General features: G+C 30.2%; 8 protein-coding genes across 10 annotated transcripts; 4 read left to right on the forward strand and 4 right to left on the reverse strand.

The window, feature by feature from the left end:
- Positions 1–1,257: 1,257 nt before the first annotated feature.
- LOC110609754 lies at positions 1,258–2,147 on the forward strand. Its single transcript, XM_021749542.2, has one exon. The coding sequence runs from the start codon at positions 1,374–1,376 to the stop codon at positions 1,914–1,916; it is 543 nt and encodes a 180-aa protein (XP_021605234.1). The 5' UTR covers positions 1,258–1,373; the 3' UTR covers positions 1,917–2,147.
- A 15,464-nt stretch (positions 2,148–17,611) lies between these two features.
- On the forward strand, positions 17,612–23,862 carry LOC110608852 (actin cytoskeleton-regulatory complex protein pan1-like). The gene is made up of 3 exons (XM_043953802.1): positions 17,612–17,765; positions 22,103–22,429; positions 23,084–23,862. Exons 1-3 carry the CDS (start codon positions 17,612–17,614, stop codon positions 23,860–23,862), a joined length of 1,260 nt encoding a protein of 419 aa, XP_043809737.1.
- A 6,424-nt stretch (positions 23,863–30,286) lies between these two features.
- On the forward strand, positions 30,287–42,554 carry LOC110609402 (receptor homology region, transmembrane domain- and RING domain-containing protein 2). The gene is made up of 4 exons (XM_021748956.2): positions 30,287–30,590; positions 30,928–31,158; positions 32,981–33,385; positions 41,607–42,554. The coding sequence occupies exons 1-4, from the start codon at positions 30,461–30,463 to the stop codon at positions 42,173–42,175; spliced, it is 1,335 nt and encodes a 444-aa protein (XP_021604648.1). The 5' UTR covers positions 30,287–30,460; the 3' UTR covers positions 42,176–42,554.
- A 4,888-nt stretch (positions 42,555–47,442) lies between these two features.
- On the reverse strand, positions 47,443–56,401 carry LOC110608995 (protein disulfide-isomerase 5-2). Of its 3 annotated transcripts, none has more exons than XM_043954339.1 (7): positions 56,128–56,394; positions 55,249–56,014; positions 54,795–55,055; positions 53,726–53,829; positions 53,170–53,540; positions 49,473–49,780; positions 47,443–48,002 (listed from the first exon to the last, which is right to left on the reverse strand). In XM_043954339.1, the coding sequence occupies exons 2-7, from the start codon at positions 55,249–55,251 to the stop codon at positions 47,697–47,699; spliced, it is 1,353 nt and encodes a 450-aa protein (XP_043810274.1). In that variant the 5' UTR covers positions 55,252–56,014; positions 56,128–56,394; the 3' UTR covers positions 47,443–47,696. The 3 variants fall into 3 exon arrangements, with proteins under 3 accessions (XP_043810274.1, XP_021603984.1, XP_021603985.1); XM_021748292.2 differs by having other exon boundaries at positions 55,249–56,028; XM_021748293.2 differs by lacking the exon at positions 55,249–56,014 and having other exon boundaries at positions 56,128–56,401.
- Positions 56,402–66,805: 10,404 nt separating this feature from the next.
- Positions 66,806–69,734, reverse strand: LOC110608853 (probable terpene synthase 6). Its single transcript, XM_043954387.1, has 7 exons — positions 69,588–69,734; positions 69,005–69,278; positions 68,493–68,865; positions 68,120–68,338; positions 67,905–68,025; positions 67,528–67,776; positions 66,806–67,296 (listed from the first exon to the last, which is right to left on the reverse strand). Exons 1-7 carry the CDS (start codon positions 69,690–69,692, stop codon positions 67,006–67,008), a joined length of 1,632 nt encoding a protein of 543 aa, XP_043810322.1. The 5' UTR covers positions 69,693–69,734; the 3' UTR covers positions 66,806–67,005.
- A 6,042-nt stretch (positions 69,735–75,776) lies between these two features.
- Positions 75,777–81,067, reverse strand: LOC110609616 (alpha-(1,4)-fucosyltransferase). The gene is made up of 3 exons (XM_021749322.2): positions 80,341–81,067; positions 76,761–76,934; positions 75,777–76,648 (listed from the first exon to the last, which is right to left on the reverse strand). The coding sequence occupies exons 1-3, from the start codon at positions 80,827–80,829 to the stop codon at positions 76,082–76,084; spliced, it is 1,230 nt and encodes a 409-aa protein (XP_021605014.1). The 5' UTR covers positions 80,830–81,067; the 3' UTR covers positions 75,777–76,081.
- An 8,368-nt stretch (positions 81,068–89,435) lies between these two features.
- LOC110603573 lies at positions 89,436–93,744 on the reverse strand. Its single transcript, XM_021741336.2, has 4 exons — positions 93,201–93,744; positions 90,798–91,429; positions 89,993–90,508; positions 89,436–89,716 (listed from the first exon to the last, which is right to left on the reverse strand). Exons 1-4 carry the CDS (start codon positions 93,481–93,483, stop codon positions 89,558–89,560), a joined length of 1,590 nt encoding a protein of 529 aa, XP_021597028.1. The 5' UTR covers positions 93,484–93,744; the 3' UTR covers positions 89,436–89,557.
- Positions 93,745–138,793: 45,049 nt separating this feature from the next.
- On the forward strand, positions 138,794–140,823 carry LOC122723150 (iridoid oxidase-like). Its single transcript, XM_043954483.1, has 3 exons — positions 138,794–139,288; positions 139,537–139,984; positions 140,160–140,823. Exons 1-3 carry the CDS (start codon positions 138,810–138,812, stop codon positions 140,781–140,783), a joined length of 1,551 nt encoding a protein of 516 aa, XP_043810418.1. The 5' UTR covers positions 138,794–138,809; the 3' UTR covers positions 140,784–140,823.
- The last annotated feature ends 3,356 nt before the right edge of the window (positions 140,824–144,179 follow it).

Here is a 144,179-nt window from a genome sequence, read left to right on the forward strand (position 1 = left end):
TTTTAATAAATGGAAGATTTAAGTTCAGTAAAGATAATAAAAATTAAAATATATAAAATTTAAATTATTAAAAATAAAAAGTTAAAATTTTAACTATCAATCACTGTTCGTCATTTGAAAAATTTATTAAAATATTTTTGACATTTTAAAAAGTTTATTAATTAATTTTTTCATTCATTTTAGTTGTTAAGTATTATAAAAAAAAATTTTAATATACCTCTAATATGGAGGTACTAATTAGTAAACTTTTTTAATAATTTGAAAGATCAACTAATAATTTTTTTAAACTATAAGGACTAAATAGTAAAATATTTTAATAATAAAATTAATAGAGAAATTAACTAATAGACTTTGTAAAATGTAAGAGAGATTTTAATATATTTTTTAAATTTAAAGGACTAAGTAGCGAGTTTTTTCATATTATAAGAACTAAATAATAATTTTTTATTTTTATTATTGATAAGAATATTTTTAAGATTATATTTATTCTCCTGTGAAAATAATTAATTTAACAGAAAGTTTTGATGAAAAAATTTAGATTTTGACGGAATTTAATTTCAAAAATAAAAGTATTAAGTTTTAAAAATAAATAAATAAATTCACTAATTATGTTATATTTCAGAGATTAAAAATTTTTTTTTCTATTTATAATTATTAGTTATGGCTTAAGTTCAAGAGCATATGTAATAAAATACTTTTCTATTATTTAGATTGATTTAATTTAATAATTAAAAAGATAATATCTCCACATATTTAGTTTTGAGTTCTAGTCCTTCAATATTCTACTAAAATTAAATATTTCTCTATTAATTTTGTGGAATCTTTTAATTAATTTTAGTATATTATAAAATATAGTTTGATATATTATATAAATATTAATTAAAATAATTAATTATAGTTAAATTCTAATATATAATCTTTTTAGAATAATTTAAATCTTTTAATTAAAATTTAAAACTTTAAGCAAGAGTATTTATAAATAAAATGTATTTAAATTGAATATTATAAATAAAATTTATTCATGTCAAGAAAACTTAATGAACCTCGTGAATCTAAATTAATCCAACTAATCGATGTGGGATGACGAATAGTTTATAAAAAGAAAAAAAAATCACCCTTGATACTTTTCCATTTTGCCCTTATGTGTAGTCCTTTTTCTCAACTCTACCCATTTGTCATCAATATTGTGGGGTCCATTTTGTTTGTCTGCATATAATATCTTCTTCTAATCGTTTATGTTCCAAAGACAAAGACATTAAACAGCAAATGTACCATTCTCAGCTCCTCTCCCACTTCCATAGTTTCTTTATATATATGAGATTGAAGCAAATTAGATCAAAGGGAAGAAAAGGGTAGAAAAAAAAGGAAAAGAAATGCCTCTCCTCTCATCCTCTAAAGCTATGGGTTACTCACCAACTAAAAACTCTTCCTCTAGACAAACTCCTTCCTTTTCCTCCTCACCCTCCTTCTCTTTGTGCTCGTTTTCAGAGTTTCCCGTTGACTCCTCGCTTGGTCCAGCCACCCCGCCTCGCCTCACCGGCGTTCCATTTTCTTGGGAACATTTGCCAGGAATACCCAAGAAACCTAGTCACAAGAGAAAGGACTCCAAATTATTCAAAATCCTTCCCTTGCCTCCTCCTACCTCAAAAAGATTCAACATGAAGGAAGTTAAGAAGAATTCTAATGGATGCTTTGGAAAGGATCCTTTCTTTACTGCATTTATTGAATGTTCAAAGGTTGATGATAATGGTGAAGAAGCATCTGGTAGTAACTTTTGGAATGGCTCTAAGGTTTTAAGAAGCATTAGTGGAAGATTTGGCTTCATAAATCTTCACACTTCTTGTAAAAGAACTTGTGCTGTTTCTGAATCAATAGTTCGCATTTCAAGATCAAGAAGACATCAAATGATCATATAATTTCATGCAGATCCAGATGATATTAAGATCTTCATCATTGATCATTAGCTTCTGTGGATTTGGGTTCATAATGTTCTTACATATGTCAAATTAAGGTATTCCATTTGCTGTCTTGTAATTTTCTTTTTTTTTCTGTTGTCTCTTGATATGTGAGGGGAAAGCATATGTCCCCAGAAGCAATAAATTCATTGTAATATGTCAATATAACTTGAAAAGATTTAAAATTTAGTAGCCTGAGCCTGTTTTTTTTGGTCTAATTAGTGAAATAATTAATTAAAAATTTTCACTCAATTCAACTTACATTAATTATGGATGTTAATTACTAAGCGGGTCAGCATTAGATCGGTTTGGTTTAAAATTAAATCGAATAGAATAAATTAAAAATTAAAATTTTAATATTTATAAAATCGAACTGATTTTGATCAAAAATTAAATCAAACTAAACCAATTTTATTCGGTTTGATTTGATTAATTTTAATTTTTAATAATTTTTTATTTTTTATACTTAAGTTTTAGTATTTTAAAATTTAATTGAAGTATTTTAACCGTATGATCTAATCTCTATATTATTGAAATAATATATTATTATTACTAATCGATTTGGTTCGATTTTTTTGATTTTTTCTGATTAAAATAAAATCAGATTGAAATAACTGAAATTTTTAAAATTAAAAATTAAAAATTTAATCAATCGAAATAAATAAAAAATTAAATTAAAATTTTAAATTAATTTAATTTAATTAATTTTTTTAATTTAAACCAAATAAAAGTGTCAGCTGGCCATAAAGATTTATGTCTTTTCTACCAATAAGTTTTAATTTATTAGTACTACAAACACTAATCAGAACCAATCATAAAAAAAGAAAAATTATAACTATTATCTGCCTGATGGGCAAGTGAGAATGTGGGTGAAGCTTCCATTATCCCCATGTGGGAGTTAGCTTTCTACCATGGACCACTCAAGAAGACAAAGACAGCTTAGCTTAACTTTGTCTGATTTCAATATTAATTATTATGTATTTGATAATTTCATTGAGGGATCAGAAAATTCCATAAATATATAATTACAACACTTGCATTATTAGAGGGTACTGAGAAGAGAGTAAGAGATTGTTGAGCTGCCATTTGCCCCATTTCTCTTTTGCAAGACTTGTAATCTAGAATTAATTGTTTAGAAATTCCTAAACCTACCCATTTTTAAACCCTCTTTTGCTTTTTAATAGGTAAACATTCGGTCGGTTCGGTTTAAAATTAAATTAAATTAAATAAATAAAAAATTAAAATTTTAATATTTATAAAATCGAACCAAATCGATTTTGATCAAAAATTGAATCGAACTAAACCGATCTGATTCAATTCGATTCGGTTCGATTTGATTGATTTTAATTTTTAATAAATTTTTTATTTTTTACACTTTAATTTTAATATTTTAAAATTTAATTAAAATATTTTAATATAATTTATCTATATTATTAAAAATAATATATTACTATCACTAAACTAAACGGTTTGGTTCGATTTTTTTAATTTTTTTTTATCAAAACCGAATCAGATTAAAATAATTGAAAATTTTAAAATTAAAAATCGAATCAAACTGAAATAAATAAATAATCTAACTGAATTTTCAAATTAATTCAGTTCGATCGATTTTTTTGATTTCAACCGAATATCCACTCAATGGTTACTTTATTAATTTTTAGGTATTTCAATGCTTTGAGGAGGAATGAGTTTTGATTATTTAATCTCTTGTATTAGGAAATGAAAATATTTGTCAAGATTCAGTATATCTGAAATTAAAATATAAAAATTTATAATGGAATATCTATAAAACACCAGTTATGTTAGAAATATTTTAATATATTTTTTAAAATTAAAAAATTAATTAATGCATACTATAGAAATTAAATAATAATTTTATTTAAAATAAATAAACATATTTTTATTTTATGTACGCAACACAAATAAATCATACATGATTAAAGTCAAGAAGAATCTAAAATTTTAATTAAATAAGTGGAATTAAATATAAAACGGTATCGTGCAAGCGAATTAAATTTTGTAAAAATATTAAAGTCTCATGTTTAGCATTTTTATATAGTAATTATTAAACTCAGTTTAAAATTACAAAATTAATGGAATTAATTTATAAATCTAATCTATTTTTTATAAATTGGATACCAACCAATTCCACATAATTAAAAATATAATATTATATAGAAGAAAAATTTTTATGCATATCAAACAAGTAAACTGTGAACCACACGTTATTTATAAATATATATATATTTTTATAAAATTTAGTTTACTTTATATAAAACGAGAAAAATGGGCTTTTTAATATTATTGATAAGATAAAATATTAGAAATTTTTAAAATAAAAGAGATCTTCCTCCCTTTTGCAATTAGCCAAGAGCATGTCGCCCAGAGAAAAATAAATGTCATACCTCGTCATGGTCTGATTTTTGTTTTAAATAATTCTTTACACAGTTTCAATATTTATAGTATTTTATTTATATTTTCTCAACGTGCCCATTTTTCAATTGTAATTTAAAAGAAATTAAATGACTGAATAATATTGTTGAAATACATAATGGAAGGTCAAGGTGGTTTTTTTATTTAATAATTCTCTCATAATAATAATATATTTCACTATATAAAAAAATTTAAAACACCTTTTTTAATCAAAATTTTTTTTATTAATTAAATCATATTCAGAAAAAAGTTAACCGATCAGATCCATACTAACTCGAGCCATTAGATTTTTTCAAAATATTCTTCCGATAACATGAAGTGTTAAGTAAAAACTTTGAAGAAATATTAGAATCTAAAACATTACATAAAATATTAGGTGGGATATACTAAGTAGTGGGACTAACATATAATCTAACTACCTGTTAAGATAGTGAGTAGCTAGATTAGTTTATCGCCTAATTCAAAATAAAGACCGAAAGGACTTTTGAGTTAATAAAGATCTATAATCATTTATAATTTGCTCAAATTCTGATTAGTTCTCATGAGACGAAAGAATAACATCCACAACAACTTTTGCATCAGACTCTATATATACACTTGTGAGATAATTGTTTTGAATCTAAAAAAGGGACTCTCTAAGAGGTAAGGCTTCTGCAAGTTTAATGGGAATGATAGATCTATAGAAACCGGTCAGACTCATAAGGAAAGAGCCTCTGCATCCGTAACATAAGTTGAACAACCACTGTGATTATGTATACTAGTATCAACATTATATTTTAGCGTGTCTTGCATAGGAGGATCCCAGTTCTTAATAATGATACCCCTATTAGCATGTACTATTGGTTCTTGAGGGTGCACATTCTTTCAATCACTTAAAACTTGAAGGCCCGATGATACAACCTCATTTGCACTAGATATCTTATTATGCCATAGTAACCAATTCTGTCGAGATCAGATACTCCAAAGAACCACATAAATTTTTTTCCATTAGGTTTTGATCAACAGATTGTCAGAGATGGTACAAATAAGCCTTCACATTATCATACCTACTCAGACTAATAGGTAACTCCAAAATATTCTAACATTTATGTGCATGAGGGCAATGAGGGAAAATATGCACTGAATTCTCATTTTCTGAACTATAAAGGCAAGAGGCAGAGATATCGACAGATTTCTATTGTAATTTGAGCTTTGTAGATAAGATATTTCTAAGGAGTCTCCACATAAAATTTTTAAATTTTGGAGGATGTGTAACTTTTAGAACTTACTCCAATCTCCATGTGTGCCATGGCTAGCAATTGAGTTATCAGAATGTACAACAATATAATAACTAGACTTAACACTATACTTTCTAGAATGTGTAAAGTGCCAAATTAATCTATCATGATGAGTAAAGACACTTAGCGGAATCTTACCAATTTGGTCAATATCACTAGGGATGAAAAGTTTTTTTTATAAGGTCAAAATTTCATTTCCTCCCATCTTCCATAATCAAACCAGACACCGTGAGATCTTCTATACCTTCAATACATGGAAACTCTAAATAAAAGTGGTGATCCTCAATCAACCATGGGTCTTTCCAAACTTTTATATCTTGTTCATTCTATACTCTCCATCTTAACCATTTACTTTGCAAATCATGGGCCTGCAATAAGCTTCTTCAAATAAAACTAAGATCAGTCCTTTCTTCTATATGCAGAAAATCCTCCCTCAAAAAATATTTAGTTTTGAAAATTCTACTAAGAAAAGTATGTGGATCAGAGATAAGTCTCCAACCCTACTGGTCAAGCAATGCAAGATTAAAGTGATGAAGATTTCGAAAATCCATCCCTCCGTATTCTTTTCTAAGACCCATAGATTCCCATGATAACTAGTGTATGCACCTTTTGCTAGCCTCCTTTATCCCCCACCAAAAGGAATTCATCATTTTTTGAAGCTTGTCAGATATCGAAACAGGGATGACAAATGTAATACCCGGCTAGATTCCGACATCGGAATCCCTACCTTCCGGCGGAATCTCCGTTGGAATTTGGAATTCTGAAGGTGCTAGAATCTTCTAGAGGGGTAAAATGTGTTTCTAAAATGTTTTCACATGATTTTATGGTTTTAAATGGAAAAGAATTGAGTTTTGAAAAGAAAAGACCAAGGAGGCATTTGCCAGGTTCGGCCGCCAAAAGTGAAGTTCGGCCGCCGAACATGGAAAGGTTTCGGGAGCGCTTTTGGCCTCCGAAAGCTTTGTTTGAACTAATCAAGGTTCAGCCGCCGAACCTCAAGTTCGGCCGCCGAACATGCATGAGTTTAGGGGGCACGTTAGGCTGCCGAAGGTCTTTGACCAGGCCACCTATAAAGAGCCCTCAGATCGAAAATGGGCGAGTTTTCTCCCCATTCTCGAGCTCAGGTGAGTTTATTCCCTCTTTTGGTCGTTTTCATGCTTTCTCTACCCATCCTGCAAATTTTCATGAGTTCTACCCTTGTTTTAAAGTTTTGAAGCTTAAATAGGAGTTTTGGAAGCTTGGAGGCTTTTGGAGCTTGGATCCTCCACACCTCCGAGTTAGGGATCGTACCACCCCTCGATCTTCAAGAGGTAAGTGTAGATCCTTGCTTTCCTTGTGTTTTAATGAAGTTTTACGTGAGTTTAAAGATGTTTTGATGGTTGAGTATGGGTAGATATGCATGTTGAGATTTATGTGGGTTTTATACCCAATGTATGTTGATGTGATGTTATGTTAGGAGTTTATGTTAGTTTATGTTCCTTTATGCATGTGGGAGAGTGTATGCATGATTGGGAGAGAGCAAGTGAGGTTTTGAGTAGTTTTGATGGTTTTGGCTTATATGGGTCATAAGCTATTTATGTATGCTTTATGATGTTCTTTGTTGGAGTTTAAGCTTGTTTAAGCTCCTTTGTGCATGGTTAAGGGTTTATGCATGTTTTTTTAAAAGGTTGGGTGCATGTTTGGGGTGTTTGGAAGGCTTGGGAGGCTTGTATGCATGAGAGGCTGAGTTCTGGAGGAACTCAGGTTCAGCCGCCGAAGGTAGTTTCGGCCGCCGAACCTGCCTGTGGATGCATGGTTTGGCTGCCTAACCTTGCCCCCGAAAGTTGTGTTTCGGATCTGGAGCAGACTTTCGGCTGCCGAAGGTAATGTTCGGCCGCCGAAGGTGCCTGACTTTCGGATCTGGAGAGAGGATTCGACCGCCGAACCTGCATGGCTTTCGGCTCTGGAAGGGACCTTCGGCCGCCGAAAGTGCCGCCAAAAGTGCCCTGTCCAGCCCGTTCATGGTTGTTTTCTATGCTTGTTTTGAGGATGTTTGAGGGGGTTTTTAGGTAGTTGTTTATGAGTTGTGTAGAGTGTGTTTGGCACCTCATTTGAGTCCACCTGTGTAGGATTGGACCCGAGGGACCGAGGAGGCCATCAGTATTAGCTGTTGCAGAGTCAGTCCAGCGTCTGCCAGAGGTGAGTAGAACTAACTTAATCTTTTATTTTACGAAATCAAATGCCTAAAGCATGTTCATGCATCATGTTTATATGTAATAGGTTGATTGCACTAGTTACACGAATATGACGCATTGCATTATTTATTGTTGATATGGATGGACCAAGGCGACCCCAATGGCTCATAAGTCTGTCATGATAAGAGAAGTCCTGTGGAGCTCCTTTGAGGGCCGGGCACCATGTTATGTAATGAAAGTCCTGTGTGAGCTCCTTTGGGGGCCGGGCACCGACAGAGGGAGCTTTGGAGGTCATGTCCAATCCGTGATGTGAATTGTTTGTGCTGTGACGCATTTCATAAAAGCATGTAATTAATGAACTGTTTTTATCGTTTCTACTCACTGGGCTTTTTAGCTCACCCCTCTCCCCTAACCCCAGTGTTGTAGGTCTGAGGAAGATTGGGAAGTCTCAAGAGTTAAGGTTTTGCTTATGTAATAGAGTAATACTTTTAGTGTGGACATGTAATGTAAATTGATATAATGGATTGTAAGATAATGAAATGTAATGTAATGCAAGTATAGTAGAGTTGTATTATGTATTAGTACTGTGCTTGGCCCTAAGACTTGGTTAGTCCCTGTTTAGTACATGATATATGTTATGTTAGATGTTGAGTTGTGTTTGAACTAAACTTGTGGCATGTGTAGTTTACCACGCTAGAGTTTGATGAGGACTCTAGTGGAGGTTTTATGTTATTGGTTGGATGCATGCACAGGTTAGGTTTGGTTCATTGGATGTGACTCCGGCTTGATGTATGTTATGTTGACCCAGCTAGAGTTTTGATGAGGGCTCTAGTAAGGGGTTCTTTATATTTTCAGTTATGTCGCATACAGGTCAGGCTCGAGATATACATCAGATGTTTCAGTTTTTATGTTAATGTTTTGATCATTTATGGGATTTGACCAGGTAACAGGATGTATGTTAGACTTGCTACGGGTCTCGGCGGCCTTAAGCCGATCTGGATCCTAGCGCCGATAGCGGTTCGGGCAGTTACAGAGGGGTATCGGATTCCGGGCTGTTACAACAAACACCCGCATGCAGTAATAAGGGAGTTATGCCACTGATTTTAAAAGAATCTTTTTACCTGTACTAGAAAGAAACTTGCCTTGCTAATTATTTAATCGTTCCCAAAGCCTTTTCTTGAGAAAAGAAAAAACCTGTTTTTTGTTCCATCCTATAGGAGATGGGAGCCCCAAATATCTGCCATGATTGGAGGGAAGGTGAGCCCTAACTCATCTTGAATCACAACTTTGACCTCACTAGTGATGTTAGGGTTAAAGAAGATTCTAGATTTATGAAAATTAATGGCTTGATCGGAAGCATGCTAATAAACATACAAAATACTTTTGATAGCCCTACTCTCAATAAGATCAGCTTTGAAAAAAAAAAACTATCATCGACAAAGAGTAAGTGAGAAACACTGGAAGCTTGCCTACAAATTTTTGCTTCATGCACATCACCTCTCAACCTAGCCTGTCCAAAAAGAGCCGAGAGTCCTTCAGTACATAAGATAAACAAATAAGGTGAAAGAGGATCTCTTTGCCTTAGGCCCCTATTAGGTATAATGGGACCGAAAATGCCTCCATTCAAAGAAACAGAGGTGATGTGCTGATGAGATCCACAAATTTATCAGCGAAATCCATTTTTAACAAAAGAAGACGCAAAAAGGTCCAATCCACACGATCATAAGCTTTACTAATATCAATTTTTATAGCAACTTCACCTTTTTTTACCACGAGTTTTTCATTTTATGTGATGAATAATCTCGAAAGCCACCATGGCATTATTAGTAATGAGATGACCCTGGACAAAAGCTTATTGAGCAGGTGAGATAATAGAATCTAGCAAGGGTTTAAGCTGATTAGCAATTACCTTTGCCATGATTTTATAAATCAAATTATAAAGAGATATAGGTTGAAGATCCCGCAAAGTTAAAGGCTTATCATTCTTGGGAATGAGAACAATGGTAGTATCATTAAGATTGGCAGGAAAGACACTATTTTGGAACCACTGTTGACAACTCGCCATTATTGAATTTTCAATAGTACCCCAAAATTTTTGATAAAAAGCCGGCTTCATTCCATCAGGTCCTAGACCCTTGTCTGGATGCATTTGAAATACTGCTCATTGAACCTCATATGCACTAACAGGTGCCAACAATTTCTCATTATTCGAGGAGGAAATTTTGGCTTGAATCATATTAACAACTGGATCATAAGAACCACTAGGCAAAGAAAATAAATCAGTGAAATAAGCAATCCATATAGAGCCCAGCCGGTCTGTATCACTGATCCATTCTCCGTCTGAATTTTGAAGAGCAACTATAAAATTTGACTGTTTTCGTGCAGAAGCCTGAGTATGAAAAAACTGAGAGTTAGAATCTCCTTCCTTAAGCCATAACAACTTTGCATGTTGTTTTCAGTATGCCTCCTCTTCTTCTAAAAGTCTATTCATATCTACCTTAAGCTCGTTAGCAACATAAATAGAAAAATCATTAGCTTTATCTTGCAACAAAGATAATTGTTTATAAATATGTGCAATTTCCTTTTTAAAATTCATTCTGAGAGAATTACTCCAATGTTGCGAATTCGAGTCGCATAGGCCGATCTCCAGAAGCATCCCACGAACGTCTAACAATATTAAAAATGTCAGGATAGGAAAGTTAGAAATTTTCAAACCTAAATCTCTGACAGTTGGACCCTATCGAGTTCCCTTCAGCTCGACAAGAATGGATAAATGATCTGACACTAGAGCGGGAATACTAAAAAACCTACAATCAGGGAATAAGTACGACTAGGATTGCGATACAAAAGCTCGATCAAGTTATTCTTTAACTCATCTATTTGTCCCCCTCCCTCGCTCCCATGTAAACTGATAACTTATTATCTCTTGAAATCCACTCAGCAAATGCTCTGGATGCAAACGCCTTGCTTGTTTATCCTGAACACTCAGCATGTCATTAAAATCCCCCATAAAAATCCAGAGAAGAGACAACATACTAGCTAAACTTTTAAGCATGTCCCAAGACTCATGCCATATATTATAGTTTGGCTACACATAAGAGCCCGTAAATCGCCAAGTCAAAGAGCCAACCATCAGAGACACATCAATAAAGTTAGGAGAAAAACTTATAATATCAAATTGAGCAACATTTTTCCAAAAACATAGCAAGGCCACTCCCACGACCCAAACGATCCACGTAAAAACAACCATCATAAGCAAGCAAATGTATTATTTCTTTGATTTTAATCTAATGAACGAGTTTTACAGAGAAAAATAATATTTGATTTTTTTGGCAATTATAATATCCTTCAAAGCATGAACTATTCGATGATTTCCCAGACCTTGATAGTTCCAACTTAAGTATATCATGGCTCTCAACAGGCTTGCCCTTATAGACCTGTCGCTAAATCTGAATTTGTTATAAAACTATAAGCAAGATGAAATAATTTGCTTGAGGAGTCCCGTTCATCCACCGTGTGCTTTGCTTGAGTAGTATGTAGCATTTTATGTGCTCTATTCATCCACCATCTTTTCCGTTAAAAGTAGATGAAGAATGAGAGAAAAAATTTTTAAAATTCAATTTTGTCCTCAATAACCCTTTCTTCTTCTTCCTCAATAACCCAATTTCTTCTTCTTTTTCTTCTTTCTCAATAACTCAATTTTTAAAACCCAATTTTTTTTACTTCTTCTTTTTCTTCCTCATAGCCCAATTTTTAAAACTCAATTTTTTTTACTTCTCCTTCCTTAATAACCTAATTTTTATAATCCAATTTTTTTACTTCTTCTTCTTCCTCAATAACCCAATTTTAAAATTCAATTTTCCTTCTTCTTCTTCTTCCTCAATAACTCAATTTTTAAAATTCAAGAAGAAGAAAAAAAATTTAGAAATGGGGTAATTTGACATTTTGATATATTTTTAACGGTAAAAATAGATGAAATTAAATGAAAGGACTATTTCGTTGACGGAGAGAAAAGATAAGGACGTTTTAATAAGTTTCTAAAAATATAGGAACTGACTTGTTAATAATAGAAATATCCAAAGACTAAATAACAAATCTCTCATATAATTTAAATATCTCTTTCTTAACTATTAAATAATTATTAATAATGTTATAAAATAACTATATATTCTAATTAATTATTAAAGGTTTCTATTTTATGATTTAAATAATTTAATTAGTTAGGCATTGTTTACTCTATTTAATTAGATTATATATATTTATATTCTTATTAATTAAAAATATAATAATAAAAATATAATTTTATATATACATTTGTTATTTCTGTATTAATTATTTTATAATTTCATTATATAACTAAATCACATATTAGTAATATAATATATATTTATATATTAATTATAAATCAACCTTTTATCAAAATTATATAATGAATAATTATATATAAAATAATATAATATTCTTACTAAAAATTGTATAAATTTTTATTAATAAAATATATATTATTATTGTTTAAATATAAGTATTATTATTTTTATTATTATTTTAATATTAGTTATTTATTAGTTTAAAATAAATGTAAAATTATAATTTTATGTAAAACAATTAATTTTTTAAACTAAAATAAAAATTCAAATCGAATTATATCCAAAAATTTTTGGAACCGTATCAAACTCATACCAAATTTGTTTCAAGTATAATTTATAAAATAAAAAGAAAATTGAATATTTAGTTTCGATTCTAATTTTTAATTAAAACGATACCAAAATCGATTCTAGTTCTTAATTAAGACGATACTAAAATCGAAACAAAAAAGTCCCAATCTTATGTATTGTTTGTATGATAGTTAAAAAAAAAAAAAAAGCTTTGCATAATTTATTTATTCAATTTTTTTTGGTGATTTATTTATTCAATCTTTAAGTATTAGTATTTTGAGAAAATAATATATTGGGAGACAAGATTGACTGGTTTTTACTGGACATTGATTCTAAATTAAGATTTTGAGTGAATTGGATAATTAAAATTTTATTACATCTAGATCTAAGTAGCTTTTAAAGCTAAGTATGTAATTAAAATCAAATTGTTGTATCCAAAAATTGAAATTTAACATCTATAAATATAGTAAAATTTTAATTTGATTTTAACTTATCCACTCCAAAGTTAATTATTTATTTTATTTTTGGTAAATCAATCCAATTTAATTTACTTCAAAACAGAGTTTAATAAAAGAGTTTAAGAATCATATTACTTCAAATAATAATATAAGAGTTTAAGAATTATAGGAATTAATTAATAAATTTACTAAAAATTTAAGGAGTTAATTATAATTCTCCTTGGAAAAAACAAGGGATATTAAGGTTATATTAATTTCACGGAAAAAAATTTTCAGAAATTTTTTTTTTTATGTTTTATGATATTTAAATCACACAAAAAATTTAATTAACAGAAAATATTTTCTAATAAAAATAAATTTAAATTATTTTTAAAAATAACTTTATCTTTTAAAAAAATATTTTCACACGTTAAGGTTGTTATAAAATTTTTATACATAAATTTATTAATATCTTTTATTTTTTAAAATAAAAATTAAATAATAAAAAAATTAAATATTTTTTTGAAAAATTCATAGAAAATATTTTTTAAATATAAATTATTTTTTTTAAAAATATAATTTTCATTATTTGTTTCATGAAAAATATTGTTTTGAGAATTTTTTCATATTTTTTTATGTTTAGGACACTTAAAAAAATTACCCAATAAAAAATATTTTTTTAATCACTTAAAATTTTTTATTAATATATATATATATATATAAATTTATTAATATATTTTATTTTTTAAATTAAAATTAAACAATAAAAATAAGTAATTTTATTAAAAAATATTTTCATGAAAATATTGAGAAATTTTTTTCAATAGAAATAATTTTTCAAATATAAATTATTTTCCTGTGAATAAATGTAGCTTAAATTCGAAGAAATTAGTAGGAGCTAGGTTGTGTTTAGCTTCAAGTTCATTGGAATAGATATATTTAATGCTCATAAAGGTAGTTTTCTAAAACTTGAAGGCTACATTTCTAAGTTGATGCAAATCCTTTTATATATATGACATAATATTTTTAAATTTAATTTCATTTTCTGAAGTCGATATATTTAAAAAAAAAAAAACAAGTGAATGAAACATATGAACATAATATTTTTAAATTTAATTTCATTTTCAATTAAAATTTATTGATATCTTGATTTAAATAAAAAAAACTTAATATATTTAATTTTAAGCTAAATATGAGAGTAAATGAAACTCTTGGGTTACATAAAATTAAGCCTTAAAAGTTAATTTTTCTTTATAAAAAACATATGAACTAACAAATATAATACTTTATCAGTTTCATAAATATTTATTTCATTTGTCCTTCTGAACAGGGAGAGTATATATGAGTTTGAACTGAAAAATCGAATTAAATGGATCAATTTTTATTTAATAGTTCAGTTAATTAAAATATTTAGTTCGGTTCAATTAGTATTTTTCAGTTTATTCAGTTTTCATTTCGATTCGATTTAAACGTGTTAAATAATCAACAAACCGAATAACCGATTTTATATATACTTTTATTATATCAAACACTGATTTTATATATAATTTTAAATTTTATATGAATTTATATAAATTTTTTAAATATTATCATTATATATTCGGACAATATTTATTGGTAAATTTATATAAAATATTTATTGAATTATTTTACTAAAATTAGAAGTAGAAAATTAAAAAAAAAATTACAGATTTTGATTTGAAGTAATCGAATGGATCGAATCAATTTTTATCGGTTCAATTCAGTTCGGTTATATTTTTATAATTAGTTTTTTTTTATTTTTAATATTTTTACAATTTAATTTTCAGTTCGGTTGAACCGAACCAACCGACCCTACTTCTCAAATTACAGAGAATTTTATATTTTAAAATGGTACTTTATTGATTAGCTTCTTAATATAACTCTAATTTAATATTGAATAAAAATAATTTTATTAATTTTAGACTCGTTTTAGTATATTAAGAAAACAAGTGAAATCTAAGAAAATTATTTATATAATTGATTTTAATTAATTTAGAATTAAAATTAAGTGAAATGACATTAATTTTTTTAAATCATATTAAAGCAGCATTTAATCAGTCATTTTCTAAGATTAATGAAAAACTTTGTTCAAACTAAATAAGGACATGTGGGTTTTTTTTTTTTTTAAACGTGGATGAATATGATCCAACAAATTTGTGGGTAATTATGTGTATAGTATAAAAATTAAATATTAAGATTCATACAATCATAAATAACCCTCCGTATATTTTTATTTGTTGTTAGAAGATTTTTACATGAAAATTAAAAACACAATTAAATCACTTAAATTAAATTAAAATAATATTTAATTAAAAAAATACAATTTTTATTATATAATTATTTTTAATTTCAATAATTCTCTGTATATTAATCTATTAATAGAAAAATGAGATAATTAAAACGGAAAAAAATAAATGATATTTTTTAGTAGATTATTATATTTAGTAGATATAAAGATAAAATTGATTTAATACAATAATTGTCTAAAGTAAATTGTGAGATGTGACTATAAAATAGGTTTACATGACAAAAGTCTAATTAAATAATATATGGTCCCATTCATGAAAAGGAAGATCCGAATACTATAATTTTGGGTCTTTCACGGAGACTCATCCTCTTCTTAATAGAGTGAAACTTCACGAAAAGTTATCGTCAGAGAATAAAATCTAACGGATCCCTATTATACCTATAATCGCGGGATCCCTCATTTACTAACCGATACTAGTTGAATTTTCAGGAGATTTGATAAATCAACTCCACTTTCTTACAGTATAAAATCTGATGAATATAGAGATCAAGATACACATTGTTACACAACTACTCTTGAGTTCAAAGTATCTCATTATATTTGCCTTTTTTTCAGTTTACTGACTTGAGCGTCAAAGTAGCTGTCATAGGCACCAATCACCTCGCTTTTTTTTTTTTGTAGATTGACCAATCATCGCACAGTTCCATTTCAACCACATCATTTGGTTCTATTGCCGGAATATCCATTGAATTCTTTCTGATCCTTTGGATTAAAATTGATCTTCTATTTACTTAAATCTTTTTTTTTTCTTCATTTCTCTAAATGACTGACAATTCTCGAGCTACTACTAAGACTGCTGCCAATAAGGGTGCTGGTGCTATCATTTCCTCCACTCCTAGCAGTGGACAAAGCACACCCTCAATAGTCAATGAGGCAGGTCTGAACAATTTGAATAACGACCAAATGCTCCAGTATATTAAAAGGTTGTAGGCCACTCTCAAATAGTATAAAACTCGGGAGGAAGCCTCATTCATGACTCCTAGGATAAGGGAGGAGGCCTCCATTGATATCTTAGGGACTCAAACAGAAGTAATCCAGACACAGTCCAAAGAGAAGGTCAGGTTGAAGGAAGAGGATTCACGGACGAGGCTCCAAAAGGACGTCGACTGGAAGCTCGTATAAGCTGTGCAAAGGTACTAAAGAAGCAGGAAGAAGACTATGACCTGAATGATGCCTCGCCCTTGTCAGAAGAGATCCTAGCAGAGACTTTTCCTGCCAAGTTCAAACTCTCAAGTTTGGACAAATATGACAGAACAATAGATTCCAAGAATCACTTGGCGATTAGGGGTGTAAATGAACCAAATCGTTCGTGAGCTACTCGCGGTTTGGTTCAATAAAAGCTCGATTGAGATCGATTCGATTTCTAAACGAGTCAAGGTCGAACTTAATTTTTAGGCTCGTTTGGTAAATGAGCCAAGTTTGAGCTCCATAGTATTCAGCTCGTTAAGACTCGTGAGCTCGGCTCGTTTCTAAGTTCATGAGCAGGCTCGCAAATAGGCTCATGAACAGTCTCGTTAAGTAAACTGAGATTATTATCATAAGAGAAATAAACTCAAATCCTGCATATAATTTCATGAGCCAAACCTAAATTTTCTAAAATTCAGCTCTATATAGTTTAGTTACACTCTTAAACTTACATATATTTGGATATTAAGATTTAAAAGATCATCTTTATAAGTTTACGAGCTAAGTTATAGATATACTTATTTAACTAAAATTATTTTAGTTTTAAACTTATTAGTTTTAAACTAAAACTCATTATGCATATAAATAAATTGAACTACTCGTGAACTATTCGAGATTAAACTCAATAAATGCTCGTTTGCTAAACGAGTCAAGCTTGACCTTCTTAATACTCGGCTCGAGTTTGAAATGAGTAAAGCTCGAATTCGGCTCGAGCTCGAAAAAATTTTAACGAATCAAGTTTGAGCTCTTCAAAGCTCGGCTCAGTTCGTTTACACCCCTATTGGCGATCTTTAAAACAAATACAGTTTCAAGACGTCAATGATTCTGTATTGTGCTGAGTGTTTCCATCCACACTCACAGGTTTGGCTTAGAAATGGTACCAACATCTGACCCAGGTTCTATTCAAAGTTTTACTCAGTTTGCCATGTTATTTAAATCTAGGTTTATCACTTGCATACCTCCTAAAAAAACTCTCCTCTGACTTGCGAAAAATCTACCAAAGAGATAGCGAGTCTTTAAAGAGTTTTATCTCACATTTCAATGCTGAAACAATACAGGTGGAAGAGTTAAATAACGAAATAATGTGTGAAGCATTGAAAAAAGGAACGCACAACATTAAATTCATAGACTATCTAATAAAAAACCCCTCCACTACTTATCAACAACTAATGGACAAGACTCAAAAGTATATAAGACTGGATGATAAAGTCCAGGCGCTGAGGGACAATAAGAGGAGGAGTCAAAATAAGACTCCGAAGTCAGATTGGCAAAGCTACAAAAGTAAAAAGAGTTATCCAGTATCACACAGTAGGAATAACCGAGGTAAGTTCAGAAACTATACTCAACTAAATGACTCATGAACACACATACTTATGGTGATAAAAAAAAACGACAATGAGGTCAAATGGCCCGCCATGCTTAACCCATACAAATCAGGTAAGTGAGACAGAACAAAGTATTATCGATTTCATGAGGATCATGGACACACTACAGAATAATATTGACCACTAAAAGATGAAATTGAGAGATGCATGAGGTACAACACACTCCAAAAGTTTGCTATAAAAGAAGAAAAGAGGTTAGGATCTGAGGTAAGAGCATCAATCAATCTTGCTGAAAATGAACCCATAGGGGTTATCCACGTAATTGTAGGAGGACCAAGTGGCAATAAAAGTCTATAAAAGTAGAATATCACAAATATTCAGCTCTTGAGTCAAACTCTGAGTTTTAAAATTGATCAAGTTAGATGACCGAATCTTTTAATTATTCTTGAAAAAATATTTGTAATTTATGTAAATGTTATCAAATAAAACTATGATGTATTCTTCAGACTTTTTTGATATTGAGATCAGAAATGTTTGATGGATGAAAGTGTGGAGACAAGAAAAAGACTACATGGCAAGTATTCGTCAAGGCGATGACCGGGTGTTAATTCCATTAACCAAGGCATTTTATGTCAAGGCCACAAGATGGGTATCCACCAGACCCATGACCGGGTGTTAGTCCCATTAACCAAGACATTTTATGCCAGGGCCATAAGGCGAAAATCCGCCAGGTCCATAACCGGGTGTTAGTCTCGTTAACTAAGGCATTTTATACCAAGACCACAAGGCGGGTATCTGCCAAACCCATGATCGGTTATTATTCTCATTAACCAAGATATTTTATGCCAAGGCCATAAGGCGGATAACTGCCAGACCCATGATTGAGTATTAGTCCCTATTAACCAAGGCATTTTATGCTGACGCTACGAGGCGGGTATTTACCAAGCGAGCCACAAGGCGGATAACTACTAGGAGAGACTTGGGTGTTAGTCCCGTATAATAAAAATTTATTAAGGCATTTTATGCCTAGGCCATAAGAGGGATATCCGCCAGGTCCACGACTAGGTGTCAGTCCCAATTAATAAAAATTTCTAAGACATTTATGCTAAGCCACAAAGTGGGTATCCACCAGGCTCAATGATCGGGTGTTAGTCTCGTTAACTAAGGCATTTTATGCCGACGTCACGAGGCGGGTAACCGCCAGGCAAGCCACAAGGCGAGTATCCACTAGGCACTTAACCGGGTGTTAGTCCCGCTAAATGAAATTATTGAAGACATTTTATACCGACGCCATGAGGTGGGTAACCGCCAGACAAGCCACAAGGCGATTATCCGCCGGGCATTTGACTGAGTGTTAGTCCTGCTAAATGAAATTATTCAAGGCATTTTATACAGACACCATGAGGCAGGCATCCGCCAAGCCAACACAAGGCGAGTATCCACAAGGTATTTGACCTGGTGTTAGTCTCGCTAATGAAATATTTCTAAGGTATTTTTAGGCCAAAGTCACAAGGAGGGTATCCGCCAGACCCAATGACCGAGCGTTAGTCCTACTTTTATAAAAAAAAAAAATTTCTAAGGCATTTCATACCCAAGCCATAAGGTGGGTATCCACCAGGGCACATGTCCAGGTGTTGGTCCCATTCTATAAATTTTTTAAGTTATTTATTTTATGGCCACGAAGAGGGCACTAGTTAGGCAAGTGATTGGGTGTTATGTCCCGTTGGTGAGCTTGTTTCAGTCATTTTTGGCAAAGCGACGCAAACATGGAAAGCCAATCTGGATGTGTGCCACGTGCCTATGATCATAAAGACAACTGCAACCTTAGAATTTGAAGAATTAAAGTCTAGTGAGAGACCTCTGATGTAATACAATAATCGCCCAAAGTAAGCCATGAGCTGTCACCATAAGACAGGACCATGTGGCAAAAGTCTAATTAGGTGATATACGGTCCCACTCATGAAAGGGAAGACCTAGACACCATAGTCCTCGGTCCTTCGCTGAGACTTGCCCTCTCATCAGTAGGACGAGACTTCACGAAAAGTTACTGTTAGAGAACACAATCTAACAGATTCCCATTACACCTATAATCGCGGGATCCCTTATCTACTAGCCGATACTAGTCGAATTTTCAAGAGATTTGATAACTAACTCCACCTTATTACAATATAAAAGCTAATGAACACAGAGATCAATATACGCATTCTTACAGAATTACTCTTGAGTTCAAAATATCTCATTACACTCGCCATTTTCTTCAGTTTACTAGTTTACTGACTTAAGCGTCGGAGTGGTTGCTATACGCATCAATCACCTCACTTTCTTTTTTCTTGTAAATTGACCAATTGTAGTACAGTTTTATTTCAGCCACATCAAAACTTAAAAAAAATAATAATCTTTTTAATCTTTTTAAAATCAACAAAATTTTTTTGGATAAATTAAATTCTCAATGATATTGATAAATAAAAGGGTAAATATATATTTATACTCTTATACTATTTCTGATTAGTCCATTAAATAACTGAACTAAAATTTTAACTTATTAAACATCTAAATTTATATAACTAATAATATTTAAACATAAATTAATTATAACATTAATAAACTATTAAAAACAATTAGAAATAGTTGGATTTATTACTAATTGTACTTGAAGTTTTATTAATTAGTTTTTAAATTTTTATAAAATAATAAAATTACTTTCATTTAACTTTATCGATTTAAAAAAATTCAGAGCATAGTCAATAAAATTTAAAATATAATTGATAGTATATGTGATTAATTTTTATTTTTTTATAAATTTTAAAAAATATGACTGATGATCTGAGATCCAGAAAATAGGGTTTTACAATGGGTTTGTAAACTTAGGAAAAAACTTGGACCTAGAGGAGAGTATTTCTCCTTTTATCTGTTTCCTTTTGTCCGCTAGTGACGTGTAACAGAATGTATGTCATTGGGCCACCTATCCCTGTCACGTTGATATGGACGTACGAGAAAATCAGATCGCTGCCCCATGCGTAACGGCCCCTGATTCTCCCGGACGTACGTGCGGGTGGTCCCACGTGAAGGATGGGTAGGTCTCCTTCCTGATTCCTGGCTGGACCGGAAGATATGATATGGGCTGAACCCAGAGAGGATTTGTTCGTCGGACCCAAAGAGCTAGGCCGGCCTGATTGAGGAGATTGATGGGAGTCCGGTCTCCAGACTGAGTGGACCGGACTTGATGCATGTATGAGGCTTGAGGGCCTCTAGATAATGGGCTAGTATCTTGGGTCTGGCCCCAGACCGGGGGTGAAGAAATCCAACGGTCATCAATTGCCCCTTTACCTTCTCGTCAGTCACTGCCCGACTGATGAGGGGGTAAATATCGAGAGTAATAATGACCGCGCCGTCTCAGGACAAAACTGTGCAGAGTAACTTTTCGTCTCATTATTGTATCACATTTTGAATTCCTTCTGTCTCTTCGAAACGCTTGCTCTCTCCTGCTCTCTGTTCTTCTACGCTCTCTTCTGCTCATCCGCTATACCACTTTTCAGGTACGCCTCTTCTACTACCATGGAAATCTCTAAGCTTCCTGAAGTTTTTAATCTTGAGTCATGTATCACTCCCTCTACCATAACTAAGCTCATTTCCCGGAGGTATTTGGATACTCTTCTTTACCTTATCCGGGATCCTCACCGAAATGAAAGGATTGTTCTTCCGGACCCCCTCCTCCCAGTTTGATAGATCCTCATAAGGGTCGTAGCATAGTCTTTTTTGTTAAACAACGGGACTTCGGTCTGACCCGTTCACTTCCTTTTTCATCGAGGTTTTTCAGTATTTCGGGATAACCCCCCGGATGCTGTCCCCAAATTCTATTTTGTTTATGTGTTCCTTCGAATCCATCTGCCTAAGCTGGGGCTTTACGCCCACGGCGCGTCTGTTTGTGACATTTTTTCGTCTTGTCAGAGCAAGTAACTATTTTTATTATTTTGCCCCCCGTGGGGGATTGTCCATCCTCACGGGCTACAAGGATTCCATAAAGGGCTGGATAGAGGGTTTTGTAGTTGCGGAGCTGAAGAAAGAATCCGGCCGATCGTGGGGGGGTAGAGCTCGACTGGGAGGATGTCTCTCTGGGTTGCAATGACCTGCCCCAGCTGAGCCTCACCGAACAGGTCGGGTACCTTCGGTTGACTTCTGTTGACAAGAAGTATGACGTAGAGAAGTGTATGTTCGCCTGTAATCTTAGGGATATCCAAGATGCGGGTATTGTGCCTTGTCTAGCCATTTTGCCTGTTCTTTGTGATTTCTACTGGAGATTATGCTAACCTGTTCTGATTTTGTATTTTTTTGCAGCTTCTGACGTCAAAATGGACCAAATTAAGCCCCCGAAGAACTTAATTCTTTCTCGGAAAAGCATGAACGCGGCGCTGGATGCCCTCCGAGCTGGGCGACGTGTGTCAGAGGCTACTGAGGAGGTGGCCCAGGTTATTTCTTCTAGGACAGTTAGCCGACCTCCTGCTCCAACTTCTTCCTGGGCTCCTAAGTCGAGCTCTCGAGGAGCTAGATCTTCCAGGCCGTCCAGCCGCAGCAGATCAAGCTCGGCCGTTCCATCCTCCCAGGCTCCAGCATCTAGACGAGTTTCAGTTCCAAGGGCGAAGGAGAACCCCAGATCGCCGCCGGGTCAATTGAGGACATCGAGCTGGCGAAGAAAGATTTGGCTGTGCCTTCTGGGGGTATTTCTGGGGAGGTGCATGGGACATGCCTTGCCGACGTCAGCGACCCTGGGGTCGAGAAAGAGACCAGTCCGGCAGGGGGAGATATTCAGGGGGACGTTACTGAAGTCGCCCCTGTGATTGAGGAAAGGGGGTCCGGTCCGGCTAATGATGAGGTCGTAGTGGATGAGGTAGGAAGTAAGCGTCCTCCTCCTTCTGAAGAGCCTGCCCCCGCTCCTAAGAGATCTCGGGCCTCTAGGAGGCCTACTCTAGCCCTGCCTGCTATTGGAAAGGAGAAGGCTTTTGTGGTGCCTCTGCTGTTTGCCCAAACAATGACATACTGAATGCAGAGGACATCACTCATCAGTCCCCGGCCAATGTGGTGGCTGAGTTAATCAAGGAGCGGATGTTCGGTGGGCTCACGGAGGCTTCGGACCCTCGTCTGCTTGCTCTGATTAGCCATTTAGCTACTTCTACCAGAGAGCAGGCAGCGTTCCAATCCCGATCTCAAGGAGAGCTTGGAGACCGCATCAGGGAGATGCTTCTGATGGTAAGTTGTCTTTTTGTTTTCTTTTTGACTTTCTTTGTTTCTTTGTTCTGATGATTTCTCCTTTGTACTAAGTGGACGCTCGTGACCACTCTTTCGGGGAGTCAGTAGATCGCCGGATTGAGGAGGCACGTCTGGACGAGAACCTATCTGCAACTAGCGATGCCAGGGGCAATCTCGCGGCTGCTCGAGAGCATTTTAGGTCTCTCCAGATAGAGCTACACATTGCGTTGGAGGCCCTCAAAAGGGCTGATGTGAAGACAGCTGAGGCACAGGAGCGTGCCAATTCCCTAGAAGCGAAGCTGTCTCACACCCGGGGGGTTCTCAAGGAATCTGACAAGAGGGCAGCTGCAGCTGAGGTCCGCTATGAAGAGGTTTTGAAGCAGCTGTCCTCCACGGTGGAGGCCCTTCGTGAGAGGGATGAGGCTATAAGCCAGAGGGACGAGGCTCGGCGTCAGCACGATGCCATGAAGGCCGATCTCGAAGGAGCTCAAGCTCGTTTTGACAAGATGAAGGCTCAGAAGGAGGGAGCACTAGCTCATGTAGAAGTTCTCGAGCAGGAGCTGAGTAAGAGCTCCGATCGCATCAGAGATTTGGCCTCATCGGCGGAGGAATCTAAACTTCGCAATCAAGAGCTCAGCCATGAGGTCAAGGCTTTGGAACACAGATGTTCAGCCTTGCTCGAGGACGCCAGACTCGTTGAAGATAGGATTCAGCTGGAGTGTGAGAGGCATCTGATGGAGTATAGGGAGTCCCCCGTGCTGAAGAAGGAGATTGAGCAGGCCTGTGAAGCTCGTCTTCAAGCTTATAAGGACTCTCCTGAGTTGAAGGCAAAGATAGCTGAGGCTAGCTAGGCACAACTTGCGGAGTACAAAGCCTCTAATGAGATAAAGATGGCTATTTGGCAAAAGGGCTTCCGTATGTTCGTGTCTGGCTTCAATCGAGGTTTAAGAGAGGCCAGACAGGCTCCTTCCACTCCACTAGCGAAGCTCCGAGCTGCTGAGGTGGACTTTGATGGCGAGGACGTTCTCTACGGAGAGGATGACCTGCCCTTGCCTAAGGGAACTTCTCACACTTCAGTTAGGCCCTCTGATAAGGACACTGAGCTAGGAGAAGAGGATGAAAGGGCTGCCGAAGATACCGGGCCTTCAGGGCTGGAGGTTGTACTTTGTGTGGGTGATGGGGGATTCGAGCAAGAGGGCGCCAGACCTCCCGCAAGCGGTAATGCAGATGCTAGTATAGAGAATAGAAATGTAGATAGTGACAGCAATATAAATAGTGAAATGCCTAGAAATGTAAGTCCCTTGAGGACAATCTTCCCTCCAATAATCTTAGATGATTAGATTGTAAATTTCCCTTCACTTTTAATGAAATTTTATTTTTGTTTATCATTTATACTTGAGCTGTTCTTACCTCTACTTGTTAAAAATGAAACACTTAAACTATGTGCTTCGTAATTTTTCTAAGGAATCCACTGTATTGTTTTTCCTTTTTGCCTTCAAGCCCATCAAAACTGAAAATCTATTAATTGACTGAACTTTTGACTTATAAATTTATCTATTTCGCTAAGGCATTCTTATCCGTAAGCTCTTTCCGAGCTGGACTAGCCGTACCCGTGAGCTCTATTTTTAACAGTGGGCTGAACTCTCGACCTACGAGTTTTTATGATTCTTGTGAGGACATCCTCATTTTTCTCTTATTACTTCGTTACTATGAGCTAGGGCACATAGCCTTTGCTTAATAACAATAAGTCAGATCATGTACCTTTAAAGGTGATGAGCAGGGCTGGCCTTTTTGCTTTTAGTTCTGGTTTGACAAGAACTAAAGCTGGGGTCTCATCTGCTCACGCCATTGGATTTCTCCTCGGGTTGCCCCTTTACCTCCTCAGCATTTATTACATGAGTGGTGAGGGAGTAAATCCCTCGCGGTTTCATTTTAGACGATTTTACCTCTCTTTCTGATTATGAGCTCGGATATATGGTCCCTCTTGAAGTGACCCTTTGTCAGTAGGTGTGGTATGGGCTGTATGCTCCACTGGGATGGGGAGTTCAGCTCTTTTTTTTTGTCATTTTCCTCTCCCAGGGTCATTTTTGCTAAGTGTTTGTTTACTGTGAGTTAATCCGAGCTGTGGGCAGGGTCTCTTGCTTTTGTCGTGAGTCTGTCCATTCAGCGGATTAAGGAGCTCGGATTTTTGTTCTTTGCTTAGGCTTTTGCGCTATCTGTGTGACAGGCTCAGGAGTTCGGAATTTCGTCTTCGTCACTGTGAAGTCGATACTTAATTTCTTGCTTTCTTGTCGAGCCTTATACGGGCTGTGTTTTTGCTCCAGGAGATCTTATGGGATCCTGGCCGTTTTTGCTCCAGGAGATCCTACGGGATCTTGGCCGTTTTTACTCCGGGGAGATCTTGGAGATCCCGCCGGCCGTTTTTGCTCCAGGAGATCTTACGGGATCCTGGCCGTTTTTGCTCCGGGGAGATCTTGGAGATCCCGCCGGCCGTTTTTGCTCTAGGAGATCTTACGGGATCCTGGCCATTTTTGCTCCAGGAGATCTTACGGGATCCTGGTCTTGAATCCTGGAGATCTTGGGGATCCGGGTCTTCTACCTCCAGGAGGTCTCTATGTCTCAAGAAGGTCTTCTGATGCGAGATCTTGGGGATCCCGGTCTTCTACCTCCAGGAGGTCTCTATGTCTCAAGGAGGTCTTCTGATGCCAGGAGATCTTAGGGATCCTGGTCTTGAATCCGGGAGATCTTGGGGATCCCGGTCTTCTACCTCCAGAAGGTCTCTATGTCTCAAGGAGGTCTTCTGATGCCAGGAGATCTTGGAGATCCTGGTCTTGAATCCAGGAGATCTTGAGGATCCCGGTCTTCTACCTCCAGGAGGTCTCTATGACTCAAGGAGGTCTTCTGATGCCAGGAGATCTTGGGGATCCTGGTCTTGAATCCGGGAGATCTTGGGGATCCCGGTCTTCTACCTCCAGGAGGTCTCTATGTCTCAAGGAGGTCTTCTGATGCCAGGAGATCTTGGGGATCCTGGTCTTGAATCCAGGAGAGCTTGGGGATCCCGGTCTTCTACCTCCAGGAGGTCTCTATGTCTCAAGGAGGTCTTCTGATATCTGTTCTTTTCTTTTTCTGAGAGAGTTAATACTCACAATAATAGAGATAATCATTGCATTGTTATAAGATGGTGTTATTCCATTTATTCATGTTTTCATAGTACAAGAATTTCTTTTCACAAATATTCTAAGGAAAGTACCTCTTCTGCTTCACCAGCTCATTCAACCTTTTGTTCCTCCAACGATCATGTTGATGGTTCCACTGGACCCATCATTCACTGGCCCTGCTCCCATTCCCCTGAGTGTCTGCGCTGCTGGGTTCGGCTGAGGCCTTTGTCCTTCCAATTTCTTTATAAAGTTCTTGAGGTGTCCCCTCTTTATCAACCTCTCAATCTCAGCAATCAACTGGAAGCAGTTATTGGTGTCGTGGCCGTGTGTGCAATGATACTGACAGTATTTGTCAAGATTTCGCTGATTTGCTTCAGTTCTCAGGGGTCTGGGCTATTGTAGGAATTCCTTGTCTTGGACGGCCATGAGCACTTCGGCTCGGGAGGCGTTGAGTGGGGTCGGCTTCTCTTGAACCCAAGGGGGAAGTGTCTTCTATTCTGAGGCCCGAGGAGGGGGGAGTTTTTGGTCCCTTCTCTGCCATGGTTGTCTGTAGAGTTCAGGTTTCTCGCCGTGTTTCCTCTCGTGCCTCTCCGGCCTCCGTTCCTCCGGGGCTTTCCCCTTATCCATCACTCCTCTGGCAAATCTGCTTGTCACCAGGGCATCATCCTGCCTGATGTACTTCTCTGCCCTCTTCATCAGCTCGGCCAGTGAGGTAGGAGGCTTCCTGCTCAACGAGCCAAAGATCTCGGGCAAAGTCATCCCTTTCTGCATAGCCTCTACTGCTCTACCCTCATCCAGCTCGGGAATTTGCAAGGCCTCCGTATTGAAACGGGCAACATACTCCTTGAGCGATTCATCCCTTCTCTGCCTGACTGTTTCTAAATAACTCGTCTTTCTGTCTGCAGGCACCCCGGCGATGAACCGGCTAATGAAGCGAGTGGCCAAGTCTCCGAAGCTTCTGATGCTTTCGGTCTCAAGGCTGTTGAACCATGCCCGTGCTGGCCCCGAGAGCGTCGTCGGGAATACCTTGCACATCAAGGCATCTGACAAAGTCTGCAGCTCCATGAAAGTTTTGTAGTTCAAGACGTGCTCCCGGGGGTTTCCAGCTCCGTCGTACGCCGCCATAGGTGGCATCATAAATTTCTTCGGGACGGTCTCCTGCTGCACCCACTTTGAGAAGGGTGAAGAGTTAGGCAGGAGAGTTTGGCTGGGGTCCTTCGCCCCTAACTCAGCCAAAAGTTACTCTCTCATCTTCTGCAGCTTCTGGTCTATTCTCTCTTCTTCCTGCCTGGGCCTTTTCTCCGCGCGACCTTCCTCCTCCAATGTCTCGCTCCCCATTCTTCCGGTGGTTCCGGCCGAATAACTATCAACTTCATCATTCTCTATCAGCTCCCTCACCTTCCTTCCGTGAACTCGAGCTTTCGGCTCCTCCTCTTCTCCGGCTCTTCTCCCCCCGTCTCCGGTTTCTTGGCTGACAGCTAGGAGATGGTTGGAGGTAGGCTAAGGTGCGTTGGTCCGGGGCTCTTCCACCATCGGTAACACCTGTACTGGGGTGCTGAGGCCCCGTTGTTGCATTATCTGCCCCAGCCAGTGGGCGGTGTTTTGCAGCTGGAGGGCGATGGCTTGGAGGTCCTGGTTGGACAAGGCAGCGGCGGACACATTCCCCGTAGGGCTTGGCGAGGGGTTGAAAGGGATGGGTGGTTGATTGTTTGGAGTTGTAGGACTGAAAAAAGAGAACTGTTGTCCCTCCTAAGCGGAGCTCAGGTCATTAGGAGCGTTGAGATTGCTGTTTTCATTGTGGTTAACCATCGTGGATCTCAGTGGGTGTGTTTAGAGTGGAACTCCGGTGATGAAAAGATCTCCTTCGTTCCCACAGACGGTGCCAATTGATGATCTGAGATCCAGAAAATAGGGTTTTACAATGGGTTTGTAAACTTAGGAAAAAACTTGGACCTAGAGAAGAGTATTTCTCCTTTTATTTGTTTCCTTTTGTCCGCTAGTGACGTGTAACAGAATATATGTCATTGGGCCATCTGATCCTGTCACGTTGATATGGACGTACGAGGAAATCAGATCGCTGCCCCATACGTAACGGCCCCTGATTCTCCCGGACGCGCGTGCGGGTGGTCCCACATGAAGGATGGGTAGGTCTCCTTCCTGATTCCGGGCTGGACCGGAAGATATGATATGGGCTGAACCCAGAGAGGATTTATTCGTCGGGCCCAAAGAGCTAGGCCGGCCTGATTGAGGAGATTGATGGGAGTCCGGTCTCAAGACTGAGTGGACCGGACTTGATGCATGTATGAGGCTTGAGGGCCTCTAGATAATGGGCTGGTATCGTGGGCCTGGCCCCAGACCGGGGTGAAGAAATCCAGCGGTCATCAATGATTAATTTGTATTTAATTATTACGATTTTTTTATATAAATTTAGGTATTGAATAGGTTTTAATTTTAGTTCAAGTATTCAATAGGTTAATTTTAATTAGTATATATCCAATCTAAATACAAGATGGACAAAGGAGTACCCTATTAGTATGAAAAAAATGATGAAATTAACAAAAATATGTACCCTATAGTTCAATATTGTGTTAATATAGTACCTATGAAATGAGTTCTACTTTAATATAGAGTCTAGAAATTACTATTGTTTACTAATGACATGATAACTCAAGATATACAAAATCAAATCACCGATTACAAATTTTGAAATTAAAATGTATTATATTACTGAGATTATAATGTTTATTAACAGAATGTATTAATTTATTGTTTAATATGATTTATTTTGTTAGAAAAAATTAAAATAAATTCTTACAAAATCTGGTAAGATTTTAATTTTTTTAAAATAAAAATTGAATATTTTAATTAAAAAAATAATTAAATTGAATTTTTGGAAAAATTCTTGATTACATGTAGAAGGTACGTAAAATTTTACAAGAGTACAAAAAGGTATATTAAATAAGTGAGTGTTCATTAAAACCATTAATTTTTTGTTCGAAAATCTATATATATTAAAGACATGCTTTTAAACTATAAAGAAAAACTTCCAAAATAAGCCCATTACATAAAAAACTTAAGCTCAATTTATCTTAAAAACCCCTACCTTGCAAAGGAAAAAACTTGGGCTAGCTATCTATTTGTACAAGTAGTTGAAGAGGCTGGATAGATCATTGAAGATGTTAATTTTTGAAGAGGGTGTCACGATATTAATTAAATTAATTTATTTTATATAAATTTATATAAGTGATTGAATTACTTTATATATCAAAATAATTAGTTAATTTGATATTATAATCCAATCACATATATTTATCTTTATATTTTTATATTTTTTCGATATAAGATAAAAAGGTGGCACATTATATGTGCAAATTCCAAAACCAAAACCAAATCCTCCATAAACTTAGCTCGACCAACCCTTCCACAACCAATATTTATTATAATAAAAATTAAATTAAAAATAATACTATTAAATTAATATAATATATATATTATTATAATATAATAATTAAAAAATTAATAAAATAAAACATTCCTCTAATAACAATTTAATTACCATATGAGCGATTTTATTACACCACCATCTGAAGCAAGAGCTTCATTTCACAAGCACCGGCATCCTTTGCCAGCTACGATTTTCGAAAAAAAATCCATATTATTAAGCATCAATTTGATATTTTATTCATTTATTATTTTCCAGCCCACAGTTTCACAAGACTGATCTGGAGTCTAGACCCTTCTTTGGCAAAGGGCAATTACAAGTCACAACATCAATTATTTCTTGATAAGAAATTAAATATATTATCTTTGGACTCATCTAGTTCAAAGTTCTAATTCCAAAAATAAATAAATTTAAGAATTAAATATTAATTTTATACATATAATTTTTTTAAAATTATTTTACTTAATTTTTTAAAATTTATTAATTTAATTAAAAAATAAAAAAAATTGACTTTATAATTTTTAGATAATTTTTTTTAGAGAAAATATACTGAAATTATATTAATAAATTTTTATTTAATCTAATAATTAATATATATTTTTTTAATTTCTAAATATTTTCTTTTCTGATTCTTTCCTGTCTCTCCCTGCTTTTCTCTTTTTTTTTTTTATCTAAAAAGAAGAAACCTTTTAATAAACAGCAAAAAGCATCTAAACCCACAGAATCGAAAGATTCAACTATTCTCTCTCTCTAATGGAAGCCGATGTATCCATTCTCTTCCAAATCAAAACCCTAAAATAAAAATCTGATTCCCTTTTTCTTTATACTTCTTTTTAGGGTTAATCGAAAATGAAACTTGCTGTTGTTGTTGTGATTTTCTTCTTCTCTTTATCTACTTGCTGTGTGATGACCTCGGCTAGCGTGGTTTTGATTGGTGGCAACGTTACCTTGTCTTTCGATGACGTTGAAGCTAATTTCGGTGAGTTTTTCTTTATTTATCATATCAAAGTGATGGGGATGAAAGAAATTTGCTTTCTTGTTTTTTTTTTTTCTTAGAAGTATTGAGGGAACTGAGAAAATTGAGTAGTCTACGCAATTAAGCTTAATATATATAATTGTATAAGTTCACAATAGGGTACTTAAATACGTTTCCTAATTCTTACTTTAGTTTGTTATTGATAGTGTAATGGTTTCATGTTAAAGGGAAAACCAGCTAGTGTAAAGAAGTTAAATCCATTTCTTTTATTCTGTACATATATTTACTATGTATAAGATTAGTGTATGTTCTGATTCCTGATGTTGCTGATTATTTTCAGCTCCAGCAGTTAAGAGTTCCGGTGAATGTGGGGTATTCTATTTGGCAGAGCCCCTTGATGCGTGTTCAGATTTGACAAATAAAGTTGAAAAAGCTTCAAATATTTCTTCATCTTATGTTTTAATTATAAGAGGAGGGTGTAGCTTTGAGGATAAAGTTAGAAGAGCACAAAAGGCTGGGTTTGAGGCTGCAATTGTACATGACAATGAAGATGATGGCATCTTGGTTTCAAGTAATGTCTCTTTCCACACTTAAATAGTCTGATGCAAAGGACATGGAGTTCTTTTTTCGTTGGAATAGATTTTTTTTTTTTAATTAAATAGAAATATTAGTTACTTACGATTTAGTACGTATTGATGTAATTCCTTGGGATAGGGATAGTATGCGTTTTTGGTAGGGATGATTCGTTTGCTACCTGTATGGTGGATGTGCAAAATTTAGGAGGTGTTATCCTCATTTTACATCAACAACAGTTGATTGGTTCCTCTGTTATGGCATGCTTGCAGTTGTAGTAGCAGGTCTTAGGTTTATTGGAAGTATCATGCCTTTTGTGTCATACTATTCACTTTTTTTTTTGGCTTATTGGACATGAAAGGCCCAAACTTTACATTTAATCATAATTGTAGCAGAAACTTTCAATTTTAAATGATAATACCCTAACTTTTGAATTTGTTGCAATTGTAGTCCATTTTTAAAATTTTTTATTCAATTGGGTATAAAAGTTTAAAACTTTACATTTAATTACTTTTATAGCCAAAACTTTCAATTTTATATTGAACATTTTATATTTGTAGCAAATCTTTAAAATAATTTTGACCATTTTAAATTTAGTACATGAGTCATATTATGTGTTATTTATTTACTCTTTTTAAATATTAAGTAAATTTATATAAACAATCTCTTAGTTTTAATTATCCATATACCGTAAAGAAATACCTAACTCTTATTGTCTTAATTCCTAATTCAAAATCTAAAATTCTCATGTTGAATGAGTCCCTAAATCTGAGTAGTTTTAGATTAGGGATATGAGAGTTCAAATTAGTGATTAGGACAATAAAAGTTAGGTATTTTTTTTCGGTATATGGATAATTAGTTCTAAGAGATTGTTTACATAGATTACCTAATATTTAAAGAGGGTAAATAACTAACTCATGACATAATGCGCACTAATTTAAAAAATTATTTTAAGTGTTGGCTATGATAAAATGTTGGCGTAAAGAATTGAAAGTTTTGGTTATAATAGTAATAAAAATGTAAGTTCTAGAGTTTTATATTCAATTGGATAAATAATTTTAAAAATTGGGTACAATTGCAACAAATTCAAAATGGGGGTTTATCATCTAAAATTGAAAGTTTTGCCTATAATCATGATTAAACGTTAACTTTTGGCCTTTTATGTCCAATTGGCCCTTTTTTTGTGTGGTTGCTTCAGACGCGGTGGCTAAGACTAAGTTGAACTGCATTGGAGTTGCTGTTCAAACTGAAATAGTGAGAATTTCTTTTTTTCATTCTCAACCCATACATTGCAAACATTTAATAGAACAGTAATTTGTTATTGCATGCTTTCTTCATATTCTTTTGGTGTTTTCTAACTTAATTTTGTATTTTAGAAATCATCTGTATTATGCATGTTGATTGTTTTATGACTTCCCCACAAGTCCCAACTATTCAAAGAGCGGAGGAAACATGTTACTCTAATGATGTGTACTATGAGACAGGGGTTGAGTAGATTTATTTTTCTTCTTTAGATGAATGATGTATAGTATTGTTGTCGTCATGATTCTTAATGTGATGGAAATTTTGTACTGAGTGACTAAAGTAAAGGTGCAAGTTTGAGGTAAAAGAACATTCTGGTTATTTTTTTAAAAAGCTTTGTTTACGTGGGCCATTAATTTTGTTTATTTCTTTGAGTCTCTCTCTCTCTCTCTCTCTCTCTCTCTCTCTCTCTCTTATTTATAGACGACCGCAAATAATCTATCCTCTCTGTCAATCTCATTTATAATTTTTTTTAATTGCAGTGCAAATATTAACTTAGCATCCTGCAAAATTTGCAGTGGCAGGGAATTCATCTGGTATAGAAATACATGCTGTATTTATTTCTAAATATTCTGGTGAAAAACTCAAGAAGTATGCTGGGATGAGTTACGTGGAGCTTTGGTTAATCCCAAGCCTTGAAAATTCAGCATGGTCTATTATGGCAATCTCTTTCATTTCTCTGCTGGCCATGTCTGCGGTGCTGGCTACTTGTTTCTTTGTTCGTAGGCATCGTATAAGAAGAGAGCGGCCTCGTTCTTCTCGTGTCCGGGGGTTGCATGGGATGAGCAGTCGCTTGGTGAAAGCAATGCCAAGCCTAATATTCACAACTGTTCTGGAGGACAATTGTACTTCAATGACATGTGCCATATGCCTTGAAGACTATAGTGTTGGAGAGAAGCTCAGGATTCTGCCATGTCAACACAGTAAGTCTTCTATCCAGCCCCTTTCCTTCCCTTCTCCTTCTCACCCATGTAAAACAATGTTACATGCTTACATATCATGTTCAATATGTATGCTTTAATACAGCAGCATGCTGTTTATATATATATATATATATATATATATATTCCTATTTGCAATGAGAGCTTTAATTGATGGAGTACTGCCGTTGCAAGGTATTATATATTGGTGGCTTTTGCTATTTAGATCCGAATTTTGAATATGCTCCTGTAAGAATTCACAGGCCTGGGTTTTGGAGTACAAAAGCTGTCACCATTACAATAGTTTAGCTGGAGTGGCACACTTCGACTGATATCGCCTAACGCATTTCTGTTTGGTGGGCCACACTTATAAGCCCCTTTGTTTTTTTCTTGTCTGTTGATATGGGACTTGTTCCCAACATTTCCCACGGCGCCATATTATCCTTGAGGACTTGTAAGATTATTACTTAATATCTTATCTTAGTTAGCCATGGCTCTCCAATTCTAGCTGTGGCAAGCGTAAAGATGCCTCCTGTGATCTGTCCTAGTCCAGTTAGAGAAAGAGTGGGGTGGGGGTTAAGATCTATTGATGTTTGCCATCCCAATTAAAGCATTTAATGGAACAATTGAAGCTTGCTGGTGGAGGGTGTACCAGCCAGGTCATGTCAAACTATGTTACTTTGACTTGGATATGGGTGTCAAAAATGGGTGCATATCTCTAAGTTTGACTTATCAACTTTCTAAATAGAAAAACAGAGATATATATCTAAGTTTAGACACGGTGCTTGGACATGTTATGTTATATAAAGTAAATTAGAATAAAGAAAATATAAAGTTATATAGTAATAATAATAGTTTAAATCAAATACAACCGAATACATCATCCAAAATACAGCGAAATAATTATTTTTATATAAATAAATGCTCTTCATATTTAGAGAAAAAAATGCTTTATTAACTATGCATGAATATGTTACTTAAGTGTCCGAGTGCATAAATATGTGTACGAGTGTATGAGCTTTTTATATAATTCATTAGATAGAGTTTGAATAGTATTAAGAGTGCATAAGATAATAGGATTCTATTTAAGATAGGATATGAAATCCTATTTGGATAAGAAAACCTCTTGTAATGGATAATCCTATTTTGACTAGAACTCTTATCACTTTATTAGGAGAGGTATGGGGTGTCTGAACCATAATACCCAATTATTTTGTTAGACTGAGATATAATGTTGACCGAGTCAAGACCTTAGTTCGAACCACTTCCACTTGTATGGTTCAGGTGATTGAGACCTGAACTCGAATCTGCTGGTTCTAGCACTTCCATATTTTTATGGATTTACATCAGTGGGATTATTGATCAACAGCAGGCACAAATCAGAATTATATTGGAGGGTAGGCAAGCTAAATTTGATATATGTGTTTTTGTGTTTACTGTTTAAGTAGGATGAAGATGTATGCATTACCTTTGGGCTAGTAGCCTATTGGGACTCTAATGGCAATCTTACTGCAGGGGGTCAAGAGTTCAACCCTACCTGTCTTTTACAATTTTCCAAATACCCGAAAAAAAGATGTTTGTTGATATTGAGTTCAATGAAGCCAGTATGGCCGTGAAGGTGTGTTGAAACCTGATAGCTAAGAAATATCTAAGAATGATCATTTTCATAATCCATATGTTGAAATATTTATTAGCAAAGAAAGGTGAGGAGGGTGTTGTTTATAGTTAGTGGGATTGTGATTTTGGTGTAGCTACCAATTTTAATTGCTAATATGATGAAATAAATAGGATATGGAATATGTTTTATGTATAAATTGGTGTTGGCAGCTGCAAGCTAATGAGAATGTCATTTAGAAGGTGTATGGACTATGGAGAGCTCAAGCTCATATAAGAATGAGCTTGACAACCATTAGATTATATATTTTGCTTTTAGATTTGTTCGTTAATTATTTTTATATACATTTTAATTAATTGTATATAGTGACTCGATATAAATATTTAATCTAACGGCTGCTAAGTTTGTTCTCATATAAGGTCAAGCTTATATTAGAATTTTTTCTCTTAAAAAATGGATGTGCTCAAACTCAAAGATAGAATAAGGATACATTCATCAACACATGGATCTTATTATCAGAAAAAGAATCCATCAAAGATTTTGTTCATTTATGATATAGTACTTCTTATCTGCCATTATGTATGGGTGATTTATTCAAAAAGCCATCGAAGGTGTAGGCACTATACCAAAGTTTTGGTTGATTGTCATATGACAGAGCTCCTTCGTTGGATGAAAGAAGAAAGTTTATGTTGCTCATCTTAAGTAGCTTGCAATTAAGGATTTGCATTAAGTTTGAAGATCTCAACCTATATTGGAAAAGATGGTTGTAGCTTGTTTAGGGGCTTTATCATATTTCAGAAGAGTAGCATCTTGTTTATTATATTCCATTTATTTACATTTAACAATGATTCATTTCCTCACCGTAAAATAGACCCACTAACCAAACCTAATTATGAACAAATGACATGGTGAAAGCAAGGAAAAGAGAATTGAGACAACTAAAGTGACAATATTACTTCGAAAGAACTTTCTCAGAGAAAATAGGAAGGTTCTAGGAATAGTCTCCCATCTAGCTCAAGCTAGCCAAAGTAATAAAGCTTTACTGATAAGAAAGAAAAAATAATCCCTACACCTACTATGGCTTATACTTTATTTATGAATACCCTAATCTTGATCAGCAATCATTCCTTAGTGATTGTTTTCGGGAATTACGCTAACCGTATAATCTCCATTTTTGTCTTTATTCCCAGCTGTCCCGATTCTTCTGTCTTCTCAAATTGATTATGTCTTTTCAAATTGATTACCTGTAATTATCTTCCTTTGCCTATAGTAGACCCTCAGAGGTTTCGGGCCTTGGCCCAAGCTTGTTGACCCATTGCTAACATTGCCTCCTTCCTGATTAAGAGCCTTTTCCACAAGGCTAAAATAAGGAAATTGATTGATAAAATCCGTGTAGTCCATCCATGTAGCCTCATCCTCTGGTTTTCCTTCTCACCTAATTAATAGCTTGCTGCCTGCAGGATGGTTCCAGGTCATCACCCTTTCTAAGATTTGCTCAGTCTCAAATCCTTTCTCTTCTACTCTAGCCTTTTAGATAATGCTGAGATAGTCAAATACTATGCTACTACCTTTTTCAGCTGTGATACATGGAACATAGGGCAGATCCTTGCTTCTTATAATTTAAGACGATAAGTAACCTTTTGAAATGGTCCGTAATAGCGGGCTGCCAACTTGGCATGAATTGTAGGATTAAGAGAAGCTTGGTTGTGAGGTTGTATTTTTAGAAACACTGGGTTTCCCACTCCCACTTGAAATTCTACATCCCTTCAATGTTTGTTGGCTGCTTTAGTCATGCTTTGTTAGGCTCTCTTTAAATTATAGGATAGTTGTCTTAACAATTCATCTCGAGTGATCAACTCCTGAGCTACAACATCTGCCTTTGTTTCCCCCGGGAAAGAATTGGTGCAGTGTTGGAGAGGGTCTACCATACACTGCCTCGAAGGGAGACATTTCCACAGCTGTGTGGTGGCTTGAATTGTACCAAGACTCTGCCCAACAAAGCCACTTTTCCCATTGTTGAGGCTGCTCTGATGTGAAGCATCTTAAATAAGTTTGAGCCCTCTGTTTAAGGCCTCTGTCTAACCATCGGTTTTTGGATGATATGTTGAACTCATCTTCAATTGTGTTCCCTGAAGTTGGAATAACTAACTCTGACCAAAAAGAGCTCATGAGAATTGGATCTCTGTCGCGGACAAACCCCAGTCAACCCATTGAGAATAACTCAATATCTGTGACTCACATTCTTCATCCTTCCTTGATAATGTATCCACTGCCGAATTTCTCTTGCCCACCTTGTACAAAATTTTAAAATCATACCCAAGCAACTTAGCTCCCTAAGCTTGTTGAGTCGGAGTGTGAATCTATTGATCCAACAGATGACACAAACTACTCTTGATCTGTGTGTACAACAAATTTACGACCCAAAAGATATGGCCTCCAATGTCGAATAGCCAACACCAAAGCCATCATTTTCTTCTCATAGGACCTGTTCACATTTTTAGGGGAGAAGCCTTTACTAAAGTATGCTATTGGCCGGTGATCCTGCATCAAGACTGCCCCCATCCTGTTCCAGATGCATCATATTCAATAATGAATGCTTTAGAAAAATTCGGAGTTGCTAAAACCGGTGATGAAACCAAAGCTTTCTTAAGATTGTCAAAGGCCTGTTTGAGCTGAATCTGACCATTGAAAAGGCATGTGATTTTCTTTTTTTAGGAGTTGAGTCAATGGTTGGGCAATAGATCCATACCCTTAATAAACATCGGTAATAACCCGTCAATCTAAGAGACCCCCTTACTGCTTTAAGATTCCTTGGAATTGGCCACTTCAAATACTCAATTATGGTCTTGCCAATTGAACTCTTCTTCTAGTTTACCCGAAACTGCTCTTTTAACAACAACTGCAAGGTTATTCGTAGATGTTTCAAATGATCAACTGAAGTTTTGCTGAAAATTAATATATCATCGAAGACCATCAAAATGAATTTCTGTGGATAAGGTCGAAATGTGGCTGGAGCTTTATTGTGGTCTAAAATGTGGCTGGAGCTTTAGTAAGGCTAGACGACATCACCACAAATTCGTAATGATCCAAGTGGGTGCGAAATGCAGTCTTGGAAATTTTTGATTCTTACTCTGATTTGTTGATAACTCGATTTTAAATTCAATTTTGAGAAATATTTGGTGCCAAAATATCTGGCGAAATACAGTTCAGATATTATCATAATCAAAAATTTGTGTGGCACAGTCACCTTGTTGAAGGCCTTATAATTGATATAAAATTTTCGTCCCATCCTTCTTCCTCACCAACAATATTGGGCTCGAAAAGGGGTTGCAGCTCGGCCAAATGATTATTGCTGCTAACATTTTTGCTACTAGCTTCTCTACTTCATCTTTTTGGAAATGTCCATAACGATACGGCTGGACATTAACTGCAGACTACTGCAGTGGCACCTATTAAAGGAATTTCATGATCAGTTACCTTGCTTGGAGGAAGGCTGGTTGACTCATAGAACAACTCCTTGGAGGGATTTAATATCTGGTTCAATTCATGTTGCTGAGGTGAGTAATTTCTGCCTCCATTGATCAGGAAGACTGATTCCCATTCATCTCCTACAACAACATTGAGAATTCCACATCCTGAGCAACAGAAACTAACGCCTCAGTAAGGGTAGGATTCCCTGTCCCGAAATGTCATGTGTTTGGTTGTCTAGTTAATTTGCATGCTCCCCAAAGTTTCCAACAAGTCATACCCAAAATTATATCGACATTTCCAATAGGAAAAACAAAGAAATATGCTGACATTTCAATTTGACTTAGATCCATGCGAATATTACGACATATTCCTGAGGATTCAACTCAGTGCCCATCACCCAATTTTACCCCAAATGCGGGAGTGATTTCTACGACAATCTCTAGTTGAGATACCAATTTATTTGAAATAAAGTTGTGGGAAGCGCCACCGTTGATCATGATAGTTAGAGGTTGTTGTTGTACCCAAGCCTTCAATTTCATCGTCTTTGGTGAAGAAATACTCTCGACAGAATAAAATGGCAGCTCAATATTAGAAAAATGAGCTTCATCGGTTATGGTTACCTTGGGGGCTTCGGTTGCCACTTCCTTGAATTATTCTTTTGCATCAGTTGAAGTTTCTTCATCCTCACCGACAATAATGGCACGAAGTGACTTGCTCGGGTATTCATGCATTGGGTGAAAGGGTTGCTTGTACTTATAAAAGAAACCCTTTGCCCTCAAATCAAGAAATTCTTGATGGATGTAGTGTCTTGACCCCCCATTACGCACCAGAGTGCATGTAGAGGAAGTAGCAGTCAAGGTGTTTTTGGCAAGGTTAAAAGAGGTTTGTCAGTCGATTTGGGAGGAGAAGGTTCAATGTATTAGACTTATAGGGCTGAGATATAGCATTGGGTAGTAAGGGTAAACTCTTCAAAGGTTTTGGGCTTTCACCTGAGACACCAAAGCAACAAATTCATCAATAAATTGATCCACCGTAGATTGCTGCTGCAAGGTGGCCAATCTCAAACTCATTTGTGCGCATATCTCCCCATAACGATGGATAAGCTCTTGAGTAAGCTGATTCCAAGAGAGGGTTAGAATCCTTTGCTTAATCTAGCAGATCGGATGCAAAGCTGGTCTTTCCATGCATATTAACGCCAATCGGACCTTTTGTATCTTCACATATATTATTGATAGCGAAGTACTGCTCCGCTCGTGCCAACCATGCAACAATATCCGTGCCATCAAAATTTGGTAACTCGACTCTTTTAATAGCCATAGTTGCATCGTCCATATGCAGAGGACGAACAGTTGAGTGAGTACCTTCTATAGGAGATTTGGTTGATGCTTTAGCGTCAATAGGGGTTTACCACGAACTAAGGTTGTAAGTAAGGTCTCAAGACGAGCAAAACGTTGTTCTTGCTCTGTTTGATTTGATTGCAGCCTCTGGTCTTGTTCCAGTTTCAAGGAAGCAATGACCACTTCTATACTTGACATGCTCCTCTCCATCTGATCGATTCGAGCTTCAACTCCTGTGTCCATTCGTGTTTTGGTCATATGGAGACACCACCAGCATGTCAGACCAAATTGATAGAGTAAGAAGCAAGGAAAAGATAATTGAGACAATGAAATTGGTAATATTACTTCGAAAGAACTTTCTCAGAGAATACAGAAAGGTTCCAGGAATAATCTCCCGTCTAGCTCAAGCTAGCCAAAGTAATAAAGCTTTATTGATAAGAAAGAAAAGATAATCCCTACTCCTACTATAGCTGATACTTTATTTATGAATGCCCAGATCCTGATCTGCAACCATTCCTCAGTGATTGTTTCCGAGAATTCCGCTAACTGTTGATTTCCTGTAATTCTCTTCCTTTGCCTATAGTAGACCCTCAAAGGTTTCGGACCTTGGCCCATTGCTAACACATGGTGTTGTATCTTCTTCTTATAACTTGGTTAAAACTTGATTGGGGTGAGATCACTATTGATTATATACTAAAATACTCGTTTCCGTAAGTTAACTGTTAGAATAATCCCTCAGTTTTCATATAGAGGAATCACATTATGTTCAAATGTTTTGTTTACTGACATGCTAATATTGTCACTTGCTATCACATATAGATAGCAGATCAACACTTAAATTTCTATCACTTGTCTACTCTGATAAATGAAGGAAGCTTTTTAGAAGGCATGGTATAACAGTGAAACCATGTAGGCATGGGGGCAGTCCAATTCCTGCCTGGAACTTGACCAGACTGGAGGGTTTCCCTTGGTTCCAGTCCCATTATCAGTTCAAGTTGATCAAGTCCGACGGTCAACTTTTAATTTTTTTTTATTTTTTTTTTAAAGTGAAACTTCCAGGTTTGGACCTGGAACCAGATCAAACCATTCAAGATCATTTGGTTAAGATGTTTCTGGTCAAATCTGGGTTTGATCAGGCTGGTTCTGATCCAAACCCAGACTGCCCTCATGCCTTTGCAGCTTGAAATTATCATGCCTGTGAACACTTATCTAAGCCTTCGTGGACTTGCACAAAAGTCAGGGTGCCACCTTGTCATGAGAAAAAAGAAAAATTTTTCTGTTTGAAACTATCAATATTGTTGGTCAAGATCATTGCTAGCACTTGGAACGCAGAGTACCTGCAGTAATGTTCCAGGTCTCACCAAATTTTTCTTCAAATAGAAGTGAATATGAAAGATCTTAAAGCTAAAAACCATTGGTCCTGAATTTTGCTTTTGGAACAAGGAAGCATGACTGGTTGGCCAAACTGTGAATATAAACTTTGCAATGTTATTTCTTAAATTTGATAAAATTTTAACTTGTTCTATGTTAATAAGAATTTAAGTGTCAGATTGGTATTGATGAGTCATTCGCGGCGGTAGTCATTATAAAACTTGCTCTGCTGCCTTGCATGGGAAGTTAAAACATCACGCATGCGTCCTTGTAGAAGTTGTGTAGAAATGCCTTGTATGTGGATTCTTGCTATAATTGTGAATTGATATGTTGCCTTCGTACTTAACGAAGTGTTTGGAGAAACATATCCATCTTCTTTATATAAATGTATGCTTAGTATCTGAACTATATTTTATTGGAACTTGCACAGAATTCCATGCTATTTGTGTAGACTCCTGGCTTACCACGTGGAGAACTTTTTGCCCTGTATGCAAGCGTGATGCAAGAACAAGGAATGGTGATCCGCCAGCCTCAGAATGTACACCATTACTTTCATCCAGCCCAGCCTCTGTGGCTTCTTCTTCGTTGTTGTCATCCTTCAGATCTGCATCATCATTGGCCATACAAATTGCCCCTACATCATTGCAGTCTTCATCAGTTTCTCATATTCCATCTCTTTCGAGCACTCCATATGTCCAGCAGTCTCTTTTGTCATGCCATCGATCGCCTTCTCTAAGTGTAAGTCGCAGCTCAGCAGATCTTAGGCACGTGTCTTCACAAAGATCCATTGCTTCTCATTTAGTTTCATTCCACTCATTCGGTTACCCGTCAATATCTCCTCTCAACTCAAGATACATGTCTCCATATATTCCTAGCCCAAGCAATGCCTCACCTAGTTTTATAAGTTCTTCAAATCATCAACCTCACCCACTTCATTGTAGCGAGTCTGCTGCAAGTTTCTCCCCATTTGCCTCTGCACAGTCGCTCCCTGAATGTTAGTATGAGATTTCATTATATGGTTGGGAGCTTTTGGTATGTGACCAGCTAAATCAATGGGCATTGCATCCTTCAAACCTCGAGATGCCTCGAGAAGTCTCAAGATGTCTTGGGGTATTAGTTTGCGACTGGCTTTATCGGATACGTTGGCTGATTCGTTGTGAGTTGTACAGTGTATCATATAGGATACGTTGGCTGATTCGTTGTGAGTTGTACAGTGTATCATACCGTTTTGCGGCAATATTAATTTCCAAGTGAGAACTACAGTTGAGGTTTCAGAAAATTTTATAGTGTTATGAGTGTGTTGTATCAAGCTATATGGAAAATAATGTTTGACTAGTTTGGATTGGTTGATGATAGTTTAACCCCCCCTTTTCTTGTACTCGGTTGACCAATATCAGATCGATGGCACAAATACATAAATTTTAGTGTGCTATTTTTTAATATTTAATATACTTAATTAATAGAAAATATTTTTTTGATAAAAGAAAAAATCAAGTCATTTGGAAGAAAATAGACTAATTGTTTTAATAGCATGACAGTTCAAAATTCTAATATTTTAACTAAGTCAAAATATTAATATCATCTCAAAAATTATTGTCCACGAGGACCGAGGTCGGCACCCAAAAGCTAGCAATTGTCCCAACAATATGGGCAATAGCTTAGCAAAACCAACGATTTCAGCGGCCTACGCTACACGATTGCAACTGGGAGACATTGTGTTGTCTCTAGTACTAAAGCAAGCCATTGTTGACAATTTATAACCGATAAGCTATTTTAATCTTGGGGTCATTTCAAGCAGTTAACTAAAATAAGCACAAGCTGGTGTCCCTAGATGGTTTGATCATCATTACTGAAGAAAAGCAGAGAAAATCAAGATGAAGCTGCCATGGCAACGATGCATTATGCCACGGATTTAATGCAAGACAAACATAGAGTAAGGAATAATTATTCTACTCAATCAAATGCTGTGAAAGCAAATTTGATCCAACCAGATAATATATATATATATATTTTTATTATATAATGCTTTAGTCTTTGCTCAAGTGACTATAATTGTTAATATTGCTAAGTGGGTAGTAAACATGACTTTCTACTACAGTCCAATTAGAATTTGGCGAGTCCCAATTTCGATAAAAGCCGAGCACGCCCTAAAACAATCAGGGGATAAATGCAAATTTTTAGCGACATAGTCAATTCCACTAATTTTTGTCAAATAATGCAAATTTTTGGCAATGATGCTCAGGCTCAACTAATTTTTATCAAGTTCATAAATGAGTATGCTATGGATAAGGTATATGGGTTAACTGACTCAATATTTATTAGCTGAATATCCATTATTAATGAGTCTTCTGCCTATCAAAAAATGTCTCCATCCAATCTAATAAAAAATAATGCACGGGAGTTAGAACGATCAAGATATATATACCTCGAATCAACTATAATCGGAGAGATTGAATTTCCTTTAGAACCAACTCTAATTGGAGAGATTGAATTTCCTTTGAGAATTCATATTTTCATTGCTCTAATAACCTTAATCTACAGGAATTGACACATTCAGCTATATTAACTTTTCAATCATTAATTTCGATTTATTAATTTTTTTATAAAATTGAATTTTGATCCAAATGTATTTCCTAATAAATTTAACGGATCTCAATTCATCACCAACGCTAATATTGTTGAGGAAAATGGGTTAAGCCCATCTCACAAGATTGCAATGATAAAGAATAATTTATTTATTAGCAAAGATTAATATACTAATTATAACACAATAATTAAAATTGACTTAAATAATTTGTTTTTCGTTTAATTTAAAATTATTAAATCAAATTATTCAGTAGATATACAATCTTGCATAAACTGTGTGAGTGTTAACAGTTTGAAGTTTTTGCTATTTTTTTCTAGTTATATTACTGATTCTGTTGATGTTTAGTATGATAGGTTAACATAAAGATTTTTCTGGTTTTTGTATTGAGTAAAAAATGTGGATTTTCTCTTGAAATATGTTTTTCCATACACAAAGCATTTTTCCTCATTTGGATGATTCATTTTGAAAAAAAAAAAATACATATATGCTCTTATAAAATCATATAAGATTTTTACTTCTTTTAAAATAAAAATTATTTAAATTAAAAAAAATTAAATTTCAAAATTATTAAAAAAAATTATTTAAATTAAATTTTTATCTTTAATTCCAAGGATTTAAAAATTTATACAAAAGTATCCTTAAATCTTTTGAAAGTATATTCCGCTTTCTAAAGTTCTCTAGAATTGTTTTTGAAAATTATTTCGCTTTCTTCAATCGATTTTTTTTTTCTAATTATACTTTTATTTTGAATAAAAAAATTAATTTTTTAACTTAAAAAAATAAAATTTTATAAGTATTCTTTATAATTTTTTTTATTATTTCTGCTTTAATTATTAAATACATACTTTTAATTTTAATTAGCATCAAAAATTATAATAATTATTTACTGATAATATGATTTCATTTTCTTTTAACCAATAATCTTAAGTCTAAGCTCGGATATTTTAGAACTTGATTGGAAACACTTTAGAGTTTGCATGCCAATATGAATCCAAATTGATGAAGGCAATGGATTTTTGTAAACATATGGATTAAAAAAATATAAATAATTATTTTATGATTTTTTTTATCATCTCTTTTTTATCAAATAAATAAAACACATAAAATATATTAAATGAATGCTAATAATTCATAATTTTTGTAATCTTTTTATAGATATTTATTAATATTAATTGTAGTTTATTAAATATTATTATTGATTGTAATTACTAATAATATAAGCTACAATATATTATAAAAAACAATTTAAAACTTTTTATCTAATTAAAAATTATTTAAATCTATTTTAAAAAATAAAATAATATATTATAAAATAAATGTGTATAATTTCAAATGAGATCCCAAAAAGAATGAAAATAGAAATTAAGATAGAATAAAAAATGAAATCAGATCTCACAACTTGATAAAAATTTCAATTAAATTAATTTTCAACTGAAAAATAGTACTTAACTACTAAGTGCTATAGCAAAAATGCAAACGAAATTTAAAAAAAAAAAAAGAATTCAACTCAACTTAAGATACTAAAGAAATCTTAGAGAGGAGAGAAAAAAAAAAAAAAAAAAAGAGATGTGTGCTGAAAAAAAAGATCATTTCCTACTTATAAAATAGTTCTTATATAAGGTTTTTTTTTTTTTTTTTTTTTTTTCAACTAAGAGATTAGATGAAATATTTAAATTTTAAAAAGAAAAAAATAAATCAACAAAATATATTATAGTTATTCTAATACTTAATCTGATCATATTTGCAGTTATCTGAAATAATTTAAATTATATACCGTTATCAAAATTGAAACTCTATTGTTTTCCTATCGAGTTGATAGCTCTAAGACAAAATCTGTTGACTCTTTTTAACACTTTCAGCTCCAAACTTATTTAAAATTAACATTTAAGTAAAAATTTATTTTTTATCGTAAAAAATATAATAAAATTATAGAAATTAATATGAAAAAAATAGTAAGTTATCAGCAAATTTAAGTTTTGTAAAGAAAAAATTGGAGTTTACTGCAACTAAATAAGTAGTATTGAAGAATTATTTAAGTTATTGAAATAAGACCTGGTCAAATATCTCTGTTAGAATTTATTTTTCTATTTCAGTTTTGTTAGTTGTTTGTGGTTTTATGCCGTTAGTGGTTTGTTTTTAAGAATTTATTAATGATGTAAACATGCTCCGTTATATTGCTTAATTTCTGATGCATTAATTAAATTTTGTGTATATAAATTTAGTTCAATAAAAATATGACTTTTCAGTATAGATTTATTTTTACTGTTTTTACATTTTATTTCTATTTTTTTTATTCTCAAGTACAAATTAAAATTTGAGATTTCTAACACAATTCTTAAATTAATGTAAAACATTTTAACAACCTTTATTTTCCATTATAATTATCTACTTAAGCGTCAATTTAGCACTTTTCACACATTTACAATTATCCGATTGAGGGTTGTCTCAAGACCTTAACTAGATGAATGAGTTTTGTATGTCTACTCATTCACAAAGCTAACCTCGTGATAAGTTTCTATGTTTTAGAAATTAGGCATTCGACTTTTTGAAATTTTGGTGGTCTTTCGTTCTTCAAAATTTTTAGATGTTCTCCACTTTCTCGAATTTTAGTGGACATATCCATATTGCTTTTTCTTGGGAAAGTGGTAAAATTAGTGACGCATTATACTCAAATTAACTACATCATTTCACATTTTGTTAATAGAGGGGCATAACCACCTTAGCTTGCTTATTACTTCAAATAATTATATCCTGCTTGCAACTAGAATCGAATTTAAGTTCTCCCTTTAACAGTCTAATTAGCCTTGTTTTGCACGTAATATTTATTGATAGAGTACAAATTTAGCATATATATATATATTTTTTTATTACTTATCTAAGTAATTTTTTATTATTTTTGTGCCTTTTATTAGATTTTTAAAGAAAAATAAATAATAAAAAAGATAAACCAAAATTAATAAGAAAATAAATTATGTGCAATGACTGAACAGACATTACCATTTTAAACGGTGTGCACCTGACACGGAAAAAAATAAAATCAGATATTCCCACTGAAAAATGTACAACCTCATGGAAAAAAATCAAATCAAATCTTCCCACTAAAAAATACACAACCCCATACAATTCAGCCTAAATTTCACTGTATAACCTCTCTCAAAAATCAGAAAATCTCCACCCCTCTTAAAAAACAAATCAAAAGAGTTATTTTATTACAAATATTCTAATCAAATTCTTTTAAAATGAAATTTCAATGAGGATTTATCTAGAATTTTACTATTTAAATGCCTTTTTGATAGCAAACAACCCATATTTTCTTCTTCTGCCAAATTTTTTTTTTCTTTTGTGCTTTCTTAAAACCCTGTGTGCTCTTTAGTTCTATACATATTAATAAAATTGATAAAAAAAAAATTTAACAGTTAATTAAAATTATAACTAATTGAAATTACAACTAATTTAAAAGATTAGAATATAAAATTTAAAAGTTTAACTATGGTAATGATTAACGTAAATATTTATATTTTTATGTTTAAGTAAATAAATTATTTTAATAATTAACAACAACAATTGTCTAAAATTGAAAATTAGACTATATCAGAACTAAACATAAAATTTTAACCTTTATATCTAATATGCGTTGTTTTTATTATTATTAACAGGCGATTAAATAATAATGCCCATATTGAAAAGATGATTAAATACCTAAGATTGATGTAGGTATTATTATCATGAAAAATCATAAATAGATCTTTTGCATCTAAAACATAAATCATCACACTAACTGCCGCAAGAAAAAAAAAATTCAAGTCTAATGCTTCGCAAAATAGAACGTCCTACCAGGGCGCATTTAGCAGCAGGAGTAGGAGAGCGTCGCAAGTCTGCCATCTCTCTCCAGTGTAACTTCCTTTCGAAACCAATCCTTGTGCAACAACCAGCCTAATCTTGCTTGTCTCCTGGTCTGTACTCGGAGCTTTCAGCTTCTGAACCAGCCACTTCGTCAGCCTGGTCTCGAGTACCGACACGTAGAGGTTCCTCCTTGCCGATGCTTTGTATAAGCATTAGCATTGCAACCAAAAACACAATTATGTACACAGTTCTGATGCCAATTAGCGAATTGATAAAACCCATGAATGATGGACCACTGATTCTTTTCTGTATCGTTTGCCCTTTTCTGTATCCTTCAATAAAATATGAGATTTGAGATCCTTGGTCTTCCTCTTCAAGGCTGTCCAAACCAATAACCTTCAGTACAAAGAAAATACACACCGTCATTACAAGTTTTTTACTTTTTCTTTTTTTAAAAAAATTTCCCCCATGCAACAAACATCAATGAACAAATTAAGAGGCGAATAACCTACCTGTAGATGGTAAACAAGTGGAAAAAGCAACTGTTTTTGGGGGACAATATGTGGATGATATAGTCATATTGCATTCAATTATCCTCTAGTAATTATAGGAAATACACAAATTATTTTGCTTCTTCAATGTAAAGCTAGAGGACAGAGGGAAAAATTGAAACAGAATTCAAGTATTGGAAATAAATCAAATTTCTAATTTTGCTAACCATGATAAATCAACGAATGCGAATGTGCTTGTGATGGTAAATAGTCAAAAGCTAGTGTTTCTTGTATATAAAAGAAGGGGGAAGAGTCCCCACACAGAGTAAATCAACAAATAAATTGAAGTTCAATTATCACACCAAACAAAGATGAAGGGAAAATATGTCCCACAAGGATAGAAAACATGTCCCAGAAATCCTTCTGGGTTTTGAGTGAGCAGAAAGCAAGTTGAAGACAAAAGTTAAAGAAGGCGGCGGCTGAGGAAGAGAAGTTTGCTATCTTGATTTAGCTTCAGATAGTACTCTGGTTCTTATTTTGACACAAGGATACACTTACAATCTACGAAGAGCTTTAGTGGTCAAGTGTATTTGTCAGACGACAAGGATTTAGGACATTGCATCTAAGGATATGACTCTGCATATCCTATGATGAACATCTCCAAGAATACCAGAAAAAATATAATATATATACAGCAACATCATAAATAATAGTCTGATTCTCTTTTTCAAGGTTATAAATACAGTTAATCAAATCAAACCTTTAAAAAAGTATGAAGCATGCAATCAATGTATCTAGATTTCCTATAGACAAAGGTTAACAATAGACTCGTTAAATCATTGGTTGGTATGCACCATATCACCCAATTTCATGAAACGGTCTCTAATACTCTTAACTCTTTATTTTGACTATTTATTTTGCCATGCCGTACCCATGACGACACAACACTTCATGGGATATGATATGAAATATGTGTCCCGCACATATTCTTGCAATCGGACACTTAGGTGACATATTCATGCATGGTTAATAGAATTTTTCTCTCAATGAAATTTAATTGTATTTTGATACATTTGATTGTATTTTGAATGATGTATTTGGTTATATTTGATCATCTATTTAGACTATAATTACTACCAATATAACTTTATATTTTTTCTATTCTAGTTTATTTTATATAATATGATATATTCAAACACCCGTGTCTAAACTTAAATCTATATTCTCATATTTTCTATCTACAAAATTGACAAGTCAATCACAGTGATATGCACACATTTGACACCTATATCCCAATCCAAGTAAAATTGCATGATACAAGTTACTCGGGCTATAAAAGATAATTAGTCCTAAATTTTATAACATTGTCACTTACAGAGAGATACTCCTCATCTCCATCCCAAACAACCATTTTTGGGAATTTTGAGTGCTTATCAACACCGAATGTCTCAGCAAAGTCATCCCATTGTTTGAACCCAACATAACCAAATACCAAGTCACGATTTGCAGATGCAGCAGCTTTCAGGAACTTGATCAGCTTTTGTGATTTTTCATCAGATTCATCCTCCATGATGGTCAAGACAATTTTCCTCTCATCATCTTTCAATATCTTCAGTGTATCACGGCTCATGGGCACAGCTGGAGGAAGAAAATTTTGTTTTATGAAGTCCTCCAAAAATTTCTCTGCACATTTAACAGGAAGGTAAGAACTGCTTATACTTATGAGGCCAACAAAAATAAAGCATGTGGCTAAAGAGAGATACAATATGGATAATTAGAGAACTAAAAGAAACATCTATACTAACAGATGAAAAGTGGTAATAACAGAAAGTACAGCATGAAAACCGAGAGAGATTGAAGAAAACAGAACTTCATTGTTGAAATGACTATGGAGTGAATTCATATGTTTGCACTCAATCAACGGATAACTCAAGGAACAAGTAATATCACATCAAGCCCTACTTTTTGGTGTTAAAAGACTCAGTTTCATTGGCGAGACTAACGGACAAGGCACTATAGTTCACATTTCAACTCAAACTCCGCAGATATATTACTTATGCTGCTCCACTTCAACTTCGCTGATGTCATCTTAACTACAAAATCAATTTTTCCTCTTTGATTTTTTTGCCCTCTCAACTTCTGAGGTGAAAGAGGGGGAAAAAGAGTGTATAGGGAGACGATGTCATGAAGAAAATTATCGTCGAATCTAAATGAAGGACATACCAGCCTCTGAGGAAGTCTTTATTACAATCCTAGGTAAACAACAAATTTCACATATTGCATATAAAGATAAAGTAGCAACAAAAAATCCTGCATCCTGATAGATATTAAAGCTGAACAATTCAACGATAAATATTGGAAGCCTATAATTTGATGTGCCATTTGGTAGGATTTTACGTAATTTGAGGAAGAAAAAAAAATTCAAAAGTTGCTAACTATCCATCTGAAAATCCAAGTGATAAGTTTTATTCGAGGAAAACTACTTCTTTTGACACTTATTCAGTCTTCCAGACATGATTTGTTTATGAATTGATATTAAAGCTGAACAATTCAATGATAAATATTGGAAGCCTATAATTTGATGTGCCATTTGGTAGGATTTGACACAATTTGAGGAAGAAAAAAAAAAACTTCAAAAGTTGCTAACTATCCATCTGAAAATCCAAATGATAAGTTTTATTCGAGGAAAACTACTTCTTTTGACACTTATTCAGTCTTCCAGACATGATTTGTTTATGAATTGATGGACAGGTTAAGATAATAACTTCCAGGAATCCTTACACTGATATCCAATTTAAAATTGGACTTTTAACTGAACCTCCTCTTGATTTTCAAGACAGCTAACTCCAAGAAAAAAGTTATTAGAATCACCGACATGCAATTTTGAATTCTCAACAATACGATGTCCTTGGAGTTCTGTCTCTGCCTCTGATCCACATTTTGTGCAGCTTATATCATGCAATGATGCAAATACCACAACAGGCATAGTGACTAAAACCAGACAGCACAAGCACAACCATGCACAGAACATTATAGGATCTTCTTCCTTCTATTTTTCTTTCTCCCACTTCCTACTCATAAATTCAAGCAGCCTAATGTCAAAAAAGAACGAACTTCAATGTTTCTCACAATTCTAGCACAATCTTTTAATTTACCAATAAAATGCACCAACTAATTGAAAATACACAATAAAAGCACAGGACCGGTTCAGATCACAGCAATGGGAAGGGACATGGCATGTCAGTGAAATGGAAGGGAAAAATTACAGAACACTTTAATAGTTTAACTAATCTCCTCCGTTCTCTCCCATCACCCGAAAAACAACACAAATCATAAGAACTCCTCATTTCCTTCAGGTACTCTGGTTCTTGCATAAGCCGAAAACCCCTCTTCCCCTTTCCCTTTCTCTTCATTTTTTTCAATTCTCAACTTCTCAATTTTCTCTCTGCTAAATGGCAAAGTCATATGCAAGAGGCAGAAGGCAGGGAGCAGCAAATCACTAGGGGGGGAAAAAAACAACCTACATGAAGACCCTCATGATGAAGACCAAGGCAATGCCAATGGGAATGGAAACAAGAACAACAACAATCACCTTGATGGCAATTTTGAAGTCACCAATCCCACTGCCCCCAAGGCCCCTGCTGCTCTTCCTGACCTTGGCCATAAAAAATAAAAAAAGACGAATGCTTTTGCTATGTTGGCCTTAGAGATGGTGAATTTCATGAAGAGTGGCAGTAGCAGCTGGCAGGCACCCATTTTGGAGAATGTGTCATGCAGGCAGCTGCAAGCTATCTGCTGCTAAAGATTGTGGTCTGATCAGAAGAGAAATGGGAGTTCACTTCTGCCTATGTGGTGATTTAGCCTCCAATAGTGGAGGGCAAAGGTATAGCAAAAAGATTTGGGACTAGAGTTCATGTAGTTCCGGCGCATTCAGGCATGCTCATCTCTCAAAACTATTTGTTTCCGGATATGTGAGTGTGAGTGGAGAACTGAACTACAGTGTAGCTGTTTTTGTTATTCTTATGATGCATATGGCAAATGGGTTAAGTTTTCTGTCATTATTTAATGTCTGAAAGATGAATTTATGCTTATGGAGCAGCAGTTTTGGTGGCATTAATGTGCTCAACGGTGGGGGAAGTAGGGACTGGATCCTGCCATAACAGGTCAGAACCATTGATGAGAATTAGAGTTTTGGGAGATAGGTTTTGCTTGCTTGAAGTCTCTTGTAGTTTCCAATGTTGGGTTGTTCTCTCTCTTACCTCCCAGTTAGGTTCTCCTGCTTGACTCTTCATTTTTCCATATGTCATACCAGTACCCCCTGTCAACAAGACAAAGCATGGGACATGACAGGAATATGTGTTTGACACATTAATGCAATCGGACAATCGAGTTATAGAGATCTCTAAAGGTAAAAACATAGTTAATAGAGCACTGTTTTTTCTCAAGATGAAGAGGATAACAGAGCATTAGTTTTCTTCCTAGATAGAAAATAGTTATTTGATTGCATTTTTTATGACGTATTTTATGATGTATTTGATTGTATTTGATGATATATTTAGCCTAATTATTATTACATAATTATATATTTTTATTCTATTTGCTCGCATTTTTTTATTTAAAAAGTTGACAAGTCAAACACATAGATATGTATTCATTTTTGACATACCCAATCAGTGTAACATAGGCCTTCACCATGACCATCACCAGGAAAAAGTCCAAATAAATGATAAGTGAACTTTTGGAGTGAAGAATAGAGAAGAAATGGAGATATAATACTTGATGAGGAAAAGTAGTAGGAGGAGCATTTTATATTTTTTTTTCCTTCCATTTACTAGCACGTCATCTTCCTTCCTAAATGCTATAACCCAGTCATATGCTTTGATTATGCAATTTGATTAATGGGTGCATTTTATTAATAAACTCAAAAGATTGTCTCCAAAACCAAGGATATGAAATTCAAGAATGTAGAATACCAAACGTTGACAATCAAAATTCTGAGAAGAAAAGTCCAAAAATTGTTGACATGGAGAACAAATAAATGGTTGATTCTTGATAAATGTAAATAAACTAACCTTCAAAGGGGCCATAAAAGATGCTTTGCTCATTGTAACTTGGAAGAAGGGATACCAAAGCAGGAACCTTATCAAAATCATATTGTACCATGATCTCCTCTGAAAAACCATTTGCTATAGAAAACCAAGCATTTTTCTTATATTTTTTGCCTAAAGTTGATATCAATGTCTCATTCATGTAAAAACCTATAAATATAGGAAAGTTAGTCCCAGCTGCTTCAACAAAGTCTCTTATAGCAAGGTCTGAACTAAGTACTGCAACATCAGGAGCAACAAATTTCTTCAGATAACGAACAAGTAAATCTGCTTTCCTTGGTCCATAATAGTCTACAGGAACACCATGCATAAAGACTTTGAGGGTAGGATATCCACTGCATAGGGGTCAAAGAACACTATATTGAAATAAGTGAACATTGAGATACAGCATTTAGGATAACCACATCAATAACACCATTATATTGTCTAACAGCAATATAATAGAATTCCAATATCATGTCAAACAACAACTGTAAACTATCAACCATCTGCAATAAAAATAAAGGCAGTGTATACATACTCAACATCGTATTTGCTTGCAAGACGTGTATACTTGTCAGCATTTACTTTTGCTATCACTATAGGATCCTTCAATTCAGCAAGAACGGGGGCAGCAGCATCTAACTGCAATAAAACAATTAAATTTAATATTTCAAGGATTTACCTAATCTGTTCCATGATAAGCAGCCAAAAATGAAAAGATTTCATTTCTAATAAAAAAGCTAACAGCCAAACTTCAGGATTTATCATAACCAAACACCACTTCAGTGTGTCCACCTGATAACCTGCACCTGAAACATGGGCAATGGTTCCAGTGGCAATTCTCACATGTTGATACCTTTGTGTTAAACTATCAATTGCCGATTAGACAAAGCAAAAAGTTATAAAGACATAACCATCATTTACAAGCTTCCACTAATAAAAAGTAAATTTAACATGTCCATGTTGACCATTAGGAAAAATCATTAAATCCACAGTTTGGGAAGCCCTTATTCATTTGCTAACAATCACCAAACTATGTAACACACAAAACTCTCCAAAGATCTCTACAAGGCCAAAGGTCAGACATAGCTGTAATTGTTGATTGTATGAATAAAAGCTAGAATGAGACTCTTACACATCAAGATGCCATAAACATTGCACGACTCTCCAAAAAATTAGAAGTACAACCCCTAATTAATTTCTTTTTTTTTTTAGAAAAAAGACAAAGCCAGAGCTACAAATAACTGAAGCATTTAACCTGCTGGGAAAAGTTTACTACTTTCAGGATTTTGGAAGTATTACTCATCACCTGCATGCATCCACTAAAATACAAAGACTCTTCCCTGTAAAATAAGTTTGCAGTAAAACCTAAATTCCTAAACCCCAGTTAATGATATTGAGAATCTACATCTTAAAAGTGATTAACTGAAAACAAGAACACAGAAAACGGATAATCTACACAGAAGCTATCTAAATTTGATCCCAGTCATCTAAATACTAACTTCAATTCTAGCGGATTGATTGAAATTGACAACAAAGCATAAGCAATAAAACTTTCTCAAAAAAACAAAAAAAGGCAAGAGAGAGAGGAAGTGGATGCTATGTACCTCGGGAGAGAGGCGCTTGCAGTGACCGCACCAAGGGGCATAGAAGTCAACAAAGATGAAATCGAAGGAGGAAATGGCAGAATCGAAGTTGGATTCATCGAGCTCCAACACTTTTCCATCTATCTTAAATTTTTCATTGGATTTTGAGGATTGCGAAATCACTAATAGCAGAGAGAAGATTGAAAGTTTGAGGGACAACCTTCGCATTTTCCCACCTTTTTCCTTAACAATTACAATTTCGATGATGATTGCTTTTTTCAACTGGCATGAGAAGAGAATGAGCGAAATGGTAGTTAAGTGAGGAGGGTTTAACCATGGATGTAAGCCGCAACAAGTTCATAAAATTGGTTGTTTGTGTAGATCAAAATTTAAATGGAAAAAAATGATGGTTGTGTATATCAATAAACAACAAAGCCATAAGAAAGTATATCAGCAAATACCAAAGAAGCAATACCATTTTGGAGACTGAATAAAAAGTAAATGGAAGGCATAGCACGTGAATTCCTCCAAACCTTGTAGGGAAAAAGTTACTAAGTTACTAAGCCACCTAGTGACCTATTGCCAGTTACAGATAACAGATTCTCATATTTTTATGGTTAGAGATTCATAAATGGTAAAGAGAAAAAGAAGAACTAAGAAAAATAAAAGGCTAGAACTTGCATATTCTTGCATAAATTAGCCTAGAAAGTAGAAACAAGGTTTTTTAAATTGTTTTTTTTTCCTCTAAAGAAAAGGAATAAAAAAAATTTTATGGGCTAATGGCCATATATCCATATTAGCCTAGAAAGTAGAAACAAGGTTTTTTAAAGAATTTTTGCATAAATTAGCACTTTGCCAAAGCATTCAAAACATTAACAAGCCAGCATAGCCGGTGCTTCCCAACATCAAGGACAATCGCATTAGTAAATTTTTTAAAATAATTTCCAATGTTCTAGCAAATTAATCCCATTGTCATCAATTTTTAATGTTAACATCTCAATCACCTAATTACTTTAAAATATTCTGTAATGTCCCTAAGGGAGGTTTAAGCAGCATATACGATTTAATATATTGAGCCAATAAGAGAACATGTCAAATAGCTTTGCATCCTGTTAGCTATTAGTCTATTGCTAGCTTTCATGACAGTTTAATCCATCTGTAGCTTGATGTCGTTAAGATTGTAACTACTTCAATGTTCTGCAAATTTCATCTTAGTTCTGCCAAATTGCAGGTGCCCCCAGCTGAATTGGAACAACTACTCCAATCAAGCAATTTCCGAATCAAATCATCATTTCCACCATTCCATGCGATTTTCAATTAAGCTAATAAACAGAAAATGAAAAAATACTATCACCTTGTGGTTCCGTTGAAGAGTGGAGGTTGCTCTGCAGTGGCATCCAACACTGGAGGCAATTGCTCCGGCACGCTCTTATCTAATAAACTTAAATTTCCAGAGAAAAGAAGAGAGGGAGTATAAAGAAATCCAGAGGATGAAGGTAATTGCAAGAGAAAAATGAGAGATTTTTACGACATTGTTGCTTTGATGAGCAATGATTTGAGACTGAAATGCGTCTATGTGCCATACGGCGGCTAGGGTTGAATAAGAAAACCCAAAACTGAAAGCTGAAAACAGTGACGGAGCCACGTTGACTTTTTAAAAGTTTTCAAGTATCATCTAAGTAATTTTACCTTAATTTTAGATAAATTTAAAAAAAATATATATTATTAAGTAAAAAAATTATTATTTCATTTTTATTTGAAAATTATACGATTAAAATATCATTTATATTTATAAAATCAAAATTTTTTAATTTTTTTATTAAAAAAAATTATTAATTTAACTTCAATATTTACCTATATAATTTTAACTATATATAATATTTAATATTTATAAATTTAAATAGACATATCATTTATTGTCTCATGAAGATAAAAATTAATTAATAATTTATTGATAAATTATTAAATAATTTAATTTTATAAAATACAATATTATTTTATTCAAATAAAATCAACTAATAAATTTTTTAAAATTTTAGAAGCTCAATAATAATTCTCTAATATATAAACCATAACTCTAAAAAAATTTTTTTATAATATCAACTCTACTTCTCTATTATCTTTTAATTCAAAAAACTTACCTCAATTTCAAGTATTTTATATCTTTCAATTAAGAAAATTTACTTTAATTTCAAGTATTTTAGTATTTTTCTATTTTCAAAAGTAATTCCTTCATTATAATTATTTTTTATTGTTAAAAATAGTAGTTTTGTGTAGTTTTATTTATACTATTGAAATTATATGTTAAATTATTTATATTTATAAAAATAAATTATACATTTTTAGAACAAATATTAAAATGAGTTTAATAAATTATGAGTCAGATTATAAATTTATTTAAAAATTTTAAATATATATAAATTAAATAATATTTATATGGGTAATAAATTAAATTATTTTTAAAAAAATTTAAGGTAGACAAATTAATTCAACTTGTAAAATTGTATGAATATGAATTTTTTATAGTTAATGTGAAACTCAAATAAAGTCTATCTTTAATATTTATATAAATATAAAATTTTTTTAACATATGTTTGGATGTATTGGTTTATAAAATTAAACGAATACAAATGAATTTATAAATAGATATATAATTTTTTATTAAATTAAATAAATATAAACGTGATTCGTAAATATATAAATAATCTATTTATAAAATTAAATATATATAAATCGATCACAACGTTTAATTCATTTATAAACAAAATGTATTTGCTATATCCATTTATAAAATTGTAATACTTACAAATAGATTTATTTTCATTTATGAAATTCGTTTGTGTTTTGCTAAATTCTTGTAGTTTTTTATTAAGTTAAATTAAAATTTTAATTCGATTCGATTTGATAATTATTTTAACTTAAATCCAACTTTGCTCACCCTTAAAGATGGTATGGTAATGATCACAATTCGATTTCTAATTAAATTGATCCAATTGCGTAATGAAAATAGTTAAAATAAGATGAAAAATTAGTTGATATATGCATAAAAAAAATAGTATTTCTATTGAGACTTGCAGTAGTTTGTGAGAGGAAAATTTTTAATTTCAATTTTAAATTCTATATATTTTTTAAGGAAGTTTTGTAAAAAAAAATAATATAATAAACATACATTTTTAGCATGCTTTTTAGTGAATAAAATTATTTTAACAATTCATTTATTTTTATTTAAATGTGGATCAACTCCATTCATTAAAATTTCTCTTTATTATTTTCAATATCATATGAGCTTTAAAATTTCTCTTTTATTATTTTCAATATCATATAGGCTTTATTCTGAATAGTCTTCTTTTAAATAAAAAATTTAAGCTTTATTCATAACATTCGTGAAATTTGACATATGCTCAAATAGAGTTTTGTTAATGAACTTTTGAATTGTCCCTATGGCTTTGCGATTTAGAACGCCTATTGTGCAGTAACATCTATTTTATCTTCTGGCTTGACCTTTTCTTTTTCTCCTTCTCCCCCTCATTCTACCTACTTAATTTATTTTCCATTCCACATTTCTAATTTTCTCAACCGTGATTTTTTCATGTAACGTAAGCTAAGTTAAAAGTTAATTATTATTTATTGATATTAAATTTATTTACTTAATTTATTTTTTTAGAAGTAGTTATTTTGATTGTTAATAATTTATATATATATATATATATATATATATATATATATATATAAATAAAGATGACACCTATTTACGTTATTCCGAAAGTATTAAGAGGTAAGTTGGCTAAAGAGAGAGCGAAGAAAATGTGGAAAGAAATACTTACTCAAAATTATTATTATGAAATAAAATATTATAGATAAGATTTGTTCATTTTTTGATATTTATTGTTTAATAAAATTGTTATCTCACATATAATTTATAGATAATTTTTTTTATATCTATTTGTAATATAGATTATAAGTAAAAAAAATATTGCTCAATTTTATTTTAATGACATAAAATTTAGAAAATAACAATTCAAGGTTTAATTTTATGTAAATTAGTAAAAAAAAATTATTGTTTAGGCTTTTTTTAAAAAAAAAATTGGGTGTTTAGTTAAAAAAAATTTAAAGTTTTGAGAAAAAAAATTGAGCGCGCCTCCTATTTGGAGCTACACGCGTCAAAGCACTAAGCCTGGCACCTGTTAAGAAAGCACCAAGCCTGGTGCCTTTATAAAAGGCACCAGGCTTGCTTCACTTCTTCATGGCAGAGGCTCTTTGCCATGAAGAGAGCAGTCTCTTCATAGCAGATATTCTCTCTGCTAGAGAGAGATAAGTCTATTCATGACAGAGATTTTCGCTGCCATGAAGAGAGAGGCCAGGAGGGGAAGGCATGGCTAGCATATCGTTCGACTTCTTCTCTCTTGTGCAGACACATACTCTATCAGAATCTATTTTTTTTCTGTATTTCCCCGACAATCACTGGATGATCCCTCAAGTCGACTTAACTGTTTTCTTCAAATTTTTTTGAGTTATTTTCTTCAACCCCTTATTCAAAGAATTTTGGCTTTGCAACTCAGGATCCAGTTGTTAAGAGTTCAAGACCTCGATCTCAACCTCTTGATTTAAATTTATCTATGGCAGATGATAATATTGGAGATTCTAAGGAGGCACAACAAGAGCCATCGTGTGTCAGTACAATACAAAGCGCCCTCAAGAAAGGAGACCATGATATTGTGGTACGAGTGGTCATCTACATGATCATCATTAAAAGTCATCCAAAATATTATTATTATAAATTTTATATAATTAAATTTAATTGTTATTAATATCATTCTTCTTTGTTGAATTAAATTTATTCAAATAAGTATTTTCACTATTATTTTTTCATTATAAATTATTAATTTCACATAAAAGTTAATAGAAAGTTATATAATATTTGATAAATTTTAATTTTAATACATATAAACGACTCATAATATAAATCTATGGCGATTTTCGAGATTCAAGCTTGTGGCTTTAGTGGCAATTTTCGAGATTCAAACTCGTAGCCTTACGGGCGATTTTTGGGATTCAGGCTTATGGCCTTACTAGCGATTTTCAAGATTTAAGCTCGTAGCCTTACTAGCGATTTTAGGCTTATTCGCCTTTCTCTTACTTTTGAAATTTATCTGCAAAATAACAACTGGTACTGCACACACACATATATATATATATATATATATATAATGAGAACACTCGCTATTAATTGAGTAATATTTGCAATGAATATTGCAGGTATGATATACTTAGCTTCATCTTGTCCTTCTGGCTTTTTAGCTTTGACTAGCTATTTGGTTTGTTGGTTGACTTTTGAGCTTCTTAACTCTACCTCTCTTTGCAAGCACGTTTGCTTTTGTGCATTTTCCGGGCTCTTTGTGCCCCGGGTCTACTCCTGAATATTTTGGTTTTCTTGCTTCTGAGCATTTTTAGTCCTGAGTTCGTTCCTTAGTATTTTTGCACTTGCATTTCTTTTGGGCTCCTAGCCCTGAATTTGCATTCGGGCGCTTTGTTCCCATGTTTTCTCGAGACACTCAGCCCTAAGTCCTGCTTCTTCTAGGCATTTAGCCCTGATTCTCCCGAGCGTTTTTTTCTTGGGTGATTTTCGAGCTCTTGGCTTTGACTCTCTATCCTTTCTCTTGCTTTTGAATTTTTCTAACAAATAAAGACTTGTACAAAGTGTATGTAATGATAATGCTCATTATTAATTTGAATATTACGATACTTAGATTTGTGATTCGACTGAATGCAAATATTAATTATGTGCAACCATATCATTTCATATGATTCAAAAGAATCTAATAAATATTCTCATGCATAAATCACTTCATAACTTCCAAATTATAAAGCAGCATGCTTTAAATAGATAATCCTTTTTTCAGTGAGTTCATACTAAATATTAATCACATGGGAGAGCTTTTTAAGCTACTTCAGTGTACTTATCATTTTCGGGTTCACATACATAAGGCTTTCATCTAAGATTGTAAATTTTTTTACTAGTTCGTAATAGCAAAAATATTTTGAGCTAAAGAAAGTAACTATACAACTTGGGTAATTCATGCACGTCACTCCTTTTTCATGGTTGAATGGATCGCCCTTGTGTTGCTCATTCTTCTCACTTCAACGTCTTCCTCTATTTGATTTTCGCCATGTGGCTTTTAAATGTGGCTGGTGATTCCTAAGTCTTTCACCATCTCTCTTTCTTTTAGTATTTCTTGTTGTTTGATTGTTAGCTTTTCTTGGTTTGCCATATGGATTTCAATGGGTTTTGTTTGGAAATTACGGCGACAGGATAGTCTCCTTCGTTTCCCACAGACCATGCCACCTGATAAATTGAGATCCATCAGGGTATCTAGATGTGGACACCTGAACAACAGTTCGATTCAATGGGTTGACCATTGATCCATGATTGATTCCGTTAGGTCCCACTATGTTTGATCTCGAGGAATGGACCTGTAAGATAGAAAAAAATAGTTAGGAATCTACCGGGATACCTCGGTGGAGACCCTCGGACACTCAAATTAGATCAAGGATTATTTGAGATTCATCAACATAAGGAGAAAATAAAAGGAAATAAATAATGAGACATTTATGAGGACTCTCTAAAGGGCCTCTATTTTGAGGGTTCTTTTGTAGTATGAGAGAGAGATTAGCTTTTTTAGGCCTTGGTTCCTGAAAGAGTGAGAGTCTCACTTTCAGAGAGCTTTAGTTCCAGGGAGAGTAAACATTTGGTGAGAGCCTCAAAGAGGAGAGAGTTGTTCCTCTAGGAGAGATCGATCACGGCGAGGTTGGTTACGGTTTATTTGTATCCCAATTCTTTGATTTATGTCCCATCAGATTGATTGGTGCGTGATGCGGTAGGTATGTTAGGCGGCTGGCAGACGTCTAATCAATGCAGAGCCGTTGAGCCCATACCCTTTGGCAGGCATGTCAGGCGGCTACACAGCCTTTCTACATACGCATTTAATGTCTTGGAGAGGGCTAGAGAGATCGACCATCATGGGGGAGATTGGTGTCTTACCCTGGTTTTGTGCTTGACTTATTCGACTTGTACAAAGTTAAGTTACTTCCGGTCATTGAGGTCGATTGTTCCTGTGTTCAGTTGTCTCATTTATGGTACGAGTCTTGAATTGGTCCGCCTGGTCATTCCGAGCATTGAAGAGGTCGATTCTCTTTGGTTCTTTAGATTTGGTTGGACCGTGGACACGTGTTCCAATCATATGGGACCTTATATTTAACATGTTATCAGGTCTAAAAAGACTTAAAACAATATAACTCGAGAGATTATTACAGATGGTTCAAAACTAAGCCCACAACTCACAATTGAAAATGGCCTAAGAAACAAAACAAACCCAACCCTATTGAGAATCAAACAATTACACAATCTAAAAATAAGTACGAAAAGAAATGGACACACAAATTTAACGTGGTTCACCAATTTGGCTACGTCTATGGCGGCTAGGGTTTTCTTATTTCTCTGTGAGTTTTGGAATAGAATACACTAGGAGAATATTATATATTTATATGCCCAGAAAAAATATAAAAAGACAAAATAGCCCTCAAAAAAATTCGCGAAAAGCATGGTGTGAGTTGGAGTTGTCTAATTGCTATTTCTCCAATTCCAATCCATTCAACTACTCTCTTTCTTTGCCTTTCCCGAAGCATGTCTCTTCTTTTTTAAGAACCTCCAACAATATTGCACAAACGTGCAACAATATAAAAAAAAATGCTTATGTTTGAATGTTTTTTAGCAATAGCAATAAGTGTGAGTTGGAGTTGATGAGCAAAACAATGGATATAACAAACACTAGAATTCTCCCTTAAAATCAAACTCTTAAGCCCATTAAATTCCCCTCACACATTACTAACTCCATCATATCCTTGAGCTCTCAGACTTTATACACTCAAACCATGGGTAGAGAATAAAGACTCTATAGTTTTTTTAAGTGATGATGCACTAGTATCATTGATATGTACAATACCCAAAAATCTTTCAACAACACATCCAAATTTATTAACATAACGAATGACAACTCCCATTTGCTATTTCACTGATAGATCCCGACATTCATAAACTAAAATGGAAAATAAATCATCCTCCACATCTCTAATTATAACATTTGTTGTTTCAACTACACATATATTAATTATATCTTTTTGAATAGAAGGAGCTATGAGTTTCAAATTCTCAGGAGCATTTTTCAACGCCACATTATTAATTTTCTCATTAAATGAAGCTAATACCTTCAGTAATTCAATAAATTTTTCTTTATTTAATGACCCTTCATACTCATCATTCCCTCGAAAAGCCAAACCTTATATCAAAAGATAACGAAGACAAACAATCGATGCATTTAATCTACAACAACACTCAATCTTTGATTTTTCTGATTGTTTTGAAATAGACTCTTCAATGTGTTGAGCTTGGTTCATTAAATCTTGACAAGCTAAACTACATCTATTATGATCGCTATTATGGTCTCTTACATGTTCTCTCAATCTTTCATTTTTCTCCAATTAGTAAAACTTTTGGTAACAAAAGTATCATGACCCTTTTCACTACACCTAGATGAAGAAAAAAAAATATAAACAATATGCAGCATCTTTAGCTATACTATATTCTTACCAACTCTCAAATTCATCAAATCAAGACATAATAAATTTTCTATTTCGATTTCCATCTACTCTTTGAAGAAATTTATGACTGTGTGATTGACACAGACATTTTAGTAGGTAAACTCTGCGTAACTTATTTCTAATATCAAGCGAATATCTCATTATATTAAGCTGAAGTCCTAAATCAGATGGAATGTTTTCAATATCAACTTTACGATTCTTAACATTTACTTGCTTAGGTGAAGTTGATTGAACATGTTGATTCACCAACGATGATGATGCATTTATTGACATTCTTTTAAACAATCGCTCCATCCCTATAATAATACACACAATTTAAATATATTAATAATTTAATTCAACGTCTATTGTTAAAATTTATTTTTAAAAAATAATATTTTATTAATTCATCCATAAAATATCCATAAAATTATGTGACCAAAATTTAAACTATTACCATTAAAAAATATTTAAAATTTATTTAATTTTTTCAATTTTAGTTACACATAAACTATTACCCATAGAAAATATATTCAATATTTATATAATTTTTCTAATTTTAATTAGATATAAACTATTATCCATAAAAACTATATTTATATTTTTTAAATTTTTATTACACTAAATTATTATCCATAAAAGTAATATTTAATATTTACAAAATTTTTTTAATTTTGATTAGATTAAATTATTACCCATAAAAATGTTATTTAAAATTTATACTATTTTACTAATTTTGATTAGATTAAATTATTATCCATAAAAATAATATTTAAAATTTACACAATTTTTTTTAATTTTTTTTAGACTAAATTACTGCCCATAACACTATTATTAATAATTAAGTGAAATAAATAATAATAAATTACAATCATAATAAAATAAATAAAAATAAAAATTAATTCTTAACTATAAATAATAATATAAAAAAAATAAAATGGGAAAATAATTTACCTTGAAGAAGAGAAAAAGATGAATAATTAAAAAAATTTAAAAATTTCAGGAGAGCCCATGACCTGCCTTGACCCCAAGTTGAGCCGGTCCTTAATCCGATTGTAATTGTGAACAGGCTGAACTGAGTCTTAATCAGATAATTACAATGGAAATTAAAGTATTAAATTTCCTTCAGGTCCCTTAACTCCACTGATATGCACCTTGTTAAGATGTTTTACAATAATTTAGGAATTGGATACTATTTGTGTGCTTATGCAGGACTGAATTAGGATAAATATTATTTTTATTATATGATAATCAACCACAAATAATAAAATTTTAACATAATTAGTGTAACATTTAATATAGAGTTATATCACGAGTATCTATTTTTTAATATTTAAAATAAAATCATGAATTATAAATTTAAATATTTACTCATCAATTTCAATATAATCAATTAATTTATCGCTATTTGCTATAGTAAACTACTCATAATAAATATATTAAGTATTTTATCTAACTTCATCCTAGAAATAATCCAAATAACTATACTATACCCTATGATGACCGCTAGGTTTCTTCGCCCCGGTCCGAGGCCAGGCCCACTAGGGGAGCCTATAATCTAAAGGCTTCTAAGCCCACTCCAAGAACCAGGTCCAGCCCACTCAACTCAAAGACCGGGTCCTAGTCAATTTCTTCAATTAGGCCGGTCCAGCTCTTCCGGCCCAATGAACAGATTCCTTCTGGGCCTAGTCTTAACCTTGTCTTCCGGCCCAGCTCGAAACCAGGAAGGAATTCAGCCCGTTCGCCTTGTGGGACCATCCGCATGCGCGCCCGGGGAGAATCAGGGCCGTTACGCATGGGGCAGCGATCTGATTTCCTCGTACGTCCATATCAACGTGACAGGGACAGGTGGCCCAATGACATGCATTCTGTTACACGTCACTAGCGGACAAAAGGAGACATATAAAAGGAGAAATACTCTCCTCCAGGTCGAAACTTTTTTCCAGTTTTAGAGAACCCTTGTAAAACCCTATTTTCTGGATCTTAGATCATCACCCTACAAAGGATGTATATGGACAAAATCTTTCACCATTTTAAGTTAAAACCTCTCTCTTGTGGAACTTCACTGTAAAGTGAGGGCAAAAGTCCCTTTCTATAATGAGCAAGAGCCCTAAATACTCTATTAACCACACTGCTAATTATAGTGCTAGATGTTTCTATTATAGGAATCTCATTTAATTTAACATTAATATTTAAATAAGATTTAAGACACAAATCTAATAATTTAGACTCAAAATTCACCAACCATATTTGAACTTAAACCCTTCAAAATTTTATATTTAAACTTAAATCTTTCAAAACTTTCATACTTCTTTAAAATAATATATTTTGCTTCAACCTTCAAATTTATCTTCAAATCTTCCTGCTTCTTCAAAACTCCAAAATTTGTGCCCAATTATCTTTGATATCATGAATCTCATCTTTAATTCATGAACCTCATACTAAATTAGTATGATAATCACTCACAAAAAATAAACTCAAAATATAATTTTAATCCTCTCAAATATAGGGTTACATCCATTAATGTCCACTTTCCATTATTCATAATAAAATCATTAATTATAAGTTTAAATATCTATCTACCAACCCATTATAATAAATTAATTCCTCACTATAATAAACTACTCACAGTAAATATATTAGTTATTTGATCTCAATCTCCTCTAAAAATAACCAAATATATTTACTATAATTATATTATATACCATAAAAGATGTCTTCAGCTATCACCTTAGACCAAAACCTCTGTGACTAGAATTCACCATAAGGGATAAAAGTTTCTTTCCACAACGGGTAAAAACCCCTTTTCTTAATTAATTGGTAAAGCTACTCGCCGCAATGGGACAAAACAAGTTGACCCTTGCAATAGGCAAATTCAAATACTATATCAACTAACTCCTATTATAGTATTAGACCATTCAATCTAATCTAATTAAGAATCTAATTTAATTTAGAAATAACATATAAATAATAGATCTCTCTTTTACCGTGTTTTACCTATTGAGGATTAAGTCTTCCACTCTAATTATGAAATAATATCCTACTAAAATTATGAGTCATAAATCTAACCGTTTCATTAGATTGCATATGAATGTGATTCTATATAATCACAAGGGCAGAAAAATCATTTTGGTCCTTCAATTTTTACCTCAATTTTTTTATGTAATTTAGCTATGGATTTGTATTTTTAAAGTTAAAAAGAATTAAATTTTTTTATTTTAAAAAAATTATTAAAAATATCAATTAAATAAAATTTTTAATTTCAAATTGGATCAAATGAATGTGAAATTAAAATTCACTTGATCCAAACATTATAGATCGTACTTTAATTCCTGGATTGAAAACATGAATTACACTATACATACTTAAAAAGAGCCTAAAAATAAAAGTATGATGGGAAACCAACCCAGAATATGCTAATTGATATAAAAACATAAAAACTAATACAGAACTAATAAATCCTTAACATAGATTCAACCATCAGAGATGATCAATGTCAGCCTTGATGGGAAAGAGAAAAGAAAAGAAAAGAAAAATACTGGGAAACATATCATGATATAATATGATTAAATGCATAAGTTGAATTGAGTTGATTTTCTCAGAGAGGAAGTTGCTCCAGGAACAATGATGTGATGTCATCTTTCAAACCTGATGAGTAGGTGTAGTAATCGTCATGAGTATAAAGATATTCAATGGTGCGTGCAAGATTGACATAGTATTTGAGCAGAAACATTGGCACAGCGCTCGGGTTAAAGCAATCCTCATTCATATCCTTCCATGCATTTTCACACATTCTTTTAGTCTCTTCGATTGCCTTCTCTTTCGATACACCGTGTTCATTCATGTAGCAATCTACACTTAAAGGACCATCCTTCTTCTTTTTTTCATCCTTCAAATTAATATTACATGATATTAGTATTGTTTAGCACTTAATTAAAGTTTAATATGATTAAGTTTAATTACAATAGACATGCAAATCTATATGCGATCGATATATTTTTTCTTTTTCAAGTACATATTTAAATCCATGAACTATTATGAATTAATAAATTAAAACTTTATATATTTTTAAGATATTTTTAATATTGAAGCGTTAAGATTAAATAAAAAAATATCGTACCTCACGAGCTACTATATCATTTCTGAGGCGAGAAATTAACCTAGCAGCTCTGACAATTTTAGGATTGGTTTTGACCCATTGGAGTTCCTTAGCCCCCACAATATTTTCCATTCCAAGGAAGGTAATTGCTGGAATGGCTCTATATCCACCGGTCACTAATCCATTTCGCATGTACTCATCAAATGCTGGCATATACTTATTGTTAAACCATTGTGCCTCAACATAGTAGGCCTTCACCATTTCTTTGAACTACCAACACCAAATATTCAAAATGTTAAGAGTAAGGTCTGCATAAAATGAATTGGACCCATTTGTTTTAATTTGAATCAACAGAGATTGGATCTAAATAAAAACTGCTCTGAAGAAAGTAGTCTTACTGTCTCCTTGGCATAACAAGTATTGTAGCCATCTTTTTCCATTTCATCAAAAAAGTTCAAGGTAAACTTGTAAAGAATTTTCATGTATTCTGGTAAATCGTCAATGGCACCAATATTCCATCTGAAAATTTGAAGTATATAAGGGAAAAAAAAGTTAATTTTCTTTATTAATAATTGCTATATAAATCCTCGAAAATTATAACTAGTTAACCAACCTCTCAATTGCAGCAGTGAAATGTTGAACTTCATCAATTGTAGCATATCCATCATATGTGTCATCTATTAGCGTTAAGATTTCTATAAATTTGGCGACAAGAATCCTGGAAACAGAATACTGAGGCTCGAAATGAGGACCAATTGCCCACATATAAGCCTCCACTATTCTGTCCCTTGAGTAATCAAGCTTTTCTGCTACATCCGACTCTTTCCACCATCTGAAGATAAAAAAATAATAATTAAGAGCGATCGAGTTTAATTTAACTTTTGAATATCGTTAATAGCTATTTGATATAGTTGATAACTGATAGATTAATGGACAAAATTTAATTTAATTTTGATTCGATGGACAAAATTAAGGATTAAAAATACCTTGAGAGTGAGGCTAGCTCTTGTGTGTATAATAATTGCAGTCGATTATAATCCAACTTAGCAAACCTGAGCAGAGTTTCATCCTTAGACTCCTCTTCTTCATAGAAGGCTATGTATTTCTTAGCCTCTAGTCTTTCTAAGTTACGGTGGAATGGTAGCACCAAAGCTTTTTTTATATAATTTGCAAGATGAGGACTTGATTGCTCAGCTAAGATTTCCAAGTGTTGCCTTGTAAAAGCAAGAGCTTCATCTAAAATATCTTCCCCATGTCCTCTAAAAAAGGTAGCTTCGTATAAGCTCAGAAGGCCTTTCACATCATTGGTGATTGTTTTCTTGAACCCTCCATCACTATCCTTGAATTTGTTGAACACATCTGATCCATGACCACAATAATTAATTATTCACAATGACTGTTTCCTTTAAGATGGAAAATTTATGAATTCAAGATATAAATATACTCACCGTAATTTGATAATCTTTTTAAAAAAAAATTAATATAAATATATATTTACCTGAAGACATCTTGTATCCATGTTCTCTTAAAATTTGAAATGCAGTCGCTATAATATTGAGATCATAGTTATTATCTTCTAATAATTCAAAAAGATGAATGAAAATATGATTTAGTTGATCTTCAATCTCATTCTGAAAATGATATGAAACACCAAGACGACATAATAATTTAATGAATTCAATTTTTCCCATCAACTCTTTTGTAGGCTGCTCTAATACATCTTTCATCTTTTCTTTAAGCATTTCCACCTCTTTGGTGTAAGATTCAAATTCCTGAAAAATATTAGAATTTAATTTCAAATTAATATATGTAAATCCAATACACAATCTAGTGACATTTTGCAATAAATAGGTGTATATGTATAGCATCATTTTTACACGTGATGTTAATGTAATAATAATGTATTTCAGCAAGAATTAATGCGTGTGTAATTTTAGACTATCAAACATAATTATCAGTCAATTATTTTTTATATTAATTTTACAATGATATGTAAAAGTATAAATTTTATTAATATTCATTTTAGTTAATAAAAAGATATAAAAAAAACATAAAAATTAATTACTTCTTAATTAACTCACCGAATCAAGAGAAGAAAACGAAGCAAAGCTGCAACCCCAAATCGTAGGGGGATAGTTTGCAGAAGGACGAAAAACATCTTGCTGGTTTTGTGTTTGGATGGCCATTTCCCAACCTAGAAAGCAGCAACTAACTCAGGTAGCTTTATAACCTAGCACTTTTCTTAACTATCTAGCAAGCTCAAAGCTATTTATAGGAAGATCACTAATTAATATTATATTATTTCCTCTCTGTCTTCCATTGGGCGTGTCCTATTTTTATAAACGAATACTCCACGTTTTACTTTTTCATATAGAGTAAGGATTATTAATTATTATAATAAAGGATGATTTTTTCTATTAATTTTTTAATTATACTCACTTTTAATATAGAATGAGATGTTGAGTTTTATTAAAATAATAAAATCTTCATTACTAACATATGGTTGAATTTAATGATGAAATCTCATTTGGAAAAAATAAATAATTGATTAGGGAATTATATTAAAAATAAAATAAATTTAAATAAAGTTATCATAGTTAATTTATTTATTAATCATAATATAAAAATAAAAAATAGGTTATTATATGTGGAATTAGAGAAAGAGCAGATCTTCCACGGAGAAGGTGAAAAGATCCATGGGATAGCCTCAAAAGAATCAGATTCAACTATGATGTCTAAACAAGAATCCCATTTATATGAATTTGGAGTTATGAGAGATTTAACAATTATATTTTTAAAAGTTTAAGGACTAAAAATAGTATAGATTTTATAAAAGTTAAGTGTTATACGTTAATTATGAAAGAACTAAGATTGCAACTGATATATTTTTTTTTTTATAAAAGTTAGAAATCAAAAAATATATTTAGGCTATTGCTATCAAGAAAAATGATATTCTAAAAATATTTTATTATTAAACCTCCATTTATTTAGTAAAAAATATTTTCTTCATTTTCTGCAATTTTTTAAATTTTATTAATACTATTATATTAATTTTATTTTTTTTTAATTTTTAAATTACAAATAAAAGAATAAAAAAAGTTATTTTCTTGTAAAGTATTTACCTCTAAGTATTTAGAGTAAAAACATTTTTATATAAAAAATATTTTTTTATGAAAAATATTTTAAATAAATAAGTGATATTGCTGAAATCAAATTGATGATATAATCAAAATAAAACTATACTCGGTTAAATCTGTGAGAAAGAGAATATGAAATGGTGGATACTCACAACAGCCACACTAATACTTAAGTCAGCATATCAGAGAAAATGATGAATAAAAAATTTGAGAGTATTTGCGTAAAAAAATAGTGTACATATATCTATGTAATTGTTTTTCTTTTATATTATAAGTAGATGGAGATAAATATACTATTTTTTAATTATTCGGCGATGATATGACCGACTCGTTAATAAGGATCATGACCGACTCGTTGATAAGGATCATCACCGATTAATTAGTCAGAAATTTTTTGATTGTAGGCGTAAGGATCTGTTGGATTATAACTATTTAACGGTAATTTTCTCATGGAGACTCGCATTGAAGTTGAGAGGGTAAATATGTTCAACCTGTCCTGAAACTAACCTGATCGGGTCTTTTTTTCTACAGGTGGAATCACATATAGGTTTATCAGATTTTTACCACGTGATTATATCTTAAGGTAATAACTCACTATCTATTTTGGAAGAGTGTCATATAGCATCAATAAATTATTGATTATTGACCTAAAGTACTCGGATCTTGTTTTTTTTATAGGTAAAATCACATATAAATTTATTAAATTCTTATTACGTAACTTTATTTCATCATAACAACCCACTGTTTACCACTGTCATATAGCATCAATAAATTATTGATTATTGACTAATAAGATAGAAAATATTCAACTAATCAATCTCTTAAAAATTAATCTCTTAAAAAATAAAATAAGTAAAAATTATAAAATAAAATGAATATTATAATTTTATTTATAAAAAATTACTAATTAATATTATATTATTTTCTCCTTGTCTTCCATTATATGGCCGTGTGATTTTTTTTTTTTTTGAAATGGGCCGTGTGATCTTTTATATAAACAAATATTTATCGTCTTTATTTTGTACATTTTATTTTTTTATAAATTAAGAATTAATAATTATTATAGTTAAAAATTGAAATTTTTTATTAACTTTCTAATTTTATTTATTTTTAATGTAAAACAAGAATATTAAATTTTATTAAAATAATAAAATCTTCATATTAACTTATGGTTGAATTAAATGATAAAAGATGTTTTGAATTTTTATTTGAAAAAAAATAAATAATTAGTAAAAAATTATATTGAAAATAAGATAAAATTAAATAAAATTATAATAGTTAATTTATATATTAATTATAATGTAAAAATAAAAAGTAAATAATATTTTAAAACAATAAATTATAATGTTATGAGAAATTTTTTTAAATTTTTTTATTTAAAATGAATAATATCAAATGAAGGGTAAGCCAATAATTTTTATCTTCATCTTATTTAATATGGATTTAAACATAAAAATATGAATTCTTTCATATAAAAATATTTTTTCAATAAATAAATTATTATTTTATATAAAATATTTATGAAAAATATTTTTTATATTTTCTGATATTTATAATTTTTAAAAATTTTAATTAATAAAAATATTTTTTTAATTAAAAAGTTATTTTAATAAAAATAATTTGTTAAAAAAGACTTTTTTTATATTTTAAGAATTTTATTAACTTTTTATATATAAATTTTTTTAATATATTTTATTTTTAAATAAAAAATTAAATAATGAAAAATAAATTATTTTATTGAAAAAATTTTTAAAAAATATTTTATAAATATAATTTTTTTATATAAATAAACGAATTTTTTTCCACCACGTGTTTACTCACTCTTTCTATAATAATAATAATAATATCTCGAAGCACCACATTCTTGACTAGTTGGCTCCAAGTCCCAATCATCAAACCTTAAAAAAAAAAAAAAACCTTAAAATAAACTCATAAATTCAAGTCATGAAAAACCTTTCTTTTTTCCTATTAAAAAAAAGTAATAAAAATAGGAGTGTTAAGCTTTTTATCAGGCGTCTGAGTTATTTTTCCGCAAGACGCCATAAGTCGAATTAGGTGGAACTCAGACAAAACAAAAACTGTACTTAAAATAATTCAAATAACTTATTTGATTATAAAATTGAATAATTATTTTATATTTTATAATTTTTATTATTTTAAAATTATTATTTTTTTATATTATAATAATAATATAAAATGACTATATTTATAATCATATTTAATTTTATTTTATTTTTAATAAAATTTTTAATATATTTTTAGTATTTAATAAAATTTAATATTTTTAAAATAAATATAATTAAAAAATTATTTCTTAAATATATATGAAAAAATAAAATAAATAAAAATTATAAGACATAACTAGTATTATAATATTAAAAAATTATAAAAATTAATTGTTATTAAAAATAATATATTTTAAATAAATATAAAAGAGAACTAAAATTTGTATTGTATTTGGATAAACGCCACAATTAATTAGGTCAAAATATCTTAAAAAAATAAATATATTTAACATTAAAAATTAGTTTAATTAATTAAAAATAATTGTATAATTTATTCTCTTGAATCCCCATGTGTTTTGAATTCTACGTTATATTTTTTGTCACGGCATTTTATTTTAAAAGTAATAGTTAAGTTTTAAGTTAAATATTAGAGCTTCATGGCAAAAGGAATTAAGGGAGGAATATAATTAGGGTGAGTATTCGGTTAGTTCGGTTTAAAATTGAATCAAATCGAATAAATTAAAAATTAAATTTTAATATTTGTATAAATTAAATTGAATTGATTTTGATCAGAAATCGAATTGAATCGAATCAGTCTGATTCAGTTTAATTTTATGACGAAAATCTTGAGAAAACGTTTAAGAGAGAGCATTGATTAGAGATTTGGGCAAACCTACTTGCTAGAGTCTAGACTAGTATAACAATTTAGCCAAGACTCTAGATAAATCTGTTTGTTGAACTGAATTGATAAAGTCAAGTCTTGCCCTGAGCCTTACTTACAATTTTGGGCAAATCTTCGGACTACCATAAAAATATATTTGATGTGAAAAAAAAATATCCTCCTGTTTAAGGCACATGAAGCGGTCCAAATCTTGTGAAATTTCTTTCTAAAAGATCAGGAAATCTCCATCTTATAATACTCGGCTAAATTTCAGTGTTGAATCTTTATTGAAATCTAAAATCTCAGGACAAAAAACCTTAGAAAGATAAAATGAATATTTTATAAAATGAATTTTAAGTATTTTAAGTTTTAAGATTCGGTCGCTGAACCTTCAGGTTTAGCTACTAAAGATAGCTTTTTCAACTTACCTATAAAAGGACTCCAATCGAAATTGAGAGAAAGTTTCCTCTATTGTTAGGTAGAGAAAAGCTTGTGGAAATTTTTATGTTTTAAACCTCCTTAAAACTCTTAGAAAATTCATGATTTTATCTTGAGTTTTGAAAGTCAAGCTTGGATTTTTGAGTTTTAGCAATTGAGACTCTTTGGGGCTCACCTCTTTCTCTTCTCTGAATCCTTTATTACTGTGGTCCTTGTTTCTCCAAGAAATAAGTTGTGATTTCAAATATTTATTGATTCATGAAGTTGCAATCTAAATTTCATTATGTTTTTGGGAGTTAATTGGAAAATTATACACTTAAATCTCTACAGCCTGTTCTCCTTTATTATAATTTAAATATTTTTATTTTTTATTTTTTTATTTAAAATAACACTTATAACTCTATTAATTTTTATTTATAATATTTTTTTTAACTAATTTTTAATACTTTTCATTCTTCTATTTACATTCATTAAAATACTTTAATACTTATAATTTTAAAACTAGCCTGGTGGAAAGTGTATCCTTGTAGTCTTGAGAGGTCTAAAGTTCGACTCCCCCAATCTCCTATTTCAAAAAAAAAAAAAAAAACACTTTTAGAGAATATTTACAATTTTAATTATTTTTAAGTAGTACAAAGTAATTTTTAAGTAAGTTATAAACTTTTACAAATAGTATTTCAAAAAAAATTATATAAAAATTGATTCGTAAATTATACTAAAATTTAAAAATTAAAATAATAATTTATACAATATAAAATTTCCATATATCGAAAAAGATTTAATAATTTATGATAATATTTTAAATATTTTAAATATTTTTTTTTAACTTATTGACTAATTAAGTGTTTAATTTTAAAAATACGGAGAATAATTTATTAATTATGTTAAAACTCCTAATAATATGTAGTATGTTATATTATTTTATTTTATTATTTTTTATAAGATAAAAGCATATTAATATTTTTACCTTACCATAATTTTTTTTTCATCAGTCTAAATTACAGAAGACCTTTTCTTTTAGGATAATAATTTAAATAATTAATTTATTAGATATAAGAACTAAATATTTAAAATCAAGAAAATGCAATATATAAACTAAATACGACAAATCTAAACTTTAATGCTAGAAATAAAGGTTGTGTTTTTCAACACAAACAAATGGAGGAGAGAAGATAGATATCCAAAGCAGATATAAATTTAGTATTATAGAAAGAAGACGCCAATGATACCATTTAAATTTTTCTCTCTATTTTATAATTTTATTTATTTTTTTATATAAATTGAAAAATTAATTATTTAGTTATATAAATTATTTTATTTTAAATTATTTAATTATTTAAAATTAAAATAATTTATTTTTTTAAAGAGAAATTTATTTTCACACCTTAATTTTAATTTTAAATAAAATTAAATTTTATTTAAAATAAATTATTTTTCACACCTTAAATATAAATTTATTAATAAATTTTATTTTTTAAATTAAAATCAAACAATATAAATAAATTATTTTATTAAAAAATATTTTTCACGAAAAATATTTTTTAAAAATAAATTATTTTCTGTAAACTTAAATAAAATCATAATATAGAATCAACAATATTTTAGGACTAATGAAAATGAAAATACACACTTTAAATATAAATTTGTTAATAAATTTTATTTTTTAAATTAAAATCAAACAATAGAAAATAAATTATTTTATTAAAAAATATTTTTTAAAAATAAATTATTTTCTGTAAACTTAAATAAAATCATAATATAAAATGAACAATATTTTAGGACAAATGAAAATGAAAATATGGATAAAAATAATAAAATGGATGGAATTGATGGAGTCAAAGATATCAACTCTGATCTTTCAAATGATAGAAACCAACCAAACATCCTGCTCTTCCTTTTTTCCCTAAATTAGAAAATAAATCAACAATAATGTGGGCTTATGATGGGATTCTTACTTCTATTTGAATTGCTCAATTGCACACCATTAGAATCCTTCACTTTATACAATATGCCATTCTTAACTGTATAAAACCTAGCAGTAAGCCCATTCCAATTAGCAAAAGCTTGAATCATCATGTAGCCAGCAAGATTAACTATATATCAAGCAAAACTCACTAGGCTCTTGCATTTCTACCTCCTTTTCTACCAACAGCCTCACACAATCGGCAAGGCAATGTGTCAAGGCTCACGGCACGAGTCTTGCCATAGTTGCCCAACACCCCACATCTTCTCCATGCATGGTACTCTGCATAGGCTACAGGATCATTAGCAAGGGCCTTCACATAAGAAGCCAGTTCTTGTAAGGAGCTGAATTCGTTCCCATTGATTATTGAATGTGGAGGAACGAAATCACGCACATTTGGCGCTCCGAAATATATGGGAACTGCACCAGAGTCCAGGGCGTAAAATAGTTTCTCAGTCACGTAGCTATCTGTCATAGTGTTTTCGATTGCAAGCACAAATTTGTAGTGAGACATTGCACAATGTAGATGATCCCACCATTTTGGCTTAACGCTGGCATCGTTCGCACACTCAGGATAAAGAGAGAGCGCCCTATCTTGTCCACCAACATTGTTCAAGCACTTCCCAAATGAATGATGTGGAACTAAGCTAAGGAAACTTCTGGCCAACTGGTTTCTTTGAGCAAGACAACGCGATGAAGACCAATAAACAAGTGTGTCCTTAGAATTAAAGGAAATTCAAATCAGTGGCTAATTTTTTCATTAGCAATAATTTTGGTGAAAAAAAATATAATCCAAAACTAACTAAAAGAAACATAAGTCTGACACTTACATTGTTCTTATGAGGAGACACATGATAGTTTCGACCATTATGAAAGAGTGCACCGGCATAAGTTGACTGAACATCATCCTCCGCATGATAACTAATAAATATGTCCTCGAGACCTGACCTTTTCCTGCCAGCCTCAAGATCCATATAGACACGAAGGGGATCCCCATTGCGCCTCTGATAAAACAAATAATATAAGGGATGCTAGCAGGTCAGGTTAGACTAGAGATGAAATAATTTGCATATGACAACAAGAAAACTACAGCCAGAGTGAGCATATCATGATCATAATTGAAAACAGAGTAATCATGAGTTGCAAGTTGTTCTAACTTAATATGTAGCTGATTGTTGAAATTTTGGAATGCTGACATTATAGGTCTCACACTCTGCCAATTCACTGAAAAGTTAAATGCTCCAACATCTCAATGAAGTTAACGTGATCTGTGATTGCAATACTTTGTTTAACTAACAACCTTTTCATCTACTTCCTTACAATCACTAATCCTCTAATATGTAACAAGAACCTTGAGCATGCAGCCTAAGGAATTCTTATTTTGAAGCTTATAATCTTATTACTTTTTTTCAAGTTTGCATGCACATTTTGACATAATCCAATTCTGAACCCTTGCCTTCAAACATCCAACATTCCATAACTTAATCTTTCTTTGCTATCAAATAGATCCAGAGAAACCTAAATTACCATCACGTTACTCTTCTACACTTCAAACTGTGATCCCTACTCATTCCCTAGTATCCAAATCAAATTCTCTACACAATTTCCTACCTTTACTAGCTTTCAAACCAATATAAACACAAGCAACTGCAATTTCTAAGCTGTCCAGGATCACATTTCTTAATGTCTGTGACCTTATATGTAATTTATTACCATGACCAGAAAATATATCCCAAGGGTTTCCGTTTGATTCACGCCAAAATTTACCTGCTTAAGACCATTCTACAAAAGGAAACACATACATAATTCAACTCTACAATAAGTTGACCACAACAGCAAATAACAGCATAACTCATTGAAAGAAGAAAACTTTGACGCAGATAGGTGTAGAATGAATATTCAAAGGGTGTCTTTCTTCTTCGTCGTCTTCTTTTTCTGGGTGTGGGTCATTACTCATTTGGTTAGGGTCAGGGCATCAAAAGGAGTATGAACCCTAAAACACTAAGAATAAAGCATCCAGGAGCATGGCACACCTACAAAATAGCTCCTCAAAGTATCCACAATGAATTTCAAAAAAGCAGATATTGGCCGGCATAATTAAACGAATACATGTAAACTTGACATTGAAGTTTATCAACTGGTTCCGCTCATAATTGAAGCTCAGTTACCTAATTTATCTAGTGAATATGCACTCGCATACTAAATGCACTCTCATCCTTTTGAGTTTTCAATTACTAAATCACGAAAACTTAATTCTAATATATTAGGGGTAGACTAACTATTCTAAATGGATAAGAACTATGTTCAGAGAGTTTCAATGTTGTTAAATCTTGTTCACTAGTTTGCATCAAGTCATCCTAACTCCACCTCCACTCTACTTGATTTAGAACTATGTTTACTGTGAGTTCTAATGCTGTTCAAATTTGCAATAAGTCATCCTCTATCCATCTCTTCTTACCTCCCATAGTTTGTATATGCTCAACTTTTTGCAGCAGCGCCAGCACCTATGCTTGTACATTATGGAGACACCAAAATCATCTCAATTATGTTTCTCTTAACCTAGTTTCAAAGTTGGCAACATCACCTTCTTACCAGTGCGTCCTTTTCAGTCATTTCATATTAGATGATCTTTCTTGTAGTTCAAATCCATATTGGCCTTCTTACTCAGCCTGCTTTTTTGTGGACATGGTTTTTTCAACCCAAAAACTCACTATCCTGCTTATTAGTTACTTAATTCAGCCTTGTAGAACTTCATGTAAAACAAAGTTCTTAAATTCAGTCTCATAGAACCCTTTAACAAAGCTAGATCATAGTTGCCAAATCGAGATTCAAATCAAGAATCAAAATTTTCATTTGTGAATCAAGAATCAAATCAAATTATAAGAATCGATAAAAATTCTCAAAATTAACTAAAAAAACTGATATATATTCTAAAAAAGCAATATGTATATAATAAAACAGTGAACCAATAGAGTACAATAATCATTTAGCTAATTATAAGTGTGTTTTATAATAAAACGATACATTCTTATAATGTCATATACTTTTATGTTATAAATTATGAACTCTTAATCTATAGACAGTGATTATTATTATGCATGTGCTAAAAATCCCATTTAAATATTATCAACTAATTAATTGATAAAAAAGGAGAACAGGTTAAATTAAAATGTTAGAATATTCATTATAAAATATCATAATTTGACAAATATAATTAGAGAAGTAAATTAACAAATAAGAAAAAAGGAAAAAGTAAAAGAAAGAAGAAGGAGAGGAAAAAGAGTGGACGGTGGAATAAAAATAGCTAAGAAAAGGTTACATGAAGTAAATCTTAAATTTTGAAGCTATAGGATCTGACAACCCTCCACAACAAGAATCCACCTAATTAGTGGATTCATATTGATTCACTGATTTACCATTGATACAACACGATTTTAACTGCATATGTGATTCACTCTATAGATTCGAATTGCTAGAATGGCAATCGAGTCATACAATTCAAATGGAGAATCATATGATTCTAATAACAGACCCCACACACTTATTTCCACCTGCCTGTTTTCATCATACAATGGACATTCACTTCACTTTCACTATCCCTTAGCAGAATAAAACCAAGCATAAAATGTGTGCTTCACATAACCTCTAGAGTAACTCCCTAAAATCCTTAATATGACCAAATCTATAAGAGTGTTGCACAGTCCTAACATAACTTTTGACGCCTGAAAATACCATTTGCAATTTCTAAAGATGCTAATTCACACCAAGCTTCAAAATTATGAAGTGACGGATCAAAAGCCACAAGACTTTGTGTGTGTGTGTGTGCGCGCGCGCACGTGTCTTCATCAACTTCCATGTTGGGGAGAGAGCAATTATCAATTTCTCAGGTTAAAAACAACAATGCACGGAAGAGCTACATTCATGATCCAACTACTCTAGACACTCAAATTGATGTTCTTGCTCTGATGTTCTGGTGTCTATACTACTAATTCCATGCTGCTTCTGCAAAAGTGCCATATAATGACGGGATAGAAATGAGAGCACATCATAGACCTGCAACACATATCCTAAGGAACATCGCATCATAGGACTGAAGCTTGAAATATGAAAAAGCCCCAAGTTTGAGAAACCACTCTAAATCAATTTAATGTTTTGATCCCAAATCAGCTACTTAGAAAACAGATCACAGATACACAGAACATACAAATGCGGTTATCCATAAAATTTAGTGCCTATATCAACAACATGAACATGAACATGAACATCACCCAATTCTGCACAATTCAAGATTATATTCACCAAATCTACCTAACTTCTGATCACCTATCACAATTGAAACATGATTACACACAATTAAATCGAAAATCTCCAAACAGGTAGATTCAAATTTAGAAAGACGAAACAAGATACCCGAGATGGAGGTGTGGTTGTTTCGAACAACAAAGCATCTGGTTTATCTGCGAGAACAGAGGATTTGGTCCACAAACAGCTCAACCCGCATCGGCACGAATACAAATTATCCAAATTATCAGGAATCCAAGTCCACCCTTTAACCAATACACTAACATGCCTCACATTCAAGTCATTACACTCAGAATCACCACCAACCTCTTGCAAAGAATCAGACCTATTAGACCCAGAATAACCCCCACGAATCAAATCTCTATACTTCACCCTAAACTGATTACAACCCACTTGAGAGTCCCATTTTTTGTAAGCACTGAACAAATTAACAAAAGGGTCTGTTTTGGAGGATGTGGTGGGCAATCTGTGATCGAAGGATGAGGGAATTGAGGTTGTTACAGATGGGAACTCAAGGAAACCAGAAAAGAAAAGGATCAAGAATGTAAAGAACATCATGAGGGCGATAGTATAGGTGTTGAAGGGTTTCAAGGACATGGCGAGAATGAATTTAGATTGGGTACTGCTCTTTCTCTACAGAGAGAAAGAGAGATCAGTGGGTTTTGAAGGCTGGAATTGAGGTTGTTCTGAAGTATTGCATACTGTTGAGACAACAAGATCACAGAAGAGAGTTGGTTAAGGACAATGGGGGCAGCCAAGCAATGGATGTAGGAAGTTTGAATATTCCAGTCGTTGGATTTGCCGTCTAACCCCTCCGTCCCAGGCTGCTCTCTGTTTTTCCAGTGTAACATTTATTAGTTAGCTTATTAATTTTTTTTTAAAAAATATTAAAATATTTAAAATTATAAAAAATTCACCGATTAGTTTTTTTTTTTTTAACTTTAATTAGTAGATTTTCCTGTTATATAAGAAAAATTATTAATTGATTTTCAGTATTAAAAAATTATGTTTATTATTTAGTATATTTTAGATTTTTATATGATATTTAATATTAAAATTAATAGAAAAATTAAATGATAGTCTTTTTAAAACTTTAAAAATATTTATAATGAATTTTTTAAATTAAAAAATTAATTAATGAATAATTAAATAGTAATTTTTCGTTTTTCTTCTTATTCAAATTATACATAATTTTTTATAATAATTTATTAGGTAATTTTTTATAATAATTTATTAGGTAAATTTTTAATATATTTTTGTTTAATATATATTAAAAGATAAGATTATTAACTCTAAAAATAATTTAATAATAGAACAATACAAAAATATATAATTTTTTATTTTTAACTATTTTAATTATATTAGCTTAATTTATGTAAAAACAATTAAGCTTATTTATGTGAAACAGAGGAAATATTAAACTAGATCCATATAGTTCATGGTTTGTTTTAATTTTTTATAATAAAATATAAAATACAACTTAATTGGTAATTTCATTGATAAATAATTTATTAGATTCTATCAAGAAATTTAATTAATAACGTTTGGGTAAGACGAATATATAATAAATAATATATTAAAAATTAAAAAATTTTATTAAATTTTTTAAAAATTAAAAAGTGAGTTTCAAATAATTAAGAAAAATTATTTATAATAAAAAAAATTAATATATAAAATTATAAAAATATTTTAAAATTAATTAAAATATAAAATTGACTTTTTAAATTATAAAATTTTTATTTTGAACGTTATAATCGCATTTTAATTTTTTTTTAAAAATATTATCAAACATAATAATAAAAATTAGAAAGAAGCGATTGAAATTTACTGTAAAATTTAAAATTAATTATTCTGATTCCAACGTTATCTTCTTTAATTTTAATAAAAAGATAAATATATTTTTATCAAATATCTTATTTTTATAATGTTTAAGTACTTAACATGATGAATATATTTAGCATGAATAAATCATTTTAATATAAATGACAAACTAGTATTATTGCAAAACTTTCTATTCATGAAAGGAGCATATTCTTCCTAAGTTCTCCTAACTTGAAAACCTAACTAGCTCCCTTGCCCTTTAGCTCAATTAGCAAAAGTATTTAGGACTTCAGGTAGACCACCAACAGTGATCAACATTAAAGCCTTTTACTGTTAAGGCACTTATAAGGACATTTTGGCTTATTTGTCTTACAGAAATTATTTTTTAAAATTTATATTTTTTAGCGTTTCACATCCTTAAAAAATTTAATTAATAAAAAAATATTTTTTAAATTAAAAAAAAATAAATCATTTTAAAAATGACTTTCTTTTCTAAAAAGAAAATGTCATTTTCATTTTTTCAAAAGATAATGTCAATTCAATGTGAGAAATTAAGCATTGAAAGAGTACTCATAGCTCCTAATAGGCCCCATAGGTGCAAAATGATTTCAAAAAATCCCTTGAATAGAAAAGTTCATCAAAACGAAAGTAACCTCTAGTAAAAGTTAAGTTTTGACTAGCAAAAGCGAAAAATTAAGAATATAAATTAAATTATTTGTGAATTATTAAAGATTCAACCCGATAAAAATTCAATTGAATTCAGTTTATTTTTTAAATGAATCAAACTTAAATTTAATTTGTAAACTCGTTAAGTAAATGAATCGAATTTAAACTCCACAATATTCAATTCGTTAAGATTTAATTTTAAATTCACAAGTAAGCTCGCGAATAGACTCATTAAACAAGCAGGCCAATACTCTTAATTAGCTCATGAATATGTTTAATAATAAACTCTTATTTATTAAACCCATCAACTCACTCATTTTTCTAAGAATTTATATTATTTTTATATTCTATAAATGTGTAATTATATTTATTTAAATTTTATTTTTAAAAATAATATATTATTTAAAATTATAATATAATTATTATAAAATATGATTATTTTTAATTTAAATTTAAATTGTAATATGAAAATAACTTAATATTATTAAAGAAGATCCGAACACTCTAATGTTTGATTTTTTTTATCAAAACTCATCCTCATTTAAAAAGGTCGAGTTTTCACATAAAGTGATCGAGTTTTCACATAAAATTATTGTTAGAAGGTATAATTCAGCATAACCCTATTATGCCTATAATCACGAAATTACCCATCACTTAGTCGATGAAATCTCTTATCAATTAGCCGGTACCGCCAGATTTTCAGAAAATATTATAATTAACTCCATAATCTTACGATACAAAAGCCAACAATCATAAAGACAAAGGTACACAATTCTTAAATGACTAGTTTTGAGTTCTAAGCAATTCTTTACGTTCGCCCTATTCTCCAATTTACTAACTTGAGCATCAGAGTGGCTACCGTAGGCGCCAACCACCTCACATTCTCTTTCTTGCAGGATTGACCAATCACAATATAGCTCTATTTCGGTCGCATCATTTAGTTCTACTGCCGGAAAATCCATTGAATTCTCTATATTCTTTTGGATTGAAATCGGTCTCTTATCCCCTTCTCTCTTAAAAATAAATCTCTCTTTTCTCTTTCGAAATGGCAGGCAATTCACAATCTGCTGCTAAGATTGCTACCAATGAAGGCGCTATCATTTTTTACACTCCTGGCAGTAGACAGAACACATCCCCTATGGTAAACGAAGCAACTTAATGATTTGAATAACGGACAAATACTCCAATACATTTAAAAGTTGCAGACTACTCTCGAGCAATACAAAATTTGGGAGGAAGCATCATGCATGGCTCCTAGAGGAAGGGAGAAAGCCTTCGTTGATATCCCAAGACCTCAAACAGAGGCAATCTAGACATAATCCAAAGGGAAGACCAAGTTTGAAAAAGAAAAGTCACTAGATGATACTTTAAAAGATATCGATTGGGAGGTAGTATGGGCAGTTCAAAGGTATCAAAAGGAGTGGGAGGAAGACTATGGCCTGAACGATGCCTTACCCTTATCAGAAGAGATATTAGTAGAAACTTTTTCAACTATATTCAAGCTCCCAAGCTTGGACAAATATGACGGAACAGGAGACCCCAGAAGTCACCTTGTGATCTTTAGGATGATCATGCAACTTTAGGATGTCAACGACTTCATGTTGTGTTGAGTGTTTCCATCGACACTCATAGGTTTGGCTCAGAAATGATACCAACATCTGAGCCCAGGTTTAATTTAGAACTTTACACAATTCGCTATGTTATTTAAATCAAAATTTATTACTTGTATACCTCCTAAAAAACTCTCTTCTAACTTGTGGAAGATTTGCCAAGGAGAGGGAGAGTCTTTAAGGAGCTTTATCTCACAGTTTAATGCAGAAGCGATACAGGTGGAAGAGTTAAATCATGAAATAGCATGTGAATCATTAAAGAAAGGAACATGTAATGTCAAGTTCATAGATTCTCTAATCAAGAATCCAGCCACTACGTACCAACAACTAATGGATAAAGCTCAGAAGTACATTAAGATGGATGACGAAATCCAAGTATTGAGAGAAGACAAAGGACGAGTTAAAAATAAAATCAAAAGTAGGCGAGGATACAAAGTAGACCGCAGAAGTTACCTAGTCTCCCAAAGGAGGGTTGATCAAAGTAAGTATAAAGAATACACTCCATTGAATGAATCACGAATGCGCATTCTAATGTGGATCAAGAAGAACAAAAAGGATGTTAGATGGCATCCTAAGCTGAATCTAAAGAAAGCCGAAAGATGAGATAGGACCAAGTATTATCGTTCCCACAAAGACCACAGACATATAACGAAGGAGTGCTGACAGTTGAAAGATAAGATTGAGAAGTCAATAAGGGATGGCACACTTTGAAAATTTGCCATAAAAAATAAAAAAGAAAGGAAGCTTGAATCCGAGATAACAACCCCTAAAGCTCCACCCAATAGTGAACCTGTAGGGGTTATACATATAATTATAGGAGGACCTAGTAATGGCAAGGGAAAAAATAAGTGCATTGCAGAGGATGTTCTGTCAGTCAAGCAGGAACTATAGGCCAAATAGGAAGTAAGGTTTGGACCTGCAGACAAAGCAACAGGATTTTTTCAAAATGACCCATTGGTTGTCAACATCCATCTAAACATGTAAAAGGTGAGGTAAGTCTTGGTGGATACAAGTAATTATGTTAATCTCCTCACCTTAAATGTATTTAATAAATTAGGCTTAGATAAAAATAATCTTATTAAAGTTTCCTACCTGTTAGTGGGACTAGGAGATAAGATTGCGGCAGTATTGGACACCATCAACCTTCCTTTAGTGTTGAGTGATGAAAAGTATAAGCGGGAGTTGTACGCGGAGTTTGCGGTGGTGGATATCCCGCTCGCGTAGAATATGATATTCGATCGCCCAGTTCTAAACTATCATGGTATAGTTATTAACATGGGTGCTATGTGTCTTAAGTTACCAGCTTGAAAGGGATTAGTCATAGTCTGAAGCAACCAGAAGTCGACCTAGGAATGTTATAGACGCTATACAAAAAATCTTGGGAAAGCAACGATACCTATTGACTTGCTAGAAAAGCTTGATTCTCATATAAAACCAGAGTCAGCAGGCCCAGTAGAAGAGGTCTAGTTAGGTAAGGATCAAAAGATACGGTTCGATATTGCATTAACCGGCGAAACAAAAAATCGCTTAATAGAATTACTAAGATACAGAGTGACCACTTTCTCTTAGTCTCCGGAAGACGTGACATGAGTGGATCCGACTCTTATCACCCATAAGCTGTTTATCGATAAAACAATAAAACCAGCACAACAAAAGAAAAAGAAGTTTATTTTGAAGAGACAACAGGTGATTAAGGAGGTTAATAAGTTGTTGAGTGCAAGATTAATAAAGGAGATCCAGTATCCTACATAACTCGCTAATGTAGTACTCATAAAGAAGGCCAACGGGAAATGGAGGATGTGTGTGGATTTTACCAACTTGAACAAAGCATGTCCAAAGGACCACTACCCACTCCCATCTATTGATAGTTAGTGGACTCGACCTCGGGTCATACAGTGATTTCCTTTCTTGATGCCATTTCAAGTTACCACTAGATCATGATGGATATTGAAGATGCAGAAAAGACTACGTTTATTACGGACGTAGGATTTTTTGCTATAAAGTAATGTCATTCAGGCTAAAGAATGCAAGGGCGACTTACCAAAGGCTAGTGTCAAGTATTTTTAGAGACTTAGTGGGGTCAACAGTCGAAGTGTATGTGGATGACATGGTGATAAAGAGCCAATCCTTAAAAGATCATCTAGATGATATCCGAAAATTTTTTAATGTAATAGATAAAATATGTATAAAACTAAACCCTGAAAAATGCACATTTGGGATAAAAGCTGGGAAGTATTTGGGGTGCATATAAGCAAACCCTAAAAAGATTAGTGGCATAAAAAATATAAAAAACCCCTAAAACCATTAATGAAATACAGTAGTTGAATGGGTGAGTTATAGCCCTTGGCCGGTTTATATCATGCTCAACCAGAATGTGTCTCCCATTTTTTAAAGTCTTAAAAGGCAAAAATAAGTTTGTGTGAGGGGGAAGAGTGCGCAGACGCATTTGAAAGTTTAAAAATCTTTTTATCATCTCCCCCATTGGTAAGCTCGCCCATCGAAGGCGATGTTTTGTTTCTACACTTGTCTGTGACGCATAAAACAATAAGCTTGGTACTCATTCGTGAGAAAAATTGGGAGTAGAGCCCATTCTATTATACCAGCCAAGTCTTGAAGGAAGCATAATTGAACTATCCTTCTCTCAATAAATTAGCGTTTGCAGTCATGATGTCGGCCACCAAGTTACATCCATACTTCGAGTCACACACCATAGAAGTCTGGATAGATTATCCTCTGTGAAAGGTTTTACATAGGCCAAAGCTTTCAGGGTGGCTATCTATCTAGACAGTAATATTGTCAGCCTTTGATGTCAGCTACGTCCCAAGAAAGGCCACGAAAGCTTAGGCAGTAGCCGATTTTATTGCAGAAATGACTCCACTATTAGAGCTTTTAAAATCTTTCGAATCAACCATAGAGGAGTGGAAGATTTGGGCAGATGGAGCTTGCGGAGCCAGGGGTTTTGGAATTGGGATCCTTTTGCAAAGTCAAACTAAAATAAGGCTTTGATATGTGGCAAAACTCACTTTCAATGCTACCAATAATGTAGCCGAGTACGAAGCTATAATAATAGCCCTAAAGGTCATCAAAGAATTAGGTATCCAGAAATCTACTGTTTTTAGTGACTCACAGTTGGTTGTTAATCAGCGCCAATTTAAAGTTCGAGAATTGACCTTGTCAAGTATGAGGAAAAAATTCGCTCCTTAATGGAGAGAATCAAAGACAAACAAGGCAATTGCAAGCTTCACCAGGTGGCTAGAGGTGATAAAGAAGAGGCCGATTTTCTAGCCAAAATGGTAGCGGCAGGTGAACAGCACTTGACTCAATCATTTGAGTTTGAAGAGCTGCACACTTCAGCAATTGACAAGGAAGAGTCTTTTCCCATAGAGGAAGGGGAATCGTGAATGACACCCGTGTACAAGTTTTTGACATAGGATGATCTGCCAGCCGATGAATTGTCGGCCAAACAAGTAATAAGAAAATTCTCTAAATATGCACTGATTGATGGTTTGTTGTACAAGAGGTCCTCAACTCAACCATGGTTGCATTGTGTTACGAAAGAGGAGGGCTGCGAAATCCTAAAGAAAATTCACAAAGGTGATTGTGAGAGCCATGAAGGAGTTCAGACAATCGCTCGAAAAGCGTTCAGACAAGGGTACTACTGAATAATAATAATACAAGTTGCAAAGCAGCTTATCTAGAACTGTCGAAGATGTCAAGTACATGTGAACATTCTAAGGATCTTAAGAGAGATGCAAACGACAATTGAAACTCCTCTGCCTTTCTTTCAATGAGGGATAGAAATCCTTGACCTGTTTTTGAAGGTATCCGGATAGAGAAAATTCGTAATTGTGGCAGTGGATCATTTTAGCAAGTGGGCTGAGGCTGAGACAGTTCAGTCCATCACCACCCAACAAGCGATCTTTTTCGTCAACAAAAACATCTTCACTCGGTTTGGAATCCCAAAGATAGTGATCGTTGACAACAAAACTCAGTTTGCAAGCTCTAAGTTTAAAGATTTCTATAGAATATGGGAGAATTGACTTAAGGTTCAATTAGGCCTATCACCTGCAGACCAATGGAATGATCGAGGTTATAAACAGAACTATCCTACAAGGGCTAAAGAAAAGACTCGATAAAGCCAAGGGTGTAACGACCCGAAAATTGGACCGCTACCGGCGCTAGGATCCGGGTCGACTTGAGGCCGCTGGGACCCGTAGCAAGCCAAACATACATCCTGGAAACCTGTCTAATCCCATACATGATCAAGAACATACATAAAAATTAAAACTTTTCTTTCATACATTCCATCATACGTCAAACTCAACCTGTGCATGCACTGAACATATACATAATCATATCTTGACCCCTCTGTGGGATCTCATCAATGCCCCCAATGGGTGGCATAACATGTGTTGAGTTGGCTAACATAGTCATCATTATTTCATGTCTTATGACATATTGTGGGCTCATGATACTTGTGGATTTCAAGATAGTTTAAAATATTTTAATTATAGTAAAAAATATATTTAGCTAAATCTATTTTATGTGACTTTTGAGTTTGAGTTCATAATTCGAGCTCGACTCGAATTTTTTCAACCAAACTCCAATACGAGCTTATTACAAGTTAAACTGAAATCGAGTTTGAGTTCATTTAATATTTTATGAGTTAAGTTCGAGCTCATATATAGAGCTCGATTCAAGCCGAATTTAAACTTTTTAATTATTTTTAATAAACAAGTCCGGATTTTGTAAAGTTTGGCTCAGGTCGATTATTCTCTTAAGAAGAAGTGATACTTTGAAAACCGATTTTATCCAAAAGAGAGAGAGTTATTGAAATGTAGTTATAAGCTTTGAAAATAGTAACACTTACAATAGGTATTGGTAATAGCTTTAAACCTATTTAAGTACTAGTATTAGTCCGACCCATAAAATGGAATGGTATAGTGATAATACATGTTTAAGCATCCTTATAAACATAGCAAGAGAAAGAGAGAGAGAGAGAGAGAGAGAGAGAGAGAGAGAGAGTGATGCCGAGAAAGAGAATGTTGTGCTCCTTTTAAATGCAAAAGCAAAAGGAGACTCATTCTCTTTTAAAGGACAACAAGAAGCATATAATGTTCTCAAATATTTATCATAAACAACAGCATTTCAATTACATGATTATATACAGAGTCATGGCTCAACCAGAGAATTTTTTGCCAGACAAAAATGGATGTACTGGCAAGAAATTAATAAGAGCTGTAACCACCATAACCATCATCTTCTGGAACCAATACATCAAAATCACTTACGGTCCATTCAGCTCTATCACCTGTCTTGCTAATGTATACTTCCGTTCCAACATTAATCGAAGACCAAACACGCCTTGCTGGCTTTGTTCCTGGATCCTGCACAATACATCAGATCAATCCTCTTGCTCAGCAATAAAAATGAATGCTTTGCTTATGATAAGCTCTTATAGATTATATATCAAGTAGATGTATCAGAAGAAATAATGATCATATGTTGTCAACTACAGCTGCCAAAATGTGTAGGCAGACTCAATAGTGCACTCCTTTCCGTCCGCCCTGCAAAAATAAGCTTACTTTCCTTCCTTTTTAAGAGAAAATATCACTTTTTCAGTTTGATAAATTCTTCTGGTAAGATAAAGGTATAAGTAATACCTGGTAGAAGTATAAACGGCTGGAGAGGGCACCCACATCGAGCTCCCAAGTCCTCGAGTCGCCAATCCAGCCGTCTCCTTTCTTTTCAGGATAGCCATGCACAGCCCATTCAGGATGTGGTAGAATCTGTACCAATTCTTGTGCTTGTGGATTACTATATGGATCACAGATATCATATGGTTTCTCCATATAGTCTGCATTTCCTGGGCTGCAATACAGATGATAAGCAGAATATGGAAATCGAGATGTTTCATTTCTGTGAATTATTTCACCAGTAGGACTGACATGGTAAGGTGGACATGAAACTAAATTATTTGGACGGCACCAGCTTGTAGTTGCTGGGTTAATTATCATCTCACTGTATCTAGTTACATCTGTCAGAACATCACCATCACATGGATCTCCATTGTTCTTCCAACAGCTTCCTATATCAAGTAGATAAAATTGACTACTGTCCCCTCCTCCACGTGTAACATTAAGTGTCAACCTCACCTTGAAATTTGGGGACTCAGGTATCTGAAATAAGAAATTAATTGCAATTTCAACTTCAAACACGTGGAAAGATAAGAAAACACAAAATTTCTAATGACTAATATGCGTGTTGTTTGATCCAATTCGATAGGATTCTTGAGTGACCTATAGAATGAAAACAAATTCACAAGACAAGGATTGTGAAAACATAAGCTCTCAATTCAGGTGGCATTCCAAATCCTCTTCTGATAGATATAAAATAATAAATAAGCATATGTGTGCTGATAGGTGCATTGAACTTCTAGTGATTCAGAAGATTGTCCAATTAACAAACCTTTTTCATAATACCGCTGCCGTTATAGTGATAGCCTCCATTAAATCCTTCTGTTGCATCTGCACGTAGATACAACATAAGCCATGGATACTTTGCAGAGGTTGTTAATTTGTGTGAGAAAATCCAACTCCCTGTGCTCAAATTCTTTTGCCAAATGACTGAAAAATAGGAGTTATTCCCTATGCCTTTGCTCAAGTCAGCATTAAGGTCATATGTCCCATAAAAGCCTCCAGTCAAGGACACCCTCTTATTCCCATGAAAAACTAACTGTGAATAATTATGGTAAACAAGTGGTTGATTCATACACCCTTCACCAAAGCACGGGAAGTTTCTGTCTGTTATTATTTTTGTGACTTTCTTCCCATTTTCGGGACAAAGTGTAGTGTTTTTGTCAAAGTTTCCATTCTTGAGCATAATCATCCAAAACTGCCATGGTTTTGAGGATTCATGCACCTCACATAGAGAAGCAAGATATAGCTCCTTTTGCACTGCAAACATGTCGGGGTCTTCATAGGATTCAAATCCTTCTATTGGAAACTTATCACCAACACCTAAGTTGTTGTCAGAGTCGTTCACTTTGTGATGCGCTTCACATTTGCTTTTAGTATAAAAGTTGTTGAGACTTGGATAATCTGAAAATTGAAACACGAAGCTACAAAAAGATTCTTGAGAAAGGCATATCTTATTTATTTTCCACTACAAAAATGCATTTATATGATTGTGATAGTGCATTCTTTATGTTACATGCAAAGGCTAAATAATATACTTGGTTTGTGTACTAAGTTCACAGCAAAGCATAAATTCAATGGATTATGGACTAGTTTGATTGAATAAATAATTTGATTATTAAATAATTGGAGGAATGGAGGTCAGCTAAGTACAAATATAGTGGATTTCGAAAGAAAGGTAATAGCAACTGAAGTGAAACCATTAAGCAAGCAGAAAAATCGAAAGGAGAATTGACAAGATTGAAAGAAATACTAAGGGAAAAGATATTGCAGAAGCAATCAATAATATTAAGAGGTAAAGGTGGATTGGTGGAGAAAACAGAAAGCAAAACTGACAAGGTTGATTTACTTTTCAAAGTGTTATCAAAGCAAAGCAAATAAGGGGAGAGGGGGTATAATGCATTTGAAATTGCTATCGGTAATATACCGGATGATGGAGATGGCCCAAATCCCTGGAGAAATATAATGCAGTCTATGGGAAAATACTGCACAAAAATGGAAAGATGCCACCAATTTCAAGTTCATTGTGCTGACATGTCAAAGCAAATTAGAGTATTGGCATGAAGATAGCCCAGAAAGCTAGGAATGACATTGCCTAAGAAGCATACAGTTAGAAAACAGGTGTGTGTGTGAGTCATAGAGCAGTAAGAGAGCCATACAAAAGGTTAAGCACATAGAAATTGGAAAAGAAAACAAAACGATAGCTAGACCTATCATAGCGCCAGGTAAGGTAGTGAAAACAGATATATCAGCTCTTAATGTTTATATGGCTGAGCCAATTAGTTTGGAACTATTGCTTGCTAAAGTTGAGCTGTTCAATGAGTAAGCAAACATGAGGGAAGCAAAAACAACTGCCTCAAATGTTCATAAAGTTTCACTGAACTGCCCATGATAAGACCCCAACCAAAAACAAGACCATTTCTAGATTTTGTGAAAATATCCCACAGATAGCTGCAACTTTTTGGAATAGAAAGTAGCGTGACTGAACATTGAATTTAATGCATCATATCCAAGTTCCATAAGAACTGAATCAGGTGTAATCACATGGATCACATTAGCATCCAAAAGGTTCAGATCATAACAAATATTCATGAGCCAATAATCAACAGCCAATGAGATAGTCCTACTTTCACAATTTGATTCCAAGAAACATCCTATGTAGTTAGCATATATCACAAGTACAAAGTGGCTACTGAAAGAACCCAATGCTTTTTTAGAAAAACATAAACCAGAAGCCAGGACAACTCCAACAGTACTGCTACTCAGTTAAGATATTCAGGAGAAGGGGGGAAAAAGAAAAGAATTAAATTGACGTTAAAGAAAACCAAAATAGCAAATCAAAACAGCTAAATTTCACTTGAAAATCTAAATGGGTTCTCATTAAAAGAACTGCTTAAAGCATTAGTGAATCAAATTCACCTTTTCTATCTATACATTGATATGAGTATAATAAACCTCAATATTAGCAAGAAACAATTTACTACATAATTACTTTATGTAAGAAAACATGATTTACTTAGCAAGCTACAAAAACACAACACAGAAACCATTACACACAATGGCTACTTACGTTATAATTAATTGTTTAATTGATTTTATCAATTCTTCAACAGCAACTGATGAATAGATAAGTATGTTCATCATCAATAATAAAACATATGAAAAAAGGGTATACCAGAGCTTGGTGGGCAAGACAAATCAGCACAATCAGCCAGCCTGGGACTGCCCATATTGGGAGCTTCAAAACCAACTTCATTGCAGAAATTCCAAGCTTCTAAAGCCACTCTCACATTTGGACTCTTCATTCCTGGGTCTCCTATAGCTGATACAAACTTTCTTGATGATGATGATGCAAGCGTATTTACCATGCTTAAACCAGAACCCAGATTCCAGAGAAACACTTGAAGCAAAATTATTTGCCAATAAGAAGAAGAACAAGCCTGAGAAGAGCAACCCATGTTCTCTTCTTCACTGAATTGGAGTTTGGAGAGATCAAAGGCAGAGCTTTCTATGAGAGATTGCGAGTGACTGAATAAGTGAAGCAACTGAGATGTCTCTGTGCAGACGGAGAAGAAGATAGAGAATTTGGATTGATCTTGCGGTGAGTTTATCCATGTTAGATATTTTGGCTTTTCTTTCGTCAAAGCGTTGCCTTCCTGTTTCTTTAAGGCATTAACTTGTAGATCAGCAAGCAAAGTCCATGCCAATCATTGCCTTGGCTTCTGGCTCATTATTTGCCAATTTCTTTTAGGTATATATATATATATATATATATATATATATATATATATATTTTTTATAAGAAAAATGGAATAATATAAATTTATATATTTTTAGATCAAATAATATCAATTCAAAATTTTTTATTCATTAAATTTTTTATTTTTATTAAAATTTAAATAAATTCTGACGTAATATAATTTTTTCAAGGGATATATTGCAGAATGATGTAGATGTACTGTCTGAAACTTCAGATGTATTGGGCATCTCTGTGATTTTATCTGGCGTTGTCATTTCATTGGTTTAAAAATCTCCTAAACAACACTAACATGTGTATATGGGCGGACCTGATTACACATTGAAGTCCTTTTGTGGGCCTATTTTCCTCTCTAAAAGTTTAGAAGTGTGACATTAAGCTCAACAATATTATGTTTAAATAAAAAAAAATTGATTGAATTAAATTAATTTAAAATATTAATTTAATTTTTTTATTATTTTTAATTTAATTTAATTTTTATTTTTAAAAATTTTAATTATTTTAATTAATTCGATTTTAATTAAAAAAATTGATAAATGTAAATCAATTATTGATAATAGTATATTATTTTGAATAATATAGAGAAATTAGACTATAATAAAAGTCGAAATATTTTAATTAAATTTTAAAATATTAAAAATAAAATATAAAAAATAAAAGATTTAATCAATCGAAATCGAATTGAATTGAATCGAATTAAATCGATTTGATTCTAATCAATTTTAATTTAAAATTAATTCTGTTTAATTTTTATAAATATTAAAATTTTAATTTTTAATTTATTTAATTTCATTCAAGTTTAAACCGAATCGATCAAGAATGCTAAATAATATTAATATAATAGTAAAGTTGTTGTACTTATGATTTGAGTCATGGAAACAGTCTCTTGGAAAAGCAAAGGGAAGGTTGTACACATCAATCCATTTTAGAGTTTTTTTTTTTGTGAGCAAAAAAGTTTTTTTTTTTTATTAATAATATAAATCTGAAAAAACTTAACCAAAGCATATAGAGCTCTGCCTTCTGAGGTCGTGAATTGTTTTGTATATTAGGCCACGCTTTTATTGTTTATAAAAAGTTGAAGAAAATCCAGCCAGTCTTAGTTTATTTTATTCATCATATCCAATTTATAATTTTATTTATATTTTTATATATAATAAAAAAGAAAAATTACTATTTAATTTGATGAAAAAATTTATTAATTAATTTATTAATTTTAAAAAATAAATTAAAATATCTCTGATATTTTGAAAAATCTATTAGTTAGTTTCTCCATTAATTTAATTATTAAGTATTTTACTGTTTAGTGTTTATGATTTTGAAAATTCATTAGTTGATTTTTCAGATTTTTAAAAATTTTACTAATTAGTCTATCTCTATCAGGTGTATTTTAAACTTTTTGAAAATACTTAATGAATAAAATTAATGCAAGGACTAATTAGTAGTTTTTTTAAAATATCAAAAATATTTTAATATATTTTTTAAAATAGAAAGACAAACTAATAAATTTTTTCATAATTTAGAAACTAAATAATAATTTTTTCTGATTAAAATTATAATTACGCTTAATTTAGCAGCTACTTATTTTCCTTTTCCTTCGTATGCATTAATTGATAAGGCCTATAAGCTAGATTTGTGAATAGGAAAATCTATCCTACATTCGGTTGTGTACATCCAGTTAATTGAAAAATGTCATACATACTAAAATCATGTTAGGCTCCATCTATAAAAATATATTAGTATCTTCTCATTAACTGGGTGTTTATATACCTTGATGCAGATAACAATTTTCCATCTGCGGACTGCTTTATGAAAAATTTCTTGTAGGTTTGTGAAGTGGAAGGCTAAAGGCTTGACCATCAGCCTTGATCATTGTGCTGTAATTGATACCATTGATCCTAATTGATGACCGTGGGGCTTCGGATGGCTGAGCTTAAAGTAATCCAAACAAAAAGAATCAGGCTAGGACTAAAGGTGGGCCCAAGACGCAGCGATAAGCCTTATACCGGTTTCGAGACTGTCCTCGCGAGCCGAATAGGACTCAAACTGGCCCGAGGCTTTCTGGCCCAAAGGTGCATTAGTTTCCGTAGAAAAAGATTTTGCAATGCTTGGAGTCATGTCCAAGTAGCACCGGATGGAATTAAATGGCCGTATGATAAAAGATAAGGACACAATACGCCCATATAAGTTGTCCGCATAAATATAGCAGAGAGGTATGGATGCAGAACGACAGGTTATACGCCCAAAAAGACAAAAGAAAAGCAAATAAAAGGGAGAAAAAGGAGAAATAAAAACGAAGCTTGCAAAAACTTACCTAAGCCTAGATCCATTCTCAGATCTCAAATATCAATTGGTACCACTTGTGGTAATGAAGCAAAACTTAACATCACTCGCATTCTCATTCTTATTCACCCACTGAAATCCACATAGCAAACCCCGGTGAAAACTACACAAGAATCACCCAGAATGACTTGAACTTGACTTAGGAGAATTATGTGTTCTCATTTTTCAGCTAAACAACACTAGTATACCCGTCACTTGCATTACTAAACCTCTCACCGAGCTCAACTGGAACCATGCCCTGAACCCTTTGTCAGACTAAGAACTTCAAAACATGGCCAACTAGCTAAGCCAGATGTTACAATAAAGGGGGCTTAGTATCCCATTGAGCAAGCCACCCACAACAGAAGGATTCAACCACAGTGAGCCACAACCCACACTGAACTATCAGATTACCCAACAAAGTAGCAAGAGGATAGGAGAAGGAGATGGGGAAGCAAGTCGAGGAATGAACTAGTGGCCCGGGTGAGGGGCAGGATAGCAGGGAAGCTCATAGAAAACAACAGAGAGCTACTCCTCTGAACCTGTAGAGAGATATCGAAGTAAAGAGCTGAAAGAGAGCCATTACTGCCTGGAGAAAAGTCCTAGGAGAGAGGACACGGAGGTAAATCAGAAGTTGGAGAGGTTGAAAGAACAGCTGATAGAGCTTGGGGCCAAAGACAATAGCGGCCCCCTATTGCCGACTTCATCGCCATTTGTGAAGCAGATCCAGCAGATACCGAAAAAGTTTATGATGCCAACCTTGGTAGCCTATGATGGGATAAGGAAATTCCCGAGAACATGTGCTGAACTACAAAATTTTCATAAAGTCACAGATTTACTCGGATGCTTTAATATGTAAAGTTTTTCCAACAACCTTGAGGGGACCGGCTCGGGCTTGATTCAACTATCTGGAGTCAGAAAGCGTCAAGAACTTTATAGAAGTTGACTTTATTTTCCATGTTAGAAATAAAGAATTTTACAAGACTTTAATTTAAATTTTTTTTCATTTTAATTCTTTTATTTATAACAAAAGAAAACAATTTTTTAACTTAAAAAAATCATTTCTAAAGCAATAGAAATCATGCATAATTATATAAAAATTTCATTTGAATTATTTTGCTGTAAATCAATTATTTCAAATGAAGCCATTAGATTTACTTTATCTCTCCGAAATCCAAGTTTGGGAAGATAATATATTGTATTTACTAATATACCTTTTATTTATATTATTCAGAAAGACAGAAACTATATATGTTATTTTTTAAATTAATAAATTTTATTTTTTAATGCATATTAAATAAAGATATATTAAAAGTTAATAATAAATTACTGATTAAACGAAATTTTTTATTTTTTAAGAGAGAGAAAGAAAGAAGAAAGATATACGACGTAGATCTTATTACATGAGAAAGTCCCCTGAATTTTTTATATACTATCGGCTATGGTATTATTTATGCTTCTCTACCTGTTAGGCTGGAAAAATTAATTTGTATGTTTTATTTTATTTTAAATAAATAATTTAGGAAGAATTTTATTAAAATAAAATTTTTATTATTTATATTTTTTTATTTTTAAAATATATGTAAATATTTATTTGATTGTAATTAAAAGGGTATTATTCATATATTATTCTACTCATAGAATATATTACTTCAATCGAATCAAATAGAATTTTAATGAATTTAAAAATTAAAGAATTAAATAATTAAATTAAATTTAAATATAAACAGTCAAATTCAAAAATATTTTTTCAGCCAATGGTGTTTTGCCCTCATCCTGTTGGTGCGGTGCTGTTGGTTTTTAATACTTTGAGTTTTTGCTGGATCGTGATGTTTCATTGGTGAAGGGTCTCTTACTGCAGTCTGTTGGTAATACTAGGCTAAGGATCTTCATTAGAGACAACAGAAGGTCTTGCATGTACTAATGTCGGCAACTCAAAGTTGCCGCCACTATATCCGATGATCCGTGTATCTTAAGGCGAAGTTGCTGTGAACTTTGCTGCGTCAACTCCTAGAGCTGTGCAATTTTGGTATTTCTAGTTTGAAATTTTGGCCTGCTTGGTTTATTTGCACCTTTGTCTTTGATTTTGTTTGCGAATTTCTTTGCAGATTGCCTTTCTTTGAATCTGCTAGTTGTGTATGGAGACTTTATTGATGGTGAAGCAGAGTTTTATACTTATGACTGTTTTTTGTTTTTTCGTTTTACGATTTCTTAAGTTGATAGTGATTTGATTTGTTGGATTTTAGTTTGAATTTTATAAGTTGTTTTTTGAGGAGGGTTTGGTTTACATATCTAGATTTGTATTTATTGAATTTTAATTTAATATTGCAGATGAAAAAAAAAAAATTTAGATTGATATTACTTTTTAACTGTACTCACAGTCTTAATTTGGTGATAAATGTATTTAAATAAATCCGAGAGATCTCATATTTTACTCTTTCAATTTTATTTTAAAAAAAATATTATTTTTTAACTTAAAAAAAAAAAATTCAACGGTTATCCTGATGATTGAAGAGAATGCATGCCGTTTGGCCATAGTACGTACTGAAGCTGGTAGGTCCATTAACGGAGGATCTTATTTTCTAAGGCTGTTTACTATGAGAACCACAGAATATTTAACCCTTGGCCTCTCTTTCTCCAATTCTAGACCTACTAGAATTTGTCACTTCAAATTTCCTTTTCAACAGCCACCATTTTCAACCGACATCTCATCCCAAATTAAGACAAATATTCTTAAAGTCATACACGTACGCTGCCCATACCTATGACTTTCTCTTTTCTACCACCTTTTGCTATCTAATTTCACATATGTATGCCATGCACATTCGATTATATTATATAGAATATATGTGGTCCATGATAATTAAATGGTCACATGTCTTATTCTACGTATCCAATATCTACTATCTACTCTTCGTGTATAAAATTATTGATCATGGCATCCAACGTCCCCGACTCATAACAAAATTCGATATATTTTATTAAACTTAAATCTTTATTAGATTAAATATTTATATCTAGTTGTTATATATCCTTTCATTAATTTTTAAAATTTTACTTTAATTATTTAATTTAATGATAATTATATTGGTTTTCATTGTCTTCAATTTAGTATTTATTTTTTAAGGTTATTGCGGTAGTCCATAAAATAAGGCTATGAAGACATGCTAAATACATAAAAGTCTAAGTTGTAGACATTTGATGTGCCATTTTATCAAGCTAGATGTACTACTAGCTAGTTTTTTATTGAAATATTAATTTGACTAATTAAAGGTATTTAAAAAATTTCATTTTATTTTCAAAAAGAAATCACTTTGTGATTGGCTAATTAATATATTTTATTTTATTTTAAATTTGAATATTTCAATTAGTGATTTGATATTTTTCTTCTTTAAATGAAATTAAAACTTTAATTTTTATTATTAGAAAAAATAGTTTATTACTAGAAGAAATTGTGAACTGAATTAATAGGTATGTCATTAAAAATTAAATTCTGTATTTCGAGTGTCTTTAATTTTTATTACTAGAAGAAATTGTGAACTGAATTAATAGGTATATATACCGTTTTTCATCGTTAAAAATCGAATTCCCTATTTCAAGAGTTCTTAAACGAGCTTCCAATACCAAAAGCATGGTAAAAAATAAAAAAAAAATACTTTATAGTCACTTAAAAAAAATTAAATAACTTATACATATAACTTCAAATTCAAATAAATGATCTTGTAGTTTAGATAAACTTGAGCATTAATCAGTTCATATTTATATATTAAAGAAAAGATTTTGATAATAAGTTTAGTTGGAAATATTAAATTTGAACCGACAAACAAAACTATATGAACACTCTAATGTTGCCTGAACTCGACCCCACGTGCTGCAAAACCTAGCAGCGGTTTTGCCACTTGACTGTCTTAACTGCATTATTGATGACAATCTCTCTCTCTCTCTCTCTCTCTCTCCCTCTCCCTCTCTGCAAATATATTTTTTCAGTGATTTTGAACTGGGACAATTCAAATGAACACATGTTAAAAATGATTAAAAAAAAAAAAAATCCCAAACCTTCTCATCTCTATATATCTGATATGCCCATATAAATCCTTTATGCCAATCTTGTTTCTTTTGTATACCAATCTTGTTTCTTTAACTTTCCCTTACTTTCCTTCATTTTCTGGATCAAGATATGGCAAAAAGAGTGGAGGCTGAAGGAAGGAGAAGAGCTCCAAAGGGTCATTTTGTTGTCTATGTAGGGAATGAAATGAAAAGATTTGTTATTCCGACATCTTTTCTCAGCAATCCTATCTTCCAACAGTTGCTAGACAAAGCTGCAGAGGAATATGGTTACGACAACCAATTTGGAATCGTTCTGCCTTGTAATGAATCTACTTTCAACAGCCTCATCGCCTTCCTGGGAAAGAGGTGCTGATGTTAGAGCTGACTTGCACTTGCAATTGCAGACTTATAATTAATCAGTTTTGATGGTAAGTGCGTGAATATACATATTTTTAACTGCTGTAAAGACTCGAGTTCGAGTTGCCCTTTGTAATCAAAAGAGAAAAAGACGAAATGCCAGAACTGAGTTTTCTTTTCTTTTATTACCGTTAAAGTGTATAGGCTAAATGATGAACTGATATTTTAATAAAATTTTATAATCCGTATATATATCCACATATTTCAAATGATAAAATATATTAAAATTGTTCAATTGTTTCTTATCTAAAAATTGAAAGTAGTCTAAAGCACTTAAGAGATTGAAGATGTGTGTTCCATCCAAGTAGGATGGAAAATAGATGAATGAAATAGTAATGTGTTGGCAAAGAAGCAAAAGGAGAAGGGAGACATAAGCAACTACTAGATAACATGTGCTTCAACAACCTCCAAACATCATGCCCTATAGCCATAGGATAAGCTACTTAGTCTTGCATCACCCTCATCCCTCCCATTAAATGTCTACTTCAATGCAATAATTTAATCATTTTAACCGTATTTTAGTGATTTTTTTTTTTTTAAGATCAAGTAGAAAGAGATCCATATGAAATTTCAAAAATATTCACCAAACCAAAAATAAATCAATGATCAATTTATCGAATTAATACACTGTCTAGATATCTATATTTGATTATCCCATTAGATTTTCATCACTCAGCAACAATTTTTTGATGTAGTATTTAATATTTTAGCTTAATTAAAATATTAACATTCAGAAATGAAGTGAATTGATTGAAAAAAACTTATAATATTTAATTAACCACTATCAAAACTGTTAATAACTATTAAAAAAAATAGTTTATATTATCAAACAGAGCATTATTAAACAAGAAATATAAGAAAATTTTGACCATATGATTATCATATTTATAACTATTTTATTACATATATTGATTATAACTATTAATATGATATTATTTTTAAAAAAATTGTTAATATAATAGAATATATAAATTTATTTTATTGATAAGTGCATCTGAATAAATCTGAAAAATTTTAAATTTTACTCTTAATTTTTAATTTTCATTTTAAAAAAAATAATAAAATATAATTTTATCATATCATAATCAATAATTAACATCTAACCATTATACTAACATTATACTAACAATTCTATATTGAATAATTTGTCTTCAATCAATCAAAATGAACCCGTACTTTAGAAAGATGGATTAAGACAATAAAATTGTCAAAGTAAAATTTGATCAGTACCTAACAGAAGTCAGAAATCTTAAAGAATCACGCAAATATATTTTCACTTCTTGGATCTAATGCAGGGACTATACTCGATTTTACGACTTTCAATTTTCATTAAGAATTATATTAATATTTAATTGAATTAAAAAAGCTTTGATAGAATTATGTTCATTAATAGAATAGGATTTAAATTTAAATAAGAAAATATTTTTAAATTTAAAAATAATCTAACTAATCAAAATAAAATAATTTAAATAATAGTAAATTAATATACTATTTTTGAATCAATCAAAAGTAGGATAATTTTCATTTTTAAATTTACCGTGTGTATTTATATTAATCTTATTATTTCTTTTTTTTTTTTTTTTTCCTTCTGATATGACTCAACTCAATGCTATCACTTCAAGTATTCACCTTTTTAACTATTGGACGAGCAGACATCTATCCTACGTGTCAATAAATAATCATAATTAGATGAGTTTAGAAAATAGCTCACCTAGTCGTTACTAATCAAGTGAACAAATTGATTAGTGAAGAAATTAATCGTGGTTGATTTTGACTTGGTCAACTTTATATTTAAGAGCATTTTCATATATATAATTAGTTCCGAATTTTATAAAAGCAATCATCCCTTTACTCTATATAAATAAAAAATATTAAACACATCAAATATTCTACTCTACCGAATTCTTTAAGTTTTCTAAACAATCCTCTTGATTTGAGCATTAAAGAAGTTATCACTACACACCATCTACTTCACTTAATTTTTCCAAACAAATTAATTCACAAAGCAATTAGAGCTCAATTAGGATTACTCACAACATTTCCTTTCATATTTAGAGGTGAGCAGCATTCAATTCAAACTGAAAAAATCGATCGAATCGAATTAATTTAAAATTTTAATTTAAGTTTTTATTTATTTTAATTTATTTAAGTTTGATTTTTAATTTCAAAAATTTTGATTATTTCGATTCGATTTAATTTTTGTCAGAAAAAAAATAAATCGAACTGATTAATGATAATAATATATTATTTTTAATAATATAGAGAAATTATATCATAATCAACGTTAAGATATTTTAATTAAATTTTAAAATAATAAGGTGTAAAAAATAAAAATTTTATTAAAAATCTAAATTGATCAAATCGAATTAAATCAAATCGAATCAGATCGATTCGATTTGATTTTTGATCAAAATCGATTCGATTTAATTTTTATAAATACTAAAATTTTAATTTTTGATTTATTCTGTTCAAAATCCAACCGATTAAGTGCTCGCTCTCACTCATATTTATAGATATATTTATCTTTGTTTTTTTAACAAAACTATAGTAAAATGGAGTTTTGTAATTTAATTAGATTTTTTTTGAAGAGGTAATTTAATTAGATTTGTATTCTATCTCTATGAAAGATTTTTTTCTTAGATAAATAAGAATGTTATTCCACGTTTTTTTAATTTTATTTAATTTATTATAATTAATTGTAAATTTATTTATTGAATTGACTTAAAATTTAACGTATTGAAGCCTCCTTTTCATACAATAATTGAATAGTGATTGATCTATCTACTCAAAGAAAACGATAATGTCGACTTTTCATATCAAGTGTTTTCAAAGCACAAAGAATTTAAGGATATTATAACAAAAAAAAAGAGATTTATAATTTAGTCCCTGAATATTGTTATTATTAACAAGTCAGTCCCTGTATTTTTAAAAACCTATTGAAACGTCCTTATTTTTTCTCTCCGTCAACGAAATAGTCATTCCGTCTATTTGCCGTTCAAATTATAGTAAAAGACTAAATTACCCCTCATTATTTTTCTCCTTCTCCTCCTTCATTTTCTTTTTCTTCTTTCTCTTTTCCTTCTTCTTCTTTCTTTTGCTTCTTTTTCTTCTTTCTTTTCTTTTTCTCCTTCTTCTTCTTTCTCTTCTTTTTCTCCTTCTTCTTCTTCTTGTTCTTCTTTTTCTTCTTCTTTTTCTTCTTCTTTTTCTTCTTTCTCTTCTCCTTCTTCTTCTCCTTCTTCTTCTTCTTCTTCTTCTTCTTCTTCTTCTTCTTTTTCTTCTTTTTCGGAGGAGTCGATTTTTTTCTTCTTTTTCGGAGGAGTCGAAGGAGGAGGAGGAGGAGGAAAGAAAAGATAGAGACTATTTTGTTGATAAAAAGAAACGATAAGGACATTTTAATAGATGTGGGAAAAGATAGTGATTATTTTATTGATAAAAAGAAACGATAAGGACATTTTAATAGATTTCTAAAAATATAGGGAGGGATGATTTCATTGACGGAAAGAAACGATGAGTAGGGACTATTTCGTTGACGGAAAGAAACAATAAGGACGTTTTAATATATATAAGAAAAGATAGGGACTATTTCATTGACGGAAAGAAATGATAAGGACGTTTTAATAGATATGAAAAAAGATTAAAATATTTTAATAGATTTTTAAAAATGTAAGGACTAACTTGTTAATAATAACAATATCCAAGGACTAAATAAAAGGTTTTATTTGAGGGTAAAATTGGATTTTAAAAAATTTCTCTCTCCTCCTTTATCTAATTTTAACGGAAAAGAGGACGGAAGGACAATTTCGTTGACAGAAAATATAAAGACGTTTTAATAGGTTTTTAAAAATATAGGAACTGACTTGTTAATAATGGCAATATCCAGAGACTAAATTATAAATCTTCAAAAAAAAAAAAGAAAGAAAGAAAAAAAGAAAAAAGAGAGACAAGAACCAAGCCGGCGGTCTACCAACTAGTGGGACTATTTTTCAATTCTGACTAACAGACCATCTCCCATGGTTTCAACTTTGCTTGCTACAAGTTATACACTTTGCTCCCTTTGTTTTCACATGCTATTCCCAACTTTCCATGCAAATTTCTTCTCTAGTGTCGACGACCTTCTATGCAAATTAATCAATTGATTTATAAGTATAATATTAGATTTATTGTATTTCTTGAAAGCTTGAGTCTTATCTTTTTTTTTTCTTCTCTTTTCTGTCAAGATGACAAAGAAAGAAGAAGCTGAAGGAAGACGAAGAAGAGCTCCAAAGGATCACTTTGTGGTGTATGTGGGCAATGAAAGGAAAAGATTTGTTGTTCCAATATCTTATCTCAAGAATCCGAGCTTTCGTCAGTTGCTAGACAATGCTGCAGAGGAATATGGATATGATAATCCAAATGGAATCATTTTGCCTTGTGATGAATCTTCTTTCAATAGCCTCATTTCCTTGTTGGGAAGCCACTAGCTTTTGTTATTATCTATGGCTTTCTTGCTTTGGTTGGAAAATTTAGGTATGGTATATAGAACCTGTTCAATATCTTGCCAAAGGCAGGGTTTGTAGTTTTGTAATTATAGACTTCAAGATTTGTCTTCAACCTAAGCGGTGTATAATCAAACATCAAGTTCAAACTTTTTGTTTAATGATATAATTGGAATTATACATGTGAGATTTTATGTTTAAATTTAGGGTAAACTGTAATTTAGTCCCTCTGATTTAGTGAAATGAAACCTTTTGTCCCTCTGTTTTAAAAAATCTTCAATTTAGTCACTGTGATTTTTAAAAACTATGATATTAGTCCCTCCCGTTAGATTTTCAGTTAAATCACCGTTAATTTTAGTTAAAAAGACTAAAATACCCATTCTCTCTCCTTCCTCCTCTTCCTCCTCCTCTTCTTCTTCTTCTTCTTCTCCTTCCCGATCTCCTTCTTCTTCTTCTTCTTCTTCTTCTTCTTCTTCTTCTCTTTTCCGATCTCTCTCCTGCCTCTTCCTCTTCTTCTTCTTCTTCTCCTTCCCGATCTCCTTCTTCTGCTTCTTCTTCTTCTTTTTCTTCTTCTTCTTCTCTTTTCCGAAGCCAGTGCTTGATCTGATATTCTGCAAAATCAGCAGAGGCAAAGAGAAGTATGGTAATTTGCTGGAAGACCAATCCAGGTCTATCAACATCGGAATTTTACATATTTCTGAAGCTGCCACTCTTATGTAGAGATCTTGACCATATTCAGCTACTGGTCTTGTATCAACCAACCCTCTAGCCCAAGTAACACAACCATTGCCAGTACCATTGATATCCAACTTCGCATAAGCCACGCAGAGCAGTTCCTCAAACACTTTTCCTTGCAATTTTTGACACTCGTACTTACACTCACCCAATATTCTGACGCATCTGGCAGTTTTATTCCACAAACATGTGGATTCTTTGGAACACATCCACCTGACCAATCTAGCATTTCCCAGTCATTGGGATATCTAGGTTTAAAGCCCTTCATGCATTGAAAAACAGTGGTGGAATTGCTAATATTACAAATACCATAAGCACCACAAAGGCCATAAGTGTCACAGCGGTCTCCTTGGACTGTGAATATGAGGTTCCAACTAGCACGTCTATTATTCCAAGAAAAATGCTGGACATCCAGCAAAGAGAAGAAGAAGAAGAAGAAGAAGAAGCAGGAGAAGAAGAAGAAGGAGATCGGGAAGGAGAAGAAGAAGAAGAAGAGGAGGAGGAAGAGGAAGGAGAGAGAATGGGTATTTTAGTCTTTTTAACTAAAATTAACGGTGATTTAACTGAAAATCTAACGGGAGGGACTAATGTTATGGTTTTTAAAAATCACAGTGACTAAATTGAAGATTTTTTAAAATAGAGAGACAAAAAATTACATTTCACTAAATCAGAGGGACTAAATTACAGTTTACCCTTAAATTTAATTTCAACCCTTTATTGGAAGTCTTAATGCTGGATTTGGCAGAGACAACAAATAGATTAATCAATGGGTTTTAACTTATTTATAGTAAAACTCTGTCCGATACTGAGAGATTTCGAATTGGTAATTGAAATAAAACAAATTATATTCATAAAGAACAGCTAAAGAATATAACTTTTGTTTGTTTTTACGAGAATTTAGAAATATCATAATGTAAAAAAGCTATAGGTCGGGATGATGGAAAACACAAAAGGTGGGATATAGACACCCTTGTCTAGAAGCTCAACCTCATGAACAAAAAGACCAAATGACAAATACGCATAAATCTGTCTGGCAAATGAGAAAAGAAGAGTCGTCCCCTACCGGACATTGCATATCAGAAGTGGTGAGTACAGTAAAGTGGCGGATGAAAAAATTTAAGTTAGAATAACTCAATTTTATTTCTTCAGTAAAAATTTTAATTTAGAAATATTTTTGTTTACACGTAAAAAATTTTTAAGTTGGAATTTAATTTCAGGTAGAGCAGCTAAAATAATTCACATTCATTAAATTTTGTAAATTAACTTATTTTGCTCACGTAAAATATTAAACATAAATATTCACTAAACATAAAACTTTGTAAGTTAAATTAATTTGCTCATTTTTAAAATAATTTTTTTAAATATAAAATTTAAACTATTATCTGTAAAAACACTATTTGATTTTAGTTCATATTTAAAATTTTAAAATTTTAAATAATATAACAATTACCTATTGAACTCATTTTTTCTAAATTTAATTTTTTTTAAATATAAATAATCCATAAAAATTATTAAATAATCTAACTTTTATTCTTAAAAGTATTTTTTTTAAAAAAATAAAATTTATTTTCCTAAATTTAAATAGTGTATTATGAGTTGAGGTGTTCAATATATTAGTATTTTAGTTCTTTGTATTTCATAGGTTAATTTCAATCTATATGAGGGTCTAAGTATATTTGTTAAAAAAATTATTAACCAACTTATTTTATTTTTGATAAAAAAATTAAATAATATGAATATTTAAATTTATAAAAATTAAATGATATGTATAATGAAAATTATATAAACAAAAATAAAATAAACATTGAAGATAGTTTAATGATTTTTTTTACATACAAATTAATATATTTATTTTATAAAATATAAGAATATTCTAATTGAATAATTTTTAAATGCTATAAATTAATAAATTTTTTAAAAATATAGGAATTTGATAATATTTTTTTTATTTATAATGAATGAAAAATTACCATAATACCCCTATATAATTTTCAAAATGCTAGGGTGCCCTCGCCCCCTTGGCCATGCATAGATCCGCCATTGGTACAGCTCCAAATCTAGAAGGAAAAAAAATAGAGTTTCTCTCCATAAGTCAATACCAATAGGCTATGAATTTAGAGAATATAACTTGAGATTTTCAAATAATTATGTGCATAGCATTTTAAAAAGCTCTTGTTCAACAATACTTAATTAGAAAATAATATAAATATATTCTAAAAAAATTAAATTTGGAAGAAAAGCCACGTGGAGCGATCAGTATAGTTTTTTGTGTTTTATTATATGTAAATTTTAAGATTATTTTGAAATTAATAATTAAAAAGTTTCATGCGAATTAAAAAAATATAACATCTTAATTTCTACTGGTAGGTTAAGGCTAAAATAATATATATGAAGATATTTTTAAAATAAGAAAAATAAAACTTAAATTTTTTTAATTTTATTAAAATACCATAAAATACTAATGCAAAAAACATAATTTTATTAAAATACTATAAATTATTAAATTATTGAGTAAATAATAATATATAAATAATTTATATGAGATTATTATCAAGTATTCTGTTACATTCAATCAAGATTTCAATATATATTAATATTTATTTTGTCATATAATTTTTATTTATTTTATTTTTTTAAATATTAAAAAAAATATTTTTTAATTAATTTTTTAATTATACACATATTAAATGTATTAAATTTTATTAAACATTAAAAAAAAATTTTTAAAATTTTTTTAAAAATAAGATAAAAATTAAATAGAATTATAATAATTAATTTATATATTATTATAATCTAAAAAAATAAATAATAATTTTGAAATAACTAGAAAAAGAAAAAAAAATTATAGGATGAAGAAAGTAATAAGTTAGAAAGTTTTTAATTTAGAATTTTTGTGTTAAATTATAATAAAAAATTAAATTTTTTACCATAAGCAACTTTAATTTTAGTAAATTAAAAGAGGATCTAATCAATCAAATGACATTGTATATATGTATATATATTAAAATTATGATTTCTCGTCTGAAATTATTCATTTGCAATAAAAAAAATTAAATAATTTTTATTAAATTATGCATAATTTTAATTATGGTTAAAATAATTTCTTAATTTCAAAAAATAAATTATTTTTAAATCAGTTAATTCAATTAAATTATCATAAATTTATTTTGATTAATACTTATTTATCTTAGAAATATTAAATCTAATAATAAATTTATATAAATATATTAATTATCGACATAATTAAATTTATAAAAGTATCTTTTATTTTTTTAATTTTTATATATTTATAATTTTTATTTAATTAAATGTTAATTACTAATAGTTTCTTATTTATCAAAAATAACTATTTAGTTCTTTATTTTAAATTATTTAATCAAAATAATTTAAGTAATATATTTTATAAACTTTATTAATTAATAATAGTAATAATAATAATAAAATATTCACTGAGAAAACGTGTGAGATTATACGTATAACAGCCATGCAATTAAAGAAGGAATAAAAATTAAATTGTGGAGCAAATACAGAAGCAGACAAAGGCAAAATTAATGAAGTAGGAGAGACTGTCTCTGGATCAGATGTCAAGGACAGAATGGACTCTTCATTTTTCGTGGTGGCGGTGGAGTTGATGCAACAGTGACGGTGCCCACGTAAACTTTTTTTTTCATATTAATAATTTTCTTTTTTTATAAATATTTTATTTTATCATATTAGCATCGAATTTATCTTTAAAAATAAAATATTTTAATTAAAATTTTAAAGTATTTATAAAAATTAAATTTTCAATTTTATTTTTGACTAATTAATAATTTGTCGGCGTGATATATAGCTAATTAGGTTTTATTTTGACTATGGTTTTTTAAAGTCTGAGATCTTCCTCTGAAAAAGCCTGCGCTGGTGTGAATATCAGACAAAGCTCTCAAATGGAGGGGCCATCTTCATAAGTTGAAGTCCTCCCACGTTTATCACATTGTTCCTTATTTCCTATATGCATTTCATGATCAAAATTCTTTCATTAAAATAAAAAAAAAACTCATTTCTTATACATATATATATAAGTAAGCTAATATCAGTAAGCAGTATCTTCAAAGTCCTTCTTGTTCTTGAATTTTGATTTAAATTTTGTTGTCTTATATTAGTTTCCGGATGAAGATGGCAAAGAAAGAAGAGGCTGCCGGCGGGAGGAGAAGAGCTCCAAAGGGTCATTTTGTGGTGTACGTGGGCAATGAAATGAAAAGATTTGTAGTTCCAATATCTTATCTCCACAATCCAATGTTTCAGCAGTTGCTAAACAATGCTGCAGATGAATATGGATACAGTAATCAAAACGGAATCGTTTTGCCTTGTGACGTATCCACTTTCAATAGCCTGATTTCCTTCTTGGGAAACAACTAATTGTTTTTCTTTTTTAATTTTCTGTGTAAATGGGTAATTATATAAGTCATGATATTCAAAAGTAGAGGGAAGAAATACAAATAGTAAATAGTTTCAATACTTAAATAGTAAAGGCAGAGTTTAGTTATGTTCTTCTTATGTAATTATGATCCGTACTATATTGAGTTCGGAGGGTTTTTTTTTAAAAAAAAAATAAACCTAAAAGTTTCATATATGTTAATCATATCAAGTTCACGGTAGATTCGAGATAAAAATTAGTGAATTTTATTTAATTTTAATATAAATTTATTTTATTATTGTATTTTGAATCACTTAATTATCATTAATAAAAACAGTTCAACATATTTTCATTACGCTTATAATTACATAATTTTTTATCCATTGGTGATAATTTTTATTAAACAATCTGCTATATTATCACTGCTTTATTAAAAAGTATCATGTTTATCTATATTTTTTTACGGTATAAAAAAATTACAAAATTAAAAATATACTATTTTAAAATAATATTCAAATTTTAAGTAATTCATTGCATTTTTATATTTTTTTAATATATTGATTTCACCGTTGAATTGATTATCGTGGTAACTCACCACCATCTAACATTCTTTTTTTGAAGATCTAATCAATCAACAACACAATTCTATTTCGATCACGCTATTATTTTATTTTTCACAACATTAATCATAATTTTATAGTAATAATATACAATTATTCATATATTAATATTATTATAAATTTATAATAATAAATTTTATATTTTTATAGTAAATTTAACAATTTTTTAGTTTATTTTAACATTTGAATATGGAATCACTTCTGAATTAAAACAAAAAATTAGAAGTGAAATAAAAATTTATATAAAATTATCATTACAATAAGAAAACAAATCACTTTAAGCATGAAAATAATCTAAATAACATGTTTCGTATTTTTTTCGAAAAGATAAATTTATTAATTTATGAATAATAATAGTAATAAAATTCATTGAGAAAACGTGTGAGGATATATATATATATATATAAAAGAAAGCAACGGAATTAAAGAAGAAATTAAAATTGAATTGTTTGAGCAAAATGGAAGCAGACAAAGTCGAAATTAATGAAGTAGGAGAGGCTGTCTCTGGATTTCATGGTGGCGGTGGAGATGATTGATAGCGAAAGTATTAACAACTTCTTTAAATTTAAAATTAGTACTAATTAATAAATAATGATTCAATTTAATAAATTAACATCATTAAATTTTATTCAGAAATTTATTTGATAGAGAATTAATTTTATAATTTAATTAATAATTTGTGCAATTGTGTGAATATTAGACAAAAATCTCGCAATGGAGGGGGCCATTTTGAGAAGTTCAAATCCTTCCACGTTTATCACATTATTCCTTATTTTCTATATGCATTTCATGATCTAAATTCCTTATTAAAAAAAAGAAAAAACATTTCTTTAACTATACATATGTATATATATGCTAATATCAGTTAGCAGTATCTTCAAAATCCTTCTTGTTCTTGTATTAGTTTCTTGATGAAGATGGCAAAGAAAGAAGAGGCTGCCGGCAGGAGGAGAAGAGCTCTGAAGGGTCACTTCGCGGTGTATGTGGGCAGTGAAATGAAAAGATTTGAAGTTCCAATATCTTATCTCCAGAATCCAAAGTTTCAGCAGTTGCTACACAATGCTGCAGATGAATATGGATACACTCATCATAATGGAATCATTTTGCCTTGCGATGAGTCTACTTTCAATAATCTCATTTCCTTCCTGAGAAATCACTAGTTTTTTTTCTTCTTTTTTTTTTAACTTTTTGTTGTGTAAATGGATTTTAATCACATGTTTCATGATTTGAAAAAATGAGAAAAAAAAAATATAGAGTAAAAATTTCAATACTTAAATAGTAAAAATTCAGTGTGAAATATTTATAAAAACTCAAAATTAATGATAGATTTTGATACCATTTTAAATTTAGATCATATTTAACCCATCAAAAAATTAATTTAAAGAGAAAGAATATTTAAAATTTTTACAAAAATTTACATAATACAACATATTCAAATTCTAACCATTGCAAAGGAAACAAATATACTGAAATCTTGTCATTCTCATCTTTCACTGTAAATAAAAAGAATTAAGGTATGTAATTCGAATAGAGCAAACACTAAAAAGAACAGATTATCAGCGATGAATTTTCGATGGATCAAGATCTATCACTTAAAATTCTATAGCTATTATTTTTATAAATTTAACTAGTTATTGAAAATTATTGTGAATCTTTTCAATCAGTAAAAAAATTTAGAGACTAACACTTTTATGGCTAAATTTGTTGAAAACCAAGATTTCATTTGATAATCAATTTGTTGATAATCCATTAAAAATAATTAGAGACGGAAAATATCCATAGAAAAGATTAAAATACTTTCAATAAAAATTATCACATTTTTTTATTTATTCTTAAACAATTTTTACTACCACAATTTCAAAATAATATATAAATAGATATAATATTAATTATGATATTCTTGATTAATAAAAATAAATTTCATATATTATTAAAATCAAAGGGTTCATACAAAATATCTAATAATTAAAAAAAACTTTTAAGTAGCTAATTCGTTGAAAATAACTCATTATATTATCCATCACTAATAAATTACTTTTTTTGTGGCTAATCTATCAAAAATCTATTGAAAATAACTAGGTATATTATTCTTTACAAATCTGTCACTGTTGCCATCTGTAAAAAAAAATTCCTGACAGGAAATAAAATCTATCACAGATTTTTTATTTTTATTTTTATTTTTTAACCATAAATTACAAGATGCAATTTGAACGGAGAAAGACGAGACTGACACACTACGGTACTTCTTGACAGGGAGATACAGGGGTGACCAGTATTTGATTCAAATTGAAAAAATTGATTGAATCAAATTGATTTAAAAATTTAATTTGATTTTTTATATATTTCGGTTTAGTTTGATTTTTAATTTTAAAAATTTTAGTTATTTTGATTCGGTTTGATTTTGATTATAAAAAAATTGAAAAAATCGAACCGAACTGATAAGTGATAATAATATGTTTTTTCAATAATATAGAGAAACTAAATCATATTAAAATTAAAATATATTAATTAAATTTTAAAATATTAAAAATAAAGTGTAAAAAATAAAAAATTATTAAAAATCAAAACCTATCAAATCGAATTGAATCGAACTGAATCAGACCGATTCGGTTCGATTCAGTTTCTGATTAAAATCGATTCGATTTTTATAAACACTAAAATTTCAATTTTTAGTTTATTCGGTTCGGTTCAATTTTGAACCGAACCGACCAAATGCTCCCTAGGGAGATGGAGCCATGTGGTGAGTGATGTTTAACTGGCATATGTAGTTTTATACATGCTTTATTTAGTTAAAGGTAACTATTCTCATAAAATGTCAAAATTTTATTTATTTAATTATCAATTTTTTCTTGTCTTTTTAAAAAATCAATTGTGGGCGATGTTGCTCACAATTAAAATTAAATTGCCTAACTTAAAAGAACCAAGTGGATTTTGATTTTTTTTTTTTTTTTTTTAAATAGAGGTTGGGGAGTCGAATCTTAGACCTCTCAAGATTACAAGGATGCACTTTCCACCAGATTAAGTCTTGGAGTGCAAGTGGATTTTGATTTATCCATACAAACTCTGAAATATATTATTAATTAAAAATATACTCTCACAAATATAAAATACTTTTTTACACTGTTATTTTAACATACCTCGTCAGATCTATTCTTAATGATTAAGTAAAACTTAATAGATATTTTCTAGTGTAAGAAATTTGATTTTCATGATTAATTATATTTATAATCAATAGTTGTATAAAATATTTAAGTATATTTAGTTAACAAAGATTTATTATAAAAATATATTTTATTAAATTATTTATTTATGTAAATAAAAATTATAACTCAGTAAAAAATTCTACCCGAAAACAATATCTATTTTTCAGAAGAGGAAATAAAATATTAACATATCAAAATGGAATCAGCTTTTTGAATTAACAAAAATTTAAAGAAATACAAATAAAAAAAGTGTGGAAGCAGACAAAATCGAAATCAATGAAGTAGGAGAGGCTGTCCCTGGATTGGAAGCTAAGGAATTGACTTCCAATATTCGTGGTGGCGGTGGAGGTGATTGGTAGCTATGGTTTTAACAAGTTATTTAAATTTAAACTCGAAATAATTAATAAATAATTTATAATATAATTAATCAATTAATAATTTGTTGGTATGATATTTTTTTTTATGCTCAAATTATTTTACAAAGTCCATTATATACGCCATCACAGAAATAGAAGTTCGGAGACTCGATTTTTAATTCTAAATAATATTTAAGAGACATCTCGGTCATCTGAATTAAATAATTTTGACGTTATCTATTATGATTAAATTTTACTTTCAATCTTCTTTTATAAAAATTTACGCTTTTCAATTTTAACGTGATTTATTATAATTAAATTTCACTTTTATCTTCTTTTATAAAAATCTATGCTTTTGTGAAAATTAAATAAAAATCTTTCAATGAAGTGACTAAGATAAAATTTTGCATATTGAATATTGAGGAATCAGTCTATCGTAAGACCTAATGATGTTTTTATTTTGCTCCTAAACTAATGCCTTGATTTAAATGTAATACAATATTTTAATTCTGCATATTGAATATTGAGGAATCAGTCTATCATAAGACCTAATGATGTTTTTATTTTGCTCCTAAACTAATGCCTTGATTTAAATATAATACAATATTTTAATTCCATGGAATTGTGCAATATTGTTCTAATGCCTATAAGTATTGTTTATTCCTTTATTATAAATTCATCATTAAAAAAACATCGCATAACATATGTGGTAAGGAGCAATTATCCTTTAATTTTACGGTAGATTTAAACTAAACTTTATTTTTACTGACGACGTCCGATAGATACTCACAATAATTTTTTGAAAAAGGAATTTCGAAATGTGCAACTTTCAAAAGTGTAGCGAATGTCACAGAATTTTACTGTTTAAAGATTAATTTTATATTTTAATTATTTTTTTAAATATTTTTATAATTTTACATATTATAATTTTTTTCTATTATAAATAGTTTTATTTTTACCATTTGAAATTTACTTTTTCAATCTTTGAATAATTTCAATAAGACTTTTCAACTTTTAACCTATCGTTTCTCTTATATCATTTTAAATAAACAATATTAATTAAAATTTTTGACGAAATCTAACAAGTCCTTTATCAATATGGGAATCAAAGCCGATAACATGAAAAATATAACATTAGTATATAGAATACAGTTATGAATAGACTCATATTGTAATAATTTGGATTAAGGCACTAAATTGCACAATTAGAAAACATGTAAATAAATTGTATTAAACTTTTATTGTGTGTGTTCTCCTCGCCTTTATCTAGTGTGTGAGGAAAGAAAAGGATGACTCTAACTGACTAAACATTAAATGAATCAACTGCTCACAATATATGAGTTGTTTAAGAAGTTTTTATCAAGTATAATTACATGATCTAATAGAACATTCGTCAATTGCACCATGTATAATTAAGATAAAGAGAATATAAGGGTTTTAATCTTTTAAAAAAGTCTAACTTATACTTTATTTTCAACCTCATTGCTCACTAGCTATTGATTAGATCTTCCTTAAATATCCAAATCATTTCATCAGCTCATTCAATATTTCTCCCTCTCATATATACAAATCATTTGCATTGGGTTGACTTTTTATCCATGAGAGGCTGAAATTTATACCCTAATACTTCCCATTATATTTTAAGAGGTTTCTAAACTAAAATCAATTGTTGTCTTAATTTCTTTTACTTTTACTGCTAAATTTTATTTTCTTTGAATTTAGTTATTGGTTTTTCAAATAAAATTTGATATTATTAATCTAATTGTGAATAATAATTTGATTCTTGCTAGTCAACTTCACAGGAAAAGGGAAAGACAAATTAAATTAGGAGATTTTCTTTTGAGATAACTAATTAATTCATGAATAAAATATTCAAACACACGTATGGTATAACATATTGAAAGTTTTTATCATTTCATAAAAAATTTTTTAATAATAATATTTATTATTGATAATAATAATTTTTTAAAAGACAATCATAATTTTATTAAAATTGATAATCATAGATATTAAATAATAATGTACAGTAATCATATATTACTGTCGTAAATTTATAGCAGTAAATTTTATATTTTTTGTATTAAAATTTTTTACTGCTGATTATAACATTTATTGTAGTACTTTCTCCTATGGTAGCTAAGAGACAATCACATATTCATAAGTGAAAACACTCAGCTCCAAATCTAAGAAGCAACGATTAGAGTTTCTGTCTTTAGAATAAACTAATTAAAGAAAGATTTTTACACTAAGTTAATGTCAATGGGCTATTTTAGAGAATATTAACTTCAAAAATCTCCACATTACTTACAAATAAGATTTTGTAATAGTAATAGCTCTTCTTAGCAATAGGAGAATTTATGAGTTTTTAAATTCACTAGTTAATTTTCATAATTTTATTATATTTTTATAATTAAAAATAAATTTTTATTTAAATTTTAATTTTAGTCACATGTAGAGTTGAAAATATTAAAAGAAATTGGTATAGCCCGTTTGTTTTGGATGAAAATGTTATGTCTTTTCAAAAGTTATGATCCAAAATTGAATGACAAATAGCAGAAATTTAATTTTGACAGAAGTATAGAATTCAAAATATTTCAGATAAGTATAAATACAATCAAATTAAAGACTGTTTTAGGAGTAGAAAATAATATTTTCATTCAGCACAATCTCCTCATTTTCTTTTTTTTTTCATCTCTTGACCTCTTCTGCATCTTAAGCTGAATAAAATTTTCTGTTTATATTTTTCTACATTTTGTAATGATTCTTAGCAGGTAAATTATTATTTTCAATAGAAAGATTAATCTAGTGAGATTTTTATCAAGTCACAATATATAACTTTTTTTTATCCTAAATTTTTCATTTTTTTTTTATTTTGAATAATACCATCTATTGTTATTTTCTTATTTATACGAGAGTTCTATATATTTGCTAATTAAATTATTTAATATATGTTTATATATTATTAATTTTAACACTAAAAAATACGTAATTATCTAATTAAATTAATATAAATAGCAATTAGAATATCTATTTATGTTAAATAATTGAATAATTTAATTTAAATAATTTATTTATAATTATTAATTAAATTTAAATTTTTTTATACGTTTAATTAATTAAATTTAAAAATTGATTTAATACTTTATAAATTTGTTGATAATTATTAATTAAATTTGAATTCTTTTTATACGTTTAATTAATTAAATTTAAAAATTATTAATTAATTAAAAATTAATTTAGTACTTTATAAATTAATTTAATATTAAAAAAACAGGTTAAATTCATTTGTTTGAACACTCTACTCAAATAACATGTAATTAAATAAATTACTTTTTTAATTAATGATCAACGAATAATTACTTTACTTAGATTATAAGTTTTTATTAATTATTTATTTATTTTATAATTTCATCATCACACTTATTTTCTTTCCTTTTAAGTTTTCTTGAATCAATTGAAAAATTCATTTTCTTCCTTTTTTTATTTCAAATTTTATTTTTTTTTCTTTTCTTACTTGATATTTAAAATAATTAAATTTAAAATTTTTGTGACATCGAGACTCGTTCACCATAATTATAAAAATTATTAAATTAAAAATAAGAGTTTATATTTGAGGAATTCAATTCGACGATGGTGAAAAAGCCAATCTTCTACACATTAAATTAGACCAAAAGTGTAAATCAATGGATTTTTCCTTCCTACGTGCGATGATAGTCTAAAGAAAAAAAATTAATTATTTTCACTATAATTGCATTTATAAAATATTTACAAATATTTGTTATAAAATATATTTTATTTATTTATTTATGTAAATAAATTCAACAATAAAAAGTATAACTTAGTAAAATTCTATCAGAAAACACTTAATCCATTTTGATTTATAATAGTTATCCTAATTCACACTACAACATATACCTGAATTAATAGAAAAAAAATTATAATGACATTAGTTTTATTATTATATTAACCGACATATAACAAAAATATTAATAATTATTATTAGTAATATATAAAAAAATATAATTAACAATAATAAAAATTATAAAATTAATAAAATATTATTTTTAAAGTGATATTTTTATTATTGCTAGTAATTATTTTTTTTAATAACTATAATTTTATTGAGAAGTACCTATTATCATAATTTTGTAAGGATAACATACAATTATAATATATTCTTGACATAAATTTATAATAATAAACTTTATATTTTTTACAGTAAAAATTTATACTGTTGATTTTAACAATTTATAATGAAATGAAATAAAATAAGATAAAATAAAATGATTATTTGAAATACTGCAATCATTAGTAAACAATATATTTTATAAATTTTATTATTTTTAATAATTGATAAAACGTGTGAAAATAAAACAGCCATGCAATTAATTAAAGAGGAAATTTTAAAATTGAATTTTATAAGCAAATATAGAAGCAGACAGACACGAAATTAATGAAGCAGGAGAGGCTGTCTCTGGATTAGATGTGAAGGAGAGACTTGACCCTCTCATTTTTCATTATGGCGGTGGAGGCGACGACGGTGATCAGGCTAACCTTTTTTATATTAATAAGTTATTTAAATTAAATTCATACTCCTTTTTTTCTTTTTTTTGAAAAAAAATTCATACTCCTTTATAAATATAATTTATTCAGAATTTTACATGATATAAAAAAGCCTGCGCTGGTGTGAATACCAGACAAAAAGTCTAGCAATGGAGGGGCCATCTTGAGAAGTCAAGTCCTTCCACGTTTATCACATTATTCTTTAATTCCTATATGCTTTTGATGATCAAAATCTTCTTTGAAAAAACGTTTCTTTTACTATATCCATATATAAATATACTAACATCAGTTATCAGTATCTTCAAAGTCCTTGTTCTTGAATTTTTATTGAAATTTTCATGTCTTGTATTAGTTTCTGGATGAAGATGGCAAAGAAAGAAGAGGTTGCCGGCGGGAGGAGAAGAGCTCCGAAGGGTCATTTTGCGGTGTATGTGGGGAGTGAAATGAAAAGATTTGAAGTACCAATATCTTATCTAAAAAATCCAAAGTTTCAGCAGTTGCTACACAATGCTGCAGATGAATATGGATATACTTACCAAAATGGAATCATTTTGCCTTGCGATGAGTCTATTTTCAATGAACTCATTTCCTTCTTAAGAAACCATTAGTTGTTCTCTCTCTCTTTTTTTTTTTTTTTTTTCCTTTTCCTGAATGTAAATGGTTTAGTCTCTTTGACATGAGAAACATACATAATTCAGGATGTGCATATAGAGAGACAAAATACCTACAGGCAGAAATGAAGTTATGTTCTTCATGTACGTTTAAATTGTTCTGTGCTGCATTGAGTTTGGAGGGTTTTATTTTTTTAACCCACAAATTCAAATATGTTAGTATATATAAAGCCACCGATTAGTATTTTTTTTTTCTCTTTCTAAAATTTTCTAAACAAAATTGTTTTTTATATATCATTCGCTGTTATTGAAGCTCATATTCAAAATTTCATATGGTTAAAAATTCAATACAAGAATTAATAGCATTTACGTGGATTCGTTGTGTAATATAAGAATAACATTTACATAAAAATTTATATTTTTATACTATAATTCATATAGATTAAATTTAGGTAAATTTTCTTTTTTAATCTTATCTTCAGAAAAAGGTGTATAAATAATGGATCAATTTGAGTTGGCATTGTTAAATAAATAAATAATAATGGGTTGTTTATGATGGGACATCTACACAAGGGACAACGAAAAATATGCCCATTACGTGTAGGAATGTTGACGCTTGTTAAGCGTGTTGCTGTCTGTGAATGAGCTTGACAGCCAAAAACGGAACATGGGCTACTCGTATTCCATCCATATACTTAGAGTTGAAGGATCCCAAGCCAAACAACTTCACGGAAACGTTAGCGATAATTTGTTCGTTGTTAAATTCATCGAAAAAATTTAACGACCTTAGCAGAATTCGTTGGAGACGTTAGCAGAATTCATTTAATATTCAATTTATAGTTAATTTGTCAAAAATAATTAACAATGAAAAATATCGGTTTAAAAATTATTAAAATTATTAAAATTATTTTAATAAAAATCATTATAAATCTATTGAAAACATTATGATTATTTTATTAAATCTATTATAAAATTATTTATATTTTTAATAATATTTATTATTATCAATAAAATATTTTTTTATTTTTATTTAAATATTTTTATACAATTTAAATAATTTATAATTAAAAAATATATTTAATATAAATTAAACGTTATTCATAATTATTATAATTTATATTTATATATATAAATACTTAAATGTTTATAAAATTGAAAATCTAAATAAATCTATAATATTTAATAATGTTCATAAAATTTATAATAAATTCAACAAATTTATAATAAATTCATCCATTTGTTGAACTAGAAATAAAATCTACAGTATTGTGATGAGTGGAATGGAGTAAAGGTTTTTTTTTCCTTCAATAATTTAATATGACCATTTATTTATGTTTTTTATCTGCACTCGTATTTACTTTTTCATTTATTCATATCTTTTACATTTTCATCCAATTTTACTCTAATATTTATTCAATTTTTTTAAAAAATATATAATTTGAGAAATTCTTTCAAGATAAACTAATGTGCATTAAAAAAGGCAATTGAAATTTCTGATTTTACAATCTCAGAAAATCCAAAACTCCTGTTGTGTTTGTGTGACCACCTGCAGCTCCAGTTTAAATTTTAATCAAATAAAATTATTCAGTAGATCCAGAGAAGGCAGAATTCTTGAAAACCCAATGCCCTAATCCATTGGATCCAGCAACTGTGGAGATGGATACTGAAAGCTCAATGGTGTTTGATAAGAGTTACTTCAGTATCCTTCTCCAAAACAAAGGACTTTTCCAGTCTGATGTTGCACTTCTCCAAGATGAACGATCCGCCAGAATAGTAAGGCAGTTGAATAGAAACAATTACAACACAACTAATTGCAAGGAAAATATTGGTAAGAGACATGAATCAACCAATGATTCAAGAGAGAGTTGTGAGCTGTCCAAGTGATATGCACCTGCATCTGTAAAACTTGAACAGGAAATGTACTTCAACCAAGGATAAAACGAACAGCAAATCAGAAAACTTGCACAGCATTATCCACTTGAACAATGCCAATTTCTGCTCTACAATAAACCAAAACTATGCATCCCATTGCGGAGAGGAGAGGAGCGTCGCGGAGAAGAACGTGGCGTCGGTGTCCCAGCTCGTAAGAGTTATTTTTAATTCAACAATTAAATATTAATATCAGTTGTTTTTTTTAATAGAATTGATAATTGAGAATTTGAGAGTAAAATCTGAAATCTTTTAAATTTACTCAAGTGCCCTTATCATTAGAATAAATCTGTGAGTGCTAATATAGTTTCTTCAAAATATATTAAAAAATTATATAATAAAATTATAAATCTTAATTATTTTGATTTATCAGTTCAATCAACTGATTTAAATTTAACAATAATAATTCTTAGAATTAATATTTTTGTAATTTTATTATAAAAATGTATTTTAAAATATTATCTCGCTATTTTAGGAATATTATTTGTTTAAAATACTTATTAGAAAAGTTTTTATAACAAATACAATTAATTTTTTAAAATATTTATTTTAAATGTTAAGAATATTAAATATGATAATTGATTTACAATATCATAACAAATACAATAATTTTACAAATTGATATATAAAGTTTATTGATCTTAATAATAATTAAATTATTAAACAATATATAATATTAGTATAATAACGCTGGAAACTAAATTTTCATAAATAAGTGATAGTTAACGATAATTAATATTATGCTTAAATAATTATTTTTAATTAATTGCTTAGGTTACAATATTTATTCATACTAAACCTGAATTAAATGATTAATGAAAAAATATTAATATAGTAACATTAATTAAAAATTTTATTTTTATTAATAAACTCTATACGAAGAGTTTCTATTAAAATAGTGGATTTTATTCAAAGTAATTATATAAAATTCTATTATAAGATATAGAAATTATTTATATTAAATTATATAAATTTAATATTAATTAACTAAATAAATTTATATTTTTTAAAAAATAATATAAAAATATTTATGTCTTTAGCTTATTCAACATAATTGGAATATTATTTTTTTATTAAATAATCAATTTTATGATTCATAGTTAAAAAAATATGCATACTGTAAAATATGAATGTTAATAAATAAAATAAAATAATGTAAGAAATTTTATTAAAGGTTTAATCACAAAAACTTTAAAGTTTAATAATCAATTGTTTAAAAAAATTAAATATTTGATATAAAAACATCATAAAAACTATCTTGCAAATAATGACACGTGGCACTATAAAACATTATTTAATTAAAATGCCACATATTATCATTACAAAAAAAGTCTAACAGATGTATAGTCTAGTGCAAGAAATTTGATTTTCATTATAATCATATTTATAATTAATAGTTTTATAAAATATTTAACTTTATTAGTTAAAAAAATTATAAATATTTACAAATATTTGCTGTAAAATATATTTTATTTAATTATTATTTATTTTATTTTTATTTTTTATTAATTAAAAAATTAATTCTATATTGATAAGTTATATTTTATTACTGATTAGTTTTTCAATTTTAAAAATATATTAAAATATTTTTAATATTTTAAAAAAAATCTATTACTTTTAACTTCCTGCTAATTTTATTATTAAATATTTTATTATTTAATTTTATAATTTTAAAAAATTTATTAATTAATTTTTTAAAATTTATAAAAGTTTATTAACTATTTTTTTATATAAAAAATATTTTAAATTTTTTATAATATTTAATGATTAAAATTAAGGAATAAATTAATTAGTAAATTTTTTAAAAAATAAAAATATTTTAATGTTTTTTTAAAATGAAAACATCAATTAATAAATTTCAAATTAAACAGTAATTTTATCTAAATTTTATTATTTTTAATAGATAAAAACGTGTGAATATAAAACAGCCATGCAATTAAAGAGGAAATTAAAATTAAATTTTTTAAGCAAAAATAGAAACAGACTGACCCGAAATTAATGAAGTAGGAGAGGCTGTCTCTGGATTTCTTGACCCCATATTTCATGGTGGCGGTGGAGGTGACGGTGAGCAGGCAAACCTTTTTTATTTAACAAGTAATTAATTTTGACATTATATTTCAAAAAAAAAATTAATTAATTTAACATATATATATATATAATTAACAATTTGTCGGCGTAATCTATTCTTAATTAGGTTTCATTTGACTATCGAGTAGACTAGCTTTGATAACGTACCTCAGATCTTCCTCTGCAGAAGCCTGCTCTGGTGTGAATATCAGACAAAACTCTCAATGGAGGGACCATCTTCAGAAGTCAAGTCCTCCCACGTTTATCACATTATTCTTCAATTCCTATATGCATTTCATGATCAATATCTTTCTTTAAAAAAATATATATTTCTTTAACTATATACATAAGTATATATATGCTAATATCAGTTAGCAATATCTTCAAAGTCCTTCTTGTTCTTGAATTTTTATTTAAATTTTCTTGTCTTTTATTAGTTTGCTGATGAAGATGGCAAAGAAAGAAGAGGTTGCCGGCGGGAGGAGAAGAGCTCCAAAGGGTCATTTTGCGGTGTATGTAGGCATTGAAATGAAAAGATTCGAAGTTCCAATATCTTATCTCCAAAATCCAAAGTTTCAGCAGTTGCTAAACAATGCTGCAGATGAATATGGATACACTCACCAAAATGGAATCATTTTGCCTTGTGATGAATCCACTTTCAATGATCTCATTTCCTTCATGGGAAACCACTAGTTGCTTCTTCTTTTTTTCTTCTGGATGTAAATGGGTTTAGTCCCTTTGAAGATAAAATACATATAGGCAGAGTGTAGTTTTGTTCTTCATGTGTAAATTTCTGCACTAGATTGAGTTTGAAGGGTTTTATTTTTTTTAACCCACAAGTTCAAATAATCTGTGTTATTTATTTTCAACGTTTTCAAGATAATCGTTTATATTATAAAATTATTATTTTAATACATTTATATAATATAAATATTGTTTTTTTTTAATTTATATATTAAATTTATTAATTAGTGGATTTAAGTTATTACTATTTTTTTTTTGAAAATTATGACAATCTTAAATAGAGTAATTGAAGAAATTAAGAAAGTTTGAACTTGGAATCTTAACTTTAGAAAAGATTTCTATAAATCAAGGGTTGTTTTTGATGGGGCATCTAGTCAAGGGACAGCGAAATACAGGCACATCCCGTGTAAGAAAAGAATGTTTACACTTGTTAAGCGCGTTTCTGTCTGTGAATGAGCTTTGAGCACGCCGACAGCCAAAAAAGAACATGGGCCAGTCGTATTCCATCCGTATTTACACGGCTCAGCAGACTTGGAAGTTGAAGGATCCCAAGCCAAAGAACTTCACAGGCAGAGGCGAAGAATTTTTTAAGATGGCCATAGGGGTGTAATCGAGCCGAGCCGAGCCGAGTTTTGTAAAGCTCAAGCTCGTTTATTAAAAACGTTTGGGAGCTCGAGCTCGACTCGAGCTCTAATATTTGATTCGAGCTCGGCTCGAGAATTAAATATTATAATCGAGCTCGATTCGAGTTCGACTCGTGAAAGGCTCGTTCGATTTAATAACGAGCCTAATTCGAGTTCGAACTCGAAAAGCTCGATTAAGAAACTTGTTAATAAAACTCGAATTCGAACTCGGAAAACTCGATTAAGAAACTCGTTAAAAAAGCTCGAGACCGAGCTCAAAATTAAAAAGTTTGATTTGAGCTTAAGTTCAGGCTCGAGCTCGAATTAATAATTACACTTTAATCAGTTTTTAATCATTATTAATTTAAATAATATAAAAAAAGAGAGTACATAAAAAAAATTACGTAATACAATTTATAACTAAAATAATACAAATAAATATAAATTCAACAACATAATAAAATTAGATTACACACAAAGTTTAATATCAAATGAATAAAGTTGATTCCAACTTCCAACAGTTGAAACAAGCTAATATAATTTAATTATCTTCATAATCATCTTTATGCTTGTTCAATTAGTTAACTTGAATTTCAACTTTAACATCCATATAACCTTAATTAATTATTATTAATATACTTTGATAATTATTATCATCTTTTATATTGTATGCTTAATTATATACAAAATTTTTTTATAATTATACTTTAATTTTAAAATGTATATAATTTTTACAACTCAATTTATCATGTAGTACTATAATTTTAAAGAATACTTATTATAATAATTAATATTAATTATTTGTGATTATACATTAATTTTATGAAATCTTATTATAATAATTATATACAAAAGATTTTTATAATTTAATTTTAAAGAATATTAATTATAAGTTTGGATTAGTTGTTTCTGATTGCAAAGATGTTATGCGGTCTCAGGGTAACATTCATGTTTGTTGGGTACGGCGTTCAGAAAATAGAGCCGCCCATTTATTAGCTAGAGAGTCTATTCATCATGGTAGATTCAAGATTTGGATTGACATTCGTGATTGTCTCTTGGATTATTATTCTACACGATAAATAAAGTCTTTCTTGATTAAAAAAAATAATAAAATAAAATAATTAATCTTAATTATTTGTAATTTTCAATACTATAATTTTCAAGTATTTATAATAGTTTAAATTTTATAACTTTATAGTTATTTTTATTTTTTTAATAATATATGAACTTATTTATAAATTTATTTAACGAATTGGTTCATCAATTTATTTAAACAATATTACTCACGAGCCTATTTAACGAACTAACTCAGATAAAACTATTATTTATGATATTATTGGTATTTTTATATTTTATTATATTTGTAAAAAAATTAAAATTGAGAATAGAAAAAATAAATTTATAAAATAGCTTTGGATACTTGCATAAATACATAATACTTTTTTTCATTTGGAGAAGTTAAAAGAAAAAATTAGAAGAAAATGAATAAAATAAAAATAAATATAAAATTATTCATTTTATTGTCAAATCCCACAATTGAATTTGATTTTGGGATCCTTCAACTTTTTTCTAAAAATGACTTTGTTGAACTCTTTTTTAATTTTTTTTTCTCTTTTCTTTGTGTAAAAAAACAAATGAAATATAATTTTAAGTTGTTTCCGAAAGTATAGAAGACAAAAATTAATACATTCCTCTGTCTTTTTATTTTACTCAAAATTTAGGGGTAAATATTAAATTTTAAGGATAAATTTTTTTAAGATAACAAGTTTAAGTGATTTGCCGTTTGTAAATTTATTAATGATATAAATAATTAATCTATTAATAAATTTATTTGTTATTCAAACAGTTCATGATATAGTTGAATCGAACCGACCTTTTCAAAGTTTAACCTTGTCTATTTACAAGTTTAAGCTCTAATATAAACTTGGACTTGATTGTAAAGGTATTTAATAAACTTGATTTTGATTCGAACTCGGTATTTAGTAAGCTCGTATTCAAGTTCGACTATTAAATAGAGCTAAAACATAAAGTTAAAAATGAAATTAAATAAAAATATTTTAAAATTAAAATTTTAAAATATTTAAATTTCATCCTGGCCTTTATAAGAGTTTTATAATATGATAAAAATCATGCATTAATGTTAAAGTTATTGGGAGGAGAATCAGAATTAAAATTAAATGGATATAAATAGATTTACAAATGAGTATATAACCTTTTTGTAAAATCAAATAAATATAATCATATTTGCGAAAACATGTATAATGTGTTTATAAAATTAAATGGATACAAACAAATTTTTAAATGGATTGCAATTAAGTTATAAAATTAAATGGATACAAATAGACGCTTGAAAAATTAATTGGACGCGAACGAACATGTAATATATTTATAAAATTAAATAGATATAATTACACATATAATTCATTTGTAAAATCAAATAGATACAAACAGATTCATTAATCAATATATAATTTATTTATAAAATTAAATAAATATAAATAAATGTATAATCTATTTATAAAATTAAATAGATATAAATGGATTTACAAACAGACATGTAATCCATTTATAAAATTAAATGAATACAGATAGGTTTATAAATAAATGTATAAACCGTCTAAAAAATTAAATGAACACAAATAGACATATAATTTTGTTTATAAAATTAAATGGATACAAATAAATTTATAGTTTATTTATAAAAATAAATAAATATAAATGATTTCTCAAACGTATAATAGATTTATCAGTTTAATTTAAATTTAAATTGAATTAATATTTTTGTACTTTTGTTATAAAAATAAATTTTAAAATATTATCTCGCTATTTTAGGAATATTGTTTAAAATACTTATTAGAAAAGTTTTTATAACAAATACAATTAATTTTTTAAAATATTTATTTAAATGTTAAGAATTTTAAATATGATAATTGATTTACAATATTATAACAAATACAATAATTTTACAAATTGGTATATAAAGTATATTAATCTTAACAATAATTGAATTATTAAAAAATATATAATATTAGTCTAATAACGCTGGAAACTAAATTTTCATAAATAAGTGATAAATTATAACGGTATACAATTATTATAATTTTAAATTAATTGTGGTAAATAATATTATGATTAAATAATCATTTTTCTTAATTAATTGTTTAGGTTACGATATTTATTCATATTAAATATAAATTAAATGATTAAAGACAAATAAAATATATTAACGTAATTAAATTAATTTTCATTAGTAAGTAATAAATTAATTAACGGTATACAATTGATTATAATTGTAATATAATTGTGATAATTAAAATTATGCTTAAATAATTATTTTTTAATTAATTGCTTAGGTTACAATATCTATTCATACTAAACCTGAATTAAATGATTAATGAAAAAATATTAATATAGTAACATTAATGAAAATTTTATTTTTATTAATAAACTCTATACGAAGAGTTTCAATTAAATAGTGGATTTTATTCAAAGTAATTATATAAAATTCTATTATAAGATATAGAAATTATTCATATTAAATTATATAAATTAAAGTATTGTGTACTGCATATTATTTTTAATTAAAATTTTAATTTATTAATAATCTTTACAATATGTAAAAAAATATAGGTATACAGTGAAGGAAGTTTAATAATCAATTGTTTAAAAAAATTAAATATAATAACATCATAAAAACTATCTTGAAAATAATGAAAAACATTATTTAATTAAAATGCCACATATTATCATTAAAAAAAAAAGTCTTAACAGATGTATAGTCTAGTGCAAGAAATTTTATTTTTATTATAATTATATTTTTTCTCATGAAGTTAACATTCACTGTTCAAAAACAGGTAAAATCTTTAAAATCGATGAACACCGTTTGAAACCATATTATGAGAAATTTGCTGTGCAACTAGTGGAAGAGGTTCCCTTTAATCAGTCTTTCACTTCTCTTTGATTGAATCAAGACAGTTCAGCAATGATTTGTTTAAATCAAATTGGGCAAATCAACAAATTAAACAGTGGGATTAAGGCAACACTGTATTTATTATTAGGGCAGATCTCTTTCTCTAAATCTCTTTAAATTGTTTCTTTTATTGACGCTACTCCACCTCCTATTTTTTTCTTCTTTCCTTCTTCCCTAAGTTTTCTTTCAGGCCAACATAGACTAGCATGGTGCGCACAAAGATGGTGGCTATCTCCGATTCGGGCTAGTGGCAGCAGCTAGGTCTACCCAAACCAATAAGCGTGCCGACAGACAACGATGAAGAGCCAATCGTCAATCCATCATCCATTACGAACATCATCATTGATACTGGGTCAACGGCTGAAGCATCTCTTCGCACTTGGTCGCCACCGGTCACCAACACTTATCGTCGTCGACCACAAGCGTCATCCATGGCACCTCATTTCGAAACTTAGGCAGTCAAGAATGGAACTCTCCTAGCCACACCAATGCCATCAGAACCCCCTTCAGATGGTCACGGACAAAAGCGCCAAACACCCACAGTCTCACCAGGGCAACCCAGCACTAGGCGCCGCATGGATGTCTCAACCAGCGGGCCAACCGCAACTTCTGAGGGAAACAATAGCCAAGGTGATTTGCCCAAACCCTTAGCCATAGATCATGCAACGAAGGATCTGGCCTTCAACAAACAAACAAAACGCACCAGGTTTGAGCATATCTCTTCCTTTCCCTACCACCCAGGTAAATTTCTACACTCTGAAACACTGGATGCACTGGGAATTTGAACAGAAATAGACTCTCTTGTTGATAGCATCAGTTGGGGTATATTCTTTCATCTACGCATGTCATCATTCACAGAACTCATTTAAGAGTTATTATACACCTTCTTCTTTGAGAAAACTGCCATGGCCACCATGCACACACCTGATATAGTCAGTTTCAGATTGATAGGATAGCGATTTCGCATGTCCATACATAAATTCAATTCTACATTGGGTTTTGATTGCCAAAATACTATCTATGATTATCCTGATAAATTCAATGCTAATACTGTGTACGCTGAATTATGTGACAAGCCCCCTGATTCTTACTCTCTATACAATCCTTGCTTAAAATACTTGCAACGGTTTCTAGCCTATACTTTCTCTGGACAAAAAGATGCACCAAACATACTCACCAAAACTGAACTCTACATTCTTTGGAGTATGGTAATTAAGCAAAAAGTTTATTTTGGATTCTAGGTTGCCACACAAATTTCTGGCATACTAACTTATCATCGCCCTTTAATTCTTGGGCATGTCATCACCTTACTTGCAGTTAATTTAAAAATTCTGCATCCTGAGCATACTGACCTCACCCTAACCGGCGAGCCAACCCCACTGGATTTACGTGCCTTAGACTATATGGGGTTGCTTTGCAGGATTGGTGGTATTTTCTCTCCTGCGGCTGCAGGACCAGTGATGCCATGCCATGAGCGTGTCTTCCGAAAAAATACAGCACGTCAGGCAGAAGCTTCCTAGGCAACAACCCCACCTATAGCAGATACAGTAATACAACCAAATGAGGCACCACCAAACCCCTCCACAAATGCGAGATTGGACAGAAATGAAACTAGAATTCAGCATATGGAGGGCCTGCTGCAACTGTTGGTTGACCACCTTTTGCCAAGGGGACAACAACACCCTTGATTTGGCCAAATCAACACCCCAGGGAGTCCCTTTCTCTTGACTTAAACATTTTGCATTGAGGACAATGCCTAGGATAGGTGTGGGGGTACATTTTCCTAACCACTTTAATGTTCATATAGTTTTAGTTTTCCTTCATAATTATATCTATCTCTTTTTACACATATTTGTTTCTTTATACACATCTTTCACTTTCCACATAAAAATGTTTTCCTTCATAATCACCTTGTTTTACTCAACATGATAGTTAGGTTAAATGAGCCTCCTTTCTCATGACCCCATTGATTTACCAACTCTTTAAACCTGAATTGAATCACTTGCAGTGAGTTGAGTTTATTTTGAGAGTTTCTTTTTTAATTGAATTTTTAAGCTCATCGTGGTTAAGAGAGAATAATAAACCTGAATATGTGTGTAATGGAAAATGACTCATGTAGCAATGGCGTTTTGATTTGCCTAAATCATTATGCAAAAAAAAAACGGTAAAGAAAAATTAGCAAAGTTAAAAGGTACAAAACACAGATCAAAAACATGTTCCAATGGTCAAAAACTATGGACAGAGCTAGTAGCCATTTGAACAAGTGATCAACTGAGTAACCGAGGGTGGGTATCACAAATATGCACCTTCACGTAAAAAAGTTGATGACTTTTTAGGCAAAAATAAAAGTGTATAAAGCTGACCAAAGTGCTTAATAGAAGGGCATATCACTCCCAAAGTTGCATAGTCAAACTAAACAAAAATTTGTACATGAATAAATAAACTTTCTCTCCCTTGAGAAAGACAACTCTCAACAACGGTGGGTGAAAGGAAATAAGGAAAGGAGGAGTAACCTTAGTGCATGTACATTACACTGCAATGCTTCAAATTAGGAGTCTAGGGTGGTGAATTAAGTGGTAAATAGGATCCAGAAGAAAATGGGGCTTGATTGACTAAGTTGTTTATTGCTTGAGAACAAGCAATAAGCTAAGTGTGGGGGTATTTGATCAAGTATAAATTAGGCACATTTTTCTTATTATTATTGATGCTAAATTATACATTTTCTAGCTAATGTTGTGCATTTGATAATATTTTGCAGAAAATGATGAAAAATAAAGATTTGGTAAAAATAGCCTAAAATGTATGAAAAGTTGATTTGGTCGGAGCAATTTGGGCAAATCACCCTCAAGAATGACCAAGGAGGCTGCACAAGTAGATGGAAGCAAGAAGCTAAAACTCAAGATTTTAATGTACCAGAATCGATTTGCCCAAATCACTAGACAAATCGATAAATCACACAGACTAGCAGAACTGTCCAGACCTTTGGCCAGCGATTTGCCCAAATCACTGGGCAAATCAATCATCGTAGGCAGAAAAGTGCAGAACGGCGAAAAACACTAAAATTCAAATTTCAAGAGTTCCAATCCATCTCAAACACACCAAGACACGTCTGAAACATATCAAACACTCTGCAAAAAAAATTCCTTCACTCAAGAAAGTCCGTCTATGAAGAAATAAATTCAAGAGAGGCGTCCTAAATCAAATCAAAGTGAAGTTACCATTCCAAAAGGGGATCTACTAGGGTTCTAAACGTCTATAAAAGCATGAGGACAACAACATCAAGTCATCTTTCACCAGCACCGAATCTATCTACTTTCTTTTCTTCTCTTTGTATTTTCTTTGCAAGCCATGAGTGGCTAAATACTCAATTTCTAGTTGAAATTAGGAGAAATTCCAGTTTATATATGAATTGAGAGATCTGAAACTCTATTTTTAATCTTTTATTCTTCAATATTTAAGCAATTTAATTCTTCATATCATTATTACTTTGTTGTTTGGATCAATAGGGTCCATTGTTCTTGATTGCAATGTAATATAATGTTAGTTTGAATATTTTAAGTCCATAATTGCTTAGATTGTTCAAACACAAGTAACAATTAGTGTAACAACTAAGAAGTTGCATGATCTAACTCACCTCGCAATTGGTTGGTTAAAATTAGGTTTCTCTATTTCTTAAAACAGTTAAATAATTAAAAGTAAAAATCCCTAAGGACGTTCATTGATGACTTATTAGCTAGTGATTGATTAGCGAACGTTTCTTAATTGATCTAAACCCAAGGATAGATTTAGTTGTGTGGAGCGTCTTCCACAATCAAAACTAATTTATTGAAACGAATAAAATAATTCAAGTATCGATGATCAATTTCTAAACTGAAATGGATCCTGATTTATTCCTCTTATAATAATTGCTATCTTATATTGCTTTATTTATTCATCATCAAAATCCCCCCTTTACTTTTATTGTTGATTTGCCCAAGTCAGTGTTCGAAAAATCATAGTGTCAATTTCCTGTGGATTCGATCATATTACCGCTATTTACAATTTTTAATTATTGATATTTTAATACGTTATTTTTTGTTGCTTCGACACCCATCAATATTGGAGTTGGAGTCACATGGCCTCGGGACATCCAACATTTGGCATTGGCACTAACCTGGATGACCTCCCTTCTCGAGAAACCCCGACTGTTAGTCCTCATACAAAGAACGCCCTAAGGCCTAGGGATCATCATCGGTTGAACGAGGTTGAGACTGATGACCTTTACGATAACATCATCCACTTCGTGATGGAGAGTGCCCTCTGTGCTTACATGGCCAAGGAATGGAATAAGGCTCTAAGGCGAGAGTTTGGAGCACAGGAGACAAACAAAAATCTCCTATAGGAGGAGTGCTAGAGGCTGAAGGCTCAGGTTAAGGAGGTGGAAAACATCATGAAAGAAACGCTGGAGTCCATGGATAAACTGTTAAGAAACCCAGAGATTACTGCAACCCAAACACGTAGCGGAAAAATAAAAATCTCTGTTTTTCTTTTACGGGATCCGTGTGCTTCGTTTAATTCGAAATGAAGGATAAGAGACTTAACCTGTTAAACTCGACAAGAAGATACTATTGCGGATTGATGGTGCTGCTTTTCAATGAACACCTGCTATGTTATCCACACGAACGTCTTTTACCCTTCTAGAGTGCTAGCTCTCTCAAAGATGGATAAACTATGTGCTCCCGATCTGTAACTCAAAACGAATTCTCAAAAACCCCATTTCCACTTCGCAGAAGCGGTTTTTATTCGTTTTTAATCTTTTGTTTTCCCACAACTCTTTTCGTGAAAGAGTTGTGTTCATAACTCACTATCACAATCTCGCAGATGCTCAAATATCTTATGTGATAGAGTTGTGTTCATAACCAACTATTACAATCTCGCAGATAATCAAATATCTTATGTGATAGAGTCCTTTATCTGTAATAGTTACAGATAAACTGCAGATCCTTTTAAATATTATTATCTTATAATAATAAATAATTAATATTAATAATAATAACACTTTATTATTATTAATTATATTAATGGAATTTTAGTCCATTAATATGACATAGCATATCAACAACATTCTTTTGTATGTGACCCAATAGGCTCACATTAATTGGCAATAGGCCCAGTCCCACAAGACCCATAAATCATAAGCGGCCTTTAGCAAGACATTATGACTACCCAATTAATATGAGAATCGATAGTCCGATAAATCCTAATAAATAGAACATGTATTAATTCATTTGTCACACAATATCTAGTTTGAACATAAGTCATGGTCAATGTCAAACTTATAATATTCAAACTTATAATTTCTCGATCTCTAAATAGACTGATAAATTCAAATGATATTGATCACACTATCAATTCATTTGAGTACGGCCATGCATTTCTCAGTCTCACTTATCGAGGGGCCCAGAAAATATATCTCTCAAAGAGAGGGACAAATTCTATTTTGATTGTTCAATATCCTCTACATAATTTCTGTTATGCTCAATCATAACCTTTATGATTGTCTGATTAAAGATAATATTTAGTTATGTCAAAACATAACAATCCTTATATTGGAAACTATGACAATCTCAAGTCAAAAGATTAAGATATAACTATTTTGATATTCACTTATGACAATAACCCATGTAGTGATCTCAGTACGGTCCATTCAATACTTTGTTATCTAACAAGTATCTATGATTATTGAATTATATCAACGTATACATAATCATCTCATGATTATCAATCAATAACCATACTAGTTATATTTTATCAACATAATAATAAGAAACTAGGGATGTTAATTATTATTATGTAACATGCAAACAAGTAATAATGATACCTCTTTTATTAATAACCAAAACGACATACAAAAAGATTCAAGATAATGGTTTAGGGCAAATACACTAACAATCTCCCACTTACTTTAAATAATTATTATATTATATCAATATACTATTTTTTTTACCAAAATCTTTACATTTATTGCTCTCTATAATAAAGTTCTAAAATTTCTCTAATACTATTTTAGATTTTGCATAAAAGCAATAAACTTAAATTTTAATTTTGATCATTAAATACTTAATTTTAAATCTTAAAAAATCCAATGATTTAATAAAAGTGAAGAAAAAAAAACTCAAAATAATAAAATAGAAAAAAAAAATTAACTTCTAAATTTCTTAATAGTAACTTAGATTCAAATAGATATAAATGCAATCAACTTTAAAATATATATTTATATCATACTTTCCTTTTTATTTATAAATTGCTTCCTTTATTAAGTTATTTTTATTTTATTTAATACATCGTTAATTTTTTTAAAATGTATTTAATAATAAATATAATCAAAATGAAATTTCTTTGTATTTTTAAAATATATATGTAATTTTTCTTCCATTTTTAATTATTTCTATTTTATTTAATTCACAATTAAATTAATTTTTTTAGAAATAAATTAAAAATTTTGATAATTCATTTAATAATAAATATAATTAAAATTAAATTTGTGTATAAAAAACTTAAATTCACATAGTTTCTTTGCTACTTGTATTATTTTGTTTATTTTTAATTGATTATAAATATTAATAAATTTATTCTAAATAACCTACTATAAAAATAGATTTCACATACTGACTGTAATTTACTATTTTATTTATTTTAACGGTAATAATAAATTAATAATAACAGTTTGAAAATTATTATATCCACTTCTACTATTAAATATAAAGTAGCGATTCAATTATTGTTTACTGTGGATATAACAAGTGTGACTAAAATAATGATTTTATTGATATAAAATAATTTTTTTATTAAAATATATTGTTATATATTATAAAAAAATAATTTTTTATAACGATTTAAAATTACTGTCAAACTGTTATTCTAATAGTATTAAGATAATAATTTCACAATTACTATTAAAAAATCCTTGTTTAAATCTTAAAATGTAATAGTGAGAAAATTAATCTAACTTACATATTAAAAATTATTATACTTGATAATGTAAAATTAAAAATTATAAAAATCTATATGGATATATAGTGTGACTTTGGTCAAAAATTAATTTTAAATATTTGTTATAATCATAATAAAATTGAAAAATGAGTTAAAAATTAGTCACATACAATTGAAAAAAATGTAAAGAATTGACTTTTTCTTATATGCGAAAATCAAAAAGATTTTTTCAAGTTTTATGTAGATATATAAATATTGATATGGATTAAAAGAAAATAGCTAAAAGTAAAAATGAAATGTCATAATTCAACAACCTCTTATACTAAATAATTAAATTCACCTAATTAATTTTCAATTCAACCACTATAAATCTAACAAAGTGAAAGGATCATGCAGAGTTGATCTCAAAATTTAAATGGAATTTCTTGACTTTTGATAGCAAAAAATATATGAAAAAATAATATTATTTTTTTATGGTATAGAAAAAAATTTTAATTAATTTTTTAATTTTAAAAAGTAAAAAAAATATGTTGTTTGAAATTTTAAAAATTTTACTAATTAATTTATTTATTAATTTTAGTCGTTTAAAATGTCATCAATAGACTAATTAGTTTATATTTTTATAAAATTTAGAGACCAACTAATAAATTTTTTTCATACTATAAAGATTAAATGGTAAAATATTTAATACTTAAAATAAATAAATGATTGATGATTAGATTTTTTTAATAATTTAGGGATATTTTATTATATTTTTTAAAATTAATGATCTAATTAAATTTATATTATAGAGATTAAATAATAAATTATTTAAAATATATATTTTTTATTTATATTATATATAAATGTGAAAAGTGATGAAATAATGACATTTCTTAAATTTAATTATATTTAAATATTACAAATTATCCATTATTTTTTATTCAAAATAATTCAAGGATTTATTATTATTCTAAAAAACTTTAATTTAGTGGGTTAGATTGATTTTCAATTTAAATTCAAATTTTATTTTATCAAATTAATCGTTATTTTAATTAATTTAACATGATATAATAATTTACTATTATCTAAAAATAATTTATTTATGATTTCTATTTACCTTTAAATTTTATTTTGTCAGAGTATATTCAATTATTTAGTATTCATGTTGAATTTTTATTTGAAATGGATTTTTTTTTAATTTCCTTCTATAATTAAATATAATCTTTAATTCTACCTTTAAGAATTCTATGTCATTATAATTATTTGTTATTCAATAATTTAAAATAATTAAATCAAAGGTTAAATTTTTTGAAAAAAAAAAGAGAATGTCAGTTTGTGTGAATTTCTATTAAAATAATATTTAAAATTAATATTTATAAACATATTATTTTTAATTTAGAATATCTTTAAACAAAGTAGGTATAATTATATTTAAATTAGGATTTATTAGAATTATAGTAATTAATTAACCAACTCTATAAGTAATTAAGTTTAGTTATTTGATCATTAAATAAAAATAAAAAATTTAATTGGACTTATATATATAAATAAGGATATGTATAAAAATTTAATAGAATGTTTATTTGTGTACTTAATTAAATTTTTGGAAATATTACAAATATGTAAAAAATTTAAAATACAAATTAACAACATCTTGTTTATTTATGAATTTCATTAATTAAAATTATTTATGTACATATATTATTAAATAATTTAACCTTCTTGGTAGTACTATTTAGGACTACCAAAATAAATATATAAAATTTAAAAATATAAATTAATAAAATATCAAATTAAAAGAAATTTATTCCTAAATTACATTTTCCTTTACAAATCTAAACCTTGGTTTTCTATTATCCTTCGACATGATCGATTAAATATGAAATTTTTACGTATCCCCTCTAAAATTATGATTTTCTTGTGTTGAAATATGAATTATATTATGTCATGATATTTAACTTGTTATGTCAAAAATTAATTAAAATTTATTTAAATGTAAAAATTTTATAATTAATGTATATTAAAAAGATAATATTATTTAAATAAAAAATAAAATTTCATAGAAAAATTTCTAAAATTAGAGTTAATTAATATGTAAACCTCATTGAAAATTTGTCATATCCATTTGGTTTATTATGTTATCTATTAAGAAATTTTTAATAAATCCACAGAAAGTATTATAAAATATTTAAATACGTGTTTGAGTAAGTAAATATATGAATAATTAAAGCAAAAGATCGAAATTTTATACATTGATCACCGCAAAATTTTTCTCTAGATCCCCAACTGCTAAAATTACTCAATTTTATACTATATTAATTAATTCTTATATAAAAAATATTAGCAACAGTCACTTAAAAAATTATTTAATTTTTTTTATGAAGTGGTTAATTAATTTATTTTATTCAATATAAATATTTAAAATATATTAATTAAATAATATATAGAGTTAAAATTATAATAAATAAATAATATAAATATTTAGATAATAATATTTGATAAAAGGATTAAAAAAATTTATTTTATAAAATATTAAGAAAAGTTAGTTTAAGTAATTTTGAAACGAGAATCAGTTATAGCTTGAGCTCGAAAAAGCTCCATCTCCAGATTTCCCGCTGCTAAACCAATCGTTTTGAGACAGCACTAACGACAAACAACTGAACTACTACACTGGTCAAATAAGAAAGGCGCAGTATTAAATTATTTTAATAAAATATAATTATAAAAATATTAAAATAACAAAATAATTTTTCTCTAAATTGGTGATTTTTTTAGAAAATATTTTTCCGCCTCCCAAAATTAATGTCAAACACGTTCTAAGATGTAAACAGTGATGAAACTGATCTGCCCATTTAAATAAAACTCGTTCATTTCTATTTTGAGTTTAGAAAAAAATTACTTGTCTTTTATTGTAGGGTTTTCTTTTCCTATATAAGTTGAGCTTGGTTGTCAAGTATTTTGCACTTGCTAGTTTCTCTCAAAGCTAGATATATCATAAATGGAGTGTCTCTTCAGTTTTCTTGTTTCATCAAGTCTTTTCTTATTTCTGGCAGTGATTCTATGCCTAAGGGGAAATTTTTTGGGAAATAGAATCAGGAACCTGCCTCCAGGGCCTCCAGGTTGGCCAGTCTTTGGCAATATTTTTGATCTTGGAAGTGCACCGCACCGAGCTCTATATGAGCTTAAGTTGAAGTACGGATCTATTCTCTGGCTAAGATTAGGATACAGGAACACAGTGGTGATACAGTCGGCAAAGGCTGCAGCAGAGTTGTTTAAGAATCACGACACTAGCTTCTGTGACCGCAAACCTCTTGATGTATTCACTTGTCATAACTACAACGATGGGTCACTTGCAGTCGGCCGATTTAGCCCCTACTGGCGCATGGTTAGACGTCTTTGCTCAATGGATATGATGACTAACAAGCGAATCAATGATACAACTTCCATTCGGCAGAAATGCATCCTCCAGATGATAAGGTTACCTTATTTAATGGATATATATTATATTTTTTTATATCAACTTACAGTTTTATAGATCTGGATTTGAATATTATTGAGCCAAAACAGGTCAGTTTTGTTTACTTTAAAATTTACCTTCTTAGGCTCCAGCTTTATCTGCAGAAAATAACTTGTATTTATAAATTTTTTTTTCTAAAAAATATTTATGTAATTACTCAACTAATTAATTAATTATATTGAAGCTATTACTTTATTTATGTATACAGGAGTATTGAAGATGATATAACAGCTGCAAAAGCAAGGGGAGAGCCAGGAATAGTGAATTTACCTCAGCATCTATTCCTAATGTCATTCAACATAGTTGGTAACATCATGCTCTCAAGAGACCTTTTGGATTCGAAATGCAAAAAAGGATACGACTTTTTTCATGCCATGGAAATGGTTGCAGTGTGGGCAGGGAAGCCAAACTTAGCAGATTTTATACCATTCTTGAAATGGTTAGATCCGCAGGGGTTAAAGAAGAAAATGTCAAAAGATTTGGGACAAGCCTTGGAGATTGCAGAAGGGTTTATGAAGGAAAGGATTGAGGAATACAAATTAGGGAATAAGGGGAAAGTTGGTAAGGACTTCCTAGACACGTTGTTGGAATTTGAAGGTGATGGTAAAGATTGGAGTGATAAGATCCCATATGAAAGAGTAATTGTAATCATATCGGTAAGCACACTTACATAATTAATTACTCAAGAGAGTTTATGTATTATAATCATAATTATAATCAAGCCAAAATAGTACGTACGTTATGAAAAGAATCATGCATGGCTTTAGTTAGCTGCACTTTGAGCCATATCATTAAGTAACTAACTATTGTTGGTTGTGTTTGATGTTGAAGGAAATGTTTTTTGGTGGGTCAGAGACTACAAGCACATCAATTGAATGGACCATGGCAGAGTTACTTCGCAACCCTGAAGCCATGAGAAAGGCTAAAGAAGAATTGAATAAAGTTGTTGGTGAAAACAAAAATGTTGAAGAGACAGACATAGAGAAACTACCATATTTACAAGCTGTTGTGAAGGAAGCATTTCGATTACATCCTCCTCTTCCTTTACTTATTCCTAGAAACACTATAAAAGATACAAATTTCATGGGGTACCACATACCAAAAGATACTCAAGTTTTAGTGAGTGCATGGGCAATGGGAAGAGACCCAGATTCTTGGGAAGATCCCTTGGCCTTCAAGCCTGAGAGGTTTTTAGGTTCAAATATTGACTATAAAGGGCAGAATTTTGAACTACTTCCGTTTGGATCGGGGAGGAGGATTTGTGTGGGTATGTTATTAGGTCAACGAGTAGTTCTTCTTGGTTTGGCATCTCTAATTCACTGTTTTGATTGGGAACTTGACAAGCATACAACTCCTGGGACCTTAGATATGAGAGAACTGGTAGGGATGGTTGTGAGAAAACTTGTACCTTTGAATCTCATACCCAAGAGACGTCCGACAATGAAGGTTGCCTAAACAATATGGTGTAGGCACTCTCAAGATAATAAAATCTTAAATTCCAACTTTATTTTGCTTCTTTAAAGAATCTATCTATACGATTGTCTGATGTCTCAATGCATGCATAAATTTAACTTTGGTACTCATGTCTATATGCAGTTATTCTATAAGAAAAAAACCTTATCGAACCCATGTCTATAATAAAAAAAACTTAACTGAACCTTTATATGCAGTTAAAAGTGTAAAATTATAATAAATCTTATATAAAACTCTATACATTTATATTACGAGTCTTTATAGATTTGAATTAAAAAAAAATCTGCACTTGTTCTATAACTATAAAATAAAAACATTAAATCAATATATTGACGAGATAAATACTCTTAATTTCTCCCTAATAAATTAGCTTATTAAAAATTATATGGAATTAATTACTATTAATTCACATATAAAATATATTTAAAAGGGATGATTGCTAATAAAAAAAATCATATATTTTATAATTTTTATAGTTTTATTCTATTTTAAAATTAAGTTTGTACTTTTAAACTTTTATCAATTATATTTAACCATTAAAACTTTTGCTATCTTGCGTTAGTAATTTTTTATATTGGAACCTTAGCTATGAGGTTATGTACTAAATAGATAATATAGATTTGTACTTTTAGACTATTTTGGGCTGTAATTTTTCATACTAGAGCCTTACTTTAAGGATCATGTCCCTTTAATTTTAGGAGCTTGTAGCTTTGCAAGTGACAATCTTATTCCTTTCATCTATAAAAAGCTCGTACCATATATTCATACAGATAATATTTGTTATTGATAAAATAATATTTATAAAGAAATAATGCGGTCTCAAAATATCTATTTTTTATATGTAATAGAGTTTCTGAAAGAGTAATCATATAATATACTAGATACATAATCTCCTTTTGTTTGTAGTCTTATGGTGGGTGTGATTACTAATGGAGGTTTTCAAGCCAAAAGAATAAATGAGATGCAATACATCATGCTTTTAAGCGAATATTGAATTACACTTTGTTCAATATTTAAAATTTGCAATATCATAAATGAGGGCTGAATGTTAATTTAAGCATGCTATTTAGAAATGGAGAAATTAAACTCTAAACTAAATTATGAGTCTCTTACAAGTTTGTATAATTATTTTCAATTAACTATGAAATTTAATTTCAGACAGTGGCTATTAAAAAAAAAACATCGTAATGAACCCAAACTATACAAAATCCCCTCCATAGTTTATCCTTAAAACAAAGCTTTGCCACATAATTATATCTGCCCAAAAATTAAGGTTCTGTGGGATATTGTCGAGAGATTCGATTAAAACATGAAGTAATCTACGAAATAGATGACACAGTAGCTCGAATTTTCCAAGAGAAAGTATTTTCAAAACTCTGGAGTGCACGGGATTTTTGCTAATTTAGGGGAAGATTTTTAATTTATAGTTTTGGAGTTAGAATAAAAGTATTTGTGCGGTCGAAAAAGATATTTGAAAGGTTATTAAAGAGGCATTAAGACCGGGCATCAGGTATTATTTATTTTTTTTATATATTTTTTAAAAGAAATTACTACTTATCTGATTTAATTTTTTTATTTTTTAATTATTAATATATTATAATAAAATATTTATATTATATTAATTTAATATATTTTATTAATTTTAACATATTATTATAATAATATTATAATTAAATAATTAAATTATTAATTTTTTTACTGTTATTAAATATATGTATAAGAATAATGAATTAAATAATTAATAAATTAATTAATAAATTAATATAAATATTTAAAATTATAAAAATTAAATTTACTTTTTATTAAATTATTCTTTAAAATTATAAAATAAAATTATACTGTAATTTAAATAATTAATAAATAAATAAATTAATATGAATATTTAAAATTATAAAAATTAAATTTACTTTTATCAACTCATCATTGATTGTTTATAATTTATAAAAATAATATATTTAATTAATTTATTTTATAATTAAATTAATTGATTTATTTATTTTTCTTTCATGAATTATAAAAAATTCAATATTTTTATATAATATCTAATAACAAAATAATATAATAATTTTACATATTTGATTTGGATTGTTTATAATTTATTAAAAAATAAATAAATTAAGTAATTAATTCAGTTAAATAATCTTATATATATTTAATAGCAGAATGATATTATAATTTTAAATATTTTTGTATGTATTCTTTTACTATTAATTTTTATATTATTTTTATATAATAAAAATATTTTTATAAAATATAATAACTATTTATAACTGGTATTAATATTTATAAAATTATGTAATAATATTAAATATGTATAAAATTATTGTTACTATTTAATTACAGAATTACTGTATTAATTTATTAAAATAATAAAAAAATTTATTATTAGATAAATGTATACAGTATAATTAAATTATTTTTATATATCTAATTATAACGTAATATTAATTTTATAATTCTCAAATTATATAATATCAATAATTTTTTATTTAAATATTAATAATAAAATCTATTAAACATTAATATATTTAAATTATAAAAAATATTTGTTATTATAAAAATATAATATAGATAATATTATTAGATTAATATAATATAAATATATTATTATAATATGTTAATAATTAAAAAAAATAAAACATTCTCTACCACCACTTTAAATAGCGTCAGATGATTATTTATTTATTTTTATTTTTAAGAATAGATTTTTTTAATTATTAAAATATTATAATAATGTAAATTAATTAATATATTATTTTTATGTTATATTAATTTAATAATTTTAGTTATATTATATATTTTAATAATAAATTTTTTTATAATATATTTTATTAATTTTATTGAATTATTATTATGTGATTATACATAATTACATAATAATATTAATTTTATGTCATTGTACATACATAATTACAGAATAATATTAATTTTATAATATTGAAATTATATAGGTTCGTAAAATTTTTAATTTAAATATTAATAATAAAATATATTAAATATTAATATATAAAATATATTAATATTTAAAGTTATAGAATAAAATTATGTTGTGATTAAATGTTATCTGCGATCACTTGATTATAAATAATAAATTTAATTAATTTATTATGTGATTAACTTAATTTATTTATTTTTCTTTGATAAATTATAAATATTTTTTGTGTTTTATCATATAATATCTAGATAATATAATAATTTTAAATATTTTATGTGATTATTGAATTGTTTATAATTTATTTAAAAAAAATTAAATAATTAATTTAATGAGGTGATATATATATGTTTAATAGCAGAATAATATTATAATTGTAAATATTTTTGTATGTAGTTTCTTTGCTATTAAACTCTTATATATTAAAAATATTTTTATAAAATATA

This window comes from Manihot esculenta, chromosome 2 (assembly GCF_001659605.2).
Source record: "Manihot esculenta cultivar AM560-2 chromosome 2, M.esculenta_v8, whole genome shotgun sequence".
Taxonomy (NCBI): domain Eukaryota; kingdom Viridiplantae; phylum Streptophyta; class Magnoliopsida; order Malpighiales; family Euphorbiaceae; genus Manihot; species Manihot esculenta.

Coding starts and splice junctions, on each gene's coding strand:
- LOC110608853 (XM_043954387.1), bottom strand. CDS start 69,692: ATGGCCATCCAAACACAAAACCAGCAAGATGTTTTTCGTCCTTCTGCA. Junction 69,279..69,587: donor CGTTTTCTTCTCTTGATTCG/GTGAGTTAATTA, acceptor AATATTTTTCAG/GAATTTGAATCTTACACCAA. Junction 68,026..68,119: donor TTCACTGCTGCAATTGAGAG/GTTGGTTAACTA, acceptor TCAAATTTTCAG/ATGGAATATTGGTGCCATTG.
- LOC110608995 (XM_043954339.1), bottom strand. Junction 53,541..53,725: donor GCAAGCAAATACGATGTTGA/GTATGTATACAC, acceptor ACCCCTATGCAG/TGGATATCCTACCCTCAAAG. Junction 49,781..53,169: donor CTTTTATGGCCCCTTTGAAG/GTTAGTTTATTT, acceptor TTAAATGTGCAG/AGAAATTTTTGGAGGACTTC.
- LOC110609616 (XM_021749322.2), bottom strand. CDS start 80,829: ATGTCCTTGAAACCCTTCAACACCTATACTATCGCCCTCATGATGTTC. Junction 76,935..80,340: donor CAACCACACCTCCATCTCGG/GTATCTTGTTTC, acceptor TTGTTTTATCAG/AGGCGCAATGGGGATCCCCT. Junction 76,649..76,760: donor TGTCTCCTCATAAGAACAAT/GTAAGTGTCAGA, acceptor TTTAATTCTAAG/GACACACTTGTTTATTGGTC.
- LOC110603573 (XM_021741336.2), bottom strand. CDS start 93,483: ATGGGTTGCTCTTCTCAGGCTTGTTCTTCTTCTTATTGGCAAATAATT. Junction 91,430..93,200: donor GTCTTGCCCACCAAGCTCTG/GTATACCCTTTT, acceptor TTCAATTTTCAG/ATTATCCAAGTCTCAACAAC. Junction 89,717..89,992: donor GCCGTTTATACTTCTACCAG/GTATTACTTATA, acceptor TGTATTGTGCAG/GATCCAGGAACAAAGCCAGC.
- LOC110608852 (XM_043953802.1), top strand. CDS start 17,612: ATGGACAAGACTCAAAAGTATATAAGACTGGATGATAAAGTCCAGGCG. Junction 17,766..22,102: donor ACACAGTAGGAATAACCGAG/GTAAGTTCAGAA, acceptor ATTTTTTTGCAG/CTTCTGACGTCAAAATGGAC. Junction 22,430..23,083: donor GAACCCCAGATCGCCGCCGG/GTCAATTGAGGA, acceptor CTTTGTACTAAG/TGGACGCTCGTGACCACTCT.
- LOC122723150 (XM_043954483.1), top strand. CDS start 138,810: ATGGAGTGTCTCTTCAGTTTTCTTGTTTCATCAAGTCTTTTCTTATTT. Junction 139,289..139,536: donor TGCATCCTCCAGATGATAAG/GTTACCTTATTT, acceptor TTATGTATACAG/GAGTATTGAAGATGATATAA. Junction 139,985..140,159: donor GAGTAATTGTAATCATATCG/GTAAGCACACTT, acceptor TTGATGTTGAAG/GAAATGTTTTTTGGTGGGTC.
- LOC110609402 (XM_021748956.2), top strand. CDS start 30,461: ATGAAACTTGCTGTTGTTGTTGTGATTTTCTTCTTCTCTTTATCTACT. Junction 31,159..32,980: donor TGATGGCATCTTGGTTTCAA/GTAATGTCTCTT, acceptor CAAAATTTGCAG/TGGCAGGGAATTCATCTGGT. Junction 33,386..41,606: donor GATTCTGCCATGTCAACACA/GTAAGTCTTCTA, acceptor GAACTTGCACAG/AATTCCATGCTATTTGTGTA.
- LOC110609754 (XM_021749542.2), top strand. CDS start 1,374: ATGCCTCTCCTCTCATCCTCTAAAGCTATGGGTTACTCACCAACTAAA.